Source organism: Pleurodeles waltl, chromosome 12 (assembly GCF_031143425.1).
Source record: "Pleurodeles waltl isolate 20211129_DDA chromosome 12, aPleWal1.hap1.20221129, whole genome shotgun sequence".
In the NCBI taxonomy this organism is placed as follows: domain Eukaryota; kingdom Metazoa; phylum Chordata; class Amphibia; order Caudata; family Salamandridae; genus Pleurodeles; species Pleurodeles waltl.
In genome coordinates, this window is record NC_090451.1 from 712,909,088 (window position 1) to 713,030,983 (window position 121,896).

The 121,896-nt window shown below is 45.8% G+C and overlaps 1 protein-coding gene across 1 annotated transcript; it reads right to left on the reverse strand.

The window, feature by feature from the left end:
- Positions 1-28,268: 28,268 nt before the first annotated feature.
- On the reverse strand, positions 28,269-121,405 carry LOC138267295 (olfactory receptor 6F1-like). The gene is made up of 4 exons (XM_069216150.1): positions 121,154-121,405; positions 31,286-31,380; positions 30,756-30,822; positions 28,269-29,219 (listed from the first exon to the last, which is right to left on the reverse strand). Exons 1-4 carry the CDS (start codon positions 121,403-121,405, stop codon positions 28,269-28,271), a joined length of 1,365 nt encoding a protein of 454 aa, XP_069072251.1.
- Between the last annotated feature and the right edge of the window lie 491 nt (positions 121,406-121,896).

Below are 121,896 nucleotides of genomic sequence, written 5' to 3' on the forward strand. Positions count from 1 at the left end.
TCATAAGGTGGTGGGTTTTAATGATATTTGAACCGTTTGAGCTACAAACAATGTATTTTGGATGCAGATTTTTGGTGTCAAAATCTGTAACTATACAAAAATGCTGGGGCCACACAACTGCATAATTTTAGTGGCCCTGAATATAGTGCATCTTACAAACTGAAGTCACGGCGGGGGCTCAACAAACAGACAGAATTAAGGCATAGTTTGCTTAGTCCCATGATCATTAATGCAGAGTGACTTTAGCCCATCCATAACCCTGGGTATTCCTCACAATAACCAACTACCTAATCCGTAACCTGCAGTACAGAGTACAGCATTTGGCACTTATCCTTCTTGTGTTCTCCGGTTTTGCAGCATGTTATTAAGGCTAGGCATTCTGATTATCCAAATCAGTCAATTAGAAGGACAGTATATGAAAACAAATAACCCAGTTCAGGAAGCACTGTAGTTATAGAAGTGCAGACTTCTCTAAGGAAATATCTAAAAATGTAATAGCCAAAAACATCTTTCCATCCCAAACTGTAAGCCCCTTATCTTTATTGCCCTTTATTTATAGTCTTCAAATCATAGAGTCCAAGCCTTGAGGGTGCCAGAGTCTTTAAGAAAGAAAACAATTGCGTGCCATCTTAACAGCTGTGCACAAGTTTTTACAAGCAGAAGGGGTAAAACACAACCAGGGAAATAAAGCATGAGTGACATTGTAAGAATGAAGAGACATCATCCCCTTCTCCTTATGGTAACTTTTCCAGATTGGGATAGTGGAAGTGAAAAAAAAATAAAAGAAGTGGGGGGGGCTAACCAAGTGGGGCAATATACAAGTGACACCATGGCGAATCACATCACAGCTTGTTGTTTCCGGTGCTGAAGGGGGTTTTATCACACATTTGTGTTACCACTGCACTAAGCAAGTGCCAATACATACGATTAAGGGCATGTAAGCCAATAATACATTATGGGGGTCATTACGACCCTGGCAGTCTCCGACCGCCAGGGGTAATGTAACGTCCATACCGCCAACAGGCTGGCGGTACGGAGGCCCTTATTACGACCGCGGCACCGCCGGGGCCGGCGGTTTCCCGCCGTTTTAGTCCCGGCGGTGATAATCAGCCAGGGCAGCGTTGCAAGCAGCGCTGCCCTGGGGATTATGAAACCCCTACCGCCAGCCTGTTTCTGGCGGTTTGCACCGCCAGGAAGAGGCTGGCGGTAAGGGGTGTCCAGGGGCCCCCTAACAGGGCCCCGGCCAGCTGTTCACTGTCTGCATAGCAGACAGTGAAAAGCGCGATGGGTGCTACTGCACCCGTCGCACGGCCGCAACACCGCCGGCTCCATTAGGCGCCAGCTCCTATGTTGCGGCCTCATCCCCGCTGGGCCGGCGGGCGCAAACTTGGTTTGCGCCCACCGGCCCAGCGGGAATGTCGTAATGGGGGCCGCGGGAGTGCGGCCGAATTGGCGGCCACACGGCGGTTACCGCCGTCCGCCAATGTCGTAATGACCCCCTATGTTTTTTCGTGTGCTATTCCGGACTCGAAATTCAAATAAGATACATAACACTGAGAAATAATCTGTCGCAAAGTAAAATGACTGTGCCATTGTTTACTTAAAGGAATAAAAGGTTGAAGGCCAGATGTAATATTGTATTAGTTGCCAAAATTGGTCACAAATTATACATCAACTTTTTGCGACCAGTATCTGATTTTGTAAACTAACCCACATACTATAAGGTTAAATTGCAAAAACACAATTTGCACAGCGGAAGAGCTGCCTAATGATTACTAAAAAGACATGTCACAATTCGTGATCCTCAGGGACAGCTGGCCACCATCCTGATGTTTGCACTTTCAAATGCATTCCCATAAAGAATATGGCACTGATTTAAAGAGAAACATTTTACTTGTTGTTTCCGGTGCGGTGTACCAGCACTTATTTTTGAGGGCTGATGCTTATTTTTCTTACTCAAACATTTACTGCGAGTAAAAGACACATATGGGAAAGACGGAGAAAGAGAAGAACAAAAAAGTGTCACAAAGGAAGAAAGCAGGAAGCTGCAAGACTGAGCGGAAGGGCCAGGGACTGGCTTTAAATGTATTGAAGTGGCTCTAGATGGCTTCAGTATTATGCTGCCTTAGTATTCTGTGTTTGCACTTTTAATTGCAGCAGCCTCATGTTTAAGAAGAGGGCTTTGGGCACCGGACCTTTTTTTATTTAAGAGAGACGTTTTACTTGTTGTTTCCTCTTTTTGAGCGCCGGCGCTTATTTTTCTGCCTCAAGCATTTACTGCGAGTAAAAGACACATATGGGCAAGACGGAGAAAAAGAAAAACAAAAAAGCTTCACAATGGGAGAAAACAGAAAGCTGCAAGAGTGAGCTAAAGGGCCGGGGACTGGCTTTAAATGTATTGAAGAGGCCCGAGATGGCTTCAGTATTACTGCCTTAGAATTCCGTGTTTGCACTTTTAATTGCAGCAGCGGCACGTTTAAGAAGAGGGCTTTGGGCACCAGCAAGTTTTTTTATTAACAGATTATGCACTGGAGAGCACAATGCCCTCAGTGACAAAATAAACATTTTGGGGGTCATTACGACCCTGGCGGAAGGCGGAGAATCGGCGGTAAGACCGCCAACAGGCTGGCGATCTTTTTTTGGAATTATGACCATGGCGGTTACCACCATGGTCATCCGCCGCTTCCCCGTTCCACCCGCCAGGCTGGAGACCGGGGTCTCCAGCCCGGCGGTCGTCACTATACCGCCGGCGGTATTTTGACCCGGCTGATCGCCATGGATTTCATGCGGTTTGGAACCGCCATGAAAACCATGGCGGTAAGCACTATCAGTGCCAGGGAATTCCTTCCCTTGCACTGATAGGTGTCTCCCCCACCCCCCACCCCCACTCCGACCCCCTCCCCTACACCCCCACCACCCCTGCCACCCCCCAAAGGTGGCAGGACTCTCCTCCCCACCCCAACCCCCAACATCACATCAACCATACACACATGACACGCACGCAGGCACCACACATACACGCACACACACCGACATGCATGCCAACATCCACACACACAGTCAGACACGCACCCCCACATTCAAACATACACGCACACAACCATATAGACATACCTGCAGTCATACACGCACTCATTCCCAACCTCACAACACCACCGCAAGCATACACGCACTCACACACCCCCACTACATACAGACACCCCCATGCACACACACAACACCCCCCCACCACCCTCCCCTAACGGACGATCGACTTACCTTGTCCGTCAATCCTCCGGGAGGGGACGATATCCATGGGGGCTGCTCCTCCGACACCACACCGTCAACAGAACACCGCCATGCCGAACCACAGGCCGTGATTCGGTGGGCGGTGTTCTGTTGATGAGGCGGTGGAGGTGGAGCAACCTCCACTTCCCCGCCGCCCGCCAGTATGGCTGTTGACGGCTCTCTGTCTGAAAAAGGACGGAGAGCTGCCAACGGTCATAATACACCGAGCAGCAAACCACCACCACTGGCGGTCTTCCGCACGGTGGTCCCTCGGCGGTCTTGGCAAAAGACCGCTGAGGTCATAATGACCACCTTTATCTAGCAAGCATTCACCCCAGCCAGCCAGCCTGCTGATAAGCATGATTTATTGCCCTGAATGCAGCCCGGTGCCCCCCAGCCAGACAAAGCTAATTAAACTCCATGACCTGCTGTAACTCCTGTAAAAGCACAAACCTTATTCACAGGGATTTCTCCTCTGGATGCTGCTTGTCCTGCGCTGCTGCAAAGGCAGGCAGTAAAATGTGCGTGCTTTGTAAACGTGTGTGCGCGGTGGGAAAAGTCATTGTGCACGCCCGCACAAGCGCGCACCTTAAAGGGAACATTGCTAGGGACTTATAATGGGGGTCCAGTATGCCAGTTTGGAGTGGAATACTGGGTTGCCAGTTTGTAAGTACAAATTTGGAATCAGAGAGAGCATAAGCACTGGAGTACTTGTTAGCAGGACTCCAGTGGCAGAGTCAAGCATACTGACAATATAGTAAAACATACTGGGATATAGGCCGCAAACTATGAGCACTGGGGTCCTGACTAGCAGGATCTCAGTGAGACTGTAAAAACACACTGACAAACACTGACAAACAGGAGCCCCGTCTAAAATAGTCTGGGTCTTTCCCCTCAGTGGTTTAAACTGTTTTTCCCTTCCCAGGTATCCCAGATAAACCACCTTCCCTGCCATATCTGGCACTTTGAGGCGTTGATAGTGAAGCCTGCCTTTTAAAGGGCCTCAAAAACTTTCCATAGGTGGACCAGGTGGTTATCCCAGGTGGAGCTGAAGACCGCAATATCATCAAGATATGCTGCACTAAAAGCTTCTAGACCTTGGAGGACTGTGTTCACCAACCTCTGAAAAGTGACAGGTGCATTTTTCAAACCAAAGGGCATGACAGTGAACTGATAACCCTCTCCAATGGCAGAGAAAGCTGTTTTAGGTTTAGCATCTTCTGATAGTTTGACCTGCCAATATAATGCAGTCAAATCAAAAGTGCTGAGATACTTGGCAGATGCCAGTGTATCAATAAGCTCATCGGCCCTGGGTATAGAGTAAGCGTCAGTCTTTGTGATGGTGTTGAGCCCCCTGTAATCTACACAGAACCTCATCTCCCTTTTTCTATTCTGAGAATGAGGTTTGGGTACAAGCACCACTGGGCTGGCCCAGGGGCTTTCAGAGTGCTCAATCACTCCTAGGTCAAACATTTTCTGAACCTCTGATTTAATGCAGTCTCTGACATGGTCAAGCTGTCTATACATCTTTCTTTTGACAGGTAAACTGTCTCCAGTATCAATGGTGTGTTCACACCAAGTAGTCTGACCAGGTGTCAGAGAAAAGAGTTCTAAAAACTGACCCAGGAAGTTCCTGCAGTCCTCCTTCTGCTCTTCAGAAAGGCAGTCTGCAAGGATAACTCCTTCCACTAAGCCATCAGCTGCAGTTTTAAGGAAGAGATCAAGGAAAGGGTCACTCTCATCTTCCTGTTCCTTATCAGTGGCCATGAGCAGCATTAAGTCAGCCCTGTCATAGTAGTGCTTCAGGCGATTCACATGAAGTACTCTAAGAGGACTTATAGGAGTTCCTAGGTCAACTAAATAAGTGACCTCACCCCTTTTCCCAACTATTATGTATGGTCCACTCCATTTGTCCTGGAGTGCCCTGGGTGCCACAGGCTCCAGTACCCACACCTTCTGTCCTGGTTTGTACACAGTCAAGACACCCTTCCGTGATGTCATTGTTTCTGTAACTCCTGGTTTGCCTGAAGGTTTTTAGTGGCCTTTTTCATGTACTCAGCCATTCTTGATCTTAGGCCAAGCACATAGTCCTCCACTATGTCTTGTTTAGGGGGCTTCACGGGTTGCTCCCACCACTCTTTCACGAGAGCTAATGAGCCCTTAAGAGGGTGACCAAAAAGGAGTTCAAATGGGCTGTAGCCTACTCCCTTCTGGGTGAACTCCCAGTAGGCAAAATGGAGGCAAGGTAACAGGACATCCCATTTCCTTCTGAGCTTTTCAGAGAGTCTCATAATCATACCTTTGAGGGTTTTGTTAAACCTCTCAACCACCCATTTGTTTGGGGATGATAAGGTGTGGTGAACTTGTAGGTTACACCACACTCTTCCACATTGCTTTTAGGTATGCAGACCCGACGTTGCTACCTCTCTCTAACACCACCTGTTTTGGGAAACTCGCCCTAGAAAAAATTCTTAGGCCATCTATATTAGGGGACAAGCAACAAGGGTGGCAAGGTCAATGCCACCATCAGAGACTAAAACCACCTCAGTGGTTTCCCTAACTAAACAACCCCCCATTTCACTTCCCAGAGTGAGCCCTGCTACACCCTTGGATTGACTATTTGTAGTGTTATTTTTCCCACCACCACTGCTATTGCTAGGGGCACGAGGTGAAGCAGTGGGGGTTGTGGTGGTGGGAGCTTTGGTGTTTTTCTTTGGACAAGTACTGTCACTTGCCAATGGCCTTTTTTCTTACACAAATAACATCAAGGCTTCTTATTCTGATTGTTAGAAGAGGATTTAGACCCACCCCTAGAGGTTTTTGTGGGCCTGATGAAGACTCTTTCTCTTTATCTTTGTCCCCACCTTTGTCATTAGACTTACCATCCTTCTTCTTGTCCTTGTCACCCCCTGTATGAGCTTTTGTGCTCACCCTTGTTCTGACCTGTTGGAAAATAGCCTTTCTACAGGGTCACCCCCAAACTTTCTGCCTTCCTCCTTCTCTTTGTCTGACCACATTTTTGCTGGCTTTAGGACTCTGCGCACTTTACCACTGCTAATCAGTGCTAAAGTCCATATGCTCTCTCCTTAAAACACCTTGACATTGGCTCATACCCAATTGGCTTATTTAATTTACTTTTAAGTTCCTGGTCAAGTGCACTACATGTGCCCAGGGCCTGTAAATTAAATGCTACTAGTGTGCTGCAGCACTGGTTGTGCCACCCACATAAGTAGCCCCTTAACCATGTCACAGGCCTGCCACTGCAGTGCCTGTGTGTGCAGTTTCACTGCCACTTCGACTTGGCATTTAAAAGTACTTGCCAAGCCTTAAGCCTTAAACTCCCTTTTTTCTACATATAAGTCACCCCTAAGGTAGGCCCTAGGTTGCCCCTAGGGCAGGGTGCTATGTAGGTAAAAGGCAGTACATGAACATGTGTGTTCTATATTTCCTGGTAGTGTAAAACTCCTAAATTCGTTTTAAACTGCTGTGAGGCCTGTTCCTTTCATAGGATAGCATTATGGCTACCCTCATATATTGTTTGAGTGGTACATCCTGATCTGAAATGAGTAGCCAGCTCATATTTAGTATGGCCAGAATGGTGATACAAAATCCTGCATAATGGCGAAGTTGAATTTTATATTACTATTTTAGAAATGCTACTTTTTCTCTACACTCAAATCCTTATGTGTCTCCAGTCCCTGTCTGGCTAGATTTAGTTGACAGCTCCGTTGTGTATTCACTCAGACAACCCCAAACACAGGATGCTCAGTCACACTTGCACACACCTGCATATTGAATGGGTCTTCCTGGGCTGGGAGGGTGGAGGGCCTGACACTTACATGTCAAAGGACAGTAGCCTGCCCTCACACAAGGACTGCCACACCCCCTACTGGGACCTTGGCAGACAGGATGGAACTGAAAGGGGACTTTGTGCACTGCTAAGCCACTTTTTGAAGTCTCCCCCACTTCGAAGGCACATTTGGTTATTTAAGCAGGGTCTCTGACCCTACCAACGCAGACACTTCTGAGGTAGACACTTCTACTTCACAGACACTTCCTGGAGAAGAAACCCTGAACCAGAACCTGCAACCTGCCAAGAAGAACTGCCTGGCTGCCCAAAGAAATCACCTAGACTGCTTTTCTGAGAAGGACTGCTGCCTTGCTGTTGCCATGCTGCCTTGCTGCTCTCTGGCTGTGCTGAGAAGTGCGCTCCAAGGGCTTAGATAGAGCTTGCCACCTGATCCTTTAAGTCTCAGGACCACAAAGACTTTATCCTGCAAAGAACTCCTTGTACGGCGACAATTGGCGCACTGCCTGCCAGAAACGACGCACAGCCTGCATTGAGGTGAGAAAGTCACTGCACGCCGAACCGGATCGACGCAGCCCCGCTCCCTGAGTCGGGGTCGACGCAGCACCAGCGTTGCGACTGGGACTTCAACACACAGTCCACTGGATTTACACATAGCCGAGCCGGAACGACATAGCCCGACTTCCTGAGAAGAATCGACCCAGCGTCTGCCGTGTGACAGAAATTTCCCCGCATCGCCCACCGAATCGACACAGCACCTGTGACTTCGTCCTGCATGCCCAGGATTTCTCTGCATCGTCCCCGGGGCGTCCGAATACCCTGCAATCCGAAGAGTATCCAAGTTAGCGTGCCAGAAATTGGCACAAGGCGTTCTCTGCATGGAAAATAAACATCGCATCTTCTGTGTGTGGCCGGAGAAATTGACGTACAGCTCCCCATTTTCCATGCATCTCCTCCTCTGCGGTCCCTTGTGGAAAATTTGAACGCAAACCAGGTACTTTCTGCTTGCAAGAGACACTGGTTGCTTTTTAAAGGACTAAAGACACTTGATATTATTTTTACAGTGGTATCTCAATGTATACTTATTGAATCTTAATCGTTTTGACCTGCATCTTACCAGATAAATATATATTTTTCTAAACACTGTGTGCTGTATTTTTGTGGTGCTCTACCGTGTTATTGCATGATTTATTGCACACATACTTTACACATTGCCTTCTAAGTTAAGGCTGACTGCTCAGTGCCAAGCTACCAGAGGGTGGGCACAGGATAATTTGGATTGTGTGTGACATACCCTGACTAGAGTGAGGGTCCTTGCTTGGACAGGGGGTAACCTGACTGCCAAACGAAGACCCCATTTCAAACATGACCCATTTGTCTGCCTTCTTTCACAGTTCTTGAGGAGAGGTCAGATCTGAGTCTACCAAGTATTGGTGTAACAAATCAGACACACAGTTATTCAAAATATGCTTTCTCAGAATCAGATTGTATAGGCCCTCATAATCAGACACTTTACTGCCATGCAACCAGCCTGCGAAAGCTTTAACAGAACAGTCCACAAAGTCTATCCAATCATGTGAGGACTGGTTTCTCTGAACTTAATTCTATATTGTTCAGTGGTTAGGGCAAATCCATCCAAGAGTGCAGTTTTAAGAATACCATAGTTGTCTGAATCTTCTTCTCTGACAGTGAGAAGTCTAACCCTCCCCTTGTCAGAAAAGGACAACCACAGAATAGTATCCCACTACCTTTGAGGGACCCTCTGAACTTTGCAGGCCCTCTCTAGTGCAGCAACCCACTTATAAATATCATCCCACACCTTGTATTGGGGAACAATTTTGTGCAGATTTTTAGTCAATGGTGTCTTCCCTAACTCCATAACTCCTGAAACTGCTGCTGCTGCCACCACGGGGACCTACCCCCAACCCCTGCCTTTCACTTTCCATAGCCAAGGCCTCCCTATCTAGAGCTAGCTGTTGCTTCTGCATCTTCAGCCTGGCCTCTTCCAGTCTCAGTTTCCTGAGCTCCCTGTCTATGGAGTCAGTTGAATTATGGGATCCCTCAGAAACTGAGGTGATATGAGAATGAGCAGAGGTAGGTCTTTCCAAAAAGTTTGAGACTTCAGTCACATGACCTTCTGGGTGTGAAGGTAGCCCTACCTGAATGACTACTCCTCCCACTACCAGCTACACTAGTAGGTCTGCTAGGTGGAAGATCTTTGTAAAAGCCCTCGCAGAATCTGAAGGATTATTCTCTGATTCTAAGGGGTTAGAATCTCCCTCGTCTACCTGGTTATCAGCATGTTCCTGGTCATCCTGAAGGAGAACTCTTACTGGGGTTCTTTCCTACATCTAGGCTTCTGTCTGAGCAAAGTCCCTTCAATTCCTTGAAGGTCATGACCTCATAAGGAGTACCCATGACCTCAGAGCTAGGCCCAGCAGTAGACATGATGTAAGTGTGTGTTAGTGTAGTGTATGAGTGTAGGAGGCTGGACTGGCTTGTAGTGAGTACCAAGGGGTACTTGCACCTTGCACCAGGCCCAGTTATCCCTTATTAGTGTATAGGGTGTCTAGCAGCTTAGGCTGATAGATAATGGTAGCTTAGCAGAGCAGCTTAGGCTGAACTAGGAGACGTGTGAAGCTACTACAGTACCACTTAGTGTCATATGCACAATATCATAAGAAAACACAATACACAGTTATACTAAAAATAAAGGTACTTTATTTTTATGACAATATGCCAAAGTATCTTAGAGTGTACCCTCAGTGAGAGGATAGGAAATATACACAAGATATATATACACAATAGCAAAAATATGCAGTATATTCTTAGAAAACAGTGCAAACAATGTATAGTTACAATAGGATGCAATGGGGAAACATAGGGATAGGGGCAACACAAACCATATACTCCAAAAGTGGAATGCGAACCACGAATGGACCCCAAACCTATGTGACCTTGTAGAGGGTCGCTGGGACTATTAGAAAATAGTGAGAGTTAGAAAAATAACCCTCCCCAAGACCCTGAAAAGTGAGTGCAAAGTGCACTAAAGTTCCCCTAAGGACAAAATAGTCGTGTTAGAGGGAAAATGCAAGGAAAACACAAATCAGCAATGCAACAACGATGGATTCCTGACTGAGGGTACCTGTGGAACAAGGGGACCAAGTCCAAAAGTCACAAGCAGCTCGGAGATGGGCAGATGCCCAAGAAATGCCAGCGGTTGGTGCAAAGAAGCTCTTACTAGGCTGAAGAACTGTGAATACTGCAGGAACGACAAGGGCTAGAGACTTCCCCTTTGGAGGATGGATCCCCCACGTCTTGGAGAGTCGTGCAGAAGTGTTTTCCCGCCGGATGGACGCCAACAAGCCTTGCTACACGCAAATCGTGCGTTTGGCGTTTTTGGACGCTGCTGGGGCCCAGGAGGGACCAGGAGGTCGCAAATTGGACCTGCAGAGAGAGGGGACGTCGAGCAAGACAAAGAGCCCTCACTGAAGCAGGTAGCACCCGGAGAAGTGCCAGAAACAGGCACTACGAGGATGCGTGAAACGGTGCTCGCCGAAGTTGCACAAAGGAGTCCCACGTCGCCGGAGACCAACTTAGAAAGTCGTGCAATGCAGGTTAGAGTGCCGTGGACCCAGGCTTGGCTGTGCACGAAGGATTTCCGCCGGAAGTGCACAGGGGCCGGAGTAGCTTGCAAAGTCGCGGTTCCCAGCAATGCAGCCCAGCGAGGTGAGGCAAGGACTTACCTCCACCAAACTTGGGCTGAAGAGTCACTGGACTGTGGGGGTCACTTGGACGGTGTCGCTGGATTCGAGGGACCTCGCTCGTCGTGCTGAGAGGAGACCCAAGGGACCGGTAATGCAGCTTTTTGGTGCCTGCGGTTGCAGGGGGACGATTCCGTCGACCCACGGGAGATTTCTTCGGAGCTTCTGGTGCAGAGAGGAGGCAGACTACCCCCACAGCATGCACAAGCAGGAAAACAGTCGAGAAGGCGGCAGGATCAGCGTTACAGAGTTGCAGTAGTCGTCTTTGCTACTATGTTGCAGGTTTGCAGGCTTCCAGCGCGGTCAGCGGTCGATTCCTTATCAGAAGGTGAAGAGGGAGATGCAGAGGAACTCGGCTGAGCTCATGCATTCGTTATCTAAAGTTTCCCCAGAGACAGAGACCCTAAATAGCCAGAAAAGAGGGTTTGGCTACCTAGGAGAGAGGAAAGGCTACTAACACCTGAAGGAGCCTATCAGCAGGAGTCTCTGACGTCACCTGGTGGCACTGGCCACTCAGAGCAGTCCAGTGTGCCAGCAGCACCTCTGTTTCCAAGATGGCAGAGGTCTGGAGCACACTGGAGGAGCTCTGGACACCTCCCAGGGGAGGTGCAGGTCAGGGGAGTGGTCACTCCCCTTTCCTTTGTCCAGTTTCGCGCCAGAGCAGGGGCTAAGGGGTCCCTGAACCGGTGTAGACTGGCTTATGCAGAATTGGGCACATCTGTGCCCAAGAAAGCATTTCCAGAGGCTGGGGGAGGCTACTCCTCCCCTGCCTTCACACCATTTTCCAAAGGGAGAGGGTGTCACACCCTCTCTCAGAGGAAGTTCTTTGTTCTGCCATCCTGGGCCAGGCCTGGCTGGACCCCAGGAGGGCAGCTGCCTGTCTGAGGGGTTGGCAGCAGCTGCAGAGAAACCCCAGGAAGGGCAGTCTGGCAGTACCAGGGTCTGTGCTACAGACCACTGGGATCATGGAATTGTACCAACAATGCCAGGATGGCATAGAGGGGGCAATTCCATGATCATAGACATGTTACATGGCCATATTCGGAGTTACCATGGTGAAGCTACATATAGGTAGTGACCTATATGTAGTGCACGCGTGTAATGGTGTCCCCGCACTCACAAAGTTCAGTGAATTGGCTCTGAACAATGTGGGGGCACCTTGGCTAGTGCCAGGGTGCCCTCACACTAAGTAACTTTGCACCTAACCTTTACCAGGTAAAGGTTAGACATATAGGTGACTTATAAGTTACTTAAGTGCAGTGTAAAATGGCTGTGAAATAACGTGGACGTTATTTCACTCAGGCTGCAGTGGCAGGCCTGTGTAAGAATTGTCAGAGCTCCCTATGGGTGGCAAAAGAAATGCTGCAGCCCATAGGGATCTCCTGGAACCCCAATACCCTGGGTACCTCAGTACCATATACTAGGGAATTATAAGGGTGTTCCAGTAAGCCAATGTAAATTGGTAAAAATGGTCACTAGCCTGTCAGTGACAATTTGGAAAGAAATGAGAGAGCATAACCACTGAGGTTCTGATTAGCAGAGCCTCAGTGAGACAGTTAGTCACTACACAGGTAACACATTCAGGCACACTTATGAGCACTGGGGCCCTGGGTTACCAGGGTCCCAGTGACACATACAACTAAAACAACATATATACAGTGAAAAATGGGGGTAACATGCCAGGCAAGATGGTACTTTCCTACAATGAGAACATAACCCACCCAACTTCTAGTCTCTTGGAAAGGAAAGGAAGAGTCTAGAACCCTGTACTAGGTATATGTGTATAGCTCTAGGTACAGAGAATTATTTTCTGTGGAAAGCACCGGTGAAAGAGTGATAATGCAATTGCAAGTACTTATCCTACCGCTGCACCACCAATGTAGGAGGTTGGCCTGGTTTGTAGTGGGTACCTAAGGTACTTACGCCTTATACCACGTCCAGTAATCCCTTATTAGTGAAATGCAGACAGTATCTAGAAGCCAGGCCAGGCTCTCTAGGGGTAGCGTTGATGAGCAGCCAAGGCCTAACTAGGAGACATGCAAAGCTCATGCAATACCACTGTAGTCACACAGTACTCACACTCATGAAAGAAAATACCTAAGAGAGAGACCTTAAATCGCCCTGAAGGGGGGATTGGTCAGCTACACAGGGAAGCACCTATCAGGGAAGGGCTCTGGCGTCATCTGCTAGCACTGGCCACTCAGATGCTCCCCGAGTGCCCTGCCAGTTTATAATCCAAGATGGCAAAACCCAGGGACACTCTGGAGGAGCTCTGAGCCCCACCCCTGGGGTGGTAATGGACAGGGGAGTGGAAAACTCCCCTTTCCTTTGTCCAGTTTTGCGCCAGAGCAGGGACTTGGGGTCCCTGAACAGGTGTAGACTGGATTATGCAAGGAAGGCACCATCTGTGGCACCCAGGGGTAGTGATGGACAGGGGAGTGGAAAACTCCCCTTTTCTTTGTCCAGTTTCGCACCAGAGCAGGGACTGGGGGTCCCTGAACCCGTGTAGACTGGATTATGCAAGGAAGGCACCATCTGTGCCCTTCTAAGCATTTCTAGAGGCTTGAGAAGGCTACCCCTCCTAAGCCTGTAACACCTATTTCCAAAGGGGAGAGAGTGAAACACCCCTCTCCCACAAGAAATCCTTTGTCCTGCCTTCCTGGGCTTGAGCTGCTCGTGCACCAGGAGGGCAGAAACCTGTCTGAGAAGTGGCAGCATCTGGGGCTGCCTGGAAAACCTTAGAAGACTGGAATGGCACTAGTGGGGGTCTTCTAACGAGCCCCCAGAGTGCCTGGAATCATACAACCAAAGCTTGCGAAAGCATTGGGGTATAATTCCAACATGTTTGATACCAAACATGCCTATGTTCGGAGTTACCATTATGTAGCTGGACATAGGTAGTGACCTATGTCCAGTAAGTGTGTAAAATGGCATCCCTGCACTCACGAAGTCGAGGAAAATGACTGTGGAGGCCGTGGGGGCCCCTCTGCTAGTGCAGGGGTCCCCTCACACACAGGTAGTCTGCACCCTGCCCTCAGGGCTGAAGGGCCTGCTATAGGGGTTACTTATAAGTGACCTGGTGCAGTGTAAATGGCAGTGAAATGGTGCATGCACCTTTTCACTCAGGCTGCAATGGCAGTCCTGCAGAAGCCTTTGCATGGGCTCCCTATGGGTGGCAAAAGAAATGCTGCAGCCCATAGGCCTCCCCTGGAACCCCAATGCCCTGGGTACCTAGGTACCATATACTAGGGACTTACAAGGGGGCACCAGTATGCACATTGTGGGTGAAATACTGGGTTACCAGTATGGAGTGACAACATGTAGAGGAGAGAGCATAATCACTAGGGTCCTGGTTAGCAAGATCCCAGTGTACATAGTCAACACACTGACATCAGTCAGTGAGTGGATAACCATGCCAAAAAGAGGGTACTTTCCTAAACAACCCCCCCCCCCCCCCCCCAATGAGGGACAATAAGGCTAACCCTGCCCAGATGAGTCTTCATTGTTTAAGTGGAAATATCTGGTGAGTCCATCTGCATTGGAGTGGTTACTCCCAGGTCTATGTTCCACTGTAAAGTTCATCCCCTGCAGGGTAATGGAGATCCTCAACAATTTAGGGTTTTCTCCTTTCATTTGTTTTAGCCATGAGTGGTTTGTGGTCTGTTTGAACAATGATGTGAGTCCCAAAGAGGTATTGTCTCATCTTCTTCAAGGCCCAGACCACAACAAAGGCCTCCTTCTCTATGGCTGACCAACGCTTTTCTCTAGGGGGTCAACCTTCTGCTGATTGAAGCTAGACAGTCAAACACACTGACATCAGGCAGAAAATGGGGGTAACCATGCCAAAAAGAGGGCACTTTCCTACAACTGGCCCTACCCTCAGGGGGGCAGAACTCTGTCTAAGGTGGCTGCACTGTTTTTGACCAGTCAGGGCCCATGCTAGGAGTTGGTAGGGTTTGCAGAGGGATGACTTACATATATTGCATGCATTGTAAGAAGACAGGACACACAGGCTGTGTGCCATGCTGTCTTTTCATATTAGGTCTGCACCACGGCCCTCAGCCTGCAAAAGTAGCACTGTGTGCCCTTAGTGAGGGGTCCCTGAGGATGGCACAATTCATGCTGCATCCTTCAGGGACCTTCCTTTAGTACCCCATGCCCTAGGTATCAGGAGTATCATTTAATAGGGACTTATAATAGTAGCTAAACATCTGCCAATTGGGAAAAACTACTGTGAAGTTTTAGGGAAAGAGATATGGCACTGGGGACCTGTATAGCAGAGACCCAGTAAACTTTCAGTTGAAATGGCGCTAGAAACCAGGCAAAAAGTGGGGGATGACCGTGTCAAAAGAGGCACTTTCCTAAACACCAGTGTAAGAAACTGGTGGCACTGAGAAAACTAGGGTAGCCTAATGAGATCAAGGTGTGTGCTTTACACTTATGTATGCATAGGTACTGGCGCCATACCCAGAACCTATGCATACCGACTGCATCACGCCAAGCGGTCCAAGTGACAGCACCTCAAAAACAGAGAGCCGGACCTATGTCACACACAGAGCCTTATGCGTACAATCTGTGTCACGCCCAGCAGTCCAAGCGACCAGCAACCTAAAAACTATGTATTACACCGAGTGGGTCAAGCGTACTGGCTGTGTTACGCCCAACTGTCCCAGCAATCCCTCTTCCTGGCGCTGACAATCAAGAGTGACTTTCGCTGATTATGCTTTATCCTAGTTTGCCTCATGCCAAATGCTAGGTCTAAGGCTCTGATGTAGTCTCTTACCTTCTGACGGCGGCTGCAGGACAGACTGCCGCCCTGTGGAACAGCGGAAGAGCTGCCTAATGATTACTAAAAAGACATGTCGCAATTCGTGATCCTCAGGGACAGCCGGCCACCATCCTGATGTTTGCACTTTCAAATGCATTCCCATAAAGAATATGGCACTGATTTAAAGATAAACATTTTACTTGTTGTTCCCGGTGCGGTATACCAGCACTTATTTTTGAGGGGCTGATGCTTATTTTTCTTACTCAAACATTTACTGCGAGTAAAAGACACATATGGGAAAGACGGAGAAAGAGAAGAACAAAAAAGTGTCGCAAAGGAAGAAAGCAGAAAGCTGCAAGACTGAGCGGAAGGGCCAGGGACTGGCTTTAAATGTATTGAAGCGGCTCTAGATGGCTTCAGTATTATGCTGCCTTAGTATTCTGTGTTTGCACTTTTAATTGCAGCAGCCTCGTGTTTAAGAAGAGGGCTTTGGGCAACGGACCTTTTTTTATTTAAGAGAGACGTTTTACTTGTTGTTTCCTCTTTTTGAGTGCCGGCGCTTATTTTTCTGCCTCAAGCATTTACTGCGAGTACAATACACATATGGGCAAGACGGAGAAAGAGAAAAACAAAAAAGCTTCACAATGGGAGAAAACAGAAAGCTGCAAGAGTGAGCTGAAGGGCCGGGGACTGGCTTTAAATGTATTGAAGAGGCCCGAGATGGCTTCAGTATTACTGCCTTAGAATTCCGTGTTTGCACTTTTAATTGCAGCAGCGGCATGTTTAAGAAGAGGGCTTTGGGCACCAGCAAGTTTTTTTATTTACAGATTATGCACTGGAGAGCACAATGCCCTAAGTGACAAAATAAACATTTTGGGGGTCATTACGACCCTGGTGGAAGGCGGAGAAGTGGCGGTAAGACCGCCAACAGGCTGGCGGTCTTTTTTTTGGAATTATGACCATGGCGGTTACCACCATGGTCATCCTTCGCTTCCCCGTTCCGCCCGCCAGGCTGGAGACCGGGGTCTCCAGCCCGGCGGTAGTCACTATACCGCCGGCGGTATTTTGACCCGGCTGACCGCCATGGATTTCATGCGGTTTGGAAACGTCATGAAATCCATGGCGGTAAGCACTATCAGTGCCAGGGAATTCCTTCCCTGGCACTGATAGGGGTCTCCCCCACCCCCCACCCCCACTCTGACCCCCTCCCCTACACCCCCACCACCCCTGCCACCCCCCAAAGGTGGCAGGACTCACCTACCCACCCCAACCCCCAACATCACATCAACCATACACACATGACACGCACGCAGGCACCACACATACACGCACACACACCGACATACATGCCAACATCCACACACACAGTCAGACATGCACCCCCACAATCAAACATACACGCACACAACCATATAGACATACCTACAGTCATACATGCACTCATTCCCAATCCATTCCTCATCTGCCAAGTATCTATAAACAACCCCCCACTGCACTTCCCAGAGTGAGCCCTGCTACACCCTTGGTTTGATTATTTGTAGTGTTATTTTTCCCAACACCACTGCTATTGCTAGGGGCACAAGGTGAAGCAGTGGGGGTTGTGGTGGTGGGAGCTTTGGTGTTTTTCTTTGGACAAGTACTGTCACTTGCCAATGGCCTTTGTTCTTACACAAATAACATCAAGGCTTCTTATTCTGATGGTTAGAAGAGGATTTAGACCCACCCCTAGAGATTTTTGTGGGCCTGATGAAGACTCTTTCTCTTTATCTTTGTCCCCACCTTTGTCATTAGACTTACCATCCTTCTTCTTGTCCTTGTCACCCCCTGTATGAGCTTTTGTGCTCACCCTTGTTCTGACCTGTTGGAAAATAGCCTTTCTACAGGGTCACCCCCCACACTTTTTGCCTTCCTCCTTCTCTTTGTCCGACCACATTGTTGCTGGCTTTAGGACTCTGCGCACTTTACCACTGCTAATCAGTGCTAAAGTCCATATGCTCTCTCCTTAAAACACCTTGACATTGGCTCATACCCAATTGGCTTATTTAATTTACTTTTAAGTTCCTGGTCAAGTGCACTACATGTGCCCAGGGCCTGTAAATTAAATGCTACTAGTGTGCTGCAGCACTGGTTGTGCCACCCACATAAGTAGCCCCTTAACCATGTCACAGGCCTGCCACTGCAGTGCCTGTGTGTGCAGTTTCACTGCCACTTCGACTTGGCATTTAAAAGTACTTGCCAAGCCTTAAGCCTTAAACTCCCTTTTTTCTAAATATAAGTCACCCCTAAGGTAGGCCCTAGGTTGCCCCTAGGGCAGGGTGCTATGTAGGTAAAAGGCAGTACATGAACATGTGTGTTCTATATGTCCTGGTAGTGTAAAACTCCTAAATTCGTTTTAAACTGCTGTGAGGCCTGTTCCTTTCATAGGATAGCATTATGGCTACCCTCATATATTGTTTGAGTGGTACATCCTGATCTGAAAGGAGTAGCCAGCTCATATTTAGTATGGCCAGAATGGTGATACAAAATCCTGCATAATGGCGAAGTTGGATTTTATATTACTATTTTAGAAATGCTACTTTTTCTCTACACTCAAATCCTTATGTGTCTCCAGTCCCTGTCTGGCTAGATTTAGTTGGCAGCTCCGTTGTGTATTCACTCAGACAACCCCAAACACAGGATGCTCAGTCACACTTGCACACACCTGCATATTGAATGGGTCTTCCTGGGCTGGGAGGGTGGAGGGCCTGACACTTACATGTCAAAGGACAGTAGCCTGCCCTCACACAAGGACTGCCACACCCCCTACTGGGACCTTGGCAGACAGGATGGAACTGAAAGGGGACTTTGTGCACTGCTAAGCCACTTTTTGAAGTCTCCCCCACTTCGAAGGCACATTTGGTTATTTAAGCAGGGTCTCTGACCCTACCAACGCAGACACTTCTGAGGTAGACACTTCTACTTCACAGACACTTCCTGGAGAAGAAACCCTGAACCAGAACCTGCAACCTGCCAAGAAGAACTGCCTGGCTGCCCAAAGAAATCACCTAGACTGCTTTTCTGAGAAGGACTGCTGCCTTGCTGTTGCCCTGCTGCCTTGCTGCTCTCTGGCTGTGCTGAGAAGTGCGCTCCAAGGGCTTAGATAGAGCTTGCCACCTGATCCTTTAAGTCTCGGGACCACAAAGACTTTATCCTGCAAAGAACTCCTTGTACGGCGACAATTGGCGCACAGCCTGCCAGAAACAACGCACAGCCTGCATTGAGGTGAGAAAGTCACTGCACGCCGAACCGGATCGACGCAGCCCCGCTCCCTGAGTCGGGGTCGACGCAGCACCAGCGTTGCGACTGGGACTTCAACACACATTCCACTGGATTTACACATAGCCGAGCCGGAACGACATAGCCCGACTTCCTGAGAAGAATCGACCCAGCGTCTGCCGTGTGACAGAAATTTCCCCGCATCGCCCACCGAATCGACACAGCTCCTGTGACTTCGTCCTGCATGCCCAGGATTTCTCTGCATCGTCCCCGGGGCGTCCGAATACCCTGCAATCCGAAGAGTATCCAAGTTAGCGTGCCAGAAATTGGCACAAGGCGTTCTCTGCATGGAAAATAAACATCGCATCTTCTGTGTGTGGCCGGAGACATTGACGTACAGCTCCCCATTTTCCATGCATCTCCTCCTCTGCGGTCCCTTGTGGAAAATTTGAACGCAAACCAGGTACTTTGTGCTTGCAAGAGACACTGGTTGCTTTTTAAAGGACTAAAGACACTTGATATTATTTTTACAGTGGTATCTCAATGTATACTTATTGAATCTTAATCGTTTTGACCTGCATCTTACCAGATAAATATATATTTTTCTAAACACTGTGTGCTGTATTTTTGTGGTGCTCTACCGTGTTATTGCATGATTTATTGCACACATACTTTACACATTGCCTTCTAAGTTAAGGCTGACTGCTCAGTGCCAAGCTACCAGAGGGTGGGCACAGGATAATTTGGATTGTGTGTGACATACCCTGACTAGAGTGAGGGTCCTTGCTTGGACAGGGGGTAACCTGACTGCCAAACGAAGACCCCATTTCAAACATGACCCATTTGTCTGCCTTCTTTCACAGTTCTTGGGGAGAGGTCAGATCTGAGTCTACCAAGTATTGGTGTAACAAATCAGACACACAGTTATTCAAAATATGCTTTCTCAGAATCAGATTGTATAGGCCCTCATAATCAGACACTTTACTGCCATGCAACCAGCCTTCGAAAGCTTTAACAGAACAGTCCACAAGGTCTATCCAATCATGTGAGGAATCTTTTCTGGTTTCTCTGAACTTAATTCTATATTGTTCAGTGGTTAGGGCAAATCCATCCAAGAGTGCAGTTTTAAGAATACCATAGTTGTCTGAATCTTCTTCTCTGACAGTGAGAAGTCTAACCCTCCCCTTGTCAGAAAAGGACAACCACAGAATAGTATCCCACTACCTTTGAGGGACCCTCTGAACTTTGCAGGCCCTCTCTAGTGCAGCAACCCACTTATAAATATCATCCCCCACCTTGTATTGGGGAACAATTTTGTGCAGATTTTTAGAGTCAATGGTGTCTTCCCTAACTCCATAACTCCTGAAACTGCTGCTGCTGCCACCTCGGGGACCTACCCCCAACCCCTGCCTTTCACTTTCCATAGCCAAGGCCTCCCTATCTAGAGCTAGCTGTTGCTTCTGCATCTTCAGCCTGGCCTCTTCCAGTCTCAGTTTCCTGAGCTCCCTGTCTATGGAGTCAGTTGAATTATGGGATCCCTCAGAAACTGAGGTGATATGAGAATGAGCAGAGGTAGATCTTTCCAAAACGTTTGAGACTTCAGTCACATGACCTTCTCGGTGTGAAGGTAGCCCTACCTGAATGACTACTCCTCCCACTACCAGCTACACTAGTAGGTCTGCTAGGTGGAAGATCTTTGTAAAAGCCCTCGCAGAATCTGAAGGATTATTCTCTGATTCTAAGGGGTTAGAATCTCCCTCGTCTACCTGGTTATCAGCATGTTCCTGGTCATCCTGAAGGAGAACTCTTACTGGGGTTCTTTCCTACATCTAGGCTTCTGTCTGAGCAAAGTCCCTTCAATTCCTTGAAGGTCATGACCTCATAGGGAGTACACATGACCTCAGAGCTAGGCCCAGCAGTAGACATGATGTAAGTGTGTGTTAGTGTAGTGTATGAGAACATAACCCACCCAACTTCTAGTCTCTTGGAAAGGAAAGGAAGAGACTAGAACCCTGTACTAGGTATATGTGTATAGCTCTAGGTACAGAGAATTCTTTTCTGTGGAAAGCACCGGTGAAAGAGTGATAATGCAATTGCAAGTACTTATCCTACCGCTGCACCACCAATGTAGGAGGTTGGCCTGGTTTGTAGTGGGTACCTAAGGTACTTACGCCTTATACCACATCTAGTAATCCCTTATTAGTGAAATGCAGACAGTATCTAGAAGCCAGGCCAGGCTCTCTAGGGGTAGCGTTGATGAGCAGCCAAGGCCTAACTAGGAGACATGCAAAGCTCATGCAATACCACTGTAGTCACACAGTACTCACACTCATGAAAGAAAATACCTAAGAGAGAGACCTTAAATCGCCCTAAAGGGGGGATTGGTCAGCTACACAGGGAAGCACCTATCAGGGAAGGGCTCTGGCGTCATCTGCTGGCACTGGCCACTCAGATGCTCCCCGAGTGCCCTGCCAGTTTATAATCCAAGATGGCAAAACCCAGGGACACTCTGGAGGAGCTCTGAGCGCCACCCCTGGGGTGGTAATGGACAGGGGAGTGGAAAACTCCCCTTTCCTTTGTCCAGTTTTGCGCCAGAGCAGGGACTTGGGGTCCCTGAACATGTGTAGACTGGATTATGCAAGGAAGGCACCATCTGTGGCACCCAGGGGTAGTGATGGACAGGGGAGTGGAAAACTCCCCTTTTCTTTGTCCAGTTTCGCACCAGAGCAGGGACTGGGGGTCCCTGAACCCGGGTAGACTGGATTATGCAAGGAAGGCACCATCTGTGCCCTTCTAAGCATTTCTAGAGGCTTGAGAAGGCTACCCCTCCTAAGCCTGTAACACCTATTTCCAAAGGGGAGAGAGTGAAACACCCCTCTCCCAAAAGAAATCCTTTGTCCTGCCTTCCTGGGCTTGAGCTGCTCATGAACCAGGAGGGCAGAAACCTGTCTGAGAAGTGGCAGCATCTGGGGCTGCCTGGAAAACCTTAGAAGACTGGAATGGCACTAGTGGGGGTCTTCTAACGAGCCCCCAGAGTGCATGGAATCATACAACCAAAGCTTGCAAAAGCATTGGGGTATAATTCCAACATGTTTGATACCAAACATGCCTATGTTCGGAGTTACCATTATGTAGCTGGACATAGGTAGTGACCTATGTCCAGTACGTGTGTAAAATGGCATCCCTGCACTCACGAAGTCGAGGAAAATGACTGTGGAGGCCGTGGGGGCCCCTCTGCTAGTGCAGGGGTCCCCTCACACACAGGTAGTCTGCACCCTGCCCTCAGGGCTGAAGGGCCTGCTATAGGGGTGACTTATAAGTGACCTGGTGCAGTGTAAATGGCAGTGAAATGGTGCATGCACCTTTTCACTCAGGCTGCAATGGCAGTCCTGCAGAAGCCTTTGCATGGGCTCCCTATGGGTGGCAAAAGAAATGCTGCAGCCCATAGGCCTCCCCTGGAATCCCAATGCCCTGGGTACCTAGGTACCATATACTAGGGACTTACAAGGGGGCACCAGTATGCACATTGTGGGTGAAATACTGGGTTACCAGTATGGAGTGACAACATGTAGAGGAGAGAGCATAATCCCTAGGGTCCTGGTTAGCAAGATCCCAGTGAACATAGTCAACACACTGACATCAGTCAGTGAGTGGGTAACCATGCCAAAAAGAGGGTACTTTCCTAAACAACCCCCCCCCCCCAATGAGGGACAATAAGGCTAACCCTGCCCAGATGAGTCTTCATTGTTTAAGTGGAAATATCTGGTGAGTCCATCTGCATTGGAGTGGTTACTCCCAGGTCTATGTTCCACTGTAAAGTTCATCCCCTGCAGGGTAATGGAGATCCTCAACAATTTAGGGTTTTGTCCTTTCATTTGTTTTAGCCATGAGTGGTTTGTGGTCGGTTTGAACAATGAAGTGAGTCCCAAAGAGGTATTGTCTCATCTTCTTCAAGGCCCAGACCACAACAAAGGCCTCCTTCTCTATAGCTGACCAACGCTTTTCTCTAGGGGGTCAACCTTCTACTGATTGAAGCTAGACAGTCAAACACACTGACATCAGGCAGAAAATGGGGGTAACCATGCCAAAAAGAGGGCACTTTCCTACAACTGGCCCTACCCTCAGGGGGGCAGAACTCTGTCTAAGGTGGCTGCACTGTTTTTGACCAGTCAGGGCCCATGCTAGGAGTTGGTAGGGTTTGCAGAGGGATGACTTACATATATTGCATGCATTGTAAGAAGACAGGACACACAGGCTGTGTGCCATGCTGTGTTTTCGTATTAGGTCTGCACCACGGCCCTCAGCCTGCAAAAGTAGCACTGTGTGCCCTTAGTGAGGGGTCCCTGAGGATGGCACAATTCATGCTGCATCCTTCAGTGACCTTCCTTTAGTACCCCATGCCCTAGGTACCAGGAGTATCATTTACTAGGGACTTATAATAGTAGCTAAACATCTGCCAATTGGGAAAAACTATTGTGAAGTTTTAGGGAAAGAGATATGGCACTGGGGACCTGTTTAGCAGGGACCCAGTAAACTTTCAGTTGAAATGGCGCTAGAAACCAGGCAAAAAGTGGGGGGTGACCGTGTCAAAAGAGGCACTTTCCTAAACACCAGTGTAAGAAACTGGTGGCACTGGTGGCACTGAGAAAACTAGGGTAGCCTAATGAGATCAAGGTGTGTGCTTTACACTTATGTATGCATAGGTACTGGCGCCATACCCAGAACCTATGCATACCGACTGCATCACGCCAAGCGGTCCAAGTGACAGCACCTCAAAAACAGAGAGCCGGACCTATGTCACACACAGAGCCTTATGCGTACAATCTGTGTCACGCCCAGCAGTCCAAGCGACGAGCAACCTAAAAACGATGTATTACACCGAGTGGGTCAAGCGTACTGGCTGTGTTACGCCCAACTGTCCAAGCGATCCCTCTTCCTGGCGCTGACAATCAAGAGTGACTTTCGCTGATTATGCTTTATCCTAGTTTGCCTCATGCCAAATGCTAGGTCTAAGGCTCTGATGTAGTCTCTTACCTTCTGACGGCGGCTGCAGGACAGACTGCCGCCCTGTGGATTCAGCAGAACTTCCAATCAATTGTGGTGTCTATTCACCTTTCTTGTTGTGCAAATGTGACTCCCTCCAGGCGGGGTCCCCTTCCTTTTGTCGCAGTAAGGTCCCAAGAGCCAATCAGCACCTGGCTGGTTTGCCAAAATGTTGCCCGAATAAAACTTTTTCTCAAAAACAATAGACAAGAGGTATCTGGCAAAACAGGAAACAGTTCGTTTAATTAAACATTTTGGATGGGAGAGGAGTTACAGAACCGGGGTCTGAGGAATGTCTCTCCTAGTACATTGAATTCATACGGGTTTTTTACATTTCTCTGGGTGCAATAAAGTCATAAAAAACGAACATACGTCACAGAGTCATAGATAAAATTCAAGATAGGGAAAGCATTGGGGCCTCAACCTGGCATGCACACAATGTGGGTCAGGGAGTACGTGTCCAGATGTCCAGCCTAAGGGGCATGTGGTCACGGCGTGTGCTGTGTTCTGATGGGCTAAGTGTACCTAACTATGTGTGGCATGGGACTTTATGGTGGTTTGGTAATGCATGCATCCCTCTGGCCATATATGCTTTGAGGCTTATCTCCGGGGCTAATTGTAGTGTTGCTGCCTATCTGTGGGATCTGTTTCAAGTTTTCATGTTTGTGTATTTGGCTGTTGACTAAGTGTTACCCCACCTGTGACCAGTCATTAACCTTCAGGCCTGGATTGCAGCGCGAGTCTCACCATGTATTACGTGGGGTTGATGGAGAGTACACGATGGGGCAATCTAACATTGATGCGAATTTGTATATGATGATGTACCATTTGTGTATAAGAATGTCTTGTTCTCATGCGCATCGTTATTAATCAGTCCAATATTAACAGACAGTGCCAATTATTTTATTCCTTTTGGATAAAAAGTCTTAGACAGACACTTCAGGAATTTACTTACCGGGCATTGTTTAAACTAAGAGAAATCGATGCCAAAGAATGCAGCACTCTTAGTCTGAGGAATTAATTTATTAAGGCACTCCCCAGATATCAAATAAAAGCACACGTGTTTGAAAGTGGATTATTGGTATGGGCAGGTAAGTACCTAGACTTAGCAATAGGCCACTAACCGCCCACTAGGTCCAGTCAGGTCTCAGTAAGTTAATCCCCGCTCATCACTTGGTAGCTTGGCAACGAGTGACAAGGCTTAACTTAGGAGACAGGTGTGTAAAGCATTTAATATCAACAAAACAGTAAATAAGTAAAACACAAGGCACAATAAAAATCCATCATCAATTTATAAAAATAGATTATATTTTTATCTTTAAAATGACACCATAACAACAAAAATCCAATGTAGGGAACCGGAGATATGAATTTTTGAAGATGAACAGTAATTCTAGCACTTAGAAGCAAACAGCGCTCAAAGGGTTAAAAAAGGTCACACTGGACAGGGACAAAGTCCAGAGGTCAGGCCACCCACAATGGAACACTGTTACTCTCATAAGTGTTTCTTGATACAGGAAAGTGGTCCATAGCACCAGCCAAGGTTTCAGAGGCTCTGGGTTGACTCTTGGGGTCTGGGACTTCAACTCCCACAATGCACCTCTCCAACTTGTGGAGCAGTTTACAACAGTTGCTCCAAATGCCTCTGTATGTCTTGATCTTCTTCCAGAGGTCCTTTTTAGATCCTTGAAGTGTCCACAACATGATCCAAGGTTCCAAAAGCTCTGAGTTGCTTCTTGGGAGTTGGGAGTCCTCAAATGGCCACTGGACACTGGTCAGCGGGGCTCTTCTTGGAGGACTTGATGCAGGGGACACTAGGCAGCTCCTTTGTACCTGTAGCTTACAGGGAGTCCACTTCTGGAGTCGCAGAAGTAAGGCAAAGTCATTTATTTGTTGAAGCCCAAAGTGTGCAGCTGGTGAGGTCCTTGTGAATGCAGTGTCCACGTCCAGGCCAGGAGTCCAGCAGGGCAGTGCTTCTTCTCCAGTATCTTCTTCCAGCAGGGATCTGAGCTGTGGGTGCAGCTCTGCCATATTTATCCTTGATCCTGGGATTAAAAGTAGGGGGCCCCGACTGTCCAATCACCGGCAAGCCACTTTCCCCTTGGATGATCACTTCCTGGGAAGTGTGGCAAAAGTAAATCCCAGGAAGCAACATTCTTCAAAAATCCAACATGGCTGAAAGTGATTTGTGGAGGTTAGATCTGGCTGAGCCCACCCACTAGTGTGGCTAAAAATCCTAAACACACCTCTCTCCTGCCCTCTCCTAATCTAATTACGTGGGCACCTAATTGTCTGGGGTTACAGGAAATGGGGGAGGGCCTGAGCTGCTCCAAACGTCCCTCCATGCCTTAGAAGACACGTTTGGCTGCTCTCCTCCATCTGTTTCACCATCTGCTGAGGCAGATCTCCTCCCCCAGGCACATTGTTTGTGTTCAGCAAAGGCCACTTCACACCTCATCAAGGCAGCCTGGCCGGGCTGCCAGAGGCTGGCCAATCAGGGAAGGCCCTACATGGCTGAAGCTGGCAACTTTCAGGTAGAGTTTTAAAACTTTTTCCATGATCTAGTTATATTAAACCCAACAAGGACAAATTGTGGGCTTTATTGTAACAATTAGTTTGATACCAAACTAAAGGTATCTGTCTCCTATGTGGACTTTTTAATTAAAATAAAGTCTAGCCTATTGAGGTCATTCACTACAGTGAGGGAAAAACAAATGTGGATGTTTTACCTCACCCGGGCTTATACATTATTTTATAAGGTCTCTGCTTATAGTTACATGGCACCCAATCCTAGGGGCACATAGGACACACCATAGGAGTGACGTATATGTAAAAATAAGGTTGTTTAAGACTTTGGAAGTATTTTTAATTCCAAAATTGAATTTGCGTAGAACTTTAGTTTAAAAGAAGCCAGCAAGGCAGGCTTGCCTTTAAAATGATACTGGCACCTCAGCAGTGCACAAATGGGTGCACTACTTATGCTGGAGTCCCTAAACCTACATGCCCTGCCATATACTAGGGACTTATAGGTAGGTTGCAACTGCCAATTATAATTAGCCTATTTTGCATATCCACTTTACACAAAGCACTGGCCCTGGTACCGGTAAGCATTACCCAGGGCACAGTCAAGAGTCAGTAGCCACCAGTATTTGTCCAAAAGTTTTGGCAGTGACCAGGGCAAAAAGGAGGACTTTCCTACAAAACAAATATATGAAAATAAGCATCTAACTCAATTGAAGTGAAACGTGTTTACACAAGAAGAATCAGGTCTGTTAAAACAATCACAAACAGAGATGTGCAATGCATCAACAGTGAAGATATATGTGTATGCGCTAAATAATTAAATGTTAAAATGCTTCACCATGAGGGGGTAAATTCTTCATCCTAGCCAGCACCGTGACCGTGGAGCCCACTGACGGTCAAGGCAAGAGACCAGACATAGTATCAAAAATATCTGTGGGGCAGCGTGTACACTCCACAGGTGAGTTCCTATTTTGATGCCCAGTCCCCGTCTATTATACATTAAACAAGCAAGAAGAGCATTCTAGAATGCCCTCCCCTCGGTTAAGAAAATCAAGTTTCGCCTGTGCTTGGTCTGTGTCGAAAACACACAAGAAGAACTGCCCGGGCCCCAAAGCGCATTCCAGAGACAGAGCTGGACCTTTCCCTGATGAAAACATTCCCAGCCTGATATTCTGTTATCATGTCCACATCCTCCATAATGTGTTTCAACACGGTATGACCCTGCTCTGGTGAGAAAAGCAAAAACACCTTCTGTGTGAAAAACAAGCTCAGTGTGGAAAAACCCTGTGCCACCGATGTGACGCGACTGAAGCTAAACACAAAATGGAGTCAATGGTCAAGACGAAGTCGGTGGTCAAATACACATAGCAATTCACTGGGCAAAATATCTACCTTGAGAATGGCCACTGACTATGATTCGTATGATATAAACAGTCAAGCAACAAGTGTATGGGAAATTGAATACAACTGTATGATCAAATATATTGACTGAATAGAAACTGTACTTAACAGTGGTCACAGAAAACCAATGATAAAACTTGTTTGAGAAAGGAAGGAACATCACTAGGGAGTTAAAGAGTCAATGTCAGCGAGAAATAGCTAATGATGGAAATTTGCACTTGAAGGGTCAACTTTGAGATTAAAAATGGATATAACTATAGTTACAAATGTGAAAATGTAAAACATCAAGAATATCAGTTGTGTAGTAGAATATTCCACATGTGAAGTCCTTTGGCACCTGAAAAGGCATAGGCTATGCTAAATGAAAAACATACATAAACATGAATAAGTAGAGGTAGCAGGTTTTTCTTTGAAGCAGAGTTTGCTTGTATGCCGTAGATTAAGGTATCGTGTGTAGTGCCTTCATCCAGGTCTCCCTTATTTCCTTGTTCCGCAATGTGTATATGATGGGATTGAGCAGCGGAGTTGCGACAGAGTAGAGCAGGGACAAGGCTTTTCTTACGTTAATGGAGCTTTCAGTTTTTGGGGTGGAATAAATTGCAATAAGAGGGCCAAAATATGTACTGACCACTGCAAGGTGAGAGCTGCAGGTGGAGAATGCTTTATGCTTCCCAGTGGCTGATGGGATTCTCAAGATGGCCGACATGATGTAAACATAGGACAAGATAATTAGCAGAAAAGGAATTGATAAAACTAGAAAAGACATGATAAAAACATACACTTCAATGTAAGAGGTTTCTGAACAGACTGTTTTCAGAAGGGGAGCAAAGTCACAGAAAAAGTGGTCTATTACTTTTTCACCTGAGAATCGTAATCTTTGCAGTAGGATTACTGTAACAAAGGGTGGTGTAAAGCCCCCAACCCAAGCACCAGCAAGTAGCTTAACACAAATTGCCCGGTCCATGAGAGTGCTATAATGCAGGGGGAAGCAAATGGCAGTGTACCTGTCGTAAGCCATGACTGTTAGAAGGAAGCACTCACTAGACAACAAGGAAATAAAGAAATAGAACTGCATGAGGCAACCAGCGAAGGAAATTGAGCTGCTGTCTGCCATTAAACCCGAGAGCATAATGGGAGCTGTGCTTGTGGAGTAGCAGACTTCAAGGAACGAGAAATTGCCCAGAAAGAAGAACATGGGGGAGTGGAGGCGTTCACTAACGGATACCGTGACAACAATGAGGCTATTACCAATGACAGTTAACACATAGATGGTGACGAACAGCAGGAAGAGGAGGGGCTTCAGTTCAGGAATGACGTGGAGTCCCAGGAGAAGGAATTCATTGCCACTTGTAATATTTTCTGCACACATTGTAGGAACCATGATTAGCTTCTGCAAAAGCAAGAAGTAAAATTTTAAACAATTGAATTCCCGAAATAATAATAGAAATGAAGGCATTGTCTTTTAGACTGAACAAAATATGTGGAAGCAAGACCTTACACATGACCCTTGTGTTTTCATTACCACACTCTCTGATCTTTAGTAATACCTTTTGGTGAAAACTAAGTGCACTAATAATGGCAGCAATTCACACTGCATCACCTTCCATAATATGCATTTATAAGGTGATTGTTCTCACTCTAACTTAGGGTAAACCAACAGCAGTGCTGAGTCTTCTTGACCCATATTATAGATAGGGAGCATTCTCCCTCTTTGCCTCAGAGCACACCTTTGAGCAGGTGTGCGATGTGCACAAAGGGACAGTTAACACAGGACAATTAATATGCTGTCGTCAGGGCAGCCACAAGCCTTTGCTTGCCATGGGGGCGTACCTCAAGGCTCTATCCAGATATATGCACATCCACCTCACCTACGGCATACTCCATCTAGATATATCACCCTTAGGCCTGTGACATACCTCTATGCTCCATCCAGATCTATGCACATCCCCTGATCTGTAGCATACCTCTAGGATCTTTCCAGAACTATGCACATCCCTGACCTGAAGCATAACTCTAGGCTCCATTCATATCCGTGCATATGCACCTGACCTGTGGTGTATCTCAAAGATCCATGGTGTAGCAACTCATACTCAACCATTACAGTGAACCGTTTGGTAACCGCCTCATTGCCTTCAACATCAATATCCACCAATATGCTCAAGACATGTTGTGTAATTTGCCTATACATCTTTCAAGCCTGGTTGTCAAATCCAAACTTTAGCTAGACCCTAACTCAAAGTTTATCTTCAAGGAAAACAGATAAACCAAGTACAAACGTTCCTCACTGCAGACATTTATAGACTCATTCCTCACCTCTAAATAACATGTTTTAGATTTCAGTAGCATGCACAACTTCAAATCCCACATCACTAAGAAAACTCTGATCATGATTTAGAGTTTTGGCAGCTGGGCTTACTCTGTTACAAAGGTTGTGGATATCCAGTCCACCATATTATGATTCCATAATAGCCTATGGAAATCGTAACACGGTGAACAGAATATCCGTCACATTTGTGACGGAGTAAGCCATCCGCCAAACTATAAATCAGGCACGCTATCATCATAGCACTTGCAGTCGCTGCACGCAGAATTATTTCATGCACTCTGGAGCCAAACTGCAAAACCAGCATTCCTGGTTTTCACCTACTGGGATGACTTGACATCCCTGCCCACCTGTTACCTCTGAAGTGCATCCTACACACAGATGTCTTATTTAACAATGAACTATGAAGGTAAGACAGAAACACACCCAAGCTTCTTGCAACACTTGCCTGACCGCATCACTGATATGATCATCATCCTTGCAGAACTCCCCACCACCCTTCTCCAACTTGTTGCAAAGCCACTAGAAAAAGCCAACTCTTTTCCCTACTAATAGCTGGATCTCTGTCTTCAACCAAACTTTGGAGATGTCTCCCACACTTACCTGAACAGCTGCACCTCCACCAGTCCTGCTCAAAGCAACACCCAGCAGTCTCCTCTTCCTCAGTGACCTGGAAGGTAAAAGCAAAGACAAAACCAAAATAATGATCAATATCTTACCCTGAGCAACAATGCAGCGTACAATACAGGAACTAGAACAGAGAATCTAAAAAAAACTCACCAACCTCTAAAATAGTCCAGGAGCTTCTATTACAAGCAAAAGAACTTGAAGACATACTCAATGCAGTCACAGGGAAAAGCAATATGGGAATTTTAGGGCCTGCCTGTTTATGTTCACACAGTATCCTGCCCTCCCTCTAACCCTGCCAGAGATGTTTACAGAGCCGTCTCAGTAGGGACCCAAAAGTAAAAACACCCACCGCACTCATCAATCCAGAGCCATCTGAGGAGGATCCATCACCTGCTCTCCCCATCCTCCTTATTGTGTACAGTGCCCCACCAGTTTACAGATAGTCTGTGAGTACCCCTAAGTTTAAATGCCTTTAAGCAGAGTGTCCCTCCTCCTCCTTTTACCTTTCAGGCAGACCTGCAATGTCTTTGCTGCTGCAGACCCGTAACTGTGCTTGATGTTTGGGTTTCATATAAAGTGCAACTCCTTTCAACTTGGCCTAATAAAAATCATCAGTCCTACTTAGAAACATACTTTGAAGTTGTAATGAAGCAGTGCCTAATTTGTGGGGGAAACTAAATAAAACAAAAGCAGGTGCTCAACAATTTCCAAGGAGCCCACAGCGGGCATTGTTGAATGTAAAGGTTGCTGATTCCACCTCATTCCCTACACTTTCTATCTCTTTAGCTTTTTTATTGATGCTTTCTTCCCTTATCTCTGTTTTTCCTTCTCTTCCTTCTCTCTGTTCTGTCTCCTTTTTCCTCTTACTCAGGGTCAAAGTTCAATGATGAAAATTAAGTTCTGGTGCTGAAAACTGAATACCGGTGCCCACAGCCTGCAACTATTTGTGCAAGTTAAGTATTACAATGAGGCATTGCCAGAGTACATGGTCTTTACATTAAGGCACAGATTTAGTGATATTTTGCATCAATGTTGCACCACCTCCTTGCTGCAGTGATGACTCAAAATGTTAGTCGAGATTTGCAAAGCTACGCAAAACTTAATTTAATTGCGTTGCATCATATCTGACCCCAAAATAAGGTAAGACAGCACATAACACTGTTTTCTATTTATCTTGCATGGAGGAGGCCGTACATGGATGGAGCATGGATGTTCCCATATATCCAACCATGGAGTTTGAAGCAAACCCAGATATACTAATGTCAATTAATATGGGTTTGTGTCATAATCATGCATCTACCTGAGAGTGATGTAACAAGTAGAAATATGTTTATTTTTACTTCCTCTTTGTGTTTCATTCTGCAGCTTACATAAAAATAAGATTATGCCTCTAAGAACAGTTGTGAGGACAGTGAGCATCGCAAGGGTGCTGGCACACCCTGTGGCGGTAGCATTGCCACTGGCTTGATTACGAGCCGGCGACAATGCTGCCGCCACCTTCCTGCTGGGCTGATGACCAGAAACCTTTGCTTCTGCCCCTCAGGCCTGCAGGAAAGTCACCATGGGCCCGGGGGGAGGTAGCCAGCATGGTGGCAACCTCCCTGCCGGAAGTTTGTAGGACAGGTTTTCCCGTCTGCTGAACTCGTAATGAGACCCATAGGGCCTCATTATGAGTTTGGCGGGCGCAGAGGCCGCCCGCCAAACTGGCGCATCCAGAAGACCGCCAGTTCCATATTCCGCCGGCTGGCCCCATTATGAGTTTCCCGCTAGGACAGCAGGCGGGAACAGTTTTTCCGCTCGCTAGCCCAGCGGGGAACTACCCACAACATTGGCACCAGCTCGTAATAGAGCTGGTGGCAATGTTGCAGTGCGTCAGGTGCGGTAGCACCCTTTGCACTGAAAGTGTGACGGGGCAGTCCATAGAATCCTCTGCACTGCCCGTGCCAAGTGCAAAATCTTTTGGATACGGGGGGCCATAATCCCAATGGCAGCATCCGCCAGTTCAAAGATGGCGTTGCCGGCAGTCCGACTGTGGCGCTTTCTCCACGGTGCTAATGTGGAGGCCGGACAGCCGCATTGGAGGCGGTTTGACCGCCACCACGAGTCTGGCGGTCTAAGGACCACCAGACTCGCAATGAGGGCCATATTGTTGAAATACATTATATGACAAGCATGGCAAGAGGGGCTTAGCAGAAGAGGAAAGGGAAAGGAATGCATATTGGTAGGGGCACTAAGTGAGAGAAAGTGCATTATTTGTTTAAATAACCATCATTTTAAAAGTATTTTTTAAGTATTCCCAAACAGAGGAAGAGTGTGTGCGTGTTTTTGTTAGTGTGTGTCAGATTCCTGGTGAAATCCGACAGACACCTCACCATACCCAACTAAAAGCCCTTGTACAGAACTATTTATCACAAGATACATTTGTTAGAGGGGAGTGTAACAACCCACAGACCCCAGTTGAAGCTACACCCCGAAGACAGTTGTGCCCTCATGTACGCAGCCTTGAAAGTAAACTCAGCTGGAATATGTTCTGACTGACAGAAAGTACCTTCAGGAGACTCCTGGAGTCTTTTTAAAAAAAAAATTAATAAATCTTTTTATTTGGGTTTCAACAGGTGCATACCATATCCAAAAAAGCATTACATAGTAGTATATCTTCAAAGCACTAGAAATAGGAAGATATAACAAACAATCCCCTCTCTCCCCCCTCAAACCATCCCCAGACATATGAACCCACTGCTAATTCAAGCAATCCCCAGTCCCATTCCTCCTCTACCCACATCATAGTCCAGAGGCCGTTCAGTGTTTGATAGCTTATGGCCCTCCTTGTGGCCTACGAGTCAATATTCAACAAGCGGCTATACATCTAGGGAGTAATATGTCATCCAGTCTCCCCTCTGAACTTCCATGGGCAGCCTCTATTCATGTAGGCCACCTTCTCTCCCATCATGAACCCATTCATTCCTCTCCTCCACACGTCCACAGTAGGACATGTCTCAGAACCCCCGAGGCGGGCAATATCCCTCTTGGCCACCACCAGCCCAAGGCCACAGAGTAGAAGCTTCCATCGGAACAGATCAATATCGTTGGGTATTCCCAACAGAATAAATTTGGGGTCAAGGGGGATCTGCTCCGATACCACCCCTCCCATCTCCCCCACTATCTTATTCCAGTACTCCTGGATCACAAGGCAGTCCCAAAGTCTATGTAGGAAGGTTCCAATATTCCCTCGACATCTAAGACAATGTGGCTTCTGCGCCCTTCCCATCATATGTAAACGTTGTCTATCATAATATATCCTGTGAAGGAATTTAAATTGAATTAGTCTAAGTCTCGACTGGATAGCCACTTCTCTTGGAAACATCAGCGCTGCCTCCCAATCTATGTCCTCTAGTTCCCCCAGCTCAGCCTCCCACCGCTTACGCAGTTTTAAAAGTGAGTTCGGCATGTTATTATTGATAGTCTTATAAGTCAGAGACGTCACTTTTGTGACCAAGCCTTCCATCAATAGTCTACCTTCTAATGGGCTTAGTCAGGTATTCCCTCTCCGGGGAGACCCTCTGCCCTCCACGCGTGTCGCAGGCGTGCGTAGTGGAAGAATTGTGTCTTGCTAGCTCATACTCGACCCAGAGGGATGCAAAAGGCATGATGTTACACCCTTCCATCACATCTCCCACCTTTGAGATACTAATGCTGTCCCAGCTCTCAAAACCTGTCAATTTCCCAATTTCCGGCAGCCAAGCTCCCTCCCGGGGGGGGGGGGGTTCTCATGTGGGACAGCAGTGCCATCCCAGTAGCTTGGTGGCCCTAGTCCATACCCTGAGGGCCACCTGAGTGGCAGGCAGGAGAATTCGACTCCCCTCCCCTCCCCCATATGGGTAATATTTACAGGATCTCCTTTCCCACTGCAATCTTTCTAAGCGGAAGGTGGGATGGTACCCGGGGGAAAATTGCCAGTCATTCACGTTAATCAAATGTCCTACCCAGCAATACACCTCCAGATCTGGGAGAGACAATGCCCCTGCATAGTGATTGCGCTGTAGCGTTTTGAGGGCTATTCTCGGGTGTTTCCCCTCCCACAAAAAGAGCCTCATGTCTCATTCTATGGTCGTAAAAAGTCCTGGAGGGATCTGGTAATACGTTATTTGCACAGTATAGAGGAGCTTCGGAAGAGGGATCATCTTAACCATGGCCACCCGCCCAATCAACATGAGAGGAAGACTTCTCCACCTCTCCAGGTCAGCCCGCCATTCTCTCATCACCCTCCCCAGATTACGGGTCTGACAGAGTTCTACCCTATGTGTCATATAAATAACAAGATATTTGAATCCCTCAGTAGAGCTTTGCAGGTGTACTGGAAGGGAAGGAATCACTACGTCCCCTTGCAGGGCATAAAGTATTGATTTGTCCCAATTAATTTGATACCCCTAGTATTTCCCATATTCTTCAAACAAATCGGTAGGGATACATTGGGCGAGCGACATATAAGAGCATGTCGCCTGCATACAGGGAAATGCGTTCCTCTTCGTCCTTCTCATCTTCCAAACCTGAAGGCATGGAGCCCGGGATATGTACGGATCCTACACAACAAGTACTCTAGAGTGAGGGCAAAAATGGGGGACAGGGGACATCCCTGTCTAGTAACCCATGCGATGGGGAATTCAGAAGAAAGGATCCCATTCACTCCCACTGCTGCTACTGGAATACAGTAAAGCAGCCTCACCCATTCCCTGAACCGAAGGCCAAACCCGAATCACTCTAATGTGGCTTCCAGGAAAGGCCAGTGCACTGTGTCAAATGCTTTCTCAGCATCAAGGGACAAAAATAGGTGTGGGCCTGGGCGGTCCAGTATGGTATTCAACCTGTTATGCTTGTAGAGCATCCTAGCATGAAGCCAGATTGGTCAATGTGAACTAGGGGGAAATAACGCCATGAAGGTGGGTTGCTAATACCGTGGCCAGAACTTTCACCTCCACATTAAGGAGGGAGATCCGTCTGTAGGATGCACACAACCATTGGGTCTCTCTTCCTTGTGTATAACAACTATCTCAGCCCTTCATAAATCAGGAGGGAGAGCTCCTTGTCCTCAGGCCTCCAGGAACATATTTAAAAGATGGGGAGCTAGGGTATCTCGTAGGCTCCTAAATAGCTCAGCCGGGAACCCATTAGATCCAGGGACTTTACCCGGTTGGAGTCATGTCAAAGCAGCTGTGACCTCCTCTAAGGTAATATCCCCTTTGCTTGAGTCTCTGCATCCAAGACAGGAACAACTATATTCTTTAAATATTCAGCAATTCGGTCAGCGTCTTCGAGTGGCCTTGCCCTATAGAAGTCACTATAATAGCAGGCGAAGGTCTCCACAATGTCTTTATGGAAGGACACCCTTACCCCCTCCTGGGGCTCTGACTCCTGTATCCACCTCGCTTCCGTTTCCTTTCTCCCCAGCCAAGCAAGTAGTTTCCCGGCCTTGTCCCCCGCCTCATTAGGCCTATACTGGACAGCACGCAACTGACTTTTAGCCTCTCTCTCTCTGCAGTTTCCTGGTACTCAGCTCTTGTGCAGAAAGAGGCGGTGCCTGTCCCAAGGCCTCCTCAAGTGCCAGTAGCTGGTGTTCCAACTTACTCAACGTTTCCTTCTCTCTCCTTCGCTTCTGGGCTACTTAATTCTGGGCACAAGAATACTGTCTGTATGCCTCCCATATTACCACTGCAGAACCGACTGACCCCACATTTGTCTGAAATATAGTTCAGTGCCTACCAGAAGCCCATGTGCCACCTCACGGTCTTGTAGGTCCCAAATACCCAACCTCCACCTCCAGTCCCTCATCCCTCGACTCCCTATACGCACCACCAGAGGGGAGTAATCCGACTAACCTCTTGCCAGGTAATCCGCCTGATGTATAGTGCCCACCTCTCCTGCATGGGTAAAGATATTGAAATCTCCTCCCAGAACATGAAGCGGAGAATTTACCCCCAACAAGATCCTCGTGATTGTCTCCAACAGGGGCCTGTAGCCTAGGTGGGGCGAATGCGCTCATCAAGACCTCTCTCCGCCCCAGAACCCTTTCACTCCCGCATATCTGCCCTCCGGGGCTAGCCATTGTCGGTGATGCAGAAGGGGGAGGTATCTACGAATCAAGATTGCCACCCCTCTGGAACCAGAGGTATAGCCCTCATGAGCCAGTGTGACATAAGGCCCTCTGACTAAAAAAGTACACTGCCCCTAAGGTGTGTCTCCTGTAGGAGTACGACGTTCGGTCGCAGCCTCTTTATATACTGGGACACTAAGCCGCAATTGATCTTATCGCCCAGTCCATTCACATTCCAAGAGAGGACCTTAAGGCCCTGTGTGTCCACCAAAGGAGGCCCCATTTCACCACTTATGGGGGCCATTTGGAGCTACGGGGGAAATGGCAAGAACAGAGTAATTCCTCGTCATCCAAGGCACCCAGGAATGTGAAGGGGAAGCCCGAAAAACAACTTTACAGTGGATAGACCTATCAGCTACATGTGCCTGAGGGTTAACTTTTTGAACGTTAAACCAAAGAAAAGCGGAACCCCCCTGAACAAAGCACCAATTTCCACCCCCTTCCCCACCTCCCGTCATCCCCTGTGAGTGTCAATGCCCATACACCAACTCAACAGGAGTCAAGAGGTCTGTAGCCCCCATCCCTCCCTCCCCCCTCAACTGTCAAAACTGAGAACTAGTTTAAGGTATTCACCCGCTACAGGGAACGGAGACCCCTCAGTTCAACACACAGCACACAGAAGTTTTGTTTCCCCCCTAGAGAGACCCCAGTGTCTATATGGGAGCCCTCTATCAACAGGGGACGAGGCGAGAGAAGCCGGTCCGTACTCCTACAGCCTCTACTCACGGTGCTGTCTCTCCGGTCGACTTCTGGAGTCTTAAACCTGAAATGTGCACCAAGCAGTTTTTACAGCCAGCAACAAACCAATACAGACAAGAGCCAAAAGTTTGTGAGAGGTCGCCTAAGGATCTAAGGTGTGGGAATAAAGGGTGTGTGAGGTGGGGAGGGATAGCAGTTGTGGTTAGCAAAGGAAAAAGGAAAAAACCAAGACAAGCACCATCCAGATGAACAACCGATCTGGAATCAAAAATAGATATTCAGATCCTCAGCAATACCACATCAGGAATTGTGGACCTACCCCTTCCCTGGGATGTAAAACTTCAAAGCAAAGGGAATCTGTTAAGTGAGACTGTGATAATTAAACTATATGTTATCCAAGACACATGCCTTCGGAAGAAGAGCTAGAAATGGCTGACATGAGTGTGGCTGTATGCCAGTCACAAAAGAATTGAAAGTACTGGCCTAAGTGATAACACAAAAATACATTTTATTTAAAAAAATAAACAGGCAGAACAACAATAACATTTTAAGCAGCAAAAATAAAGAATAGGCGTACAATTGACATTTCCATTAGTCTTATGATAAATTATTAGGAAGAGAATTATTTAACAAAGGAACAAAAAAGATGGAAAAAGCAACTCATGGGGGCCACTTGCTGAATAAATATTTATAAATCTAATCTTAAATATATCCAAACAACGATGAGTGCTACCTTCAGTGGCTTCTATCATACACACCTCACCTTGAAAGCCACTCTGAAACAGGATGGGGTTGGTAAACATTCCCCCATGTTCCTTATCCAATCAGCCCGAGAGTTCAGTAGCTTCACACTTGTTCCAGTAACAACTCACAAACATTAAAAAGAATAAACAGACCTGAGCCCTGATGCTGAGTAAGGAAGGTACATACCTTTTTTAAGCTTTAAATAATCATATATATTGATAGTCATAAAACAATTAAATCTGTCAGATCATTCAGCATAAGTTTACTGTAACTATCAACTAGCGGCTGGGTAAAATAGTTTAAAGAAATGAAAAAGATAAGAGGCAAGGAATAGCAGACAATAAAATGCCTTGATGGTTGTGACTTCAGGACCCACCAAATATATTCTATTTAGGGGCTACATATTTTGGTTGTCCATTGGATAGGCACAGTTGCATGCCTCATTGGGAGGTGTGGGTCAGCTGTTAATCTACAGCCAACATCTAAACCTTAGGTCAAGCTTCTGACGGAATGAAGAAGGAAGCATCTCCCACCTCTTGCCACTCTCTCTTCCTACCAAAGGAGAGGTGGAGAAGTGAGGGCTCCTAGCAGTAGTGTTCTCCTAGTATGCGAGTGAGATGTTCCATGGTCTACTGGTATACACATCTCTCACCTCAAGGCACAACTACATAAGATCAAGCATTGCATTTATGCAAAGCCATAAAGCCATGATCACATTGTGGAGCAGTGAAACCAGAGTGCAAGATGTCCACCAATCCGACATAAGAGTATTCTTCTAATAAGACTCAGAACTGAAATTAATACTTCAGATTCTGAAGCCTGTGTATTCACAATCCTATATTTAAAGAAAAATGAATTCTAACCAATTCATATTGTTTTGGTCAAGATTTCCAACCCCAATGTTGGTTCACACCCAAAACCAGACCAAGATTTCTAGCGTCTCAGCCACTTACGGTGTATGTGGATGGAGATCTCCCTAGAGCTGCCTGCAGAGCACACAAAGACAGGGTACATGGTGCTGTTACATAACCCACCTTCCATTCAGGAAGCGTCTTGTCAAGTGATGTGTGGTAAATGTGGTAATCTCTCTTGTTAGTCAGCTGGTCGCTGAACAGACAATCTGGAAGAGCTACCTCTTATACCCTGTGGCTTACCTTTGGGATATATGTGTGCCAAGGGAAAGCATTTCATCTTCTTCTGGAAATAGGGTTCCCAGGGACTTCTACTTAACTACAAAAGCACCTGTGTCTGTGTTTCAAATCGTTTTAGTAACTTAAATATTTCTCATTTCACAGGCTAGGAGTTGTGTACTAAAGAAATAGAAAATTCAATGGCATGTTTGCTTATTTGGGAGTAGTATGTATCCCCTCATCTTGATTTCTTCCCACCTTTCCTCATAATCCCACCCCCACCTTTTACTCTCTGCAGGTGACTATTGAAACTTTAGATTGTATGAGACAAGATAGAGTACAAAAATACTGTGAGAAAAAATTTGTACCAAAAATACCTACTGCTACAATATTCAGAAACTAACTACATATTTTTAAGTTTTCCATTCTTAATGCACCTCCTGTATACATTGAAGATAGATATATTTTCAAGGTACATATATATTTGGAGTCAGAAATAGTAAACATATAGGGCCTGATTCACAAAGATAAACTTAGGCTTTTGGTCTAACTTAGACCAAAATTCTAAGGGCCTCATAACAAATTTGGCGGTCTGTTAGAAAAGGGGTCTCTGGTTGGCAGTCAGTTTGCTCTCTCTCCAAGCAGGGACCCTCCCTGTAGTCTGGGTAAGAGAGTTACAGTCTTAAGACAACCCCTGATCACCCCTTGCTAGCTTGGCACAAGCAGTCAGGCTTATCTCAAAGGCAATGTGTAAAGTATTTGTGACAACACACACAGTAAAAACACTACAAAATGGACACCACGCCAGTTTAGAAAAATAGGCAATATTTATCAAAATCAGACAAGACCAAAACGTCAAAAATCCAACATACACAAGTCAAGATAAGAATTTTCAAAAGAATAGGAGTCTTACTCCATAGAAAACAATGGAAATGTTGAATTTAAACAAAGTACCTGGTTTGCGTCAAAAATAAAGCTGCACGTTCAAGTGTGCGTCGGAAAAGTCAGCGATTCGTTGATTCCTTACTCGCAAGGGAGCCCTTGCATAGTTTTTTCTCCGGTTGGGTCGGCAATGCGTTATTTTCTTCACGCGCAAGAGAGCTATGCAGAGATTTACAGGCGGGCACCTCGGATCCGCCCAGGTTCACGATGACTTTGACGCCCAGGGACGATACGTGAGAAATCCAGTTGCACAGTGGTGGAAAACCTCGCTACGTGGGGCAGCATCAAGCAGGTGTTGCATCATTTCTCCAGCCTTGATGCGTCGATCTCCAAGCCACGATGCAGATGGAGCATCGATTTTAGCTCTGAAGCGGGTGGGGTGTCGTTTTTCATCCACGTTGCGGGTGGTGTATCAAACATTTCCCCACATGGTGTTCTGTGTGTGGATTACAGCCCTTGTTCTGCCAACTTCACCTCTCAATGGCCCAGGGACTGGATAGGGCACCACTTGGCAGGGTAGGAGTCTCAGCAGAGAGTCCAGGTGTTGGCAGGGGAGGTCTTTGATGGCCCTGAGACTTCAAAACAGGAGACAAACTCAGTCCAAACCCTTGGAGATTCTTCTCAAAGTCCAGTCTTTGTCCCCTTTCACAGGCAGAAGCAGCAACTGCAAGATAGCCCAACAAAGCACAGTCACAGGCAGGGGCAGCACTTCTCCTCAGCTCTTCAGGTTTTCTCCTTGCAGAGGTTCCTCTTGGTTCCACTTGTGATCTTGAAGAAACCTAAAGTCTGTAGTTTTGGATCCACTACTTATTCCTCTTTCTGCCTTTGAAGTTGCGCAGCTTCAAGAAAAGTCTCTGTTGTTTACTGGATCCTGCCTTGCCCAGGCCTGGCTGCAGATGCACAACAGGGGGTTGGAGACTGCATTATGTGAGGGCAGGCACAGCCCATTCAGGTGTAAGTGACCACTCCCCCCTACGCTGGAGCCCAGATGGCTTATCAGGATATGAAGGCTACACAGCAGCTCCCTTTGTGTCACTGTCTAGTGGTGATTCACAAACAACCCAACTGTCAGTCTGACCCAGACATGGAATACACAAGCAGGCCGAGTCACAGAATGGTTTAAAGAAGAAAAGGCCATATGTATCATCATCCCGGTTTGCATTTTCTAAATAGCAATTTTTAAGAAATCGCTATTTAAGAAATGCACAATGGGATGTATGAAAATTGCTATTTGGTAATAGCGATTTCTTAAAAGTCGCAATCACTATTACCGAGTCGCAACTAGGGAATGGGACTTTATTCATCCCTATGAGATGCGAATGGTTTTGCATTTCCGAATTTAAGAAATCCTGTTAGGAATTCCGCACGTTGCTGGGGTCCTAAGGCCCCCTCTGATACACCCCTTAAAAAATATTTGAGGACATGTAAAGCACACACATTTATAATGAATTTTAAAAAATTGCACATGCTTACCACCTACTTGGATTTGGTGGTAATTGCATTTCATAAATGCCCAATACGCATTTAGGAAATGCTTGATAAATGTGCTTTGGAAATCGCCAATAGGAATTTGCGATTCTCTAAATGGTGTCGCAATTTCAGGGAATCGGTAGTTTAACGATTCCTTGAAATTGAATTGCGAGTGCCTTTCATACATCTTGAAAGGCATTTTTGCATTCGCAAACGGCCACATTTTGCGTTCGCACCGTTTGCGAATGCAAAAATGTTTGATACATCTGGCCCAAAATGACTACTTTCTAAAAGTGGCATTTTCAAACTGACAATTTAAAAAACAAGTTTAAAATTGTGAGTTCAGTGACACCAAAGTCCACATTTCAATCAGCTCCAAAGGGAAACTGCACTTAAAAGTTATTTGAAGGCAGTCCCCATGTTAACTATGAGAGAGATAGGCCTTGCAACAGTGAAAGCCGAATTTGGCAGTATTTCACTGTTAGGACATGTAAAACACATCACTACATGTCCCACCTTTAACATGCACTGCACCATGCCAATGGGGCTACCCAGGGGCCTACCTTAGGGGTGCCTTACTTGTATAAAAAGGGAAGGTTTGGGCCTGGCAAGTGGGTACACTTGCCAAGTTGAATTAGCAGTTTAAAACTGCACACACAGACACTGCAGTGGCAGGTCTGAGCCATGTTTACAGGGTTACTTATGTGGGTGGTACAACCAGTGCTGCAGGCCCACTAGTAGCATTTGATTTACATGCCCTGGGCACCTCCAGTACACTTTGCTATGGACTTACTAGTAAATCAAATATGCCAAACATGGAAAAACCAATCCCCAATACAAGTTAAACAAAGAGCATATGCACTTTAGCACTTGATAGCTATGCTAAAGTGCCCAGAGTCCTGAAGCCAACAAAAACTGGTCAGGAAAATTAGGAGGAAGGAGGCAATAAGTTTAGGGATGACCCTGCAAAAAGGACCAGATCCAACACGGTTGGACTGCCAGACAGCCTTGGTGGTGGTCTTTCAAACGGCACCAGGTCAACAGTCCCCAGGCCGCCGGATTACGAGTCCCCCACGGGGCTAGTGTGACTTACGGGAGGAGGTAGGGGGGAGTATAATGGAGCAACTGCTGGCTATGCATCCCTACCTGTCAGCATGATGGCTGGACTGTGTCCATGCACCCCATCGTGCATGGGACACAGTACACCCCCTGACCCCAAATTTCCTTGTGGGCCACATGGGCCTCCGCCTCACACACCATGGGACCATAACCCTGGGGCCCCACGTTTTAGGCCCCTTCGATGCCTGACAGCCAAGCTTTCCATGTCGGTGGGATCGCTATTGAAAGCTTGGCAGCCCTGCAGGTTGTAATGGGAATGGAGGTCCCAATATTGGGATCTCGAACATTGTCTGCCGCAGTCATGACGTTCGAGTGGGCGTCGGAAAAGTCAGCGATTCGTCGATTCCTTACTCGCAAGGGAGGCCTAGCATCGTTTCTTCTTCGGTTGGGTCGTCGATGCATTGTTTTCTCCATGCGCAAGAGAGCGATGCGTAGATTTCCAGACGGGCACCTCGGATCCGCCCAGGTTCATGATGACTTTGACGCCTAGGGCTCGATACGTGAGAAATCCGGTTGCACGGTGGTGGAAAACCTTGCTACGTGGGGTTTGGGTCATTATCAGCAGCATCAAGCGGGTGTTGCGTCATTTCTCCAGCCTCGATGCGTCGATCTCTAAGCCACGATGCAGATGGAGCGCCGATTTTAGCAGTGAAGCAGGTGAGGTGTCATTTTTCAGCTGGGTTGCGGGTGGTGTGTCAAACATTTCCCCACATGGTGTTCTGTGCGTGAATTATAGCCCTTGTTCTGCCAACTTCAGCTCTCAAGGGCCCAGGGACTGGATAGGGCACCACTTGGCAGGGCAGGAGTCTCAGCAGAGAGACCAGGTGTTGGTAGGGGAGGTTGTTGATGGCCCTGAGACTTCAAAACAGGAGACAAACTCAGTCCAAACCCTTAGAGATTCTTCTCAAAGTCCAGTCTTTGTCCCCTTTCACAGGCAGAAGAAGCAACTGCAAGATAGCCCAACAAAGCACAGGCAGGGGCATCACTTCTTCTCAGCTCTTCAGGTTTTCTCCTTGCAGAGGTTCCTCTTGGTTCCACATGTGATCTTGAAGAAACCTAAAGTCTGTAGTTTTGGATCCACTACTTATGCCTCTTTCTGCCTTTGAAGTTGCGCAGCTTCAAGAAAAGTCTCTGTTGTTTACAGCATCCTGCCTTGCCCAGGCCTGGCTGCAGATGCACACCAGGGGGTCGGAGACTGCATTATGTGAGGGCAGACACAGCCCAGTCAGGTGTAAGTGACCACTTCTCCCTACGCTGGAGCCCAGATGGCTTATCAGGATATGAAGGCTACACGCCAGCTCCCTTTGTGTCACTGTCTAGTGGTGATTCACAAACAGCCCAACTGTCAGTCTGACCCAGACATGGAATACACAAGCAGGCCGAGTCACAGAATGGTTTAAAGAAAAAAAGGCCATATGTATCATCATCCCGATTTCCATTTTCTAAATAGCAATTTTTAAGAAATCACTATTTAAGAAATGCAAAATGGGATCTATGAAAATTGCGATTTGGTAATAGCGATTTCTTAAAAGTCGCAATCGCTATTACCGAATCGCAATTAGGGAATGGGACTTTATTCATCCCTATGAGTTGCGAATGGTTTTGCATTTCCGAATTTAAGAAATTCTGGGCCATATGTATGAAAACATGAGCTTGCGAATCGCAAATAGCGATTATTAAGAAATCGCCATTTCCGAGTCGCAATTGGCCATGTAACAAAATTGCGATTCGGAATTAGCCATTTCTTAAAAATCGCTATTTGTGGTTTGCAAGGCCCATTTACCGAATCGCAATTTGCATTCTCGCAAATTGCGATTTTTTTGCAATTCGGTAAAAAATAGCAAAATGCGAGAAAGTTCAAGAATGCACACCTGTAAGAGCCTGATGACATCGCCAGCAGCAAATGAGTCATCCCAGGCAGTTTCAGGTGCAACACCCAAACCAGGATCCTGAGAGAGAGCAGCCCAGCCACACAGAGCAGCACTCAGAAGGAGCAAGAACACCTGAGCAAGGATGGGGACCCCAGGCCCAGCACAGACGAAGGCTGAAAGGAAGCGCAAGCTTAAATTCAGTGAACAGGAGCTTGAGGTCCTGACTGAGGAGGTGGTGAGGAGCCATGACCGCCTGTTCGGAAAAAGCTCATTCCAGGTTCCTGAGAGTGAAAAGAGAAGATTATGGCTGGACATCCAATCCAAAATCTGCGCCATTGGAGTTGCACAGCGCTCCATCGAGGAAATTAAAAAAAGGTGGTACGACCTGCGCTCCTGTGCAAAGGAGAGGGTGGCAAGGAGACTTGCGGAGGCCAGGGGTACAGGTGGTGGACCACCAACAGAAGCACCATCCACACCACTGGAGGACCTGGTCGAATCCACACTCCTCCCTGAAGCTGTGACTGGGGTCACAGACATCGACACCTCAGGCACACCGAGTACCAGCCAAGGTAAGTGCAATGATGTTTAGGAACCCTATATGTGTATGCACAAAAGCCCCTTAGAAATTAGCATGTAATGTGAAGCAGTGTGTGAAGTAGTCCAGTCCACATCTTAGAAGCAGCACAACAATGCATTATGGGAGTGGCAGTCCACAAACTAGTACAGACAGTAACACAACGATGTAATGAAGTATAGTGACACCCAAGGTAACACAACACACACAACACCGTGTAGAGCAGTACCTGTACCTTTATTGCCATTTTTTGACAGATAATGTAACATGCAGAACTGACATGCTGCATATTGTTGTTGCAGGTGGGCCAGGCCCAGTAGCCACACCATCTCCATGTGTAGGGGAGACGGACACCCATCAGCCCTCGGACACAAACACCAGTGGGTCCCTCCACATGTCCACTGTCCGCCGCAGGCCCAGGGCACTGCCACTGCCAGAGTTCAGCGGCGACTCTGATGAGCACTTGGAATGGCCAAGCACACCATCAGCACCAGACAGACGCAGCCAGATTCTGGAGGGCATGGGTCATCCAACACCAGCACCACGCAGGATTGCGACAGAGTCCCAGCAACAACATCATGAGGCAGGGGAGGGTCCGTCCTTATTCGGGGGCCTTGAGGCTGCTATGTTGCAGCAGCAGCGTCTGCAAAACAAGCGGATTCTCAGTTTAGACCGAAACCTGCGTGTGCACAACCGCAACATGATGGGCCTGCATCGCCACTGGACGCACTAAATGGCAATATTTTACAGCTGCGTGAGGGACAGGTGCAGGCTTCAGAGGACACCAGGGACCTAACAAGTGCTGTCCGTGACCTCTGCCAGGAGCTGCGCCATGAGAGGATTAGCCTGCGCAGACAGGAGCATAGATTCCGGACAATGTTCGGCAGCTACTGCAGGTCCTCCAACAGGATGGCTAATACCACTGCATTAATCGCCCGTCGCGCAGTGGCGGCACAATTGGAGGCTGCACATAGCAGCAGGGACGTTGTCCAGGGACTAGTTCAAATCACAAATGTGATTGAACACATAATGGGACAAAGATCTGCCACTCCCAGTGAGGTAGCCTTGGGGGACACTGAGGGCAGTTCAAGCCTCAGTAGTGTTGCCGTACCAGCAGCAGACACCAGACGGCGCAGTGCCAGGCACAGCACTGCCACTGAAGGTGACAATCGAGGTGCCAGGGCTTAACTGGGCACCCGAGTGGTGTGCGTGGGAGAAAAAAGTGACTCTTGCCGCCATTACACTGCTGTTGCCACTATAAGGGAATAGTGCATGACTGTTCATTAGTTTATTTGCGTTTGTGACATCACCTGTTTCATTTATTTCTCAATCATACATTACCTGACGTAAGGTAATAAATTTATATCACCACAGGTACAGTTGTCAGTGGCACGCCTTTGCCTTCCCTCTACTGCACTGGTCCTGTCTGCTGGCTGTAGAGGTGGTATGGGATCGTCATCCTCATCTGATTCAGTGTCACTGATTTCTATAGGTATGCCCCTGGTTGTAGCTATACTGTGCAAGATTGCACAAGTAGCCACTATTCTACATGTGGTCTCTGGACTGTACTGTAGTGCCCCTCCACTTTTGTGGAGGCAACGGAAGCGACTCTTCAGCAGTCCAAATGTGCGCTCCACCACGTTGCGGGTTGCCCTGTGTGGTGCATTGTATCTCCGTTCTGCTAGTGTTGTGGGATTGAGGTAGGGCGTCAGCATGTAGGTGCGCACTGCGTAGGCACTGTCTCCTGGAAGGGACAGAGGGTGTGATGAGTAACTGAGCCATCTGACATGGGTTCGCCATCTATGCACCAGTGTACAGAGTGACATTACCTAGTAGATATCCTTCACCAAACTCCCCAGCTAGCAGTCTTGTGTGAATGCCGCTGTGGCGAAAGATGTACGAATCATGTGTGCTCCCTGGGTACCTGGCCATGAGATCAGTTATGATATAGGAGGCATTGCTTATCACCTAAATATTCATGGAATGTTGGTATTTACGGTTTCGGTACACATACTCTGTGGCTGATGGTGGACAGATTGCCACATGTGTGCCATCTATGGCACCTAGGACGTGGGGGAACTGTGCTATCTGGTACAACTCTATTTTTGTCTGCTGTATTTCCTGTGGGGTGTGGGGGAATCTGATGTACTGTTGGAGTTTGCTTAGCATGGCGTTGATAAATGCATTAAAATCTGTAGAGGGTACTCTGTGAAACCCCTCCAGCTGCTGCTATGACCCCTTGATAGCTCTCTGAGGCAAGTAGGTGTAGGGAGAATAATACCTGCACATGGGTGGGTATGCTGTGAGGCCTTAGTGTTCTGCGCTGCAGTATGGGTTGTAGCTCAGCAATCAGACCAAGTATCATGGCTGAGTTCAACCTATACCTCTCAAATATTTCCTCCTCTGTCTGGTCAAAAAGTGTAATGCGCACTCTGAAAATGCGCTCCTGCCTCCTCCTCCCTTTCCTCAAACCTGCCAAGATCCTCATCCTCCTCGCAATGACGTAGAGTGCAGCCATTGTGGAAAAGAGTCTGAGGCATTCTGGGCCTCTTTATATAGGTTGCACCTGGTTACCACCTGGTTTTACTTAGTGGTATTTTGCATGTGCAAAATGCCATTCTGCGAAAAATGGCAATTTGCGATTTTTTGATGCATCTATTTGCGACTTGGATTTTGTGAATCGCATTTTGCACCTCGCAATTTCCTACTGGAAATACCAAATCGCAAAATGCGACTCGCAAAACCAGGTCGCAACGCAAAAAATCAAAATTTTTGCGATTTGTTATTTTTGGTCTGCGAATGCCTTTCATGCATCGCAGACCACGTTTTTGCACTCGCAAACGGACGATTTTAGCGATTCGCACCGTTTGCGAATGCAAAAACATTTGATACATCTGGCCAACTGTTAGGAATTCCCCATGGTGCTGGGGTCCTAAGGCCCCCTCTGATGCACCCCCTAAAAAATATGTTTAAGTGACCACTCCTCCCTATGCTCTAGCCTAGATGGCCCATCAGGATATGAAGGCTACACGCCAGCTCCCTTTGTGCCACTGTGCAGTGGTAGGTCTGAGCCATGTTTACAGGGTTACTCATGTGGGTGGTACAACCAGTGCTGCAGGCCCACTAGTAGCATTTGATTTACATACCCTGGGCACCTCCAGTGCACTTTACTATGGACTTACTAGTAAATCAAATATGCCAAACATGGAAAAACCAATCACCATTACAATTTAAACAGAGAGCATATGCACTTTAGCACTTGATAGCTATGGTAAAGTGCCCAGAGTCCTAACGCCAACAAAAACTGGTCAGGAAAATTAGGAGGAAGGAGACAAAAAGTTTAGGGATGACCCTGCAAAAAGGACCAGATCCAACACAATCGGACTGCCAGACTGCCATGGTGGTGGTCTTTCAAACGGCATGATGGCTGGACTGTGTCCATGCACCCCCATCGTGCATGGTACACAGTGCAACCCTGACCCCAAATTTCCTTGTGGGCCACATGGGCCCCCGCCTCACACACCATGAGACCGTAACCCCAGGGCCCCATGTTTTGGGCCCCTTTGATGCCTGACAGCCAAGCTTTCCATGTCGGTGGGATTGCTATTGAAAGCTTGGCAGTCCTGCAGGTTGTAATGGGAATGGAGGTCCCAATACCGGGATCTCGAACATTGTCTGCCACAGTCAGGACCACTGCGGTCCTCGCCACAATAACTATGGTGGTGCCAGATGTCCATATGCAGGTGTCTCACAGTTTGACCGACAAAGTCCTAATCAGGCGGTCCTACCGCCAGAGTTGTTGCTGTCGGGCTGCCACTGCTACTGTGGTAGTCCACCGACTGCCAAACTCGTAATGAGGCCCTAAGTTTACGACATAGGAATTCACAATGGGCATTTACGAGTATTATCTTTACATCCTCACTCGAGACGGAAATCCACATGGAGGCCCCATACCCTGATTGTGAGCCTGTAGCCGTGCGAGCCTGAGGAGTGAGCCTGGCAGACAGAGAGCGCATGGCAACCTGCGCTCTTCAGCAGACACTGTGTTAAGAAGTGAGCACGGGCCAAGCAGTGAAAAAGAAGGAGCTGCCTGTCAAAAGGGGAAGAGCAGCATCTATGACACCTGGGCTGCAACCATCATCTTAGGGATGCGGCCTGGATCTGGCAGAAGTAAGGAACTGTGGAAAGCAAGAAATCAGGAGACCTCCCTGGGTGGACATTTCACAGCCTCATAGCAGAGATTGAAAATACAGGGGTCAGCGTTCTTCACTAGCAGGAAACACTGCCCTGTGGAGAGAAGAGTGTCTAGCCTGTGGTGTGTGCAAGTCTGTGAGTGAGCAAGGATCCCGCTAACCTGCTGGGACAAGAATTGAGTTAATAGTAATGCAGGTCCTTTACTACTGCGAGGGGTGACCGGGGCCCTGTGGTGCATGATGGCCTTGTTGAAGGCAAACACACCTGAAGATTGAGAACCTAGAATCTACAAGGGGTACTCTGAAATGTGGAGAAGTGAATGACGTAGGGCCCCCTGACAATATCAGTGGGGTACAGAAAATGGAGGCCATGTGAGGGCTGCCAATTGATGGAGGCATCGGGGTGGTGGCAGGTGGGCTGTAGGGGCCCAAAGACATTTGGCATTTCCAAACAATGCACCAGGGATATTGCACAAATCAGGTCCTGAGTACTGACACTGATACTACTACACCATCCCAGGCGAACAGCAGGGGCCACTTGGCAAGTAAACTAGTCTGCCTAACAGTGTACTGTGTGTCCCTATTCAGACACAGGGCCTCATTATGAGTTTGATGGTCTCAGGACTGCCATGTTTGCGGTGGCGTTTGTACCGCCAACAGGCTGGTTGAGAAGTCCCACAAATTATGACCATGCGGTATTCCCAACAGAATACAGCCAAAGCACCGTTAGCACTGCCAATGCGGTCAGACTGCCATGGACGATGGAAAGCACCTGCAGGCTGGCAGAGACCATGGTTACACCGGACAGTTTACGAGGCTGCACACCGCCAAGATTTCTGCTGCGGTCGCAGCACTGCGAAAACCCAGGCAGAAACAAACTCCTTAAAAAGAGAAACTCACCTTCAGGAAGCCATACTTGTCCGGAGCCCCCATGGAACCAGACTAGAAGTCCTCTCACTGCTCCTGCTCACCCAAAGACTTCAGAATCTTCACTGTCGTTGACAACATCAACCATAAGTAAATACCCTTACCTGTTACTGTTATATATTGTCAATTTGAGTGCACTCACACAACATACCATCGGGAAGGGGACGCAAGGGTGGCACTCACACGTAACTGTACACTGACACATACACTCGCATACAGCCACAATCACAGCTTTACATACACAGTAGACACACTACAGCCAACACACACTCACATCAAAAATACACACGCACGGAAACACAGTGCAGGCCCAGTCACACACAATACCACACAACACCACGACACGTCACAACAACACCATAACCGCACCATCAACACTTTGGAAAACACTCACAATAGACGCTACCCAGGGATACATCACACATACAACACAACATACAATCAACAGGGAATGAACATACACAATCACACAACCATAATACTTACCAATCGACATACACATCCAACATACAGCACATCATATCCATCATACCACGCACACAGACAAAGCACACAAAACCACACAACCCAGCAACAAACACTTGTCAACATAAATACCACTCAATAGCATGACAATAACATGCCTGGTACATGCAGATGCCCATCACACAACACACACCCTATGACTGGGGGACAAAATCACTGCACACAACCTCACATACTGCTCAAACAATACAGGAAGCACAAACATCACACACACAAAAATACTGGCACACAACCAATGTCAACCAGGAACAACTCTAACCTATGAAAACAAATGCAGGACAAAGTTGTAACAAGGAAACCAACAACTGGTTGGTTTGATTATATTTAGAAATAATCACCGTAAAAGTCAAGGGCTGTAGGCCAGGCCATAGGTTTGGACATATGATGGAGGGGTGGTGGGTGGTTTGGTCATTGGGATGGGGAAAGCTGATCAGTGAGCATGCAAGACAAAACTGTTTGGTGACATGAATGTTGTAGTGACTTACCCGACTCCTCTCCCCCAGGTATTCCTGTTAGGCCCTCAGGATGCAGGAAGTCCAAGACCTTCTCCTCCCATAATGTGTAAATACGGGGAGGAGGTCCATCGCCAGAGGATCGCCAGCTGGTGCCTGGCAGCATGGAATGTACCTTTCCCCTGAGGATGTTCCACCTCTTCCTGATGTCCTCCATTGTGCATGGGTGGCTGCCTACAGAATTCACCCTGTCGACTATTCTTTGCCACAACTCCATTTTCCTGACTACTGATGTTTGCTGGACCTGTGCTCCAAATAGGTATGGCTCATCCCTGACAATTTCGTCCACCATGACCCTCAACTCATCATCAGTGAAACATAGATGTTTTTTGTGGGGACATGGTGGTGATGGTAAAGATGGTGAGGTGGTGAAAATGGTGGTATTTTTTTTTTAGTGATGAGGTGTGGTTGCTCTGATGTGAGTTGGTGATGGTTATTGTGTATTGTGTGGGATAGTAAATTGTGTGTTCTGTATGTTGTGCAGGTGTGGGATGTGTGCTGAGTGAAATGTGTATGGTGCTTATTCTTGCTTTTTGTATCTCTCTGAAATGTTGCTTGTGTCTGGCTGTGTGTGGCGTTTTGGTTGCAAAGGATTGTGGGTTGTGTAGGAGTGTCTTATCTAGAGCAGTGTGTAGGTGTGCCAGGTGTCTTGATGTGTGTCAGGTGTGGGGTATTCAACCTATCCATTGTGGTATAGTTTTATGACTGATGTGAGTTCAGACTGTTGTGGTTTGCATGCCAATGGTTTTCCCCCATGGCAGAACCGCTTTCGTGATTTGTGGTTTATAATATGATCAGACAATTTTTGTCAGACTGGTGGTGGAACCGCCTCTTTTCTGCCCTCCAGTGTCCTGGCGGTTTCTGAATTTTTACAGTTTTTTGGCAGACTCAGCTGTGCGAATCTTAATACGCCTGTCGGATCACCTCCAACATAGCAGTCTTTTGGCAGCCACCACCATGGCGGTCTTGCCAAAACACCCCCAAACTCGTAAGGAGGCCCATAATGTCTGCCAACAGGAGCTACAGAGAAGCATCCACCAAGAACATGCTAGCCAACAAAAGTGATATAAACGACAAAGCAGACAGGACCTTCACCCAACAGGGCAGCGGTGCTTGTGCGGTACTTGTGCTTGCTATCTGACAGGACTACCTGCAGTAGTTCCTTAGGAAGATCAGAGAGGAGATGAAGATGATCAAGGGCTATCTCGCAGGGCTCAACACCAGGGTCAATGACTTAGAAACCACAGTGGAATCAATGTCATATTAGATTCACCAGTTGACTTCTACAACTGTAGAAGAACACTATAAGGGGCAGAGGCCTCTTATTTGCAAGCATTGCTAAATCTTAGCTATGATGACTGAGTGGCCCCTCCAATTTGCCTTGACTACATCCACAGAACCAACATGGAATGACAGTGCAGGAATGTTGTCCCAGATACCTTAAACAGGGTACATTTCCTCGATGAGAAGGAAGACTCCATGGCCTTAGTTCGTACCATGTGTCATGTCCCCTTTAGAGAGTACATGCTGCCATGGTTGATCATTTCAGTAAACATGGAATCTCCCCTCAATTGTGTTACCAATTCAAAATCATCTTTGTCAGGAACATAAATATTTCACAAAAACTGTGAAAGAAGTCCAGTGTATTCTTGGCATCATGGATAGAAGTGCAATCACAGATGACAAAATCACTCCCTGCACTGAAGACCTTTCTCTGTATCGATGGAAAACAGGTTGAAACACTATCTTCCTTTCTCTCATAGCTAACGAGAAAGTGCAACAAGATTTACTCTGAAAAGTGGAGAGGCTGAGAGACAGAAGTTGGGAATCTGACAAGACCTTCATCACCGCCAGCAAGCCCTGGCCCAGAGGTACAAGTATTTGACCTCCCAGGAGACACTGGGTTGGGGGAAACAAGGGTTGCAAGGGGCTTTTTGGGAGCATCACAGACTGTCCCTGTCTGAATATGTCCAACCCCACTGGAGTGACTCAATGGTACCTATCTCTGTTGTTGAATCATCTTCTATTTTTAGCAAAAGACCTTAAAAAAAGGCCTAATTTGTTTGTACGGTGTTGAGCTACTGATTACGGTTCTCATCCCCTAAACTGTGTGTGGATGAGGAAGTGAAGGTTGACAGGTTGGAGATGTACTTTGTTGGAAGCTACCTACCTAGACTTCCTGAAAGTATACATGAAAGGAGAACTTAGTGTGCCACCCATGAGCACATAGTCACACTCCCTAGTATATAGTAATGTTTAAAATAGTTAACCTTAATGTTAAGGGCCTAAATTCACCAGCCAAGACACTGGACACTATGAATCTCTTAAAGAGCTTAGGGGCATACCTGTACGTACTGTGAGGAAGTGTATTAATGCTCAGGTAGCAATTACAATTTTAATCTAAAATTATTCAAATATCAATGCATATTTTATAAAATAGGCAAAAACATTTTTTGGAGAGGAAGATCTAGAGGTAATCGTTGGGGAAGTGTATTCATACTCAGGTAATAATTAAAAAACATATCTATCGATTATTTAAAAAATATTAAAAATGGAATGTATATTTGTTTCAAAATATTTAAAATAATGTTTTAGGAGGGGGATGCAAGGAATCTGGGGGTAATATGTGAGCAACTGTATTCATAATTGATAAAAATTAAAAATTCAACACTAAAATATAAATCTAGAGGAAAAAAAGGAAAAGTAGGATAATTATTTTGAAAAAATATTCAAATAATTAAAATACATCATTATTATAATATAAATATTTATGAAAATAATATAAGTAATGCACGCAGCATGATTATTCCCATTATAATATTTATATTTTATACAATGAAATATTTTAAAAACATAACAGATATTGTTTAGGTTAAGAGGTATAAGATGTACGAAATGTTATCAAGGTAGTCTGAAGCTCCCAAAATTAAAAACTGTTGGATTTGGGTCGTGTATTTATTTGCTTCTTTTTGAAACCCAGTACCTACTGTTTGCAATGCGAATGGGGTTGTTCTGAAGTACCTCCCTCAAGACTGAGCAATAAGGTTTAATGGAGGTAGTTCCAAGGTAGTGCCAAGTGCTTTTTTTGAGCTGGACATGTACTCTAACCTCCTACTCAGTAGCAGAGGCAGAGTGGTTATAATCACTAGTCCTCTCAACAATATTGCCAAGAGTAAAAATTCTGCCTGTGCAATGGGTTGAGAAATAGTCCACACACCTCCAATAACATTTTACAATAAATATAGCAACTATACTTAAGAAGGACTTCCCTATCTTAGAAGGAATATAGGCCCTCAGTACTACCCTGGTGGTGAGTGATAAAATGGCAGTAATACCGCCAACAGGCTGGCGGTAATTACCGCCAAATTATGACCATGGCGCTGATATCTCCCATAGGCAGCAAATGTACTACACTAACCACCAGGGCAGAAACAACATACACCATCAAAAGCTTGGCGGAAACAGAGATCAGAAGAGAAAGGACTCACCATCGGAGACACAGGGAAGAACAACGCCGCCATGGAACCCGAACTGCAAGTCTTCCCGATAATCTTCTACGTTTTGCTCCACCTGGAACATCTACACCGACAAAGACGACAACAGTGAGTACAGCCGCCTAGCACACGAGGGAGGGAGGAAAACGAGAGTGACACACACGCACAACAGACCAACAGACACACACACCATACACACAGCCAGCTGCAGATGTAAATCAATGGCACACGACACACAGCAGAATAAAACAAGGACCAGAATACGGATGTACAAAAAATTTATTAGCATAGCAAAACCCTCCACACAAACCAAATATACAAATGTCCACAAAAGCCACAGGGCACAGTCCAAGGCCCAACTTGTAAACTAATACCATTGGGAGAACTCTGCAGAGGCATAATTTTGCAAGTGGGCAAGCACCTCATGGGGATGGGGGCACCTCAGACGAGTACAGGAACATCCCCACTGGTTTTGGAGGGGGCACAATGCCCATGTCCCATTGCTGGGGAGTGCAAGGTCACAGTCTCTGAGCTGGGGAACATGCCCACTGGTTCTTGAGGGGGCTTCATGCCCATGTCCCATTGCTGGGGAGTGCAAGGTCACAGTCTCTAAGCTGGGGAACTTCCCCACTGGTCCTGGAGGGGGCCCCTTGTGCAGCAGTCCCCGGAGGGTGGCCTACATGTCCTCTGCTGGTGGTGATGGCTGCGCTGTCTCATCTGGTGGCGAGGTCTGCTCTGTGGCAACAGGTGATGGTGCCTCCTGGCCTGCCTCTGCTGGCGGTGAGGGTTCCGTGACCACAGGTGGTGGCGTTGGTGGTGGTGGTTTCCCCCTCCCAACCTCTGATGGAGTTGAGGGCTTCATTCCCTCCATGGCAGGAGGTGCGGGCACCTTCATCTTCCTGGCTGTAGGTGTTTTGGGTTCCTTCCCCTTCCTGGCTGTAGGCGTTGTGGTCTCCTTCCCCTTCCTGGCTGTAGGTGTTGTGGGCTCCTTCCTCTTCCTGGCTGTAGGTGCTGTGGGCTCCTTCCCCTTTCTGGCTGTTGGAGTGAAATCCCTCACAGTCCTGCCTCCATGACTAGGAGGTGCCTCCACTGTCCCCATGGACGGTTTGGCTGAGGTCCTGGGCTGGCTGGTTGGCACCCTGGTTCTATGGGCAGGATGGGGGAGAGGGGGAGGGAAGAGGTGAAGTTGTGCAAGGAAAAGCTTCTTAGGGACGGTGGGACGGGACGAGGGTTGGAAGTGAGGTTGAGGGAGTGGTTGTTGGAGGTGTACATCTGCTGGACTTGGGTGCAGGTGCATGGGCATTGTGCGTGTGTGAGGCGGATGGCTGTTGGGTGTCTGAGTGCTTGCGTTTGTGTCCTTTAGTGGGGGACAGACACGGTGGGAGAGGACACAGGGGACAAGTGGATGGATGTTGTGGAGGTGTCTGCTACTGAGGTGTGTGCTGCTTGGTGTGGTGATGCTGGTGGTGGATGTTGAGGCAGTGCATGCAGGTGTGAGTGTAGACATGACTGGGAGGGAGGTGGAGGAGGCGGAGGAAGGTGAGACAGTGGAGGTAGTGGATGTGTTTGTGTCTGCAACTGCTGGTGTTTGTGTGAGTGCTTGTGGGATGAAGTGTGGTGCTTGTGTCTACCTGTGCCACTCTCTTGGGTGTTGTCTTGTGTGCATGCTCGTCAGTATGTGTGCCTGGGATGGGTTGGGGTTGAGGACAATGGGACTGGGAAATGGTAGTTGGAGGGGGGGGACGATAGAAACAGGGACAATGGCTCCCATCAGAGAGGAGGCCAGAGCCTGAACTGATCTCTGTTGGGCCAACAATCCACCATGAATGCCCTCCAGGAATGAATTGCATTGCTGCATCTGGATGGCATTCACAATGCTTGATTGCCGTAAAGAGATGGATCTCAGGAGGTCAATAGCCTCCTCACTCATGGCAGCAGGGCTCACTGGGGCAGGGCCTGAGGTGCCTGGGGTGAAGGAGATGCCCACCCTCCTGGGTAAGTAGGCACGGGCAACTCGCTTGGGGGCTACTGGGAGGGCGGTGCAGGTACGGGATGGTGGCTGTACCTGCAGCTGGGTTGGTCACAGAGGTGTCCACCACCACCAGAGAGCTTCCATCGGAGGAGGTATCTGAGTCTGTATTGTCTCCTCCAGACTCTGCCGTGGTGCTTCCATCTCACTACGTCCCACTGGTTCCCTCGGCGTCGGTGGACTCTGCTTCCTTGGTCCTGTGGGATGCAGCTCCCTCTGTCGCTGGTGCCCCTGCTCCTCTTCCAGATGATGCTAATACACACAAGGACAGGATGATAAAACAAGAAAGGGGAGGGGAGACAAAGGATACCATGGGTCAATGACTGCACCAACAACACTATTGGCATGCACATCACCGTCACACACAGGGAACAGGCTTAAGCCCTATGCATTGCACTACCAGTGATATGGCTAGTCACTAAGGCAAGATGAGGACCACACACCGCCAACTGCAGCATCCCTGGGACCACGATGCCCTGGCTGAAATGGACTACTAACAAGCTAGGTTACCTGTATTTGCCATACACCCATTACCCTTCAGTTGACCCACGCTGCAATGTCTGGCCCCCGCTCCACCAGACAAAATATGTAATGATACCACTGTGCTCACCCCCTTGTGGCTGCTGTGATGCCCTTAAGTGCCCATCCAGCTCAGGGTAGGCCACTGCCAGTTTGCAGACCATCAGGGGGGTCAGGTTCCTACGGGCACCCCTTCCTCGTTGGGAGGCCATCCCCAGCTGGGCCTCCGCCATCTTCGGTGCCCAGCGTCTCAGGTCCTCTCACCATTTCCAGCAATGGGTGCTCCGCTTGCCATAGACCCTCGGGGTCCGTACATCCTTGGTGATGGCACAACATATTCCCTTCTTTTGATGGGCGCTGACCCGCAGAGGCAATACAGACAGGGGAACACCATTAGACAAACAGTCCAGCCTGTCACACAAATAGCCCACCATAACCGTTTCTATCACCATTGGCAGACACATCGCCCAGCGCACACCATGTACACCGCCACAAGGCATTCCCCCCACTCCCCACCCCCTTACAAGATGCCTGCACACACATCTCCATGCATCCTTCCCACATGCATCCTGCCCAAAGTGTACTCACCTGTTGGTCTGGAGGCCCATATAGATGTCCGTACTGAGGTAGGACCCCATCCACCAGTCGCTTCAACTCCTCCGAAGTGAAGGCTGGGGCCCTTGCCCCAGTCACACGGGCCATGGTAGGTTCCAGACACAGGTGACAGCAGCACATGTAGTGTAGGTGTTCTCCTGTTGAAGTTCAGGAAACAATTGAGGAATCAGATAGAAAATGGCGGTCACGTCCGTGGTGGTGTACACCGGCATCGCCGGCGTAGATCCCCATTGGCCACTGTACTCCATAGAGCCCCATATTATCCAATGAGGAATTGCACGGCGGTGCAAGACCGCCTTCTGCCACGTCAGCCAACGTCAGCGAATTACCTCACTTCCACCTATCCCTCCATACAGGACAGGCGGTCACCATTTCATGGGGGGAATACAGGCCTTTCGACAATTACTGCGTCACAGATTAGATTGGGACATACTTTGCCATTATACTTCACCATTTACACTATCCCAATACATAAGTGCACCATGTGGACTGCAGTTGTGGTTTTGTTGTTCCAACTGTGACACTCTACTCACTCTTGTGTCCCTTAGATACCTACCACTGCGGATGAATAGAAGGTGGAGACATACCCCCGTGTACAGACCCCTGGTGGACTTGGCTACACTGGAGGACAGGCACATAATACTCAACTATAGTCTGGACCGGCCCACAATCACAGAGCTGTGTGCCCAGTTGGAGCCTGACCTGATATCAGCTATCTGTCATCCCACTGGGATCCCCCCTCTAGTGCAGGTACTATTAGTGCTCCATTTCCTGGCAACTGGTTCTTTCCAAGTGACAGTGGGTTTGGCAGCAGGAATGTCACAGCCAATGTTTTCAATCTTGCTGGCAAGAGTTTTGTCTGCTCTGGTAAAACACATATGTAGCTACATAGCTTTCCCCCAGGTGGAAGATTTGGCCACTGTGAAGGCCAGATTCTATGCAATGGGACATATACCCAATATTATTGGGGCAATTGATGGTACACATATTGTGTTTGCCCCTCCCCCCGCCAGAATGAACAGGTGTACAGGAATAGTAAGAGTTTCCACTCAATGAATGTGCAGATGGTGTGGTCTCCTATGTCAATGCGAAATATCCAGGGTCGGTGCATGATGGGTTTGGGTGACAAGCAGTCCAGTGGTGCCTGATGGGCCACGTAGGTCATCCAGATTCAGAATGTCGAGAGTTACTGTCGTCACTGGGGGGCATCTTCTGTTGGGGGACTGGATAGTCGTGGCACCTCCTCTCCACTGACATTGGCTGGGGTACCTGTGGGGATGTAAGTGATGTAATATGCTTCATGTGTATGACATATTGTACATCCCTGGCTTCCCTTCTATGGTTGCTGTTGTCCTGACACCTTTTGTTTTTGTATGGTGATGTATTGTGGGATTGTTAGTTTTCCTATGCTGTGCATGCTTTGGTGATGGGTGTCCATGCAGGGCTGGGAGGGCTGGCCATGCAATGGTACAGCATGCAGAGGTTGTAATTTGGGTTAGTCATATGTGTAGGTGCAGTGCGTGGGATGGAGTGGAGTGATCGGAGTGAGGGTGAGGGTGTGAGATGGCATGCAGGTATGGGGGGTTGATAGGTAGTAAATGTTGACTTACCAGTGTCCTGTCCTCCGGCTACTCCAGCGAGTCCCTCAGGATGCATTAATGCCAGTACTTCCTCCTCCCATGCTGTGAGCTGTGGAGGAGGAGGTCCACCGCCAGTCCTCTCTATGGCAAGCTGGTGCCTTGATGCTATGGAACCTACCTTCTCCCGTAGGTCGTTCCGCCTCTTCCTGATTGCGTCCCTTGTTCTGGGGTGCTGTCCCACGGCGTTCACAATGTCCACGATTCTCAGCCATAGCTCCTTCTTCTGGGCAATGAAAATCTACTGGACCTGAGCTCCAAACAGCTGTGGCTCTACTCTGACAATTTCCTCCATCATGACCCTTTACTCCTCCTCAGTGAAACAGGGGTGCCTTTGTGGTGCCATGGTTATTGGATGTTGTGTGTAAGTGAGAGTGTGTTGAGTAATGTGGAGGGTTGTGTGATGTGGGGTGCGTGAGGGATGTATGGGTGTAAGTGGTGTGTGTATAGTTGTCTCTGTGATGTTGATAGCTAACTATTGCAGTCTTTTTGTGTTGGCAAAGGGTTGTGGGTAATGTGGGTGGGTGTTTTATAGTGGTGTGGGTGTGGTGTGTGTATGATTGTCAGGTGTGTGTATTTAGTATTGGCCAATGTAGTGTTGTTTTGTTTGTGCATGTCCATTCTGTGCGCGGCAGTTCATACCACCAATGGTTTAGCGCCATTAAATGTCTGCCGTGGTGATTCGTGGGTCATAATGTGGTGGGGTTGTTTTGTTGGCATAACAGTATGGGTGTTGGTATCGACACTTTACCACTGACCTTTGGTCTGGTGGATTTGTGTGTGTGGCAGTATTCTGTTGGATTGGTGTGTGTGTGTGTCATAATATGGAGAACGGATATCTGCCACTGCGGCAGTATGTTTCCGGCAGTCAGTTTGGGTGTAAGCAGCATTTACCGCCAATGTCATAATGAGGGCCATAATGTGCTTCACAGTGATTTTCAATTTTTAGGTGAATTGAAAAGGAAAAATAAATAATTTCAATTGTTTTTCAAAAATTCACTTTTATTTGTTACACCTGTTTTAAAAAAAATTGTTAATGTTTTTAATTCTGTTTGGAGAAAAGATAATAAAACTATTTTTGATGTGAAAGTTGTGATTGAGAACAAAATTATGTATAGTTCCATTTTAAATATAAAATACCTGTGTTTGTTTGAAGAGAGAAAATTCTGCTGCACACTTAGAAAGATAAAAACGCCTCAAAGGTTTGTTTTTGTGCAGGAAGGTGTCTCTATGATGCAAGGGTGCCTACAGTGGAGCTAGGCTGCACTGAGTGTGTCAGCGCAAGAAGAGAGCAGGAATGCACCATATCTTGATGGAAATAACGAATTCCTGCCCTCCACATTTGATGCAGCTGTTTTCCTGTGTTGTGTGTTTGATAAATCTACCCTTCAGTGTTCAGCAGCTTTCCTGAGTTGGCTTAGAGTGAAGTTACAATAGTAAATCTGCTCCCTTCAGTGTCCAGCACCTTCCACAAAGTGGCTCTGACTGCAGTTAGAATTGTAAATTTGTCCCCTTCTGTGTCTGGGACCACTTGGTTGGGGGGGTAGTTAAGGTGAAGAAGAAGGGCCCAAGCAGCAGGGCTGGCCTCTGGGAATTTAAGTTAGGCTTCAGGCAGCAAATCAGACCTTCCAGATGCCGCTAAGCAGTCTTGCGGAGTACACAACATGCCACAGCAGCAGCCAGTATTCTTGCATGTCCAGAAAGGTAACTGAAGAGTGGGTCCGAGAGTCCAATGTTTACTCCTAGTGCCTTCTATGAAATAGGAGAGGTTTTGAGAGGTTTCTACGAATTTCCTAATTCCCTTGCCCTGGCTCCAAGCTGGCTGCAGGAACAAAGCAGCGGTGAGAAGCCCTTTTGATGAAGGCAGGACACATCCTTTTCAGTTGCAAGTGCACCTGTGCCCAGCTCCACACCCCCATCCTGCCAGCAGATGGCCCATTCAGGAACACCTAATTATTAAATGGTGTGACAGACTGGGAGGAATTCACAAAGTCTAATTGCCAGCTACACCAAGTCTTGTGATCTAGGACTGGCTGCAGGCACCAAAGGGCAAAAAAAACTAATAAGTACATATCTAACCTTTAATTACAATGATCCCTGCCCTATGGGCTACTTAGGACTTGTCTTTGGGGTGATATATACATGCATTAAAATGGGAGTTTAAGACATGGCAAGGGGGTTACATTGCCAAGTCAAATTTGCAGTTTAAAACTGCATTTAGGCTGAAATGAAAGGCCTGGGACATACTTAACGGGGCTACTTGAGTTGATGGCACAATATGTGCTATAGGCCCACTGGTACCATTTAATTGACAGGCCCGTGGTTATGGTATACCACTCTACAAGGGACTTATAAGTAAATTAAATAAGTCAATCAGGTGTAAACCATTTCTACCATGTTGGGAGGAGTGAGAGCAAGCACTTTAGCAGTTGTAAAGTGCAGAGAGTCCAAAGGCCAAAAAGAGGAATTACACAAAAAAAGGTCAGGTAAAGTCAAAACGTTTGGTGGTGACCCTTCAGAGAAGGTTAAGTTCTACAGGAACCCCTGGCCAGCTCTACTGCTATTAGGAATACTGATTTCATGATTGAGTTGCTCTTCAAATTGCAATTAGGTAATCTGTATTGCTAATGTATGAAACTCTTTTGAGTTTCATTAGTGATTCCTAGTGGTCCGGAAATAGACCTACCTCATACATACTAATGAGGTATGTCGCAATTTGTGACCCATAAGAAATCACAGATATCTCAGGGATGGTGGCCTGCTGGGCACAGCAGACCACCTTGTATATGAATGCTTTTTAATACAGCAATCATTTTTTTAAATGCAGCCCATTTTCCTTAAAGAAAAACAAGTTGTGTTTAAAAAGAAAGAAAATGAAACTTTGAAATTTAGGGCCAGATGTATCAAAGTGTTTTACCCATTCTGTGTATATGGTAAAATGTGTTCATACATATGGCCCTTAATTCTTTAAGAGTAAGCATTGGTTCAGTGACCACTACCTGCTCTTAGAAATTCTCAAAGGGGAAATGGTCCTTTGGCGATGCCTTCTCCTTTGCGAATGGTTACTACTAATTTGAAACTGGTGTTAAAGTATTACTGTTTTGCTTCCGGGATTCAGTCACAAAACAGTAAGATATACTAGACCATTTTGGTATTTGGAATGGACACCCTCATCATGCCCCTTCCAAATACCAAATCGCAAAAGCAAAGTGTGATTCAGTAACAAGTTACTGAATCAAACTTTGCCTTTTGTACATCAGAAGAAGCATTTTTCTTGCCACAAATGCCCTGATGGGAAATGCTTTATACATCTGGCCCTATATGTATCCAACACATTCCAGTCCGATTTTCACCTTATACAGGCATGTCTAAGATTTCTTCCCACATATATATGTTTTATCAACCAGGAAATATTTGATTTGATCTCTCCATTCAAGCCCTTTAAGTTGTACCATATCTACTTTCTTTCATTTGATTAACAATAAAACATTTTTTCAACTTGTTTATTAAGTTTACTTTTAATATTACAATCCAGGGTTTCTCACATTTAATTGGATATCAAAGGCAATATTGGCTGTAGTAGGATCTCCAGCTAAACTGTAAGGTGAACATAGCCTTAGCTGTTAACATAATGCTTCATCAGAAGCCAACAAGAATGTTACCTTCAATGCTTTTAAGGGACTTTCAGGTTTAAGAATAAATGTGGAGTTCCCATGTAAGACTATAGGGACAATCTATTGTAAATATGTTTTGGTGCGATTTTAGAGCTTGTCCGCAATATAATCAATGAACTCACCATTAGTCTTCTGATGTTGCAAATGTTTTTAGTTACTATTGAATGATGCGCCTTCCATTTAACCTATGTTTCAAAGATAATATCGACGTATTTATACGTTTCAACTTTAACAAGTGTGTTGTTTCCTAATTTCCAAACAAACTTCTGATTTCCAGCTCTAAATGACATAACACCACTTCCATATTAATATGTAAAGTGTGTGCTGGTGGTAGTAGTAAAATTTCATTTTTATTCAGATAATGTGTTCACAGACACATTATACATAATATAAAATAGCATTATGTAACTAGTTTATCAATCAAAACACAATACAAATTTAAAACAAATCTATAGTAAAACAATTATAAAGCATGCAACACTCTTTAATATAATTCTCCACAGAAACTGTAAGTCTTCAGCCATAGCATAGATTTTACTTTCAATCAAAATCCTTCACAGTCCTTGTTTTAATTAATTTCAAAATACCCAATAAAGGAATAAAGAGTGGGCTGGCTTGTCAGGAGGACTAAAGCTGCAGGTGCCTTTTATTCTTCTCACTAAAGATAATGAATATTGGCTCAGATGAACTAGGGAGCAACAGCGGTCTTATTCGCTTCTGAATGTCTACTCTTGGCTGCTAACTGCACAAACTGCCGCTTTTGCATATTGCCATTTGTTCATTGTTGGAGGGAACTGAAGAGGGGTTTAAAGTCACTTTGAAATTGTTTAATTTTAACAATCACTGCAAGTTTTTAAAACTTCTCTGTCTATGCCGAATTGACATCTAAATACGTGAGGGCATGTATTTTCACAGTGTGTGCCATAATTTGTTCATCCACTCCCGTTAAAGTGGGATGTTTGCGTCAGCCATCTTTGAGTTATCGCTCTAGTCTTCCTTTTTTGAAGACTACTTCAGAATGAGGCTGGAGCGACCGCACAGCTAACAAGGTGCTTTTGGCTGCTAACTGCACAAACTGACACTTTTCCATATTGCCATTTGCACATTGTTGGAGGGAACTGAAGGGGGGGGGGTGTTAAAGTCTCTTTGAAATTGTTTAATTGTAACAATCACTGCTAGTTTTTAAAACCGAATTGATATCTAAATACGTGAGGACATGTATTTTCACCAGGTGTGCCATCATTTGCGCATCCACTCCTGTTAGAGCGGGGTGATCGCGTCGGCCATCTTTGAGTTAGCTTCTGGTCTTCCTTTCTTGAGAACTATTTCAGGATAAGGCTGGCGTGACCGCACAGCAGATGAACAGAGCAGGCAGACCACTGGCGCACCTAAGGCAAATCCATCTGCACCCATCCGTGCACCAACCGGGCACAGCACCAGCCACACTGCTGGTTTTAGTCAAGGTGAAATGGTACCCATAGCCTACTCTGCTGACTCCAGGATTCACTGTACCAGAAAGGAACTGCTAAACAATGGTAAACAATTTGGAATCAGTGTTTCAGAAGCCATTACTGAGAGGGGAGGTTCTGAGTCTGAGACACTCATAGATGCTAAAAGCAAGGAATCTTCAGCCTTCAGATGTGGCCTATTGAATGCAAGGTCACTTGTGAAACACAACACGGAAATCCATCTACTACTCGAGACTGGGGCCTTGGATACTCTGTTCATCACAGAAACCTGGCCCACCCTGAGTACACTGTAGATCTAGGCCTGGCCTGCCTACCTGGGTTTAAGAATCTTCACAAACCCAGAGTTAATAAAAAGGGGGAAGGAGTTGGAATTACTTACAAGGAAATATTGAACTTCATGCCTCTTCCACTAGATGACACCAAGTGCCTGGAAATTTTAGGCTTTAGCTTAAAAATAGAAAATGGTAGTACCTTCTCTGGTGTTCTCTGATGATAGTGGTCTTTTCCAACATGGCGTTAGCACATTCAAATCTTTTCATCCTAGGGGTCTTTAATCTTTGGCCAGAAGGATCTCTCTCACCCCCTTTTCAGGAACTGCTGAGATCTTAGGCCTTCAACAACCATTCGGGCACAACACACCCTAGATCTCATTCTTGCTCCTAACGGTCTGATCTTAGTATATGATATTGTGATATATGCTGAACTGATCATGTTCTAATCTCATTTCAAATAATTGGGAATGGAGCTTTGCCACCACAAACCAGCTCCTCTGCCACTAAGAATAGGAAGAGCCCGGCATAAACTTAAAAGGACAGATGGGCTGGCTACCTTTGACCTTGGCATCCGTCCCATCTTGGAGAACTCTATAGAAGTCAATTGCTCAGTGTATGAGCAAGGGATCCGTGAACCCCTGGATAAAGTGATCCCAGTTACCAGCTCAAAACCTCAGTGCAGGCTTTTGGCACCATGGTATAATGACTCAATAAAAATGCTTAAATTAGTATGTAGACAGCTGGTAAGGAGATGGCAGAGGGGATACCTCGAAGCGGATAAGAAATTCCTAAAGATCTCTCCATACAACTACAAGAGAGAGATCAGCAAAGCCAAGGCAGAATACTTTGCGAATGAAATTTTTGCTGCCTCTGATGGCACGAGAAAGGTCTTCGGTATCCTTTGGGAGCTATTTAACCCTGACTGCACAAAACAGGCAGTCACTCCATCGCAGGAGCTCTGCCATAACATATACCTTCTTTGATAAGAATATTAGCAGGATATTGGAAGAAATAGGTCCCCCTCTGCAAAACTCATCCACCTTGGCCTTGAATAGAGTAGAAGTAACGGACTATCAGGCACAGAGTTTGGATATTTTTCGAACCCATCTCAATGGATTGCCTTCTACTCACTACCAGATCTATCACCTTGGGAACTCCATTAGATCCCTTACCTCCTAGAGTATGGAAAGAGTTTGAAGATGCGTTAGCCCCTCTTATTCTGCAGGTTTGTAATCAATCTCTGAAGTCAGGGACTGTACCATCTGCATGGAACAAGGCTATAGTAATGCCCCTCTTAAAAAAATCCTCAGCAGATGCACTGATTCTGAGCAACCATAGACCCATATCACTCCTTCCTTTCCGAGTGAAAATAGTAGAGACATATGTGAGCAGAAGGCTGTCTCACTTCCTGGAACCCACTCTCTCCCCGAGGATGAGCATTTTGGTTTCTAACCTGGGCATGGTACCGAGTCAGTCCTGATCACTGCTCTGGATAAGCTGTGGTTGAGGTTAGTGGCCAGCCAACAGTCCTGATGATGCTTGATCTGTCATCTGGCTTTAATACAGTCTGCCATTCAATTCTTCTGGACAGACTAGTTGTAATTGGAGTGGGGGTGGCGCAGTCTTGAAATGTATGGAATCAAACTTAACAGATCAGTGCCAGGCCATTGCTCTGTCTCCTTACTGCTCCGAATACAGAAACTTGCATCCATGAGTGCCACAGGGATTGGCTCTAAATCCTGTTCTGTTCAATGTGTATATGAAACCCCTTATCACCCTTATCAAGGAACATGGTATAAAATTGGTCAACTATGTGGACGACACGCAGTCCATTCTTTATTTTACCAACATTCAGGAGGAGACACTAACAGACTTCTAGGGAGCCATGACAGAAATTGGGTATTGGATGAATGCCAACTCAATGAAACTTAATGGGGATAAGGCAGAGTTTCTCTATAACGCTACCCCACAATCCCTGGCCTCTCCCATAGGAACAGGCGTAATGGCCTTCAGACACAGTCCGTAATCTTGGGGTTGTGTTTGACAACAAATTATCTCTGTAGAACCACATGATTAAAGTGGCAGGCACGCATTTTGCATTGTTAGATGGGCTTAGGAAGGTTGCCCCCCGCCCCCCCAATCCAGAACTATGGTGGTGAGGAGTGTCATACTCAGGAGACTGGATTATTGTAACTCCCTATTATTCTGAGCACCTGAATACCTGGGCAAGCGATTGTACAATTAGCTGCGGCTAAACTTCCACTTAATAGACGTCTTAGGTCCTGGACCAGCGATGCCCTGAAGGAATTACACTGACCTCCTCTGAAGCTGAGGATTACGTGTAAGGCCATATGCGTTGCTCTCAAGCCTCCACAAGGAAACAACCCTGTGGCACTGCAACATAGATTCAAAAGATATAATCCTCCAAGATCTCTCCGCTCAAGCACTGAAAACCTTGTCTCCTCCAAAGATCTAGTTGCACCAAAGATCTAGTCATGGGGGCCAGGCATTCTCAGTTAGAGCAGCTCAGCTATGGAATGAGCTTCCACAATCACTGCAGGCCACATCGGAGTTGCTGCCAATTAGAAAGGCCCTGAAGACCTGTCTGTTCCTGAAGTAATTCTGTTTTGCTGTTGGAAGTTGGCATGCACATTCGCAGCTAGATAGCTCCTTGTATACTAGCGTCAGGATCCCAGTTTTGGTGACAGCACTTTACAAATAACACTATAAATAAATAATCCTTCGTGCATAACCTAGAGTGGAGGGGGAGCAATATGTAACTGGTATATTCAGCTGATGTCACCTCCTACAGGCATTTTTGAGGTTTCCTCTCTCATACAGATATCTTATCAACATGACCAGACATCTGAGTTGATGTCTCTTTAAATGCCTTTTAAATCCTTTGTGTAAACCTTCCTCATTAACAATACCAAGTGTGTTCAAAGTGTTTCTCAAATACATTTTTACTCTTAAATATCAGATTGAATTGAACCTTTAATGTAATGTTGAGCTATACTGTAATAGGAGATTGACTATGTATCATTCCTATGATAACAGAAATTCCTACATTTCCTGTAATACTACTAAGTGAATGAAGCCTCAGTTCTTAGCACAGTTTGTCGTCAAGACCCAACAAAAGTAGCTTCTGAAGAAGCCTTTAAAGGAAAATGATAGGTTTAAGAATAAATGTAGGGTGTCCAAGTAAAACTATAGGAGCAATCTATTATTATTAAACTTTTTGGAAGATTTTAGAGTTAGTCAACCATATAATTAGGCCTGGATGAAAAAACACACTGGTATGATTGGTGAAATTTTGGTAATGTTACGGAACAAAAGTTACTCATAATTACTAAGATTACTCCATCACACCATGTTGTGTAACTAGGCTCCCGTTCGGGAAGAAATTGTAACTCGATCAGCATCGTCCCAATGCAAGCAGCAGAACACCGACAGTCAACAAACACTTCAGTTAAAGTTTTCACCGGAGTGGAACCTTTTTATGAGCCAAACTTCAAATATGAGCACTAGCAGTAGTGTTTTGAACGTGAGCAACTGGAAATCAACTCAAAATAACATTTTCAAGATTAATGTTTACCGGAAGAGACCATTCTAGTAACCTATTTAGTGCCAGACAAATCTTTTCTAATCTGCACATTTTGCTGTAATTTTCTGTAAAGAACACCGCTACATATAATCAATGAAATCACTGTAAGCCTTCTGATGTACTTTTTTCTCTTAGTTATCTTTGCATGGTGATGCTTCCATTTAAGTGATAAATGCAAAAAGAACAGATGATGGAGAGAATGCTGAACAATGTCGACCATTTACCCCTAGCCACAGATCTGGGTTTAAATCCATATATTTTTTTGCTTGCCACGCTATTCCAATTTGGACCCAGCCATATGCAAATCAGCCTTGACCCTGCTCACCATGGGAACAGTCCAGCTCGAACTGCCAGTCCAGGATGTGCCAAATCAACAAGCAAAAGACGTATTCTAATCTGCAATGTCATTTTTAGTCTTTGGAGCTCCCCCTAAACAGTTAAATCTTTCTATGCTAAATCATTACTGGCATTTGTGACCCATACTTTTTAAATAACCAACATGTGATTTTATAACAACAATTTAGTATTCAGGACATTTTTTCTTAATTTTATTTGTAATACTCACTTTGTATTCATGCACAAAAATGGTCATTAATGTCTCAACCCTGCTTCCTATGGGAACAGGCCATCCTGAACTGCCAGGCAAGACAAAAAACAAGCATCCTGGCTCCGGTTTCGGGGTATCACCCCTCATCAGCCAGGCTAGCTTGAATCCAGTGGCGCAGTGAGCATGGGACCCACATCTGGGCATACCCTTCCCACTTAGGACGACAAATGCAAAAAGAACAGATGGATGTAATGCTGAACAATGTCAAACATTCATCCCCAGTCACAGATCTGGCCAAAATCATATAGTTGTTTGCTCGCCATGCCATTCTAGTTCAGACCTAGCCATAGGCAAATCAGTCTTGACCCTGCTTCCCATGGGAACAGTCCAGCCCAAACTGCCAGACCAGGATTTGGCTAATCAAGAAGAAAAAGACTTAGGCCCATATTTATACTTTTTGACGTAAAACTGCCTTTGTGTCAAAAAGTATAGCACCGACTTGCGCCATTCCAGGACGCCAGCTGGGTGCCAAATTTATGGAATAGTGTAATCCGGAGCAAAGGGTGGGCTAACGTCATCAAAAATGACGCTAGCCGGTTTGGGGTGGCGGTATGCAGGAAGGGTGTTTTGCACCAAAAAATGGCATTAGGCTGGATAGTGTAAAAAAAAGGTGACTCTAACCAGCCTAGCTTTATTTGTTGATGCAAAACCATCCATACCACATGACTCCTGTCTTATAAAAGGCAGGAGTCATGGCCTCCACCCCAGTGGCTAGCAGAGGGGACAAGGGTCCCCTGGGCATGGCCATTGCACCTGGTGCCATGTGGGGGGTCCCATTTCAGGCCCCCCATTGGCACTTTGAAAACAATATTTAAAATACTGACCTCTACTTGCCCTTCTTACCTGGGATGGGGACTCCCATCCTCTGGTGTTCCTCCAGGGTGGGTGGGGGTGTTCCTGGGGCTTGGGGAGGGCCCTGTGGGCTCTTTCCATGGTGTTTGAGCATGGAAATGGGTCCACCGGTCCCCTAACGCCTGCCCTGACCCAGGCATTAAATAATGGCACTAAGCAGGCTTATCGCCATTATTTATGCCCACACCCTTCTGTGCACCATTTTTGAATGGGAGGATAAATAAGGCGCTAGGGTTTTAGAGTCATTTTTTGGATGGGAACGCCTGCCTTGCATCTCATTGATGCAAGGTGGTTTCACGCATCCAAAAAAATGACTTTAACTCCAATGGATGGGTCTAGCGTCAAGTTTGTTAAGTTTGTGCTGAATTCACATAAAAAATAAATGACGCAATTTCCACCCAAACTGCGTATAAATATGGGCCTAAGGGCCCGATTTAGATTTCAGCAGAGGGGTTACTCCATCACAACAGTGATGAATACCCTGTCTGCCGAAATCTGAATCCCATAGGAAAGAATGGGATTTAGATTTTGGTGGACGGGATATCAATCACTGTTGTGATGGAGTAACCTCTCAGGCGAAATCTTAAGGCCTAATTTAGAGTATGGCAGATACTCCGTCACAAACGCGACAGATATCCCATCTGCCGTATTACTGACATTTGTGACCCAAACTTTAAACAATCAATATGTGAGTCCATAATAATAATTCAGTATTCAGGCCAATTTTTCTTAATTTTCATTGTAATATTCACTATGTATTCATGCACAAAAATGGTAACCAATGTGGTCTGGAAGTACAAAAGCTGATGCATTTAGTTTTGTAAAAAAAAAATCTGAATTACAAATATTTATGTCAATTGAGGCAGGTGAAAAATGCAGCCCTGTATTTGGCTGGTGTGTTATAATTGTTTATCATATTTTATCCATAGCTCGAAGACGATTTTGAATTTTGATCGTGCAATTTTCTTTGTTTATTTTGCTACAACTGTTAAACAAATGTAATTTAAGGAATTCTCATCTGGCAGCAGTCCCCATTTATGGACGTGCTACTATCCTTAATTCTAACAGGTGCTGTATAGAACTTGGCAAACGTACATGGACATCTTTTGCACGGCCCATCCACCATCCAAGTAGGACTTCTCTCGAGCTGATCGCACCTCTGTTACTGGAAAAAATTAAACTATCTTCACGATTTACGTTGTAGAAAATCTTAATTAGTATAAATGAGATAATGTTAGGGATTTAGGTGTACTAATATCACAAAAAATATGGAATTGGGGAGTATGCTCCCAAACCATTTCCCTCTTACTGTTTATAGCTCTCATTAGATCAGAATTGCCATGAAGATTGCCTGTCTCCCAGTGGAGGTATGTGGGCCTGGGCGACATTTTAATTACACCAGCATAATTTTGGGCAGTCTGCTTGGTGTACACCTGTGCATACTCTTGGATGTAGACCAGGGCCAACTGTTGAGGGTACACCTGATGGGCTGCTGGGTGTAGGCTACTGAGTGAATACTTGGACAGACCACTAGGAGAACACCTAGGCAGACTGTGTGGTGGAAACCTGGGTAGACTGCTGGGTGCACACCTGGGCAGACTGCCAGGTATACATTTGGGCAGGCTGGTGTGTGTACATCTGGGAAGGTTGTTGGGTGCAAAGCCGGGGTAGAAACCTGGGAGACTACTGAGTGTACATCTGGGCAGTCTGATGGGTGCACACCTTGGAAGACTGCTGAATATATACACTGGCAGACTGGTGGGTATATTCATGGGCAGACTACTGGGTGCAGATCTAGGCAGATTACTGGGTGCACGCCTTTGCAGACTCCTGGGTACATGCCTTGGCAGACTACTGGGTGCACACCTAGACAGACTTTTGGGTGCACACCTAGGCAGACTACTGGGTGCACACCTACACAGACTACTGGGTGCAGGCCTTGGCAGACTACTGGGTGCAGACTACTGGGTGCAGACCTTGGCAGACTACTAATTGCACACCTTGGCAGACTACTGGGTGCACACCTAGGCCTTCAGGATATTTTTAACTTAAGAGATCGTAGTAAGAAATATTCACTGTCACAAATCCCGGATTTCAGTGCAACACGAAAAATGTTACTGTAATATATTACATGAAAAGCCTTCACATCATTATTTATCAAATTATTCATTTCTTTCTTTCAAAATTACTATTAAAATTATTTATTTATTCATTTATGTGAGAGCTTTTTATTTTATGGCATAATGCAGAGCATAAAATAAATATTCAAGTCAGGGTGATCTAAAGAGGCTCAGGACGTACTGTTTCCATCAACTTATTTCTTTTTATCTATTAATTACAACGTCCACAGGCACCTTACGGGGTATCATGGCACTGACAGACTATAGCCTAAAGAATGCTCTCCAAACCACAGGTAAACAAAACAGATATTTTTCCAAAAAAAACAATTAGCTTTCATAGCAACAAAGCCAAAGACGAAGAGAGTTTCAAAGTTTCGATCATGGTTGATAGACCACATGCCCTCTGGCCTGCACTTTTTTTAATTTTAGGCACCTAAATAGTAATTGTTGCTATATCTGGGCGTTAGCTGGGGATAGTATTTGGTGAAGCTCTTATTGAGGGCAAAGTCGATGGAAGACTTGTTTTTGAGCTGCTTTTATCCAAGTTCTTTTTATCACTGGAAGCTAGTGGAGCCACTTTCTAGCTTCATTAATTCATAAGGATGGTCAAATTGTCATAACCTGCTCTGGCCGCAGTGTTTTACATGTATTGCAGCTTGTCCAGTGCTTTGGCTGGAAGGTCTAGGCAGAGAGTATCGTAATAGTCTGGACGCTGGAGGAAATGCTTGTATGCAAATGAACTTTGGAAAAATTTGCAGATTTTTTTTTAAGGAAAACAAAATATGAAAACTACTGCTGCAGATGTCCTTTAATTGTTCATAAGTCTAGAGTACCATGTACGTACCCAGTGATCTCAACTTGTTTACTGAAGACTGAGGAGAGCCAAGTGAAACCAAGTAAATTGAGTCTTGTCTTCTCCTAGGGTTGTTACTTACTAATAATATCTCACTTTAAAAAATTCGGATACATCCAGACTTGCAACCGTTCCTTGTCAAGTACGGCCATTAGCTTGTTGTCATCAGGATACATCGTACACCATGATATCAACTCACTGATGGAAGGGACCTTGTAAATATTAAAATGCAGCGGCAAAAAAAAGGGATCCCTGTAGCACTCCATGGTTGACCTTGCTAAGTTAAATTTGAGCCACTGCATGGCCTTTGCATGTAAATAGTGAGAAGTGCAGCAGGGATCAAAGAACCATAAATTGCTACAAGAGTCTTTGGATCAAGTCTTATGATCCACCATATATAACGAGGTAAGTAGATCCAGAAGGATGAGAACTGCTGAGCCAACATCAACAGTGACTTTACAAAGCTCATCAGTCACTAGAATCTGTACAGATTCAGTTCCCTGCCTTGGAGAAAAACTCATTTGAGCTGACAATGTGTACGGCACCTTCAAGAAAAGAGGCCAACCACCAGGTGTTCGACCACGGTTTTTCCAGTAGGGGCTCGAGGAGTGCTGAAGGAGCCGGGCAGCACGCAAAGGGGAGAATAAGCATAAACATGTATTTAATTTAATTTAATTAAAATACAACTTAACGCTTACCTTTCCTCACCGCTCCTCTGTCTCTCATCGCTGCTGCAGGCACAGGCTCCCAGCCTGCCCTGCGGCCAAACCTAACGCTGCTTAGAGCAGCATCAGGATTGGGTGGGAGTGCTCCCAGGCAGACTGGAAGCCTCTCACAGTTGCCGGGCTTGAGAGAGCCTACTGCGCATGTGTGTTTGGCCGGCCCAAGGCTCTTTACCCCTGTTTTATAGCTGTCACTGCTGGCAGGGGCGACACTCCTCTGCCCAAACTTAGTGCCCCCACTGGTAGTTTCCTGAAATAAGGTATGGAAAAATAGTATTCCACTGCCTAACAGTATAAATTCTCCTTTATTGTGACATGATGATAGTCCTTGGTTTCCATTTATCAGAGACACTTCTGGTGGCAAAGGACATGTTGAAGAATCTGTAGGCACAAGGAGATGTCATGTGGGCAGCCAGACTTCAACATGGACAATTAGTTAATTGGGTCATGAGCTGGAGCTCCAAAGCCTTGTTGTAGAACCTGGCTGCAGCTAGAATCTTCAGAATGTTGTTGGTAATTGATGACAGATTCATACAGCAGCTGCTTAAGCAAGGTTTGGGCTACAGTAGACCCTTGAGGTACACCGGAAAGGACCTTTGCTAGCTGAGCACTTCCATTTAGATACAAGCAGAACCAATTGAGTGCTTGCTCTTCTGACACCATGACCTTCGTAAATGTTTGATTGAGGAAGCTTTGAATTGCTATTACAAAAAGGAGCAGGCAAGTTAAGAATGGGGAATCAACTATCAACAAGAAGAGCTGTATGTCAAAATGTCTAACAGAAGTATTCACCGGAAAAAATATAGATCACAAATATGAACTTGGACTGTATTGTCAAGTTATAAATACATAGTGGAGTAGAGGTTTAATACAATCAGCCTTCCATTACTGGTGTTGGCTGCTCGCTGGTGCTTTCTGCTGTCTCTTCTTTATTGCTGTGTTTGGATGTACGCCTGCTGGCTTTCCATGCAGAAGAGAGAGCTACGGGGCAAATGGATTCTATATTGTACCACATTTACAAGAAGAGATAATTTCTAAATGTGTAGACACCTTTTTCCTTAGAATGTTGATTTTCTGTGGCAGAATACAAGTTGGGTAGGGCTATCTTTGTGCCGGCTACAAATTATTTGGAAAGTGATTTTCAAGGCGGCCCTGATGTCCTTGTTTCTCAAGGTGTTAATAATGGGATTAAGCATTGGTGTGGCCACAATGTAAAGCAAGGACAAAGGTTTGTTTATATTCAGGGAATGGGCAATTGATGGTGCCAGATATTGAGCAATTAAAGTCCCAAAATACATAGCAACTACAAGAAGGTGGGAGCTGCAGGTGGAGAAGGCTTTTTGTCTCCCTGTAGCTGAAGGGATTCTCATGATTGCTACAATAATATACATATATGAGACAATAATTTACAGAAAAGGAAGTCGTATGACAGTGAATGATACAACAATGCAAAACATCAACTAAGTAGATATCTGAGCAAGCAGATTTTAAAACAGGCATATTATCACAAACAAAGTGGTCAATCGAATTGCGAGCAGGAAAATGCAACTGATAAATCAAAATGCTTGTAATCATTGCAATTAAAAATACAGATGCCCAGGTACATTGGACGGGGATAACACAAAGTCTTTGGCTCATGAGTGTACTGTAATGCAATGGGTAACAAATGGCCATATATCGATCATAAGCCATCAACGTCAAAATAAAGCACTCAGTAATTGCTAGCCAGCCAAATATATTCAACTGTCTGACACAACCAGCAAGAGAAAGTGGATACTGCCTGATAAAAATCCACCCAGCATGGTGGGCACGGTATGTGTACCAGATATCCAGAAATGACAAATTGCCCAAGAAGAAGTACATGGGAGCGTGGGGGCTGTTGTTAGCAGACACTGTTACAAGTATTAAGATGTCCCCAACCACTGTTAATAAGTAAATTAATAGGAAAATGATGAACAGAAAAGGCTTCAGCTCAGGGAGAATCTGGAAACCAAGAAGTATGAATCCTGGAACATCAGTTGTGTTTTCTAAACAAATGGACTCTGCTCTCTGCACCATCTAAGAAAGGATCAAACAGAAATTCGACCCATTACTATTAAAAATAACTGAAGTACATTTATCATGATAATAATATCAAAGATTTATAACATAATTATCAGTTCACTTGAAATAAACATATATTTCTTTTGATCCTCTTTCATAGCTTCCTGAGGGAATTAATCTTTCTTTTGAATAGGAATATGATGGTACACTTTAGGAGTAAGGGCAGTTTGTGATGGAAAATGGAACAAAGAAAATGGAATTACACTCGCTCACTAAAGAAGAACTGAACAAAGTTTAAGTTTGATTAATAACCTTATAAAATGTAGGATATGTTGCTGTTGTGATAAAATATTTGTTAGACCTGTCAGACTTAGGATGGCCGTCCCCCAAACTGTTTGCCTTCAACTCCTATTTTGCTAATTAACTTTTGCTGGTTTTAGGAATTTGTGTACTTTACCTCTGCCAATCAGTGCTAAAAGGAATGTGCTTTCTCCCTAAAACATGGATATACTTCGAAATCCGTAGTAAAGTGGTATCTACATCCCCACAGCCTGTATACTGAAGGCTGCTAGTGGGCCTGCAGCACGTATTGTGCCACCAACTTAAGCAGCTCCTAAACACATGTCCCAGACCTGCCACTTGAGCCTGAATGCAGTTTCAAACTACCAAATGGGGTTAGCAGGGTAGGGGAGGCAGGAGACTTCAAGCACCTCAAAGAGAATTCTACACAAACTTCTACTACTTAAAAGAAGGAAACAGGTATTAGAATATGACCCTGAGACCCACTCTTCAGATCACTTTCTGGACCTGCAGAGGGACTCTCAGACACCTACCTTGCTGCTTGAGTCCTGTTCCACTGCTTGAGCCCAGGACTACCAGGACTACAGCAGACCATGGCATATTAAGGGTGCAGCCTTCTAAACACCAGATTTGCTCTGGCACCACTGCACCAGCGGTGATTCAATGGGGTCTCATTCTTACAGCTGTTGGTGTGCGTGTAGGTGGCTGTTACAGGCCTCCAAAAAGGCATAATTTGACTACTTAAATTGCTTTATCAAAGATGGTCCTCTCTCCATTCCACTCCCCAACAAAGATGTGCTTACAGCTGTACCTATGAGGTGACTTCCTCTTTAGGCTGATAAAAAGGTAGCCCTTGAAAAAGCAATATGCATTGCACCACATTTGTTCCTTGTTTATTTATCTTTTTTTTGCACCCTTGCTGTACATTTCGGTCCCTGCTCAGCAAATTTGGATTTGATTTTTGATCTTTTTTTTTCATCTGTTTTTTAGTTTTGCTCAGGCATTTTGGATCAACTTCCTTGTGGATTCTGTCCCTGTACCTTGCTCAGTTATTTTCTCCTATCTCCTGTCAGATGGAATCGTGTGTCTTGCTGTTATCTCCAATGCAGTCTACCTTTAACCAAGAACTGCATGGATTGCCAAAGGAGATTTCTTCTCCTTCGTGGATATTTAGTCATAGTCCCGATCCTCTAAATGAGACAACAATCACCTTTCACATATGTTATACAGTGAAAATTGCAACCGTAGGTACTGCAACATATTCCCGTAGAAAATAACAGACAAGGACTTTAAAAAACATAGCAAATAATGTTAAATAAAATAAATTGTTTAGACTAAAGTTCATATTATCAGAAGGCCAGAGTATCTATTGTGTCTGAGCATGGTGGCTGTGGCCGTTTACTCCTGATGTTCTGGGACCTGACCTACTGTGGATCCTGAGCAGCTGGGCCAAATACTACCCCATTAGCACTTCACTCTCAGTGGTAACGCGGATCAAGCATTCAAAGGTTAAAAACACGCTCAGAAATTCCAATAAATGAATGTCCAGACAGATACATGCTTTCAAGAAAACTTGTATTTATATGCAAACACAAAGTAAAATACTGCACACAACAAATAATACACAGTCTGCAAGAGGCCGGCAAGCTAGTATTGTCCAGATAACTCTGAGTCTCACTCCACTATCTATGGATGGTGGTTATTTCCCAGTCATGTGAGGCAACATTTAGGTTAGGCACCGCTAGTCAATACATGTACAAATGTTATATAAAGGCTTCTCTAAAACAAAGTGTCAGAGTGCTGGTGCGCTTTCAGTCAGAGCAAGTTCTCTGTGGACCAGAATTCATTCTTATCCACTCTTACTGGAGCTTGGGTCCGGCTCCATGCCGGACCCAAGCTCCAGTAAGAGTGGACAGGAATGTCACACGCTTTTCCAAGGAAACCACCCTTTCACTTCACCAAAGTCCCTACCTGACAGGCAGGGTTTGCAAACAGTGTATGAGGAGTAATGGCTCCTCCAGGTCACAACACTGCACAGGTGATAGCATGCTTCATAAAAGTCAAAAACAGCCTGTATTTTCCTTGTACCTTGTTTAACCAGCAGATGACCAAAGAACCTTCTGCAGTCAACAGTTAACACAGGACAAATGCCAAGCAGTTGGGGAAAGGCTCCTGGAAAATTTCGCTTTTTACTAATAGGATGGCTTGCCCATGGTGGGAAGAAGATCTAATGCAGAGACGTTTCCCATTTCGAATAAGGCAGAACGTAGCTTTGTGGTACAAGGAGAGTGTATCAGTGATATATGTTTGAACTCCTCTTTTGACATAGCTCCTGAACACAAGGTCCACATGTTTTCTGCTCCTGAAAGGTCCAGAAACCCAGTTCAAAAGATTCTTTATGGACCTCCTTGTTTAAAACTAATTTGAACTGCTGTGGGGGACCTTTTGGTTCCAGAGGGATGCTGCTTCTTTAAACTCCAGAGCTACTGAAAGAGCAAGCTACCAGGGGTTTTGAGGTGCCAAGTTTTTCACTGATAGCAATTCCAGCCAAATTAGATTCTTCAGTGAGTCTTCATTTGCAGCATCTGTTGGGTGCAAACATTTGAGGAGGCTGGCTTTCTGTGTAAGAGATTAATTGCACAGCATTAATTCCAGCCTGATCTAGTCTGCAGAAGTGTGGTGAGAGAGCCTGATCAGTGATCCAAAAATAGCACTCTGGCACTTATTCAGAAAAGCACTTAGGTTCCCTGGGAAAGCTTATGAACCATACAAAGTGAGGATGAGTTTGGTCTTCATTATCTTCAGCAGAGGTTCATGGTTGGGCTTTTTTGTCCATTTGAAGATGGTTTGAAAAGTGATTTGTAGTGAAGCAGATTTTTGTTTTAATGAGTTTATATGAGTTAAGTGTCCTCCTCCTTTGTCATCCAGCTAACATCCCACAGATGTGTATTTGTTTGCTATAATTAAGTGAATATTGATTAGATGCCATGTGCCATATGTTTTCCTTTTCCAGTCAAATATCGTGATGTTTGTCTTTTTAAATTTCACCGTCATTCCATTTTCACTGCTGTGCTGATGTAAGACATCAGTCAGCCTTTGAAGCCCCATTTCGGCTTGACTTAAGAGGACCACGTCATTGGCGTAATGCAAGGAAGTAATGGGGTGATTCATTAGTTTTGGTGTGTCGCTGATTACTGAATCCAGCGCAGCCACAAAGTAATGCATCAGGGATGTCCCAGGCTTTGGCTAGAGCAGCTGCCAGCTGGTGGAAGGCCTTACTATAATCTACAAAGAAACCATTAGGAAGCTATTTTTTCCTTTTCTGCTTTGCCACCAGCATGCTGAAGGTCAACAAGTTGTCAGTGGTACCCAACGTGGGCCTGAAGCTGGGTTGTTTGAAAGAGATCAGTTTTTTTAGCCTGCCCATGCTTCCAGATCTTCCAATAGTAGGGAGGCAAAGTATTTGGCTTCAGCATCCAAGAGGGCTATGTGACGATACCTGTTGGGGCTCACCACATCATTTTAATATAATAATAATTGTACGTTTAATGTGTTGTTACATCTATTTTATTTAGGCCTAGGTTTATACTATTTACTTGAAGTTAGTTTACATTTGTAGTTTACATTAAAATATTTTTAAGAATTAGTACATGTTAATAGTTTTCTCTATAATTAATTGTAGGGCGATCTCCACCCAAGTGGTGGAGAACATCTACCTGGATATAAAAAGTTAGTACTAGTAACTTTACAGTTTTAGATTCTGTTCTACCAGGCTCAACCTCCACTTCTGAGGTAGTGGAGACATGCAAGTCTAAATCAAGTGGTTAATCTACTCTTGCAAATGGTGACAGCACAGAAGTGTAAAGATACTGCTAGGTGTGACAGTAAATGTACACATGAATAACTTTACACATGGAAAATTGTCTTTGAACACATGGTCCATTGTGGGTATAGCAATATACCACACAGCTCCCACCACTGCATCTTGGAGTCCATGACCTTATAAAGATTGATCCTATTCAACCTCTTTCTTTTATAACATCCTTGCACTCCTTACTGACTTGCAAAATCATTATAATGTGTGGTGAGCATACGTTGTCCCATATAAAATTAAGATTTGAATTGTGTAAGAAGAGTTCCTTCTCAAATCTTGAAGGTCTATTGGTTTTTTGCAATGGCCTACCTGATGTTCTTACCTACAAAGAACAACACAACATCAGTGGTTATGCTTTTTTTAGCTGAACCCCCCCTTAATTTAGGACCATGGTTCGGTCAACTCTCGGTTCATTGCCCCATTACTAACAAGAATATATACGACTCTTGCAGATATATGAGAGAGATGTAGGGACCCCAGTAAACATTATCATACTATATCTCTAGTTTTTGGTAGCAAATTATGAGTCATCCTTATACAGACCAAAAATCCCAGATGTGATTGCCAGGCCTCTAATCACAAAATATAGTTGGTTAGAGCTGTACTAGACTAAGCACTAAATGCTATGAGTTTAAGCTTATACTAGTACGTATGGTATGTCTGTATGTATTAAAGCTCCCTTCTGTCATGTGGAATACTCCTAAATGTAAGGGCTTATCTAGAAATTCACTTGTGCCTTGTGTTCTTCCAGCCCCATCTTGCATACCTCCCTCATTAGGTAGAAGACACAAGTTTAGGTCTGGGAAATGTAATACTTTTCTAAATAAACTTTGGAATAATGGGTCTTCCATTGTGTCCTGCATATGTCTCTTCTTCCTCCTACCACCGGTGAACAGTGGTTTATTGCTATTCTCTTCCTCCACTTTCTGCATCACTTACATTTAGACCTTCCAGGACTATCTTAACTGTAAAGATACATTATAGGAATACAATGTTGATAAATACGCAAAAAGTTCCAACCACGTAGCGGATACCTTTGACCAGTGCTCTGTCACACCTGTAGAGATGGCCATATTTGAAATTTAAGAGAAAACTGAAGCATGTGCTAGTTTCGCACATGCATGAATATACTACCCACAGTTATTTTTACTTGAATTTTTATAAAATAAGTACAGTGTAACTTACACACACCTACCCTACTAACAGGTGTAAAAAAATCTAAACTCTAGGAAATACTCTTCCTTAAATCATATCCACATAAAGTGTTAAAATCTTTATAAATTCCTTGAATATCTTCTGTGTCTCCTTGTATCTTGGTGTTGGACACTGGGTGCTGGACAATGGGTTATTGGTAAGGGCAGGTAAGTACCTACACTTAGCAATAGGCCACTAACGTCCACTTAGGTCCAGTCAGGTCTCAGTAAATTAAACCCAGCTCAACCCTTGGAAGCTTGGGAATGAGCGACAAGGCTTAGCTTAGGAGACAAAGCGTAAAGCATTCAACTATCACAAAACAGTAATTAAATGAAACACAGGAAACAGTTTGAAAATCCAAAATCAATTAAGAAAATAGGAAATATGTTTAGCTTTCAAATGACACCAAAATGAATAAAATTGGATAAGAGGAACCGGAGATATACATTTTTAAAGAATTATTGCTTTTTTGCGCATAGAAACAAAAAGCGCCAATCTGGTCATCTGGTAGCACCTCGACCGTGGCAAAGACAAATTTAAAGCCGACCACAATGGAGCCCGGCTCGGCTACAGCCCGCGGGAGGCCTCGGTCAAAAGTTTACCTTAGGACTTAGCCGTTTTACTGAAGGTTTTCTTCAGTGGGACGAACCTGCCAGTCCAATCCGACCTCCTGGAACTCTTCCTCGGATACGTGTTGCAGGACCCCTCGGTGGAGATTTTTACCTTCGGACTTAGTCGTTTTTTTTTAGGTGAAAATCCTTTGACTGGGGCAAACCTGAATCTTGATCTGACATCCTTGGAGCCCTCCTCGGATACGCTAGCGGGGAGTTCACGGTCAACTTCCTACGTTCGGACTTAGGTGGTCATTCCGACCCTGGCGGTAAAAACCGCCAGGGTCGTGGACCACGGAAGCACCGCCAACAGGCTGGCGGTGCTTCCAGGGCCATTCTGACCGCGGCTGTAAAGCCGCGGTCAGAAAAGGGGATCCGGCAGTTTCCCGCCGGATTTCCCCTGGCCCGGAGGGATTCCGACCCACTTCCCGCCATCCTGTTCCTGGCGGTAAAACCCGCCAGGAACAGGATGGCGGGAACGGGTGTTGTGGGGCCCCTGGGGGCCCCTGCACTGCCCATGCCACTGGCATGGGCAGTGCATGGGCCCCCTAACAGGGCCCCACAAAGATTTTCACCCTCTGCTTTGCAGACAGTGAAAATCGCGACGGGTGCTACTGCACCCGTCGCACCCCTGCAACTCCGCCGGCTCCATTCGGAGCCGGCTTCATTGTTGCAGGGGCTTTCCCGCTGGGCCGGCGGGCGATCTTCTGGCGATCGCCAGCCGGCCCAGCGGGAAAGTCAAAATGACCCCCGTGGTCTTATGACCGCGGTGCGGTCTTTCGGCGGGTTCCGACCGCCGCCCGCCGAAGTCGGAATGAGGGCCTTAGTCTCTTATTTGGAGATTTTCTTCACCGGGACGAACCTGCAAGTCAGGCCGGGTCGCGGTTGAGGCAAGCCGGCTAGAGTTGCCGCTGTGGGTCGGTCCCTCTATGGAGCTTTTTTAAAAAATTTCTCCAAAGTTCTCCAAACTTCTGGATCTTCTTCCAGATGTTCTTTTAAGGTTCTTTTGAGGACCACAGTTCACCCCAAGGTTCCAGAAGCTCTGAGATGCTCCTTGGTGGTGTGGACTACAACTCCCAGAATGCACCTGGCGCAAACTCCTTTTTGGCCACTGGACAGTGGTAAGCTGGTTGGTTTCTTCAGGAGTTGGTGCAGGGGACTCTGGTTAGCAAGTTTTTACCTGTAGCAAACAGGGAGTCCCTCCTTGAACCAGTTGAAGCCAGGCAAAGTCCTTCTTGTGGTGAAACCCAAGTGAACAGCTGGTGCAGTCCTTCTGAGTGCAGGTTCCAGGTGCAAGCTAGGGGTCCTGCAGGGCAGTCCTTCTTCTTCTGTTCTTCCTTCTGGTAGGGATGTGGTAGGTAACTGAGGTGTGGGTGCAGGTCTGCCAGTTTTATCCTTGCTCCTGGGTGAAAAGCAGGGGGGTCCTGGTTCTCCAATCAGGTGCAGGGTGCTTCCCCCTGTGATGACCACTTCCTGGGAAGTGTGGCAAAAATCAATCCCAGGGAGCAACATTCCTCAAAAATCCATCATGGCTGAAAGTGATTTTTGGAGGTTACATCTGGCTGAGCCCACCCACTGGTGTGGCTAAAAATCCTAAACACACCCCTCTCCTGCCCTCTCCTAATCTAACCAAGCGGGCACCTAATTGTCTGGGTTTGCAGGATGTGAGGGTGTTGCTGGGTTGCTCCAAATGTCCTTCTCTGCCTTTGAAGACCACTTTGGCAGCCCCCCCCTTTCCTGCTTCCCCATCTGCTGAGGGAAGATCTCCTCCCCCAGGTGCATCTCTTTGTGCTGAGCCAGGCCACTTCACACCTCATCAATGCAGCCTGGCCAGGCTGCCAGAGGCTGGCCAATCAGAGCACAGCAGCAAAAACACTGCAGGGATGCGTTGGCAACTTTTCAGGTAAAGTTTAAAACTCTTAATCTGATCAAGTTATATTAAATCCCACAACTGGAAGTTGTGGGATTTATTATAATAATTAATTTGATACCAAACTTCTGGTATCTGTTACTGAAGGGGATTTTAAAAATTAAAATAAAGTCTCCCCATTCTAGCCTATGTAGGCCATTCACTAACAATGAGGGGGAAACTAATTTGGCTGTTTTACCTCACCAGGGCTTAAAAAAAATGTATAAGGTCCCTGCTTATAGTTACATGGCACCCAGCCCTAGGAGCACATAAGGCACACCTTAGGGGTGACTTATATATAAAAATAAGGTAGTTTAAGACTTTGGAACTACTTTTAATTCCAAAGTCGAATTTGCATGTAACTTTAATTTAAAAGCAGCCAGCAAGGCAGGGATGCCTTTAAAATGACACTGGACACCTCAGCAGTGCACCTATGGGTGCACTTCCTATGCTGGGGTCTCTAAACCTACATGCCCTACCATATACTGGGGACCTATAGGTAGGTTGACTTAGCCAATTATAATTAGCCTTATTTGCATACTGATTTTACATAGAGTACAGTCCCTGGGACTAGTTAGCAGTACCCAGGGCACCATCAGAGTCAGGATAACACCAGCAAAAAGTGAAAGATGGGGGCAAACAGTTAGGGGGCCTCTGCAATCAGCCCTCTTCTCTCACACTTGGGCTGTGATAAATAACTATGTTTGTATTTGTATTCTTTGCACAGCCCATCATCACAAATTAGCAACAAGATCCAAATAGCATATCTCTGAGTATTAAACCTGTTTTTATCAAGCAAGGGAACCCATTGTTTCATCTTCTGACCTTGAAGTAACAACTATCTGCATTGCAATACTGTGTCATTGCCTACAGTTTGTACACTGAGAAAAGAGTTTCCAAGAAAACTTCTTGAGCTGTTTTTTAAAGGTTGGCTAGTGGGAGAACATGTTGTGTTTTATAAGCGATGTAACCAAGGGCCATGGAGAGAAACCATGCACAGCATTAAGTACTGCATCTATAGTGTGGTAGTTGCTAACACACGTCCAGGAGTGCAGGTGAAATGTTGGTGGTGCAGAGGTTCAGAGAAGGCCTGCTTTAGTGAACACTTGCAATGTCACATACGTGTGTGTGTGTTTAGTGGCAATTTTGTGAGCTGCTTTGAACCTCTAACTGGTGTTCTTTGAACAGAAAAAAAATGTAGTTGTTCAGAAGTATGTTTGCAGGTTTTTATTCAGAGCAAGTGCTTTGTGTAGTGTCACACTTGCAGCTATCTGTAGCAAGTGACAATGCACAGGAATGTTTGTTTTAGGTTATCAGGAAACAAAGGACTCTGTTTTACAAGCCAATTTCCTGTTTGGTAAATACCTTGATATGTTGCTAGTAATTAACATAATATTTTCAAACAGTGGTTCTGATTGGAATAATTTGCATAATTTCAAATATTGAATGAAATCCCTGTATACCTTCAATTTTTATTACATCACAATATAAGACCAACACCCACTCGGATTAGACAAAGACAAAAATGTTACCTACTTTCCAAAGTTCATACACAGAAAACCATGAGATCTTAAAAACACTACACAATATGCCCCAAGTAAAAGGAATAGAACCACAGCAAAAAGTTAGTGACAGTCTCAGATTGAAATTGATGTTCGTGTTCACAAAATGTTCACATCGATTAAGGTGTGAGCAAAGTGAGGGTTACCTTCCATAAACCAGTGGACTCCTGCAGGGTGGATTGAGCTTTGATTAGAATTTTCTGCTGCTTTTTATGTATCACAATCAAGTGCTGTCGCTTCAGGTGCGTTCCTCATCCCTAAGTGAGTATAGCCTTATCGCTTGCCTCAAGCAGGTGCTTCAAGTAACTCCTTTACCTCTTTACCAAATGGGACGAGCATATTGCTCAAATTGAAGGCTGGCCTTTAAGCTCCCTTATTAATAGTGTTCTCATGAGACCCCTACAGCCTGCTGAGGGTCAAGCATTGTCGACAACATTTAATAACAAACTATGGATTCAACCCTCTTATGAACACTCAATTTTGCATTATTCTTTCTTATAGCACATTCTTTTTGGTTGTGGTTCACATTCTATCACCACATTTCTGTCTTTACTTTCTTTAAATGCATGGAATGCATACAGTGATTTCACTGATTATTGAAAACTAGGCAAATGGTAACAATTAAAAACAATGTTTAAAAGGTTTTATTGTTTACCCAGGTTACAATGGAGTTGAAGGTCACTCTTGTCATGGAGAGTACAACAGTAATGGACAGACACCATGGACCAGATTTACTAACATTTTGATCCAGGTTTGCATCACTTTTGTGACACAAATACAGTGCAGAGTGTTTTGCTGGGATTTATTATCCAATACACTACGCTGTTTCAATGGGAGATTCCGTGGGTGGTACATTGCTGTTCCCATGCACCCACCAATAAGAGTTGACACAAATCCCTATCTACTAACTAGTAAAGGCAAGAATTCTCACCGAAACCTTACACCTTTTTGAGGCAAGCCTAACAAGGAGAGATGTTTTCCTTTCTACTCGGTTTTCTCTGTTTACATGTATGCTGTAATAATGTACGTCACACATACAAAATGGGAAAGGTTTTCATGGATAGTTTTTGTCATGCAAGGTTCTCCCGCCAGTGTTGGTGGGGTAACAAAAGCACCATAAGATTGACAAGCTGCTGCACAGCCTCTCATTCTCTTTCTACTTTGTGAAAAATTGGGTTGTTGGTTGACGGGGATATTAGCCCTGGTCAAGCAACAGCCCAAATCCCTGATCAGATAAACCACAAAAAGTCAGTGAATTAAATTGTGCTTACCTCTGGTTAGCTTCGCTCAAAAAGCAGTAAAGCTTAACTTGAAGGCAATATGTAAAGTTTTTATGTACTACACAAACAGCAATAGAGTGAAAACACATCACAAGAAAAATCCCACATTAGTAAAAACTAGTGCCTGAAAGATTAAAGAGCCTTCCACATACATCTTGTCGTGCTGGGCCAAGTCAAAATCACAAAATATGGACGACATTTATGAAGTGTGGGTCAGACACAAGAAATTAATTTGGCCCAATCGGCGCTTTTTTTTCAAGAAAAATGTTCTGAGAAGATAAAGTTCAGCGGTACAAGGCTGCAGGTGGTGTCTGAGGAGGGAGTGTCGTTGTTGAGGAGCCGCATGTACGAAGCTGCATTGAAAGTGTATGCATTCTGACATAGTCATTCTTTTGGAAGTTAAAAATCTCCAGTGAGACGAGTCAGATGGCTATAGCCAAAGACAGTTCCAGGAGGTCAGATAGCCCTTTGGCGAAGGACCACTGGATAGGATTTGCTGCTGCAGAGAAGAACATAGCGGGAGCAGCTGCGAAGTCAGGCTGACCCGCAATGCACGTTAGGCAGATAGTCAGGTAAGTTGGTCCCGGTGTCAGAGCAGTTTTTAGCCAAACATTTCCTAGTCCTAAGTTTTGGAGTTTGGCTATCTGCACACATTTACTACCACCACTAAGAGTCCAGAATTGGAGGGACACCACTTGTACATTTAGGACTCACTCAGGCTGGGTCCGTGTGCGGGTTCAATATGGTGGGAGCCTGTTATTTGTCTATGACTGCGAAATGAGGACAGCTAACTAGCCCTTGGAGTCACTCTGGTAGTCTTGGGTGCAGTTGATGAAGCGAGGCTCAAGTAGCAGGGCAGGCCTCTGAGGGGAGAAGACGGACTCCAGGTAGAAAAGCAGTCCTTCCGGGTGCAGCAAAGCAGGCTTGTGCTGTACACAACAGACCACAGAAGCCAGAAGTCTTTTGAGAGTCCTTCTGCAGGTCCAGAAAGTGAACTGAAAAGTGGATCTAAAGGACATATTTTTATACCCAGTTTAAGTTTGGAAGTTGGAAGTTTCTAGAGGTTTCTCTTTGAAGTTCTTGACATTTCCTCACTCACCTGCAGAAGCAGACACCAAATGGTAAAGGGCAGAAAAATGCCAACTTTCTAAAAGTGACATTTTCAAAACTGTAATTTGAAATCTAACTTTCCCATTAAAAAGGATTTTTAATTAGGGTTTTATAGATACCAAACAAGAAATTATCACCTGTTCCCAATTACAAGTTAGCATTTATTAAGTTTAGTAAGGCACCCCAATATTATCTTATGAGACAGGTGGGCCTCACAGTTGTGAAAAATGAATGTAGAAATGTTTCCCTACCAGGCCATGAAAAACATAAAGGTACATGGCTAAGCTTCTAATTACAGTGCAAACTCCCCTATAGGCTACCTACCTAGGGTCCACCTTATGGGTGCCTTACATGCAATAATAGGAGAGTTTCATACTTGGCAAGGGGGTTATATTGCCATTCCAGTTGACAAGTTAAAACTGCATTTAGGCTGTAATGGCAGACCTGGGACATATTTAAGTGGGCAGCACAATGTATGCTGGTGGCTCACTAGTAACATTTAATTTACAAGACCTAGGTATATGGTATGCCACTCTAAAAGGGACATATAAGTAAATTAAATATGCCAGTTGGGTATAAGCAAATGTTATCATGTTGTAAGCTGAGAGCACGAGCACTTTAACACTGGTTAGCTGTGGTAAAGTACACATAGGGGGTCAATCCGACCCCGGCGGGCGCCGCCCGCCAGGCGGAAACCACCCAAACACCGCCCCGCGGTCAGATGACCGCGGGGGCATTCCGACTTTCCCGCTGGGCGATCTGGAAAAGATCGCCCGCCGGCCCAGCGGGAAAGCCCCAGCAAAGATGAAGCTGGCTCCGAATGGAGCCGGCGGATTTGCTGAGGTGCGACGGGTGCAGTGGCACCCGTCGCGATTTTCAGTGTCTGCCAAACAGACACTGAAAATCTTTCTGGGGCCCTGTTAGGGGGCCCCTGCACTGCCCATGCCAGTGGGCCCCACGACACCTGTTCCCGCCATGGAGGATTCCTTTGGCCAGGGGAAAACCGGTGGGAAACCGCCGGTTTCCCTTTTCTGACCGCGGCTTTACCGCCACGGTCAGAATTGGCCAGGAAGCACCGCCAGCCTGTTGGCGGTGCTTCCGTGGTCGTTGGCCCTGGCGGCCAATGACCGCCAGGGTCAGAATGACCCCCATAATCCTAAGGCCAACAAAAACAAATTCATCATAAAGGCGGCGGGTGAAGACAATAAGGGCTTCATTGTGAGGCTGGCGGTCCAAGGACCGCTGCAACTGTCGTGGTGCGACTGCCACGTTATGACCCTGGCGGTGGGACAGCTGGGGGCTGCCGTCATTTGCGGTCTGAGTTGTACTCAGCCAGGACGGTGCTGACTGCCATAGAAAGGCTGGTGGTAAGCCAGTGCTGGGGACCAGGGGGTTCCTGCACTGCCCACGGCACCTCCCTGACCGACACCCTCATGATCCGCACTGTGTGCTTTGCAGGCAGTTCGCACTCCGCGGGTGCAGGGCGTCCACCGTGCAATGGCGCTGGCCCTGCCTCCATGTGGAGCCAAGACCAATGCCTCCACGCAGTTTTCACTGGGCTTTCCGCCAGACCGCCCACTGGGAACCTTGCAATGGGCCTAGTGTGGAGAATGCCAAGTCCACGGCAGTGTCTTCACCGCGAGTCTGATGCTCAGCGTGTCCGACCGCCAGACTCCTAATCGGGCTCTAAATTTGGGGGTGACCCTGCAGAGAGGGACAGGTCCAACTTCCTCCTTAAGAAAGATGTGAAGTAACTCAGATAGAAACGGTGGCTTGTGTGTGGGTTCTTCAGAATTCCCGCATTTTGTGTGGGGTGAATATTTTATATTCAGAAGTGAACATAAATCTTGAACTTAGCTCCTTACCTTGAGGAGAATGGGAATTGTACATTCATCTGCAGGCCCTGTCGGGCATCCTTGCGGTTCCAAGAATAAAGCTGAAATTACATGCTGGTGTGAAGGATGCCAGTCCAGCGTAGGGAAACAAGGAAGGCTGCTGAAATAATTGCCACACTGAGTTGATGAATGATGCTGGTAGTTCAACCATGTTAAAGGGTCAATAGAAAAAAAGAGCTATGGGGATGAGGTGGTTTTAAAGGTGATCAGATTGTAGGTGAATCAAGGATTGCGTGAATAGTAACAGTTTAAAAACTATGAAGATCTAGATTGGGAAGTCTGGTATACATTTGTAGTTGATACATTACTTCTAGGGAGAACATGGATATCCTCCCACAAACACTGAGGAAGAGTTGGTTTCCATGAAGCAGAAGGGATGCTCTCAGTAAGTCAGACAGGGTTGTTTTGTGCCATTATGCTTCACCTTGCTTGGCTTGTATCACCTCACGTCTGACCTTCTTGTCCTGCTGACAATCCTCAATCCTGATATTCTAACAGATGATAATCTCTGACATTACCGGTTTTACGCAGACCTACATGCCTCCCTCCTCCTGTGATAAAATCTCATTACCACTGTTACACTCAATACAAAGAACTGTCTCACACAAGCACTGCTTGGAGACAAAAATGCCACACATGTTCGGACCAAATACTTAGTGGACTTGGAGAATGCCCATGGCTGAGCTATTGTGTCCGTGGTACCTCAGCCACATTTATGCGAACGCTTACCTGCCCCAGTGGGAAGAATGCGCTCTGTGTTTAGGGGTCCTATGGGGCCTTCCACACACTGGTGCATTGGTAGTAAGGGGCCCGTGGGGGCTGCTCTGCTTGTACCCCTTGTTTCCAATGCAGAGCAGCAGGAGCCAGTGCACACCCAGGGGTGTGTGGTCTCCACAGTCCACTGCCCAGGCCTGTTTACACAAACTAGCAATTAAATACACTCTAATTAAAAGGAAGAGGGTGTATTCCCGGAAACTGATGCCGACACTGAGGGTGCATCCTGAGTAAGTGTACTTAAAATGCACAAACTACGTACAGACTAGAGGACGTCACCTTGTGATAGGCACTGTCTATGCACTTGTAATGTCTTCATGCTATAAACTGCAATGTATTTTTTCTGTGCCCTGAGGTAGAGAACACAGCAAACTCTGATACCAGATAACCAGCAGACATATCATGTTGAGTAAATGCTGGTGATACAACTAAATGAGTCAAATGATCCATCCTTACTTCTGACCCTGGCCACTCATACATGCAGAGACATTTTCCATGTGTCAGACACATGCCCCTTCCTCCTGCCTACTCTCCACACGAGACAAGGAAACACATTCAAATTATTGAGTTCAAAATTTCCAGGTCCCATTAGGTATCAAACTGCAGTTCCTTATTCTTAAAGGGGTCACTTGAGCCGCTCCTTCACCTGTACCTGGAGAAACCCTCTGCCCCTTGTCCACCTTCTGCTCTCCACTTTACAATTTTGTATCACCACCTAAAATAATGAATGAATACATAAGTACCATAAATAGATCAAGTTTATAACCTAAAAAAGAGCAAACCTTCCCCATTCTAAGTAAAGCGATCAGATGTTAACAAGGCAAAGCATGAACAATGCATACTCCTCCAAAATGCATTAAAACAATTGTGAACAGAAGAAAAAAATTCAATCTCACTATATACTCCAGCTGGAAAGGGAAACCAACTTTAGTTTGTGAATCATTTTGGTTATTTGAGAGGGGGAAGGTGGGTCATTTTAAAACATGAATCGTCATAAACAATCTGTTGGTTTTTTATCACTTGTCCACAGTCTCCGGCACAATCCTTGATGGAAGATGTTATACTGCAGGGCTCCTAGTGCAAGACTTGAAGGTCACCCCTTTCTCTCACCTTACTCAAGGGGTGTGCGCTCAAAGTCCCAGAAGACCTTGCTGTGGTTTGAAAGTGATATAGCAGTGCGGACTGTTCAATACATAAATGCTTGTTACTGCTGAGAGTCCGTAACCAGACTCGACCGTTAGGATATTTGCATGTAATGCACTGCCCCACTCATTCACACATTCAGACATATAGACAGAAAGCTCTTTGAAATCTGATTGCTGCAGATTGGGATTGAAGGTAGACTTTCTACAAGCAGCCTGGAACCAAGACATCAAATTCTATCCCATACAGCAGAATCCTAGACTATTCATATTGTGCTAAAAGTAAAGAAAGGAGTTGGAAAAATGGCAAAAAGTCCTGCAAAGAGTAAACTGTTTTGGTACAAGGGTCTCATTGGGTCACAAGTAATGCTAAGACTCAGGCGAGTAGTCTGTGCTAGGTTCAGCCTTGTCTTAAATACACAACACATAACTGGTGAATCTCCACAATGAATCTATTCAGAAGGAAATATTGAGAACTAGACAACAAAGAACACCACAATAACATTTCAAAATATGTTTCATTAAAGAGTATCCAAGAGGGATTCAAGATGGCGTTCCAGGAACAAACCACAGCAGCTCCCTGAAGCAAGGTTCTGCAGCTCAGCAAGCAAGACAAGTCCTCAAATTCTATTATTACCACCAATCATGAACTGTATCAGCCTATTAATTGACCATAAAAAATTTAAAATCCTGCTGCTCAGTTGGTAGTTCTTTCCCAAGAAACAATGGCCCTCATTATGACAATGGCAGCAAAAACCGCCTACCGCCGCGGCAACGGCCACCAAAAGTCTGTCGCCGCAACTACCATCTGTTCGCCAAATTATGACCACAGCCTGATTTCCGCCACAAGAAGGGCAGCAATCCGGCTGTGGCCATACTGGCCAATGGTGGTAAGATGGCGCTGCTACAACCAGCTGCGCCACGCCAGTAGACCGGCGCCAGCTGTATTATGTGAAATAATACGGCCTTGCAGTGTTCTGCTGTCTGGAACTGCTGGCAGTAGCAGTGCCCCGTCCCGTCCCCTGTCGGAAGACCCCCTGGATACATTTAAGTCGGGTTTCCAACAGGAGAGGGACGTGGGGGGGGTGTTGTGTGTGAGGGTGTGTGTGCATGTATGTGTGAGTGTGTGCATGAATGCGAGTGTGTTTAGTGTTGTTTGTGTGCGTGCATGTCTGAATGTGTGTGAGTGCGTGTATGGTGTGTGAGTGCGTTTATGAATGTGTGTGAGTGCGTGTATGAATGGAAATGTGAATGCGTGTCTGCATGTAAGTTTGGATGTGTGTGCTGATGTGTACATGAATGAATGAACGTATGCGTGCATGTCTGTGTGGATGAGTGTGTGTTGGAAAATGGGTTATTGGTAAGGGCAGGTAGGTACCTACACTTAGCAATAGGCCACTAACCTCCACTAAGGTCCAGTTAGGTCTCAGTAAATTAAACCCAGCTCAACCCTTGGTAGCTTGGCAACGAGCGTCAAGGCTTAACTTAGGAGACAGAGTGTAAAGCATTCAAATATCACAAAACAGTAATTAAATAAAACACAGGAAACAGTTTAAAAATCCAGAACCAATTTATAACAATAGATTATATTTTTATCTTTAAAATGACACCAAAACGAACAAAATTGGATAAGGGGAACCGGAGATATGAATTTTTAAAGAATTTTTATTTTTTTAGCACCTAGAAACAAAAATCGCCAATCGGGTCATCTGGTTGCACCTCGACCGGGGCAAAGTCAAAGTTTAAGGCCGACCGCGATGGAGCCCTGCTCGGCTACAGGCCGCGGGAGGCCTCGGTTAAAAGTTTACCTTCACACTTAGGCCCTCATTCTGACCTTGGCGGGCGGCGGAGGCCGCCCGCCAAAGTCCCGCCGTCAGGTTACCGTTCCGCGGTCGAAAGACCGCGGCGGTAATTCTGACTTTCCCGCTGGGCAGGCGGGCGGTCGCCTTCAGGCCGCCCGCCAGCCCAGCGGGAAAGAGGCTTCCACGATGAAGCCGGCTCGGAATCGAGCCGGCGGAGTGGAAGCTGTGCGACGGGTGCAGTTGCACCCGTCGCGTATTTCACTGTCTGCGCAGCAGACAGTGAAATACATTTAGGGGCCCTCTTATGGGGGCCCCTGCAATGCCCATGCCAGTGGCATGGGCACCCCGCGACCCCCCCTACCGCCATCCGGATCCCGGCGGTCGGACCGCCGGGATCTGGATGGCGGTAGGGGGGGTCGGAATCCCCTCGGCGGCGCAGCAAGCTGCGCCGCCTTGGAGGATTCAATGGGGCGGCGGTACACTGGCGGGAGCCCGCCAGTGTTGCCGGTCCGACTGCGGCTTTACCGCCGCGGTCGGAATCCCCATTGGAGCACCGCCGGCCTGTCGGCGCTGCTCCCGCGGTCCTCCGCCCTGGCGGTCAGGGTCAGAATGACCGCCTTAGTCTCATTTTCGAAGATTTTCTTCAGCGGGACGAACCTGCCAGTCCAATCCGACCTCCTGGAGCCCTTCTCCAGATACGCGATGCTGGAATCCTCGGTGGAGATTTTTACCTTCGGACTTAGTCGTTTTTTCAAGGTGAAAATCCTTGACCGGGGTAAACCTGGATCTTGATCCGACGTCCATGGAGCCCTCCTCGGATACGCTGGCTTGGAGGTCCCGGTCAACTTTTTACCTTCGGACTTAGGCCCTCATTCTAACCCCGGCGGTCTCAGACCGCCGGGGCCAGGGTCGGCGGTCGCACCGCCGACAGACCGGCGGTGCCCCGCAGGGCATTCTGACCGCGGCGGTTTGGCCGCGGTCAGAAAGGGTAAACCGGCGGTCTCCCGCCGGTTTACCGCTGCCCTTAGAATCCCCCATGGCGGCGCAGCTTGCTGCGCCGCCATGGGGGATTCTGACACCCCCTACCGCCATCCTGTTCCTGGCGGTTCGCCCGCCAGGAACAGGATGGCGGTAGGTGGTGCCGCGGGGCCCCTGGGGGCCCCTGCCGTGCCCATGCCAATGGCATGGGCACGGCAGGGGCCCCCGTAAGAGGGCCCCACAAAGTATTTCAGTGTCTGCCTAGCAGACACTGAAATACGCGACGGGTGCAACTGCACCCGTCGCACCTTCCCACTCCGCCGGCTCAATTCTGAGCCGGCATCTTAGTAGGAAGGTTGATTTGCCCTGGGCTGGCGGGCGGTCTTTTGGCGGCCGCCCGCCAGCCCAGGGCAAATCCCAAAGTTAGAATCACCCCCTTAGTCTCTTTTTTGGAGATTTTCTTAACCGGGACGAAACATAATCAGGCCGGGTCGCAGTTGAGGCAAGCCGGCTAGAGTTGCCGCAGCGGGTCGGTCCCTCAATGGAGCTTTTTTACAAAAGTTGTCCAAACTTCTCCAAACTTCTGGGGCTTCTCCCAGATGTCCTTTTAAGGTTCTTTTGGGGTCCACAGCTCACCCCAAGGGTCCGGAAGTTCAGAGATGGTCCTTGGGGGGTGCGGACTACAGCTCCCAGAATGCACCTGGCGCAAACTCCTTTTTGGCCACTGGACAGTGGTCAGCTGGTCGCTTTCTTCAGGAGTTGGTGCAGGGGACACTGAATAGCAAATTTTCACCTGTAGCAAACAGGGAGTCCCTCCTTGAACCAGTTGAAACTAGGCAAAGTCCTTCTTGTGGTGAAGCCCAAGTGTGCAGCTGGTGCAGTCCTTCTGAGTGCAGGTTCCAGGTGCAGGCCAGGGGTCCAGCAGGGCAGTCCTTCTTCTTCTGTTGTTCTTCCTTGTTGGATGTGGTAGGGAACTGAGGTGTGGGTGCAGGTCTGCCAGTTTTATCCTTGCTCCTGGGTGAAAAGCAGGGGGGTCCTGGTTCTCCAATCAGGTGCAGGGTCCTTCCCCCTGTGATGACCACTTCCTGGGAAGTGTGGCAAAAATCAATCCCAGGAGGCAACATTCTCTAAAAATCCATCATGGCTGAATCTGATTTTTGGAGGTTGCATCTGGCTGAGCCCACCCACTGGTGTGGCTAAAAATCATAAACACACCCCTCTCCTGCCCTTTCATAATCTAATCAAGGGGGCACCTAGTTATCTGGGGTTGCAGGATGTGGGGGTGTTGCTGGTTGCTCCAAATGTCCTTCTCTGCCTTTGAAGACCAGTTTGGAAGCCCTCCCACTTCGTGCCTCACCATCTGCTGAGGGGAGATTCCTTCCCACAGGCACATTCCTTTGTGTGAAGCCAGGCCACTTCACACCTCATCAAGGCAGCTTGGCCAAACTGCTAGAGGCTGGCCAATCAGAGCACAGCAGCAAAAGCAATGCAGGGCTGAAATTGGCAACTTTTCAGGTAAAGTTTAAAACTCTTTACCTGAACAAGTTATATTAAATCCCACAACTGGAAGTTGTGGGATTTATTACAACAATTAATTTGATACCAAACTCTTGGTATGCATCATTTAAGGAGACTTTAAAAATTAAAATAAAGTCTCCCCATTCTAGCCTATGAAGGTAATTTACTACAATGAGGGAAAAACGAATTTGGCTGTTTTTACCTCACCAGGGCTTATAAAACTATTTTTTATAAGGTCCCTGCTTATAGTTACATGGCACTCAGCCCTAGGGGCACATAGGGCACACCTTAGGGGTGACTTATATGTAAAAATAAGGTAGTTTAAGACTTTGGAACTACTTTTAATTCCAAAGTCGAATTTGCATATAACTTTAATTTAAAAGCAGCCAACAAGGCAGGCCTGCCTTTAAAATGACACTGGGCACCTCAGCAGTGCACCGTGCACTACCTATGCTGTGGTCCCTAAACCTACATGCCCTACCATATACATATTATATACATATTATACATATTATACATATACATATTATAGGTAGGTTAACTTAGCCAATTATAATTAGCCTAATTTGCATATCCATTTTACACAGAGCACAGGCCCTGGGACTGGTTAGCAGTACCCAGGGCACCATCAGAGTCAGGAAAACACCAGCAAAAAGGGGAAAATGGGGGCAAAAAGTTAGGGGGCCTCTGCAATCAGCCCTGTTTTCTCACAGTGTATGTCTACGTTTGTGTGTGTGTATGAGGGGGGAGGTTGGAAGGGAGGGGGAGTGTGGATGAAGTGGGGATCAGGGGTGTCTTGGGAGTGTTTGGAGGGGAGGGGGTCCTATTAGTGTCAGGGAAAGGATTCCCTGTCACTGATAGGGCCTCCCACCATGGTTTTGGTGGCATTATGAACGCCTCGGAAACCGTGGTGGTAGGCAGGGTCATGATACCGCCGGCAGCACAATAGCAGCCGCCGGGCTGGAGATTGTTATCTCCAGCCCAGTGGCTGCTACCGCCATGGCTGTCGGAGTGGTACATTGGCGGATTGGCTTCAGCCAACCCGCCAATGTCATAAAGTGGCGGTAAGTACCGCCAGCCTGTTGGCGGTACTACCGCCACATTATCTCCGACCTCCAGGGTCAGAATGACCCCCAATGTGTTGTACAAAGTCCAAACAGCACAACTAGTGTTGTAGAGCTGCACAGCAGAGGGGAATCGTTTTGCATACTCAGTAACAACCACAAATGACAGGAACAATTTGTCCATGATAGTGTGAATGATTTGAGGAAAGAGAGAGGAAATAAAATCTCAGTGTGCTGTTTTAGCAAACACTAAGGGCCTATTTACGTTTCTGGCGGTCAGGTGTAAGCTAATTTTATCATGTTTTTGGGAGAGAGTACTTTAGCCCTGGTTAGCAGTAGTAAAGAGCACAGAGTCCTAATGCCAGCAGAATGAAATTCAGAAAACTGGAGGCATGAAGGCGAAATGTTTGAGGGTTTGAGAAGGTCAAGTCATAAACTTCTGCTTTCTTCTAAATGCGTCCCCATATCAATAATTGACGTACGGATGCTTTTCAAGCTAAAATATTGCTGAAATGACGGATTTACCTTTCACTTTATTACACGTATGTAATGGGTTCTGGGTCTACACATGATGGATATTGAAATAACTATATAGGCACCGAGCTTTGGTTGATATTTCCTTTATTTGTATTCGTATTTCAGACTCTTTCTTATCTCTTACTTGGGAATTCTTGTTTGTCTCTTATTTAGTTCATAATTGTGATGTGATGTTTTGCTTTCCTTCAGGGCGTTTCTGGTGGAGGACTGAACCCGTCCGTCTGATGGTGGAGTAGGGTCTGCAACTCGTCCCAGTAGAGGTGGACCGGTTTCCCCAAAATAGAAAGAACGGGACAAAAGGTAAGTGTAGATGATGGCTTTAGGGTTTGTATATGGTTAGTATGGTTGTGGGAGGGTAGGGGTGCAGGGTTGTGCGTGGGAACTAGACTTATAGTGGTTTCATCTTCCCGTGTATACTCTCTCTCTCTCTCTCTCTCTCTCTCTCTTAGTACTCTTCTATAGGTGGATGGTTCTTTTCACCACCCTGTCCGTGGGTTAAATGTTATCGCCTCCCTCAAAACACCTCTCCCCCAATCCTCCCTTCACTCCCACTAGGCTTTTCCCACCCTTCAACCATTCGGGTAGAAGTTGAAAGATGAGGTACGATTGTACCTGAGTATGCCACGCCCCCTTCTGGGACGTGGCGGCTTCCTCCGTTTATCATCGGTGTCTCTCTGGGGCTCTTCGGTGCCTCCAGCAGCTGTTCCCCTATCTCCAGTCTCCATCGGTCCTCGTTGGCGGCTTTCTTCTCTGTCGTTTCCCCGTCTCCTTCTCTCCGGTCTCTGTCCACAAGTCTCCTTCCGGCTTGTCGGACCACCAACCACATTGTCCTACATCTCTCTCTATTTCAGCCTCTGCGACTCGGAACTCCTCCTCCGACGTCACTTCCGCTTTGCTGATTCGCTCTCCAGTACCCCTGGGGTATGAGCTTATCGGCTCCGGTTATGATTCGTAACCGTGGCAATAGACGCCCGGTTACAACGTAATTTTTCATAATTGTACTGAAATTTCATGTAGTTAAGCAAAAAAACATTAGGCAAATTTCGCAGAGCCCTAATTTAAAAGAAATGGATTGATAACATTGCCCATCAAGAGAAAATATCCAGTAGAAAATTAGATTCCTATGCACGAAAAGGAGTTGCAAGAAATTAAGGGCCTGCTTTAGAACTCATCGGATGGGTTACTCTATTACAACGGTGACAGATATCCCACCCACCAAATTCTAAATCCCTTAGGATAGAAGGGGATTTTCATCACCACTGTGACGGAGTGACCCGTCCTTCGAGTACTAAATTTAGCCCAAAATCGGTTCTCAGATGGTTAGTTAGAACTATGCAGTCAGCTGCAGATCATATAATAATTCCTATGAGGATATTTTAGTCATAATGACATAAGAAGGTTGTTCTGAGGCTTATAGATTCTAGAGATTGAGGAAATGTTATGTATATTACATCCGACAATCTCTACATATCCCGAAAATGAATCAAAGGTCTCCTTAAGTGTTCAAGACTGTGTATGGCACTGTTGTGTCCTCACATCCACTGGTTCTTCATTAACAATTGGGGGCATAATTATGAGCCCCTAGCGCCCCAGGAGCGTCACTTTACATGATGCTCCTGTGGCGCTATGCCCTGTGATGTATTTACAAGGTGGAGCTAAGCCACAAAAAGTGTCTTAATGCCACCTTGTAATCACAGCCACTTCACAGCACTTTGCGAGGAAGGTGCGTGCAATGGCTTTGGATTGCAATGGGTTGCCACATCAACACTCATTGCATTTTGAGGCTGCCCGAGATTTACACTTTTTCGTAAACCTGAAACCGTATCAAAATCTAATGCCACCCCAGGGGTGGCGTTAGCAAGGCGTAACGTGGAGGAATACTTTTATTCCTCATCTTTTTTTGCTTTTTCTGTGTGCTGCATTCTGCAGCACGCATAGAAAGAGCAAAATTCCAGAAATCATTGTTTATGTGTGATAGCGCCACGGTCCGTCATTTTCACAATGCAGGCATGCACTATATTTAATTGAATACTGCGCACCCCTGTGTTGTCCCCTATACTAGCACTAAATTTAGCTGCCAGTGATAACGCAGGCATCCTTGCAGCATCATGCAAGGATGTCTGCATTGAGGGGTGTGACTGTTTATGTACAGGAAGGGTGTCCCTTCCTGCACATAAACAATCATTTCAAAATTACGCTTTATCACTTTGGTGTGTGCTTGCATTCTGCATTCTGCAGCACACACAGAAGTGCCAAAGCACCATTAGTGATTGTTTATGTGCAGGAAAGTACACCTTCCCGCGCATAAACAGTCACACCCCTCAATGCAGACATCCTTGCATGATGCTGCAAGGATGCCTACCTTGGCACTGGCAGCTAAATTTAGTGCTAGCACAGGGGACAAAACAGGGGTGCGCTGTATTCAATTAAATATGGCGCATCCCTGCATTGTGAAAATGACGGATCGTGGAGCTATCAATTTTGGCGCAGCGTCGCGCTCCGTGATTTTACCATAAATATGGGCCTTGATGTCTTTTTTGGAAACCACTGTGGTATTTCACCAGCTATTGGTTCTGCTATTTCTGTACCTACATGTTATGAAAAATTTAGCGTTGCATTCGAGAAGAAAAAAATTAAGGAGTAACTCCACACAGCAGCTATGTGTTAAGGTTCACGCACCTGATTCGCAAGCCAAAACTATGTGTTAAGGTTCACTCAACTGATCCTCAAGCCAAACTGCAAGGGTGACATGAATCCTTCAATCCCCTAATCCACTATAAATACCCTTTACAATTATTGCGGGACTGATGGCAATAGTTCAATGGGGGAACGGGAGGATGCAGAAACTGTTAGAGTTCGATCTACGAGAATACGCTTCACTGGTGTTCAAATGATATGCCTCCAAATACTTCTATACCATAAATGAGGAGAGGCACACTTTAGTACAGTTCATTCGTTAATTTGGAAATGTTTGAGTGCATTGTTTTTTTTATTTTTATAAAACACTATTATGTTTTTTTAAGCTCTATAGTATTTTTTTCCATTCTTATCTTTTTATAGTAGAATGGGTTTTTAATAAATCAATAATTATTTCTATCATTCAGTTTAGAAATGTTTTGCTTTGGTTAATGTATTTCAAGTGCATGCACTATTCTTTTACTCATAAACATCTTTAATTCTAAAAGTGTGCAAGTAATTCAATGTATTTGATTTTGTTGTGTTTCCTGTATTTTGTTTGCTTAAAAAGATAAATACTTAAATTAATGGTAATAAAAATATTTATATTTCCATCATTTTAAAATTATCATTATTACTCACAGGTCTTTATATTGCATGGCTGGTTTTAAGTATTACTAGTGTAGGTTATGTTACTACATGCACAATTCTTTTAAGTAGTTCAGTACTTGGTTGTTTTGAAATGGATAAACATTTTGTATAGTTTTACAGGCATTTGTCTAATTTCCATTGGTATTCAGGGCATAGTTTGGGGCTGGTGATTATTTTTGTTATAAGTCTTGGTATCTATGTTTTAAATAATTTAAATAGACTGATACAGGGAGGGTAATTCATTTCAAGTGTGCCTTGGTAGGAGTTATGCTAACCCCATACCTCATTGTTAGTGTCTACTTCCTGATTTAGTGTGGTCTGGTGGATATTTGACCATGGAAAAATTAACCTGGGTGAGTACTTGTGCCCTGAACGGGAAATAAATACCATCCAGGTGGCCCTCAAAGTAATCTAGAAAGGGATTTAATTTGTCTTCAAGTTTGTATTGATTTGGGAGCCCACCAGTAAGTTGTTTCAAAGACAAACCTAAATACATAAAAACAAAAACATCCGATAAATTGGTTGCCTGCAGTGAAGTTTCAGCACTCTGTCCATCTTCTTGTTGTTATTCTATGTTTGCCCTAAGTGGCTGAGGTATGTCCAGATGTGTCAAGTTAGCCTGGCTGATGAGGGGTGATACCCCGAAACTGATCCCAGCATGCTTGTTCCTGGTCCAGGGAGGACCTGTCCTGGCAGTTCGAACTGGACTGTTCCACTGGGGAACAGGGTCAAGCCTGATTTGCATATGGTTAGGTTTAAACTGGGAGGGCATGGTGAGCAAAAGAACAATGGATTAAACTCAAATCTGTGAGTGGGGGGTGTTTGAACATTTTCAGCACTCCTTCATCTTGTTGGGTTGCTATGTTCGCCCTAGGTGGCCAAGGTGTGCATCTGTCGTAAGTCCCTTGCTCACTGAGCCATTGGATTCAAGCTAGACTGGCTGATCAGGGGTGATACCTAAAAACTGGTCCCAGGATGCTTGTTCCTGGTCCAGGGAGGACCTGTCCTGGCAGTTCGAACTGGACTGTTCCACTGGGGAACAGGGTCAAGCCTGATTTGCATATGGTTAGGTTTAAACTGGGGGGGGGGCATGGTGAGCAAAAGAACAATGGATTAAACTCAAATCTGTGACTGGGGGGGGTGTTTGAAAATTTTCAGCACTCCTTCATCTTGTTGGGTTGCTATGTTCGCCCTAGGTGGCCAAGGTGTGCATCAGTCGTAAGTCCCTTGCTCACTGTTGTAGGAGGCTGGACTGGCTTGTAGTGAGTACCAAGGGGTACTTGCACCTTGCACCAGGCCCAGTTATCCCTTATTAGTGTATAGGGTGTCTAGCAGCTTAGGCTGATAGATAATGGTAGCTTAGCAGAGCAGCTCAGGCTGAACTAGGAGACGTGTGAAGCTACTACAGTACCACTTAGTGTCATATGCACAATATCATAAGAAAACACAATACACAGTTATACTAAAAATAAAGGTACTTTATTTTTATGACAATATGCCAAAGTATCTTAGAGTGTACCCTCAGTAAGAGGATAGGAAATATACACAAGATATATATACACAATAGCAAAAATATGCAGTATAGTCTTAGAAAACAGTGCAAACAATGTATAATTACAATAGGATGCAATGGGGAAACATAGGGATAGGGGCAACACAAACCATATACTCCAAAAGTGGAATGTGAACCACGAATGGACCCCAAACCTATGTGACCTTGTAGAGGGTCGCTGGGACTATTAGAAAATAGTGAGAGTTAGAAAAATAACCCTCCCCAAGACCCTGAAAAGTGAGTGCAAAGTGCACCAAAGTTCCCCTAAGGACAAAATAGTCGTGTTAGAGGGAGAATGCAAGGAAAACACAAATCAGCAATGCAACAACGATGGATTCCTGTCTGAGGGTACCTGTGGAACAAGGGGACCAAGTCCAAAAGTCACAAGCAGCTCGGAGATGGGCAGATGCCCAAGAAATGCCAGCGGTTGGTGCAAAGAAGCTCTTACTAGGCTGAAGAACTGTGAATACTGCAGGAACGACAAGGGCTAGAGACTTCCCCTTTGGAGGATGGATCCCCCACGCCTTGGAGAGTCGTGCAGAAGTGTTTTCCCGCCGGATGGACGCCAACAAGCCTTGCTACACGCAAATCGTGCGTTTGGCGTTTTTGGACGCTGCTGGGGCCCAGGAGGGACCAGGAGGTCGCAAATTGGACCTGCAGAGAGACGTCGAGTAAGACAAAGAGCCCTCACTGAAGCAGGTAGCACCCGGAGAAGTGCCAGAAACAGGCACTACGAGGATGCGTGAAACGGTGCTCGCCGAAGTTGCACAAAGGAGTCCCACGTCGCCGGAGACCAACTTAGAAAGTCGTGCAATGCAGGTTAGAGTGCCGTGGACCCAGGCTTGGCTGTGCACGAAGGATTTCCGCCGGAAGTGCACAGGGGCCGGAGTAGCTTGCAAAGTCGCGGTTCCCAGCAATGCAGCCCAGCGAGGTGAGGCAAGGACTTACCTCCACCAAACTTGGGCTGAAGAGTCACTGGACTGTGGGGGTCACTTGGACGGTGTCGCTGGATTCGAGGGACCTCGCTCGTCGTGCTGACAGGAGACCCAAGGGACCGGTAATGCAGCTTTTTGGTGCCTGCGGTTGCAGGGGGAAGATTCCGTCGACCCACGGGAGATTTCTTCGGAGCTTCTGGTGCAGAGAGGAGGCAGACTACCCCCACAGCATGCACAAGCAGGAAAACAGTCGAGAAGGCGGCAGGATCAGCGTTACAGAGTTGCAGTAGTCGTCTTTGCTACTATGTTGCAGGTTTGCAGGCTTCCAGCGCGGTCAGCGGTCGATTCCTTATCAGAAGGTGAAGAGGGAGATGCAGAGGAACTCGGCTGAGCTCATGCATTCGTTATCTAAAGTTTCCCCAGAGACAGAGACCCTAAATAGCCAGAAAAGAGGGTTTGGCTACCTAGGAGAGAGGAAAGGCTACTAACACCTGAAGGAGCCTATCACAAGGAGTCTCTGACGTCACCTGGTGGCACTGGCCACTCAGAGCAGTCCAGTGTGCCAGCAGCACCTCTGTTTCCAAGATGGCAGAGGTCTGGAGCACACTGGAGGAGCTCTGGACACCTCCCAGGGGAGGTGCAGGTCAGGGGAGTGGTCACTCCCCTTTCCTTTGTCCAGTTTCGCGCCAGAGCAGGGGCTAAGGGGTCCCTGAACCGGTGTAGACTGGCTTATGCAGAATTGGGCACATCTGTGCCCAACAAAGCATTTCCAGAGGCTGGGGGAGGCTACTCCTCCCCTGCCTTCACACCATTTTCCAAAGGGAGAGGGTGTCACACCCTCTCTCAGAGGAAGTTCTTTGTTCTGCCATCCTGGGCCAGGCCTGGCTGGACCCCAGGAGGGCAGCTGCCTGTCTGAGGGGTTGGCAGCAGCAGCAGCTGCAGTGAAACCCCAGGAAGGGCAGTCTGGCAGTACCAGGGTCTGTGCTACAGACCACTGGGATCATGGAATTGTACCAACAATGCCAGGATGGCATAGAGGGGGCAATTCCATGATCATAGACATGTTACATGGCCATATTCGGAGTTACCATGGTGAAGCTACATATAGGTAGTGACCTATATGTAGTGCACGCGTGTAATGGTGTCCCCGCACTCACAAAGTTCAGTGAATTGGCTCTGAACAATGTGGGGGCACCTTGGCTAGTGCCAGGGTGCCCTCACACTAAGTAACTTTGCACCTAACCTTTACCAGGTAAAGGTTAGACATATAGGTGACTTATAAGTTACTTAAGTGCAGTGTAAAATGGCTGTGAAATAACGTGGACGTTATTTCACTCAGGCTGCAGTGGCAGGCCTGTGTAAGAATTGTCAGAGCTCCCTATGGGTGGCAAAAGAAATGCTGCAGCCCATAGGGATCTCCTGGAACCCCAATACCCTGGGTACCTTAGTACCATATACTAGGGAATTATAAGGGTGTTCCAGTAAGCCAATGTGAATTGGTAAAATTGGTCACTAGCCTGTTAGTGACAATTTAAAAGTAATGAGAGAGCATAACCACTGAGGTTCTGGTTAGCAGAGCCTCAGTGAGACAGTTAGGCACCACACAGGGAACATATACATGCACACCTATGAGCACTGGGGCCCTGTGTGACAGGGTCCCAGTGACACATCCATATAGGCCACAAACCTATGAGCACTGGGGTCCTGACTAGCAGGATCCCAGTGACACATAACAACCATACTGAAAACATGGTGTTTTCACTATGAGCACTGAGGCCTGGCTATCAGGATCCCAGTGAGACAGTGAAAACAGTGACAAACACCCTGACATACACTCACAAACAGGCCAAAAGTGGGGGTAACAAGGCTAGAAAGAGGCTACCTTCTCACACAACCCCCCCCCAAACGAAGGACAATAAGGCTAACCTTGGCCAGTTGAGACTTTATTGTCTAAGTGGTGATAAGTAGAGAGTAGCTCTGCAATAGACTGGTTACTCCCTTTATCATCCACTATATGGTTACTTCCCTGTGGGGATGTAAACCACCCTGTTTGAAGTTTTTTAGCTAGGCAACAATGTGAAGATGTATTTTCAGAGTTTCTATCAGTAAGTTTTAGTTTAGAGCAGTGGGAATTGTCCACTGAACCTATTTGTAGTGATGGAAATGCCAGACAGGGATGCTGTCTCAGAAAAGCCATAGCTGGGCAAAAACTCTGTCCATCTGGCTGGAAGAGAGAACAGGGATGCTGTTTCTCTTGAGTTGGAGCAGGGCAGAGATGCTGTCCTATCAGCTCCACACTAGGGCAGGGATGCTGTCCTAAGTGTTGTGAGGCAGTGCAGAGTTTCTGCACTAAAGTTTCTCTGGGAGGGTTGGAGGGATGCTCCATGTTAACTAAAATGGTGCTCTTTTTCTCACCAATGTTAGTTATCCCACAGAGAGGTACTTCCACCTCAGGGAGTCCAGCTTTGCTAGCTGATGATTCCCTTGGAACAGGTGCCACCCCAGGAGAGGTTTCTCCCACCACAGGAATAGTATCCTGAATGGTAGGGTGGTTAGGGGATACTGTGATACCCTTTTTACCTGTTGATGGAGAGGGATCCTGAGTTTTCAGGCCTTCTCTCCTTTGCTTTTTCATTTCACTTGAAATGAGAGGGAACAATTCCTCAGGGATGCCCAGCATGGCTGCATGGGCATAAAACTCTACATCAGCCCAACCTGAGGCCTCTAGGTCATTACCTAAGAGACAGTCTACAGGTAAGCTAGGTGATACCACCACCTGCTTAGGGCCAGTAACTCCACCCCAACTAAACTGAATTATAGCTAAGGGAAGAAACTTAGTGGAGTTATGGACATCAATAATCTTATACTGTTGTCCAATGATGTGTTGTTCAGGAGGCACTAGGTTTTCAGTCACCAAAGTGAAACTGGCACCTGTGTCCCTGTAGGCCAAGGCCTCAACACCATTTATTGAAACTGTCTGCCTGTACTTATCCATTGTAAGGGGACAAGCAGCCAGTGTGGCAAGGCCAATGCCACTAGGTGTGACAGAAACTGTCTTGGGACTGATTACATCAGTTTCCACTATGGACCCATAAGTGAACCCAACTACACCCTTTGCTTGACTGTTGCCAGCAGTCCCACCACTAGTACCACTACTGCTAGGGGCACTAGAGCTTGATGTATTAGTGGTGGTAGGCTCAGGGGGTTTACCCGGACAGGACTTATCCCCTGGCCTATGGCCTCTATTTTTACACACAAAGCACCAAGGCTTTTTAATGTGTGCAGGTTGGGAAGAAGAGGAAGAATTTGTTTTATCCCCACCCTCTGAAGAGTGTTTAAGATTTGAAGTGGGATCTTTGGTTTACCCTTATCCCCATGCTTATCTTGAGATTTTTCACCATCTTTCTTCTTATTGCCATCTTTGTCACCCCCTGTATGAACTTTTCTGTTCACCCTTGTTCTGACCCATTTGTCTGCCTTCTTTCCCAATTCTTGGGGAGAGGTCAGATCAGAGTCTACCAGGTACTGGTGCAACAAATCAGACACACAATTATTAAGTATATGCTCTCTCAGGATTGTGTTATACAGGCTTTCATAATCAGTAACTTTACTGCCATGTAACCACCCCTCCAAGGCCTTCACTGAATGGTCAATGAAATCAACCCAGTCTTGTGAAGACTCCTTTTTGGCCTCTCTGAACTTTATCCTGTACTGTTCAGTGGTTAAGCCATAACCATCCAGGAGTGCATTCTTAAGAACTGTAAAATTATTGGCATCACTTTCTTTCACAGTAAGGAGCCTATCCCTACCTTTTCCACTAAATGATAGCCATAGGATAGCAGCCCACTGCCTTTGAGGGACATCCTGTACAGCACAGGCCCTCTCAAGTGCAGCAAACCACTTGTTAATGTCATCCCCCTCCTTATAAGGGGGAACTATCTTGTGCAGATTCCTGGAATCATGCTCTTTTGCAGGATGACTATGGGGAATACTGCTGCTGCCACCATGGGTATCTAAACCCAACTTCTGTCTTTCCCTCTCTATTTCTAAAGACTGTCTATCCAAATCCAGCTGTTGCTTCTTGAGCTTCAGTCTGGTTTGTTCCACTCTCAATCTATTGAGCTCCCTTTCTAACAATCTGTCATCAGGGTGGGTGGGAGGGACATTTCTAGATACAGAGGTATGATGGGAATGAACAGAAGGAGACCTGTCCCTTACAGAGGGCACCCTAACAGCTTGGCTACCAGCATAATGTGAGATCACATCATCAGTATGGTGTGATTCAACCTCTGTACCAACTATGCTAGACTGTCTAGTAATGGGCAGGCTGAGAAGTTTCTTTCCTGAACCTTTTCCTGGGGGAGTCCCTGGATCAGATTGAGAACCATTAGCTACTTTTTCTACAGATTGGGCACTTATGGCCTTATCCTGTACTCTAAGCATATTAATTAACAGTTCTAAGGAAGGATTCTTCCCTACACTCAAACCTCTCTCTATGCAGAGACTCCTTGCTCCTTTCCAGCTAAGGTGATCATATGCAAGTTTGGACAGTTCAACATTTTTTCCTGTGCCAGACATTTTTTAGAGAGAGTTAAAGTGAAAGAAAAAGAAAAAAAAAGTTTTCAGAACTTTTTGGAAAGACAGAAAAAACTTTTTAAACTTTTAAGAACTTTTTGAAAGTTTAGAAGTACTTTTCAGCACTTAGAAAAGAGTGAAAAGAGGAAATGCAAAACTTTTTGGCTATGTGTATATACACTGACCTTGTTTTGTATATTTTTCTCTTATGAAAAGTACAATGACAAGAGTGGTAAGTAGTCTCAAGCACTTATCCCACCACTGCACAACCAATGTAGGAGGCTGGACTGGCTTGTAGTGAGTACCAAGGGGTACTTGCACCTTGCACCAGGCCCAGTTATCCCTTATTAGTGTATAGGGTGTCTAGCAGCTTAGGCTGATAGATAATGGTAGCTTAGCAGAGCAGCTCAGGCTGAACTAGGAGACGTGTGAAGCTACTACAGTACCACTTAGTGTCATATGCACAATATCATAAGAAAACACAATACACAGTTATACTAAAAATAAAGGTACTTTATTTTTATGACAATATGCCAAAGTATCTTAGAGTGTACCCTCAGTAAGAGGATAGGAAATATACACAAGATATATATACACAATAGCAAAAATATGCAGTATAGTCTTAGAAAACAGTGCAAACAATGTATAATTACAATAGGATGCAATGGGGAAACATAGGGATAGGGGCAACACAAACCATATACTCCAAAAGTGGAATGTGAACCACGAATGGACCCCAAACCTATGTGACCTTGTAGAGGGTCGCTGGGACTATTAGAAAATAGTGAGAGTTAGAAAAATAACCCTCCCCAAGACCCTGAAAAGTGAGTGCAAAGTGCACCAAAGTTCCCCTAAGGACAAAATAGTCGTGTTAGAGGGAGAATGCAAGGAAAACACAAATCAGCAATGCAACAACGATGGATTCCTGTCTGAGGGTACCTGTGGAACAAGGGGACCAAGTCCAAAAGTCACAAGCAGCTCGGAGATGGGCAGATGCCCAAGAAATGCCAGCGGTTGGTGCAAAGAAGCTCTTACTAGGCTGAAGAACTGTGAATACTGCAGGAACGACAAGGGCTAGAGACTTCCCCTTTGGAGGATGGATCCCCCACGCCTTGGAGAGTCGTGCAGAAGTGTTTTCCCGCCGGATGGACGCCAACAAGCCTTGCTACACGCAAATCGTGCGTTTGGCGTTTTTGGACGCTGCTGGGGCCCAGGAGGGACCAGGAGGTCGCAAATTGGACCTGCAGAGAGAGGGGACGTCGAGTAAGACAAAGAGCCCTCACTGAAGCAGGTAGCACCCGGAGAAGTGCCAGAAACAGGCACTACGAGGATGCGTGAAACGGTGCTCGCCGAAGTTGCACAAAGGAGTCCCACGTCGCCGGAGACCAACTTAGAAAGTCGTGCAATGCAGGTTAGAGTGCCGTGGACCCAGGCTTGGCTGTGCACGAAGGATTTCCGCCGGAAGTGCACAGGGGCCGGAGTAGCTTGCAAAGTCGCGGTTCCCAGCAATGCAGCCCAGCGAGGTGAGGCAAGGACTTACCTCCACCAAACTTGGGCTGAAGAGTCACTGGACTGTGGGGGTCACTTGGACGGTGTCGCTGGATTCGAGGGACCTCGCTCGTCGTGCTGAGAGGAGACCCAAGGGACCGGTAATGCAGCTTTTTGGTGCCTGCGGTTGCAGGGGGAAGATTCCGTCGACCCACGGGAGATTTCTTCGGAGCTTCTGGTGCAGAGAGGAGGCAGACTACCCCCACAGCATGCACAAGCAGGAAAACAGTCGAGAAGGCGGCAGGATCAGCGTTACAGAGTTGCAGTAGTCGTCTTTGCTACTATGTTGCAGGTTTGCAGGCTTCCAGCGCGGTCAGCGGTCGATTCCTTATCAGAAGGTGAAGAGGGAGATGCAGAGGAACTCGGCTGAGCTCATGCATTCGTTATCTAAAGTTTCCCCAGAGACAGAGACCCTAAATAGCCAGAAAAGAGGGTTTGGCTACCTAGGAGAGAGGAAAGGCTACTAACACCTGAAGGAGCCTATCACAAGGAGTCTCTGACGTCACCTGGTGGCACTGGCCACTCAGAGCAGTCCAGTGTGCCAGCAGCACCTCTGTTTCCAAGATGGCAGAGGTCTGGAGCACACTGGAGGAGCTCTGGACACCTCCCAGGGGAGGTGCAGGTCAGGGGAGTGGTCACTCCCCTTTCCTTTGTCCAGTTTCGCGCCAGAGCAGGGGCTAAGGGGTCCCTGAACCGGTGTAGACTGGCTTATGCAGAATTGGGCACATCTGTGCCCAACAAAGCATTTCCAGAGGCTGGGGGAGGCTACTCCTCCCCTGCCTTCACACCATTTTCCAAAGGGAGAGGGTGTCACACCCTCTCTCAGAGGAAGTTCTTTGTTCTGCCATCCTGGGCCAGGCCTGGCTGGACCCCAGGAGGGCAGCTGCCTGTCTGAGGGGTTGGCAGCAGCAGCAGCTGCAGTGAAACCCCAGGAAGGGCAGTCTGGCAGTACCAGGGTCTGTGCTACAGACCACTGGGATCATGGAATTGTACCAACAATGCCAGGATGGCATAGAGGGGGCAATTCCATGATCATAGACATGTTACATGGCCATATTCGGAGTTACCATGGTGAAGCTACATATAGGTAGTGACCTATATGTAGTGCACGCGTGTAATGGTGTCCCCGCACTCACAAAGTTCAGTGAATTGGCTCTGAACAATGTGGGGGCACCTTGGCTAGTGCCAGGGTGCCCTCACACTAAGTAACTTTGCACCTAACCTTTACCAGGTAAAGGTTAGACATATAGGTGACTTATAAGTTACTTAAGTGCAGTGTAAAATGGCTGTGAAATAACGTGGACGTTATTTCACTCAGGCTGCAGTGGCAGGCCTGTGTAAGAATTGTCAGAGCTCCCTATGGGTGGCAAAAGAAATGCTGCAGCCCATAGGGATCTCCTGGAACCCCAATACCCTGGGTACCTTAGTACCATATACTAGGGAATTATAAGGGTGTTCCAGTAAGCCAATGTGAATTGGTAAAATTGGTCACTAGCCTGTTAGTGACAATTTAAAAGTAATGAGAGAGCATAACCACTGAGGTTCTGGTTAGCAGAGCCTCAGTGAGACAGTTAGGCACCACACAGGGAACATATACATGCACACCTATGAGCACTGGGGCCCTGTGTGACAGGGTCCCAGTGACACATCCATATAGGCCACAAACCTATGAGCACTGGGGTCCTGACTAGCAGGATCCCAGTGACACATAACAACCATACTGAAAACATGGTGTTTTCACTATGAGCACTGAGGCCTGGCTATCAGGATCCCAGTGAGACAGTGAAAACAGTGACAAACACCCTGACATACACTCACAAACAGGCCAAAAGTGGGGGTAACAAGGCTAGAAAGAGGCTACCTTCTCACAACTGTGCCATTGGATTCAAGCTAGACTGGCTGATCAGGGGTGATACCTAAAAACTGGTCCCATGATGCTTGTTTCCGGTCTAGGGAGGGCCTGGCCTGGCAGTTCGGGCTGGACTGTTCACATGGGGAGCAGGGTCAAGACTGATTTACATATGGCTGGGTCCAAGCTGGGGTGGTACAGTGAGCAAAAGAGCCGTGGATCAAACCAAGATCTGTGACACGGGGTGAGTGTTTGAAAAGTTTCAGCACTCCATCCATCATCTTGTTACCGTGAGTTGTGTGCCGGCAGGCTGGGACTACTATTTATAATGCATCAAATACTTTATTAGTGCTCTGTGTACTCATAGTCAAATTATGTGTATTAATGCACCAAATACTTTATTAATGCACTTTGTACTCTTAGTCAAATTATGTGTATTAATGCACCACATACTTTATTAATGCCCTGTGTACTCATAGTCAAATTATGTGTATTAATAGCTCTGTGGTTTGTATACTATAAGGTATTGTATAGGTGAGATACTTACCTAATAATTATGTTCTTTAAAGTAATTATGTAAAGATGAAATGGGCAGAGTAATTGTATCACTGAATGATGTCACCAGAGATGTCATCTGTGTTTTCAGTTGTTTCATTTGAGATGTCATCACAGGTGTCATTTAAGGAGTGACCAGTGATGTCATCAGTGATGTCATTTAACCTTTCATGAGGGATATACAATGTGAGGTCATAAGCCGTGCATGACAGAGGAGCAAATTGTGGTGGGTTAATGAACCATAACTGGCTAATATCAGTGATTTTAAAGATTTGATTTGTAACCATAAGTACATTTTAATCTTTAACTGTGCTTTTTCAAGTGATTTCAGAGGCTTTTTTAAACATATGTGTTGGTGTTATAAGTAAAGTTAGCCATAATGTCACTGTATCCTTTTTTTACAGTAAATGTGTACAGATGCACAAAATGTGATATGCTATTTACTACCATTGTTGATTGTCAGGATGGCCGCATCCTACAACATGTGAATCTTTAATTAATCTTCATTTTTTGAATGCCAAGCCTTAAGAGTTTGGCAATCCTGAGGAGAGACACAAAGGGAGATGTTTGTGGAGAGAAACAAGGGAGTGTTGTTTTTTTGCACAATGACATGAGTAACAAAACTGCCTGCTGCCTTGTACCCACACTTAAACAAGCAGCACCAGTGAATTGCCCATGTGACAATCATAGTCTGTTCCAGCCCTGTTTGTCTTGGTCATTTCTTTGTGATGCATACATTATTCCAGATGATTTATTGTAAGTGATTCAAGACTACAGCTCCAACAGTGCATTTGTTTGTCAAATTAAAGCTCAGGAGTGGAGACATGTTGCCCAGCTGAACTGCACAGAGGTGGCAACTTTACAGATGTGTCTTCATTCTACATCCTATTTATCCAAGCAGTCACACTCGCTATCCATTCAGTCATTCATCCAAGCAGCTTTCAGCTCACACTCATGCATCATCTGTTAATCCAAAATTCTATTTCCCTTATCTACCCAGGTACTCATCTGTTGCTCATTGCCTCCAGACATTCATCTAGCCACAACTTCTACCTATACCTATGTATGCACACCCCTCCCAAGCATTCATCCATGTGGGATCATCCAAGAATTTTTCTATCCACCTACACCTGCACCTACAATGCACCGATGCCCACCCATGCAGCCATGAATGTATTGATGCATTCATGCAACATTCACTGTTGTCATCATGTCCCAATATGTATTGTCTGCATCTGCCTCTCTGTGTACCTGCCTAAGGTGTTGTCTGTGTGTACTTCTGTGTGTTAACTGTGCATCCAAGTATATAACATCATACAGTCATTACACCGTAGAACACACACATAAAATAAGCCTGGCCTTTGTCTATGTGTTATTCAGGACATGTTGTGTAACAGAAGGAGACTCAAACAGATTGCACCAGGTTTAAGATGCTGAAAATACACGGTTCAATGTCTGCATTATCCAGACTTGTTCATTATCCTAATCGTGTGTGGTGTCTGCTTGTTCGCATCTGTATGACGCAGTGCTAGGGGCTTTGAAAAACTGTAACTAAAAATCTGACATCGGGGTCCCCAACTTGGTCTCCCATGCCAAGCAAAAACAAGGTTTTGTGTAAAAATACATTATTTGTGGCCAAAGGAGTCAAAGAAAGGAGAAGTATCTTCTGGTGCCCCCTGGGCACACTCTGAGCTCAGCCCCCCCTCTGGGTTGTGGTAGAAAGTCTTCCAGACTAATTGTGATGGGTGCGCTTCAGGCGGTCTCTGAGGGAGGGAGAAAGTTTTCTGTTAATTAGCGTCAAGAGACTCTTCGGAAAAGTGGAGGGAGGAGTGCGTGTCTCTGTCTCAAGTGCTTAATTTACAGGGACCTGGGAATCCCACACGGAAACACCAGACTAATTTGTCAGATAACTAACTGTGAATAACTTACCAACGACGAACATAATTAGGTGTGTTTTCTTCCCAGAAGATTCCCAATTAACACACTGTTGAACTGAAACAGTAATTCTTGTAATGATAACAATGACATCAATACTGATGACAATAATATTAGTAATAAAACTAAGCAATATTATTAATTGTAATAATAACAACACTAATACTAATACAAATTATAATATAACTTGCTGTACATTTAATACCAATGTTAATAATAATGGTAAGAACTATAATAATTGTATTATTATTATTATTTTTATTATTAATAATAATAATATTATTATTATTATTATTGTTTTTAAATGCACAGTGTATTATTATCATTATTAGGCTGTGCTAAAAAAATACAATTGATAGGAGCATATATCAGCTCTTATACAAGGAACAAAGGAAATGTAATGTGACAATCAATAGATGAGGAACAAGAATCCAGAATCCAAGAATGTTGCTGTAATGAATACAATTAATCAATTAGCATTTAATGTCTTTTGAGAGGATAGAAAGTCAAAGAAAAGTAGGAAGAGAAGAAGAATCATGAAAAAGAAAAAAAGATCTTAGCATAAGTTAAACAATGGAAACAACAATAAAATGGATATAATACATGACTACATGGTAGTAATATTATATATAGAATGCAACCTGGAAATTATAGAGGTCAGAAGTAATAATGGTACCTGAGGAAGGAAAAGACTTTCTGGATAGAAAGTATGTGATTGGCCTCCAGAGCAAGTCTTGGTTATCAGCTGAAAAGCAATACGGGTATTAGCTCTATCCAGTCTATGATGATGATGATGACATAGCATATTCCACTCTTAGACGAATGAGATTTTAGTTGTGTCCCTCCAATTGGGTGTGATAATTTTTACCTCAGTAGCAATAAGTAAGACAACAAATTGTCCAACCATAACCTGCGAATGCCACGTATGTGAAGAATCTCCTAAAAACTTATGTAATGTATCCAAAGGTATTTTAATGGAACAAATGTAATTTATCTTATTCCAAACTTGTATCCAAAACTCCTGTACAGACAGGCATTCAAAAACATGTGTTAATAATCTCTTTGGTCCTGAAGACAGGACCAACATCTGGTATCAGAGGATAGTTTAAACCTATGGGAAGACACAGGGGTAAGCAATAATCTGTTAAATAAAAAAGAATAATGTTCATGTCGTACTAGCTGAACGCGACGTGAAATGAACTTTACACATTTTTTTCCCATAGAAAACGAGAGAAAACTTGTTGAAGATCCTGTTCCTATTGTAATGTAACAGAAAATGTTGGTCTGTCAATGTGGGAGTAGGTAAGGATTTCATATATGTAGGATGCTTATACATTAAGGGTGAAAGTAAGAGAGGAGAAGGAAGTTTTAGGGGTGTGTTGTAAGCAAGGGGATGATGAAAGAAGTTGTAGGAGATTTGCCTTGAGGTGTTCGTATCTGGCGGAGTGATGCGTGGGAATACCACATTTATGTTGTATGCTGGAAAATCCAAAAGGAGCCCCATTTGACAGTAGTTGATCTATAGTTATAATTCTTTTATTTATCCATAAGAGGACCCCATTATTTAATTTTATATACTTACTATGTCAGATAGACAATAATTTGAGATTTTCCATGTGAGAGTTAGAACAAGTAAGCAGGCGTTTAGCTAATGAAACAGTGTGTAAGTATTGGGAGTGAAATGATTTAGGAGGTTCTGAGATATCAACTAATTGGTGAACAAAAAAAGGAGTAATTAAGGAATGTTCTGGCTTTTGCATTAGAGGGTTCATGAGAGAGGGAAGCCCACAGCTGCTTGAGGGCAAAGGCAGAATGTTACTTCTTAAGAATGGACAAATTTACTGCACCAGTTTCTTTAGGTTGTTGTAACTTGGCCCAGGAGATGCGAGCCTTTGGTTTTTTCATTAAAAACTGTCTCAATAATCCACAAAGAGATTAAAAGAATATGCAAGAGAGAATGACAGGAAGGATGGACAGGTACAAATTAATAATTGGCAACATCATAATTTTCATGGTAGTGAGCTTGTTCCACCACAACAGGAATAAGGGAGTCCATTGGTCTGATAGAGTTGATATTTTTTATTTTACTTCGTTTAGGTTAATCAGTATAGTATATTTATTAGAGCTAGAGCACAAAATACCTATGCATTTAATACTTTTAGGTTTCTATGTGAAACCTGTCTCTTTAAACAGCTCTTGAAAACAATGTTTGTTCAAAGGGAGTACTTCTGATTTGTTAATGTTGAGTTTGTATGCTGAAACAACAGAGTGGTGCTTGAGTAATCAGAGAAATTCAGGAACTGTATGTTGTAGATCTGATACAAAAAGCAAGATGTCATCTGTATAAGCAATTAAATTAACTTGGAAATCATTAGAAATCTAGAAAATGTATGGATCTGCTGATTGTTTTCTAAAAAGGGTTCAAATGTTAGTATAAAGATAAGGGGGGGTAACGGGCAACCCTGTTGAATGCTTCTATGCAAGGGAAAGTACTGTGATTGCTTACCATTATCAAAAATAGAAATGGAAGGTGTAGAATATAAAAGGTGAATATACTGAATAATATGAGGGCTGAAGCCATGCCATATTAATGCTTTAAACATGAAAGGTCAGTTTACACAATCAAACGCTTTCTCTGCATTCAGTGCTATGGCTGCAGTGGGGGAAGTAGATTTGGAAGCCAAGTGAAGGATATTTGAAGGTTCTAGAGTTGCCTGATATAAATATTTCCCAAACAAAACCAGACTGCTCCATACCATTGATATCTGGGAGGATTTGGTTAAAACATAAGACAAGTGCTATCGCACAAATTTTGCAATTGTTATTTGTAAGAAAGGTGTGTCTGTAACTTCCACATAAGGCCTAATCTTTATCCTGAGAAGTAAATGTAACATGGCTTCAGAAAAAGTGATCATTGCACTATCAAGAGAGACAAAACATTGAAATAAGAGCAATAAGTTTGGGATTAGAATATGGGAAAATTGAGAATAAAATTCAATCAAAACTCCACCCGGGCCGGGAGCTTTGTCTTTAGGAAGCTTAGTGATCGTGCTCAGATGTTCTGCTGCAGAGATGTCATGTTCTAAGAAAGTAAGATCGAGTGGGTGCTCAAACTTCTTAGGCATATTTTGAAAAGAAGGCATCCTAAGTAGGCAAAACCTGGATTGTATAGTTGAATTTAATATTCTAACATTTTTGAGTCACTTCAGTCTCTGATTCCATGTTGATCAGTAATAGTGAGAATCTTGGATTTTCGATTCTTAACTTTTAAATAATAGGATAATAATCAGACCACTTTATTGCAACCGTCGTAAGACTTGTCCTTCATTTTTAGTAAAGTGTCACAGGCTCCTTGTAGGGGTTTCTTATTATAGTGAAGTTTGGCCAGGGTCAGTCATGGTAAAGTGATTGGAGCATGACTGAAAAATATTCATGTTCAAGGGTACAAATTGTGTTAAGCAATTCTGAAGATGCCTTAAGGGCTTTCTTTTTCTTTGTGCCACCATAATCAAGGCATCCCAAACAAAATGCAACAGCATATCAAAAAAAGTTTGACATTGAAAAATTAACTAGCAAAAACTTCACATTGTTTAACGAAAATCTTGTTTGGCAATAAAGCATTATTAAATCCCCATTTATTGGAGCGAGAAGTATCAGTTAGGATATCCAGATCCACTAAGACTGGGGCACGACCAGAAATGAGAATGGAGCTAATATCTTCATGAAACAGCAACTGAATTTTTATTTGTGATAAAGATATGTAATCAAGCCTAGATTTGGAATGATATACAGGGGGACAAAAGGAAAATTCATGGGTTTCAGGGTGGGATGATCGTCAATCAATCAGCCCTTATAACATTTTTATAGGCTTTTTGCCTTTTGGTGGTAATACATTGAGTCTGTAAGTTAACAATAAAAGGGTCCATTAACTGATTATAATCCCCCCTTTAATAAGGTTATCTGATGGGGGAGATAATTGTTTGGTTGAAAAATGATCTCAGATTTGTAGGTCTACGTCGGTGGGACCATAGACATTGCAGATAGAAGTGTGTTCTTTATCGTAAAAGTTAAAAAGATCAATCTCCCTTCATCAGTCTTAGCTTCATTCTCAATCTAGAAATGTATATTTTTATGGATAAGAATGAGCACACCATTTTTATTGTTAAGGGCAAGGGACCACAAAGCATGTCCAACCCAGTTTTTCCACAGGGGCACAAGGTCCTGTTCTTTAAGGTAAGATTCCTGTAACAGTGCAATCTCACATTTCATTCGGGAAAGATGGATAAGAAACCTTTGTTCTTTAATGGAGTTATGTAGACCATTAACCTTCCACGAAAGGACACGTAAATTACACATTGACAACATGGAGAAAGAACATTAGGCATCATAACAGTAAATATACCAATATTAATTAATTCAATAACTGCAAGAGAAAATATAAGAGTTGAAAAAAACAAGCACCAACATAGGAAGGGTACGTAAGGAAAAAAAACATTGCATAAATGGATGAGGGAGTGAATAGAGGAGAGAAAAGAGTGTAGAGGTAAAGAAAAGACTGGAGTAGGGAGGTACAGAAACCCCCTTTCAGTAGGAAAGAAGAGATGCAGAAAGGTGGTAAACTTTAACTATGTTTGCCAGTAATGAACAAATAGTAAAGGTGGACGGGGTGAAGCGTGAAACAGGAGCCAGCCCAGACCATGACCCAAACCTCGGAGATAAAAAGATATATAGAATAGAGAATGGAGGAAGGTGAACTTGGAAGTTAAATAAAGAGAGGAAAGAATTTGGGTGAAATAACACAATAGACAAAATAAGATGGGTATATTATACAGTTGCTGTTAATATTGTGGAGAAGAATCTGACAATTATATCCTGGAACCCAAGCTAGAAAAGAAAAATATCAAAGTTCAGATTTTCCAAAGTCCATCTCTTCGTCTTTATGTAAGTGGATGAATTTTTCCAAATCCGCTGGGTTATCGAAGGTGGTTGTTTTGTTTTGATAAGTAGCCTTGAAGAAGCAAGGGGGAATAAGACCATATCTTGCGTCCATAGCAGAGAGGGCCGGTCGCAAGTCCAACAACTCTTTCCTGTGAGTAGCCGTAGATCTTGCTACATCCTAACAAAAGAAAATCTTCTGACCAGACCATAACATTTTTTAAAACAAATTTGATTGATTTCACAATATAAGTACGTAGGTACATTTAGTAAAGGATTGACAATGTGCATGTATTATACATCCAGAATCTTAACTATGATGGATATCACATAACAAAAACTCTCTTCATGGTGTGGTACCTTAATAAATAGTGACCCAGTGTACCTCCGATCTTGGTCCCTATCTCTTATCTGAAGGGGTCTGGGTACTATTGTCTAAGTATATAGTGAACAGTAGTGTGGTCTCTCCCTCAACAATATATTGTGGTGAATTTAACATGTAACATATGTAACTCTTAACTCCCCCTCCAGAACCCCGCCGCCCGCCAACCCACTCCTTGGACTGAAAGTCCCCGCTGTTCTGTGATCTCTACTAACCCTGACTGTTGCGCAATAAATACCAGTTAAATGGTTCTGGCCTATGCCCTGGTTCCTAATTCAGTTGTCTGGCGAGTGTATGGGGGAGCTGTCTCGGCCTCCGGGGGACGAAGCATCGACTCTGCTTCTTCCGCACAGGTGTAAGAAGGCTCAGCATACAATGTGACCATTAGCTGTTCCCAGGCCTCCTTTAGCTCAGGAGAGCCTCTTCCCTTCCCAAGTTCCATGTGGAGAACTAATCTCTCACATTCTGCCCATTTTCTCAGCTCCCTCCTCCAACTTAAAGGTTGGGGACCCGATGGTCTTTTCCAATTTTTTGTCATCTCTCTTTTAGCTAGTATAAATGCGAGGTCCTGAAACCTGCTTGTTGCTTTATTCTTGGGGGTATGAGGAAACCAATGCAGCAAGCAATGGGCAGGAGTACATGCTATATTGTTCTCTATGATGTCCGCGGTGTCCCTCACCACTGTGTTCCAGTAGTTCCGCAGTTGGGGGCAGGACCACATCATATGCATGAAGTCTGCCGCCTCAGCTCTGCAACAATGGCATTTCGCTTCTAGTACCCAGAGATGATCTCGCAGTCTCCGCTGGGTAAGATAGGCTCTGTGTAAGACATAGAATTGTATGAGTTGAAACCTAGCATTTCTGGATATTCTTGGCACCCTTTCCAGTATTTGGGCCCAGTCACCTTCGGGTATCGGGGTTCCCAAGTCCGCCTCCCATTTATGTTGCAGGTCCTCGAGAGGCCTCTGTTCTCCTGTACAGATCGCTCTGTATAAGCCTGTAACAGCTTTCCTCAGCCCGTCGGACGTTAATAGATAGGAACTGAGATGATGAGGCACAGGTTCCTTACCGCCCACCCTCCAGTGCTCCCGAATGACACGCGTGACTGCCCGGTGCATCAGGAAATTACCCCGCGGGAGGTCATGGTCCTGTCGGAAGTCCTCGAAAGGCAGGAGGTTACCCCCCAGGTATAAATCCCCCACCTGCAAGACTCCTGCCTCCTCCCAGGATAACAGACCCCTTGAATCTCCAGCCTGGGGCAGCCATCGAAGCCAACCCATTGGTATCTCGGGTGCATATGGTGCTGCCAAGCCTGCTCTTCGGAGACAGCGTCTCTAGCACCAACAGAGGACGCCAGCCTCAGGCGCAAGCTTTGGGTCAACGGCCCCTCCACCGTAGATCATTCTCGCCAGTCCTGATCCGGGGGGGCCGCAATGTCCATGTTTCCTTCTCCGGCACCTCGCTTCGCCACCCACCAGGTCAACGATTGCAGCTTTGCCACCATCTAGTAGGCCTCGAAGTCCGGGACCGCCAGCCCCCCTCTACCCGAGGTTGTTTTAATTTGGTTAGTGCCACCCGACGTCTCCCACTACCCCAGATAAACACCGTGAGCATGAACTCTAGTTCTCTGAACATCGCCATAAGGATCCAAAGTGACAAGGTTGTGAAATAATACAGTAGCCTTGGCAGTGCTACCATCTTGGTGATTGCTATCCGCCCAGCCACCGAGAGTGGGAGCGAGCCAGAGAAGCTCATATTGGCTCGCAGGACCCCAATGGTGCTCCCTATGTTACCCTCTAGGAGGTCGGGTCTGGAGTGATAAATTTTAACTCCCAGGTAGGGAATGCAGTGGGCTCCCACCTTACATTCCACATCTCCCCAGGTGGATCACAGCTCACCGACAAGAGGGACAGGAATGACTTCTGGCAGCTAACCCTCAGGCCCGTCAGTCGGCCGAACAGCGCCAACAGGTTCCGAGCTCCCTCCATCTCCAGGCCAGTGGTCTGTAAAAACAGGAGCAGGTCATCTGCATAAAGCGATATCGTGTGGCATCGGGCGCCCTGCTGTAGTCCCTGGTACCAGGTGGCCGCTCGGGCCTGGGCAGCCAGCGGCTCCATCACTAGAGCAAACAATAACAGCAACAGAGGGCAACCCTGCCTGGTGCCCCTCTCCACTGGGTACTGTTCCGATATGACGGTGCCACTTCTAACTCTTGCTTTGGGACTCGTGTATAATAGCTTTGTCCAATTGATAAAACCCTTGCCTAGGCCAGTGCTGTGTACTAGTATAAAGGATGGTGTAATATTCTAGGAAGTGATGTTTGATTTCAGTCTGTCTGTAGAGCCTAGTACCTGAGTGTAGGAAGTTGGCTCTGTATATACTATTTCAAAGTAAGAAATAGTGTGCACAGAGTCCAAGGGTTCCCCTTAGAGGTAAGATACTGGCAAAAGTAGATAATTCTAATGCTCTATTTTGTGGTAGTGTGGTCGAGCAGTAGGCTTATCGGAGGGTAGTGTTAAGCATTTGTTGTACACACACAGGCAATAAATGAGGAACACACACTCAAAGACTTAGTCCAGGCCAATAGGTTTTTATATTGAAAAATATA

Coding starts and splice junctions, on each gene's coding strand:
- LOC138267295 (XM_069216150.1), bottom strand. CDS start 121,405: ATGGAGCCGCTGGCTGCCCAGGCCCGAGCGGCCACCTGGTACCAGGGA. Junction 31,381..121,153: donor CACCTGGGGAGATGTGGAAT/GTAAGGTGGGAG, acceptor GATTTTTATTAG/GCCAAGTTGAAAGGAGTTGC. Junction 30,823..31,285: donor ATTGCAGGTCTGCCTGAAAG/GTAAAAGGAGGA, acceptor TTTACCTTCCAG/GTCACTGAGGAAGAGGAGAC.